Source organism: Bos mutus, chromosome 25, assembly GCF_027580195.1.
Source record: "Bos mutus isolate GX-2022 chromosome 25, NWIPB_WYAK_1.1, whole genome shotgun sequence".
In the NCBI taxonomy this organism is placed as follows: Eukaryota; Metazoa; Chordata; class Mammalia; order Artiodactyla; family Bovidae; genus Bos; species Bos mutus.
Genome location: NC_091641.1, coordinates 8,757,046 through 8,870,342, shown reverse-complemented (window position 1 = coordinate 8,870,342; position 113,297 = coordinate 8,757,046). Strand labels below are relative to the sequence as shown.

At 54.3% G+C, this 113,297-nt stretch overlaps 2 protein-coding genes across 10 annotated transcripts; both read right to left on the bottom strand.

The window, feature by feature from the left end:
* Positions 1 to 19,659: 19,659 nt before the first annotated feature.
* On the bottom strand, positions 19,660 to 45,676 carry LIMK1 (LIM domain kinase 1). Of its 4 annotated transcripts, none has more exons than XM_070362390.1 (16): positions 45,391 to 45,676; positions 43,602 to 43,698; positions 36,302 to 36,440; positions 35,876 to 35,985; positions 34,109 to 34,315; positions 27,960 to 28,065; positions 27,694 to 27,860; positions 26,497 to 26,677; positions 25,890 to 25,976; positions 25,450 to 25,581; positions 25,020 to 25,079; positions 24,620 to 24,685; positions 24,099 to 24,255; positions 21,461 to 21,516; positions 21,078 to 21,235; positions 19,660 to 20,968 (listed from the first exon to the last, which is right to left on the bottom strand). In XM_070362390.1, the coding sequence occupies exons 1-16, from the start codon at positions 45,443 to 45,445 to the stop codon at positions 20,806 to 20,808; spliced, it is 1,941 nt and encodes a 646-aa protein (XP_070218491.1). In that variant the 5' UTR covers positions 45,446 to 45,676; the 3' UTR covers positions 19,660 to 20,805. The 4 variants fall into 4 exon arrangements, with proteins under 4 accessions (XP_070218491.1, XP_070218490.1, XP_070218492.1 ...); XM_070362389.1 differs by having other exon boundaries at positions 19,661 to 20,968; positions 26,497 to 26,680; XM_070362391.1 differs by lacking the exons at positions 43,602 to 43,698; positions 45,391 to 45,676 and adding an exon at positions 40,013 to 40,169 and having other exon boundaries at positions 19,661 to 20,968; positions 26,497 to 26,680.
* A 12,411-nt stretch (positions 45,677 to 58,087) lies between these two features.
* On the bottom strand, positions 58,088 to 91,018 carry ELN (elastin). 6 transcript variants are annotated; one of them, XM_070362906.1, is made up of 36 exons: positions 90,809 to 91,018; positions 84,305 to 84,355; positions 83,200 to 83,229; positions 82,671 to 82,703; positions 79,189 to 79,224; positions 78,455 to 78,550; positions 78,144 to 78,203; positions 77,999 to 78,061; positions 77,250 to 77,297; positions 76,207 to 76,278; positions 75,945 to 75,974; positions 75,368 to 75,439; positions 74,484 to 74,525; positions 74,012 to 74,071; positions 73,701 to 73,751; positions 72,196 to 72,291; positions 72,051 to 72,110; positions 71,309 to 71,494; positions 70,266 to 70,319; positions 69,612 to 69,692; positions 69,302 to 69,340; positions 68,807 to 68,893; positions 68,033 to 68,089; positions 66,292 to 66,423; positions 66,145 to 66,204; positions 65,497 to 65,622; positions 64,834 to 64,872; positions 63,345 to 63,416; positions 63,107 to 63,166; positions 62,755 to 62,838; positions 61,831 to 61,869; positions 61,566 to 61,619; positions 61,182 to 61,226; positions 60,814 to 60,840; positions 60,126 to 60,176; positions 58,088 to 59,112 (listed from the first exon to the last, which is right to left on the bottom strand). In XM_070362906.1, exons 1-36 carry the CDS (start codon positions 90,888 to 90,890, stop codon positions 59,069 to 59,071), a joined length of 2,319 nt encoding a protein of 772 aa, XP_070219007.1. In that variant the 5' UTR covers positions 90,891 to 91,018; the 3' UTR covers positions 58,088 to 59,068. The 6 variants fall into 6 exon arrangements, with proteins under 6 accessions (XP_070219007.1, XP_070219006.1, XP_070219011.1 ...); XM_070362905.1 differs by having other exon boundaries at positions 69,302 to 69,343; positions 90,809 to 91,014; XM_070362910.1 differs by lacking the exon at positions 74,012 to 74,071 and having other exon boundaries at positions 69,302 to 69,343; positions 90,809 to 91,014.
* Between the last annotated feature and the right edge of the window lie 22,279 nt (positions 91,019 to 113,297).

Below are 113,297 nucleotides of genomic sequence, written 5' to 3'. Positions count from 1 at the left end.
TTTGGGGGTCAGGATCTGAGCGTTGCGAGGCCATGGGGATGACCTTTTGAGTCCTGCCTCCGAGATTCTAACTGCCAGCTAGGTATCGGTCTTGGGGAAGGGGTGTTGTGATTGGAGTGTAAGTTGTCCTTGAAGCAGAGAGTTTGTTGCATCTTGCTTTTGGAAAAGAATTCTATCCTGAGTGAATTCCCTCTAGCAATAGCACAGAATGGAAAGGCAGTGGAAATTCATTATGCTGGTAATTTCACAGGTTTGTGATCGAGATTGTGGTAATAGCGGATGCTCTTAAACCCTTCTAGAGCTGTCTAGGAAAAATTGAAAACCTCATGGAATTCTTTGGTAGACTTTGCCTGCAATGCAGGAGACCCGGGTTGGATCCCTGGGCTGAGAAGGGAATGGCTACCCACCCCAATATTTTTGCCTGGAGAATTCCATGCACAGAGGAACCTGGCAGACTACAGTCCCCAGGGGTCGCAAAGAGTGGGGACAAGACTGAGCAATTAACACTTTCACTTTTTTCACTTTCACGTCCGTTATTGGTATATTTAAGCATTTTCTGCTACTTTTCCCCAGTGCTAGCATTGACAGCAGCTTTTAACTCAAGTAACCCGGGCTCTGCCTCTTACTAGCTGTGTGATCTCAAGCAAGTCACTTAGCTTCTTTAAGGTCCCAGTTTTATCATCATTTTATCCTAAGGTGGAAGATACCAGCCACCTCCTCAGATTGGAAAGATTAAATGAAAAGTTTTTTATACCAAAGCCTCCCAGCCCACAACCACCTCAAGGTGAGATTCTGAAGGACGGGAGCCTTTGTTGAGAGAGTTGTCATCTCCCCCAGGGCACTGTGTGAGGGAGAAGAGTGTGATTTGTCATGAATGAAGTAAAAGGAGGGAGGACTTGTAGGAAGGCCTATGGCTGGGGCTCTCCCAGCACCAGGACCATCCAAGGGCCACCACTCCCACCAGGCTTAATCGTCCTTTCTCTTCTTAGCCAGCACCCACTGCCAATCTCGTGCCACACTCCTGATCCTCACTATCTTCCAAGACCTTACTGTCTCTAGGCCGTTCGTTTCCCCTCCCTTGATCTCCAGCCACACAGCTTCCACCCCACACAGGATCTGGAAGATTAAGGCCAACCCTAGAAATTTCCATAAATGCACTGACTGCCTCCATGGTAAAACAAGATGCTGAGCCTCTGCTGAGGTTGTCCTCATGAGCTGGGATCCTCGTTTGTTCCCCAACTCCTTCCCCAGAATGGATATGCCAGCCTTTACCAGTTCCCTCTAATCCTGGGAGTGGGGAGGTGCAACCTGCTAGAAGGCCCAACTCAGATGCCTCTTTCTGGGAGGTGCCTTTAGTGTAGTGGTGAAGTTTATGAGTTGCATTTTACTTATTTTTTGACTGCACAGCGCATGTAGGATCTTAGTTTCCCGACCAGGGATTGAACCGTGCTTCCTGCATTGGAAGCTGGGAGTCTTAACCACTGGACCACCAGGGAAGTCCCTTGTGGATTGCATTTTAAACTGCCTGTGTTTAAATCCTGGCCACACCACTTAAACTACTAGCTATGTGATCTCCAGAAGTGGTTTTATTCTGTCAGTTCTTTGCCTGTAAAAGAACAATAGTCTTAATATTCAGCTGTTTTTAAGTTCTGAAATGTTGGTGTTTTCTTGGTGAAATGCTGTTAACTTATCTAAAATAATCTCAAATGTGAATCATTTTTATGTTGAGACTAAGATCAATGACTTAGCCAATTGATGTGAAAAGACATATTGATACTGTATAAATCTATGCAGATCCGCCCATGTGAATCTCAATAAGCATCTGTATTGAGCTACTGCCAAGCTTCTGTTACAAGCCTGAGTGTTACTCTTAGGTCAAAAACTTGCCAAACAAGTGAATCTGAATATGAGAAAAAATGATACCACCATCTATACATGATGAAAATAAAAAATACTGAATATGTTTTCTTTTTAACCAAAACCATAGCTTAGTGGCACTAAAAGTGTGCAGACTTTGCAAAGAAACAAAACCGTTCAGAAAGATCTCAAATCTATTGAATAAGAGGCGACACTATTTGGAGAAGAAGGATGCTTCAACTCTGGCCCTTTGGTCCATTTTCCACAAAGTGGTCATAGTGTTTCTTCTAAAACCTGAGTCAGGGCGCTCTGGACCCTGCCATCATCCTGGGAAGGAGCCAGAGGCCCTTCTGTCTGCTCACCCTCCAAACCCCTCATCCCTGTCTCTCCCATCACTCATCCACCCAACCACCCTGTTTTCTTTCTTGTTCTTCTAACGCCCTGATCACCTTCCCACTTCAAGACTTTGCTTTTCCTGCCCCCTGATACCCACACAGCACCCACCACTGCTTCCTTCAGGCCTCTTCTCAAAGGAGGCTTCCTAACTTGTTGTATGCAAAATATTGGGTTGGCCAAAACGTTCATTTGGGTTTTTCCATTAGATGGTGCAGAAAAGCTTGAACCAACTTTCTGTTTTCTGCCCAGCTGGTTCTTTTTCCAGCTTGTCTAACCTGACTTCTTACCTGTTTGGCATTTTCTTATCTAAAGTCCATCTTTCCTGAGAGTGGGGAGTTTGTTTTGCTGGCAGATGAAGTCTTGGCACCTGAAAGCCGGGCCTGACTCACAGAGGAAGTTCAATAAATACCGCTTGCTTCTATGAAAACTGGGTATCAAATGAAAATATGTGGAGTTTGACTAAGACCCTGTCTTCATCATCCCATTTCCTCCCATCCCTCCACTGGGGTAGCCTTGCAGAGAGCTTCCGCGGCCACTGCTGGTGCTCTGTAGACAAAGACACCCTGTAATTCAATAATGGCACCATTCATGTGCTTTGTTAGTATTATTTTTAATAATTTTATTGAGATATCATTTATATACCATGCCATTCACCCATTTAAAGTGTGTAATTCAGTGGTTTGTAGTGTAATCACGGAGTTGTGCAACCATCAACACAATCAAATTCAGAACATTTGCAACACCCAGAAGAAACTGCTGTCCTTAGCCTTAACTCCCCACATCTTACCCCAGAGTCAGAGACCAGCTAATCTACTGTCTATAGATTTGTCCATTGTGAATGTTCCATTTATTATTACTGTTTTTTTTTTTTTTATTTGTCTTCTAATTGGAGGAGAATTGCTTTACAGCGTTGTATTGGTTTCTGCCATACAAGGCAAGTCAGCCACAATCACACATGTACCACCTCCCTCTTGAGCCTCCCTCCCCTGGACATGCCATTTACCTGGAATCAAAGGTGCTCCTTTGCGACTGGCTTCTTTCGTTTAGCCTAATATTTTCAAGCTTCGCCCATGCTGTGCCATGCCATACATCCTTGTGCAGCACTTTCTTCCTTTTTATCGTGAAATAAAATTCCATCGTGTGGGCATGCTGCATGTTATCTATCCATTCAGCGGTCGGTGGACATTTGGGTTGTTTGATTTGGGGCCATTATGAAGGAGGTCGCATGAACATTTGTGTACTAGTTTTTGTGTAGAAACATGTTTTCCCTTCTCTTGGGTGTGGTTAACTCTTACGTTTCACGATTTGAGGAGCTTTCTTTGGACTGTTTTCCAAAGTGACTGCACCATTTCACATGCCCACCAGCAGTACGTGAGGGTCCCAGTGTCTCTGTATCCTCTGTAGCACTTTTTAATCTGTCTTTTTGATTATAGCCATCTCACATGTTTATGGGTCTTTTTTCATTTTCTTTATGGTGCTGTTTGAAGCACAGAAAATTTTCATTTTGGAAATTGGCTGGTGGTCCAGTGGTTGGACTTAGTGCTTTCACTGCCAGGGCCGAGGTTCGATCCTGATCGCGGAACTAAGACCCGCATGCTGTACCCGCGGCTAATAAGTAAATAAATGTGGGCTTCCTGTTTTGAGCAGGAGTAGGCTTTCTGCTTCTTGAATCTTTAACATCCTGTCTTTTGCCAATTCTGGAAAATTAGTGGTCATCCTCTTTAAATATTGTCTTTCCCCCATTCTTTGTGCCTCCTTATAGAACTTCTTAGACCTGTGTGAATTTGTTATTCTTCCTTCTGTGTGTCCTGGCTTCAGTTTCATGTTTTCCACCATTTTACCCTTCTGTGCATTCTGAGCACAATCTATTCCTCAGATATGTCTCCCAGGTCAGTCATTGTCATTTCTGATTCATTTAACTTGTTACGTTACTGATTTCCCTTTTAAAATTATGTTACATTGCGTGCATTTTTATCTTTAAAAGTTCTGTTTGATTCTTCTTAAAACCTGTCTCCTTGGCCCAGTGGTTAGGCCTCCATGCTTGCACTGCCGAGGACATGGGTTCCATCCCTTATTGAGAAGCTGCAAGGTGCACCCAAAAAACCCCACAAAACCACCCTGCCTCTGTTTCTACCCGATAATGTCTTATTCTTTACCTTTCTAATTCCTAATATTTTTCCTTTAATCATTTGTTAAATTATTGTATTAAATTATAACATCAGTTCAGTTGCTCAGTCGTGTCCGACTCCGACCCCATGGACTGCAGCGCACCAGGTTTTCCTGTCCATGGCCAACTCCCCGAGCTTGCTCAAACTCCTGTCCATTGAGTCAGTGATGCCACTGAATTATACATCTGAAAAAGTATACAAATCCTATGTATGCCTGTCACTAAATCTTCAAAAATTGAACAAATACAGGTAACCAGCACTTGGATCAGGACATAGAATATTCCAGTACCCCTAGAAGCCTCCTTCATGTCCACTCCACCCCTAAAGGAAACCACTCTCCCCCCCCGCCTCCTTTTTTGGCTGCTGCTACTGCTAAGTCATTTCAGTTGTGTCCGACTCTGTGCGACCCCATAGATGGCAGCCCACCAGGCTCCCCTGTCCCTGGGATTCTCCAGGCAAGAACACTGGAGTGGGTTGCCATTTCCTTCTCCAATGCATGAAAGTGAAAGTGAAGTCGCTCAGTCGTGTCTGACCCTCAGCGACCCCAAGGACTGCAGTCTTCCAGGCTCCTCCGTCCATGGGATTTTCCAGGCAAGAGTACCAGAGTGGGGTGCTATTGCCCTTTTTTGGCACTCGGGATTTTAGTTCTCTGACCTGGGATCAAACCCACACCCCCTGTGGTGGAAGTGCAGAGTCTTAACCATTGGACCTCCAGGGAAGTCCGACAACCACTCCGTTATCACCTTTAACAGACTTACTTTGTATTCTCTTTCAGATTGTTGTCCTGTATTCTGAAGACCTGGGGCCTCTGGTTTGTTTTGTCTTCAGAGTTTCCACCCCAGTGAATCGTGCCCCCGGGGGTTTTGACATTTCTTACTGTGAGCTCATCCTTAAGGTGGCTGGTTCTTGTTTTTTCCTTCCAATAGAATCTGTTGCAGCCTGGATCTTGGGAGCACAACTTCCAAGCTTTTTTCTCCCCTTTTCGCTTTTCCCCCAGAAGTATCCTCAGGCTTTGTTCAGTACTTCTGTCTTTAGAGTTGGGAGTTTTCTGAACCATTCCCGTCCAGTACAATGCTGGGTTGGGAGTTCTGATTCTCAGGCTGCGACCTCCTTGTAGCTGAGCATTTTTAAAAATAATTTTATTCATTTATTTATTTGGGGGTATGCTGGGTCTTCATTGCTGCATGGGCTTTTTCTCAGATTTTTGGTGAGTGGAAGGCTACTGGTTGTGGTGTGTGGGCTTCTTACTGTGGTGGCTTCTCTCTTGTTGCTGAGCATGGGCTCTGAAGCACAGGCTCAGTAGATGTGGTGCACGAGCTTACCTGTTTCATGGCAGGTGGGACCTTCCCAGACCAGGGATTGAACCCATGTCTCCTGCATTGGCAGGCAGATTCTTTACCACTGAGCCACGGGGGAAGCCCCCTAGATGGGCATTTTTTCTCAAGTTCTTTAAAGGTCCAGACCTTTACCAAGGTCCTCAGAGACCTGCATGCGGGTCTGGAATGCGGGATATCCACGTTATCCATGCCCTGGGGTTAGTCCTGACAGAGCTCTCAGGACCTGCACCGAGCTTAGGCATGCTCCCAAGGCTGTCTCCTGTCCCCACATACACTTGAGCACAAGCCCCTGCTGTGCCCCCTGTCCTCACCCCAGAAGTAGAGCAAGCTGTTCTCTGCAGGGGTCAGCCCCCTCTTATTTCTGGCATCTGGGATTTCTCTCTTTCCTGGGACCTCAGCTGAGCATTTCAAATAATTTCTGTTCTGTCCAACTTGAGGAGGTCCTGAGCATTTGAAAGGTAGTTAGTGCGACTGTGGAACTCATTTTTAAATTCTGTTTAATTTTAACCAAACGACATTGAAATTTAAATAGCACATGTGGCGAGTGGCTCCCTTACTGGACAGTGCAGCCTTTGAAAGGGAGGAGGAGCTTAGGTCAGACTAACCCCAGGGCATGGATAACATGGATATCCCGCATTCCAGACCCGCTTGTAGGTCTCTGAGGACCTTGGTAAAGGTCACCTGGAAAGCTCCTGCGTTGGCCTAGATTGCATTCTGTGGGTTTGGACCCCTGTGTGCTTGATGAAATGGGCCAGTCAGCCTGGAGGACAGGCCCTGGGCGGTGCCTCAGGGATTTGTATTAGGCCCCACCTATTTATGTCCATTTGGAGTGTGACAGAGTTGAGAAGGATCCCGCCTGCAATGCGGGAGACCTGGGTTCAATCCCTGGGTCCAGAAGATCCCCTGGAGAAAGGAAAGGCTACCCATGGCCTGGAGAATTCCATGGACTATATAGTCCATGGGGTCACAGAGTTGGACATGACTGAGCAACTTTCACTTTCATGGCAACTTCAGTTCAGTTCAGTTCAGTTGCTCAGTCGTGTCCGACTCTTTGCGACCCCATGAATCGCAGCACGCCAGGCCTCCCTGTCCATCACCAACTCCCGGAGTTCACTCATACTCACGTCCATCGAGTCAGTGATGTCATCCAGCCATCTCATCCTCTGTTGTCCCCTTCTCCTCCTGCCCCCAACCCCTCCCAGCATCAGAGTCTTTTCCAATGAGTCACTCTTCGCGTGAGGTGGCCAAAGTACTGGAGTTTCAGCTTTAGCATCATTCCTTCCAAAGAAATCCCAGGGCTGATCTCCTTCAGAATGGACTGGTTGGATCTCCTTGCAGTCCAAGGGACTCTCAAGAGTCTTCTCCAGTACCACAGTTCAAAAGCATCAGTTCTTCGGCGCTCAGCTTTCTTCACAGTCCAACTCTCACATCCATACATGACCACAGGAAAAACCATAGCCTAGACGGACCTTTGTTGGCAAAGTAATGTCTCTGCTTTTGAATATGCTATCTAGGTTGGTCATAACTTTCCTTCCAAGGAGTAAGCGTCTTTTAATTTAATCACCACGGCAACTTAGGTGACAGTCAAGAGCCTGGATGACCTCTTTTGTCCCTTAAAGCCTCAGCGTTCCTTCTCTCTCCCCACCCCACTCCTCTGTTCTGTCTTCAGCCCTTTCCTGACCCCAGACTCTCCCTGGAAAGTTCTTCCTCCAGGGGCTCCAGCTCCCCTGGATGCTTCGCTAACAGCCTAATACATCTCAGGCTTCCCCACACTGGTCCCACTTTCCAAAGCCTGCAGGCCTCTGCCCATCCTGGTGAACTTACGGTTGCCAGCGGTGGGGGGCAGGGGGAGGAATGGATGGGGGGAGGGACAGTTAGGGATTTGGGGATGGACATGTACACACTGTTAAAGTGGCGCTAGTGGTAAAGAACCCACCTGCCAATGCAGGAGACAGAAGAAGCATGTGTTTGATCCCTGGGTCAGGAAATCCCCTGGAGGAGGGCATAGCAACCCATTCCAGTATTCTTGCCTGGAGATCCCATGGACAGAGGAGCCAGGTGGGCTACAGTCCATGGGGTTGCAAAGAGTTGGACAGGACTGAAGCGACTTAGCACACACTTAGCATGAAACCAACAAGAACCTACTGTACAGCCCAGGGAAGTCGTTTAATGTTATGTGGCAGCCTGGATGGGAGGGGAGTTTGGGAGAGAATGGATATGTTAGGTAGGTAGAATAGGGAAAAGGAGTCCAAAATGGCGGTGGCTAAAAGACAAGGAAGGTCCGAGGACCAGAGTGAAGACTTCAGGCAGAACAAACAGCACTCCTGGCTAAGCCCAATTTGCATAGGGCAGGCCCAGGTGGAGGAAAAAACATATAAAAGGAGGAGCCAAAGCGCTTTCTCTGGGACTCTCTCTTCCGCGTGCGTGCGCTCTTTTCTCTCTCTCTCTTTCTCTCTCTCTCTCTCACTCTCCTGCTATCTTCTAAATAAAATAGAGCTGTAACACTGATTTGCCTAAGAGCTGTAGCACGGTTTGTCCAAGACCTGAGAGCTGTGATGCGCCGAGGGCTTTAATGTCCGTTGCTCCAAATCTTTGTTGTGAGGAGACAAAGAACCGAGGAACATACACTCGCGTGACAGATACATGTGTATGGCTGAGTCCCTTCACTGTCCACCTGAAGCTATCACAACATTGTTAATAGGTTATACCCCAATACAAAATAAAAACTTTTTTTTTTTTTAAAAAGGCAGTCTCAAATGTCACCTCCCCCAAAAGCCCAACTTCTCTATTCCCCAAATATTCTAATACACGTCCGTGTTCTAATATGTATGTACACAGGTGTGTGTACATATACACATGGATAACATTTGTTTTTAAGAGTAAGCTGGCTCAGATGGTAAAGCGTCTGCCTGCAATGCAGGAGACCTGGGTTCGATTCCTGGGTTGGGAAGATCCCCTGGAGAAGGAAATGGCAATCCACTCCAGCATTCTTGCCTGGAAAATCCCATGGGCGGAGGAGCCTGATAGGCTACAGTCCATGGGGTTGCATAGAGTCGGACATGACTGAGTGACTTCACTTTCACTCTATAGCATAAGATTCAGAATCCACCCAGGAGTGTAAAGTAAAAAGTTTGTTTCCCCCACGCCCTGGGCTCCAGGCCACCCAATTCCTGTTCCCAAAGACAACTGCTTCCCTGGTGGCTCAGATGGTAAAGAATCTGCCTGCAGTGTGGGAGACCTGGGTTCAATCCCTGGATTGGGAAGATCCCCTGGAGGAGGGCATGGCTACCCGCTCCAGTATTCTTGCCCGGAGAGTCCCCATTAACAGAGGAGCCTGGCAGGCTACAGTCCATGGGGTTGCAAAGAGTCCCCCTGAGGGGTTGCACTGTGCTTAGTAGCACAGCACAAAGACAACTGCTGTGCTTCGAGGCTGTGAACACCCTTCCTCAAGGGCCATGTGGATTTCACAGCAGTTGCCTGGAAAACAGCAGGATAATCTTATTCTCTGTAGGCTCTTTGAGAACTAAGGAAGGGCTTGATGCTTGGGCAAGCCACCGCTACCTGAGGACAGGGATAGAAAGAGGGAATACACAGCCGTAATGAGGGGTCTGGACTGAAACTCAAACTCACGGACCCCTGCCATGAGAATGAAAGATAGTGCAACTGGGAAAGGCACCCACCAGCTCCCCCAGGGTCCCAGCGTGGGAGCCGGATTTGTTCCTGATCCATAAACTGCTCTATTAGGTAGAACAAGGAGCTTCCCAGGTGGTGCTAGTGGTAAAGAATCCTCCTGCAATGCAGGAGATGCAGGTTTGATCCCTGGGTCAGGAAGATCCCCTGGAGGAGGTAATGACAACCCACCCCAGTACTCTTACCTGGAGAATTCCATGGACAGGAGCCTGATGGGCTACAGTGCAAGGGGTTGCAAAGAAGCAGACATGACTGTGAGCACAGGCACACGTGGGTGTAACAAAACCTTGGAACACACCTGGAAGCCCATCAGTGGCAGAATAATGAATCAGTAGTCATGTCATTCAGTGGAGTAGCTCACCAAAGTGAGAATGAATCAGCTACAGCTACACACAATGTGGATAAATGAAAGAAGCCAGACACAGGGACTCCTCTGGCGGTCCAGTGGTTAAGACTCGGCACGTCCACTGCAGGGGGGGCGCACTCGGGTTCCATCCCTGGTGGGGGAACTAAGATCCCACATGTCTCATGGTGCAGCCAAAAAAAAAAACAGACATAAAAAAGAACATACTGAGTCTGTTTATATAATAAATGTCCGAAAAACAGGCAAAACTCAACTCCAGTGTTAGAAGTCAGGAGAGCAGTTACTTTTGGGGTAGCACATGGTGGTATTGGGAGGCTGGAACCTACCGCTTCATCTAGATGCTGGTCAATTGGGTGTGTGAAAATTCATTGAGCTTTTCCCATATATATATATATACTTTTATGTGTGTATATTATATTACGCTTTAAAAAAAGAAGTTACAAAAAAGAAATGAGAAACCTTTCCATATACTGCAATCAGGGATCTCTAAGGCTGAGATGGAAAGAAAAAGAGAGTACACGCCCATTAAAAACAAGCTGTTTTCTGGGAAGAGCATGAACCTCTTTTCTGCTGCAAAGCCACAGTATAATTGCATGGGCCTCCTGAACTTCTGCCACGTGAATGTATTTCTTATTGGAGAGAATGTTTCAGATTGGCCTTTAAGAAACATTACGGGGCCCCTGCCAGGCACTGGGTGGACCACGCTTCCTGCTCCTCACCTGAGTCTGAGAGGACCAGCACCAGCCTGCAGGTACCCACAGCGTGAGCGATGCTGGCAGTGAGGCCTGGAGTGAACCACCCCACTCCTATGATGGAGAATTTCAGAAGCATCTAGATCTCAGGTTCCCCAGCTCTGTGGCTTTCACAGGAGTGCTTTGGTGCCTTAGGAGCCTGGAGAAGGGCCCCCGCAGCCGTGACCCCAGCTTTAAGCACTGTGAATCTATTCTGTGTACTCAGTTCTATGAAGCTATTGTTTGAAAAATAACTCTGTTGCTAAAGAGTCCAAAAGCCCCTTTTCTAATGAAATGCTTGCCCAGAAATTCTCAGTAGCCTGTTGGGTATGTGGCTACTGTCTTTTTACGGGACTGTCTCGAAAGTTGCAAGGATCTCAGCATCCACTGTGCATCAACAATATTTGCAATCACCATGATGACCAAAAGTACCCCTTAAATTATCCAGCGGGTGAGAGGGGGCTGGGGTGCACTAACCAAAGCAAGAGATTCTTCACCAGTGCACTTGACGGTCCACAAACTTTCTGGGATACCCCCCAGTGACGAGGAGCTTACCACCTCCCCAGGCAGCCCATGCCGCATTCAGCAGCTCTGTCTCCACACACAGCTTCCTTTCCCCTGTAATGTCCACCAGTTAGTTCCAGGTATCAGTCAAAACATGGAGAGTAAATCAAACTCCTTTCCCCTGTTTACATCACACCACCCATGAGATAGGGGCTTCCCTAGTGGCTCAACGGCAAAGAATCTGCCTGCGATGCAGGAGCCTTAAGAGATCTGGGTTCCATCCCTGAGTCAATAAGATCCCCTGGAGCAGGGCATGGCTACCCACTCCAGTATTCTTGCCTGGAGAATCCCATGGACAGAGGAGCATGGTGGGCTACAGTCCATGGGGTGGCAAAGAGTCAGACTCGACTGAACACAGCACAGCACCCATGAGTCATTTCTTTTCTTTTTAAGTTTTCCATTTGCTTGTTTATTTACTTGGCTGTGCTGGGTCTTAATTGCAGCATGCAGGACTTCTAGTTGTTTTTTAGTTGTTAAGTCATGAACGACTCTTTGCATCCCCATGGACTGCAGCATGTCGGGCTTCCTGTTCTTCACTATCTCCCGGAGTTTGCTCAGACTCATGTCCATTGAGTTGGTGATGCCATCCAACCATCTCATCCTCTCTCCTCCCCTTCTCCTCCTGCCCTCAGTCTTTCCCAGCATCAGGGAGGATCTCTAGGTGCAGAATGTAAACCCTTAGATGCAACATGTGGGATCTAGTTCCCTGACCAGGGATCGAACCCAGGCCCCCTTGCATTGGAAGCGCAGTCTTAACCACTGGACCACTAGGGAACTCCAGCCATGAGATGTTTCCGTCAAAACAATTAACTGAGCCCAGTCAAGTCTCTATATTTAACTTCTCTTCCCATTGCAGAAAATAAAGGGGATGGAGGAATGAGGTAAGTGCCACCTCAAGGAAAATGACAGATCCAGAAGATGGAACTTTGTACAAGACGATTGGCCTGGAACAACAACAACAACAAATACCAGGGATGAAAGGATTGGTGGGGTCACAGGAAGAAAGAGAATGACAGACAAAGGTGCCCTGAGCCTTGACTGGGTGCTGATGCGACCAGCAAAAGAATAACAACTCAGCTATAAAATGCTTAGCTGAGAAAACTGAGGAAACTGACTTTTGACTAGATACGTAGTAATACTGGAAATTATTGTTATTTGTCTTTTCGTTTTTAAAAATATTTATTTGGCTGTTCTGGGTCTTCGTTGCAGCATGAGGGATCTAATTCCCTGACCAGGGATTGAACCTGGGCCCCCTGCATTTGGGAGCGTGGAGTCTTAGCCACTGGACCACCAGGGAAGTCCCTACTGTTAATTTTCTCGAGTCTGATCATGGTTTTGTGGTTTTGAAGATAATGTATTTTTAGGAGGCGTCTGCATGCCGAAGTATTCGCTATGTTCAGGAAGTGAAATGTCATGATGTTTGCAAAGTGATTTCAAATGAATAGTTCAGCAAAACCAACCAAACAATTAACCTTGTACACACACTGGCAGATGTTAACAATTGTTGGATGTAGGTGGTGGGCGTAAGGGACTCATTAACTTATTATTTCTAGTTTTCTTAATGTTTGAAATGCCTCATAATGAAAAGTTTGCAGAAACATCTTTCCTTAAAGACAGCCCACTGGGGGACTTCCATCATCGTCCAGTGGCTAAGACTCCAATGCTCCAGTGCAGTGGGCTCCAGGTTCGATCCCTGGTCAGAAAACTAGATCCCCCGTGCGAAATTATGAGTTCCCATGCTGCCACTAAGACCTGATGCAGCCAAATAAATATTTTAAGCAGAACTCTATAATGTCTCAAAAAAAAAAAAAAAAGCAGATTATGTTTGATACTCCGTGTGCCCACTTTTGTGTATGTGGTTCTGTACAGTCAGCTTATGTAAACCAAGCAGACAAAAGCTCAACTCCACGGAGACAGATTTGGGAAAGCAGGTGGTATCTGGGAATTGTGAGGCCAGTAAGCTGTGTTTCTCCAGGGAAGAAGGTGAGGCTGGAGGGTGGTCTGGGTGGCTTGGGGAAAGGCCTCAAATGCCGGGGGAAAGAGGCTGATTTCCTCTGCAGGGACTTGGACTAGCTGCCAAATGGGGTCAACTCTGGGCTGTAGTTGGGAGCAGAGAGAGTAACGATGGACGGGGGAAGAGCTTTAATCTCAAGTGCCCTGAAAAGCAAGGCTTGTCCTGGGGGTCTGTGATCATCAGGGTATGGCTGCCACTTGGGGACATCAAGGGAAGAACATGCATGTGGGCCCAATAAATCACTCAAGAGCAGCCAGAGTTCTTTCCTTGTATGTGAAATCCACTGTATAGTGTTGGCTCATTTAAAAGCAAAAGCAGGGAATTCCCTGGTGGTCCCGTGGCTAGGACTCTGAGCTCCTAAAGCGGCGCTTCTGGATCCTATGGCTGGTCAGGGAACCACGTGGCGCAACTAAAGAGTTCACGTGCCACAACTAAGACCTGGCACAGCCAGATATATATTTTTTTAAATTAAGAAAAAATAAGAAGAAAGCAAACCACGGTTGGAGGCAGACAAAGCGAGTCTGAGGCCCTGAGCAGGGGCCCACCAACCCCAGACTAGAGGCTGCAGGTGAGTTAGGAGGTATGATGACCCAGAGGGCCATGCTGGTGGCTGACCTCAGATGATGGTGCAGAAGGATGGTGGCAGGCAGAGGCCTGATTGCAGAGATGCCCAGAAGTAGATTCCATCCTGGAAACTTTCAGAAAGAGGAGGGCGGAGTCCAGGGTCACTCCCAGGTGTCAGCGTGGGTTGGATGGCTAAGGATGACACTTTGGAGTTGGGATCCCAGAAGGAGGGCAGGATGCTTGGGGGAAACTGAAGTCTGTGTCTGGGCACTTGGCCTTTGAGGAGTCTTTGGGTCTTCCTGCGACCAGCTGGAGACCTGGAGAGATGAGTTGGAGGCCCTAGGGTGGGCAGCCCTGCTGCAGGTGAAATTCTCTGCCGAGAGTCAGGAAAGGGTTGAGAACAGGATGAGTGGGGAAGGGATAGGGAAGGAAAGCTGAGGCTTTGAGGGGCAAAAGGAGGCCCTACAGGGTCCTGACTGTCACCTAAGGGGTCCTTTGTTGTTGTTCAGTCGATAAGTCGTATCTGACCCTTTGCAAGCCCGTGGAGTCTGCAGCACACAGGGTTTCCTGGTCCTTCACCATCTCCCAGAGCTGTGTCAACTCGTGTCCATTGAGTCAGGGATGCCATCCAACTATCTCATCCTCTGTCACCCCCTTCTTCTCCTGCTGATCCTTCTCCACTCTGTCACACCCAGAACGGACAAACAGGTGGGGCCTAATGCGGACCTCTGAGATACCTCTAGGGCCTGTCCTCCAGGCTGACTGGCCCACTCATCAAGCACACGTGGGTGTAAATCCACAGAATGGAATCCAGGCCAACCTGCATGCTTCCCGCATGACCTCCATCGAGGTCCTCAGAGACCCGGACAGAGGCTGGAATGCAGGTTGTCCACCCTGAGGGTAGTCTGACCTGGGTCTGCTAAGTCCGTGGGGGTGGTGGTAAGCTCCTCCTTCCTGTTTTAGGGGAAGGGAAAATGATCTTTATTGAGCAGTTGCTCTCTGGTTTAATCACACATCAGACCTGCAGTGGGTGTTACACTGACTACAGGCGTCAGCCAGTCATCTTTCATGCATTCACGTATTCACTGTACATTTACTCAGCATCTTCTGTGGGTGCATTAGGCACAGAAGTCTAAGACACCAGGAACTGAATCAGAACACTGGGGAAGTGAGTTGTGTCATTTCCCAAATTGTGCGTGGGTGCTCAGTCGCTTCAGTTGTGTCCGACTCTTTGCAACCCTACAGACTGTAGCCCTCCAGGCTCCTCTGTTCATGGAATTTCCAGGCAAGAATCCTGGAGTGTGTTGTCATGCTTTCCTCCAGGAGATCTTCTTGACCCAGGGATCGAACCCACATCTCTTACGTTTCCTGCACTGGCAGGTGGGTTCTTTACCACTAGCGCCGCTTCTCAAGTTACAGAGGAACAATCCCCACTGTCACCCCATTTCTGGCCCCAGATGCACCCAGATTTTGGCAGACTCTTTAGGAGGCAGTGTCAGGATTTTGGCAGGGGAAGAAGGCCTAGGAAACATGTTCTGAGAAACCTCCCCACGTGCTTCTGATTTGGCAGCTAGGCCAACCAGAAAACTCGACAAGTAAAACCCTTTGAAATGTTTGATCAAATTAATTTTAGATGCACAGCTGCGGAGAAGGCAATGGCACCCCACTCCAGTACTCTTTCCTGGAAAATCCCACGGGTGGAGGAGCCTGGTAGGCTGCAGTCCATGGGGTCGCACAGAGTCGGACACGACTGAAGCGACTTAGCAGCAGCAGCAGCAGCAGCAGCAGCAGATGCACAGCTGAGCTCCCAGGGAAGAAAGAGAAAACCCAGGAGTCCAGAAACAAACGGGACTAAACACCACACAGGAGAAGGCAATGGCACCCCACTCCAGTACTCTTGCCTAGAAAATCCCATGGACGGAGGAGCCTGGTGGGCTGCAGTCCATGGGGTCCTAAGAGTTGGACACGACTGAGCGACTTCACTTTCACTTTCCCCTTTCATGCATTGGAGAAGGAAATGGCAATCCACTCCAGTGTTCTTGCCTGGAGAATCCCAGGGATGGGGGAGCCTGGTGGACCGCCGTCTATGGGGTCGCACAGAGTCGGACATGACTGAAGTGACTTAGCAGTAGCAAAGTCGGTCACCACACATGACCGACAATGAGTCGATAATGTGTCTTCCCTTAGGTGTTAGTGAGGGTCTGTAACCAGGAGTGACAGGAGATGAGATTTACAAGAAAAAAGAAAAATACAGACTAATTCAGGATGTATTATGTATACATAAAGTTTTGGGCTAAGTGTGGCAGTTGGACTCACCTACAATGAAAATTGTACCCATTATTAAGAAATGTCGTATACATATAAGAGATATACGTATACTATGGCTGATTCATGTTGAGGTTTGACAGAAAACAACAAATTTCTCTAAAGCAATTATCCTTCAATTAAAAAAAAATTGTTGAGGGCTTCTCTCATGGTGCAGTGGTTAAGACTCTGCTTTGCAATGCACGGGACATTGGTTTGACCCCGGGTCTGGGAAGATCCCAGATGCTGCAGAGCAACTAAGCCTGTGCTCCACAACTACTGGACCAGAACTCTAGAGCCCGTGAGCTGCGACTCCTGAGCCCATGAGCCACAACTACTGCAGCCCCCGCACCTAGCTTCGCAGCACGAGTAGCCACCACAGAGAGAAGCCGTGCATCACGACCAAGGGTAGCCCCGCTCCCCACGACCAAGGAAAGCCCGTGTGCAGCAATGGAAACCCACGCAGCCAAAAAAAAAAAAAAGCAATTTTTAAAAAGAGGTATCGAAGCCCTTAAACAAATTTTCACATGTGAGAATCAAAGTTACAATTAGGACAATTATAGCCCCTAGATCCTGAGGATATACAACAACAACATGAAAGAGAACATAAAATTCAGTATGCTGAAGACTCTTAAAGACATAAAATAATAAACCCAAACTTTTAGACAACACTCCATCTGACAAAGAACCAAATAAAGTTTCTAAAAAACTGAAAATGTAGTCACTGAAAGGGCACAATCAAGCCCTCGAGGGCTGGATTTAACACAGTAGGAGCGGCTTCCCAGGAGGCGCTGGTCATAAAGAACCCGCTGCCAATGCAGGGGACGCGAGGGATGCGGGCTCCACCCCTGGGTCGGGAGGACCCCCTGGAGGAGGGCATAGCAACACACTCCAGTACTCCTGCCAGGAAAACTCCATGCACAGAGGAGCCTGGTGGGCTACAGTCCATGGAGTGACAAAGAGTCAGATATGACTGAGCGCGCGCACACACACACACACGCACACACACATCTACCCTTCCCACAACTCATCTACTCTCTGTCTCTATGAATTTGCCCATTCCGGACATTTCGTGTACACAGAATCATCAGCATGTGACCTTCTATGTTTGGCTTCTTTCTCTGGGATCATCCACGTTGTAGCATGTATCACTATTTCATTCCTTTTCATGGCTGAATAATATTCCATTGTATGGATGTACTAGTTTTGTTTGTCCATTTAGCAGGTGATGGACATTTGGTTGTTCCCACTTTCTGACTCTTACAAATAATGTTGCTATGCACCTTCATGTACACGTTTTTATGTGCATGTTTCCACCTCTGCTGTTTGTAAACCTGAGAGGGGAATTGCTGGGTCATAACTGTGTTAAAAAAATTTTTTTTTTTAATATTTATTTTTGGCCTTTCTGGGCCTTTGTTGCTGCGCACAGGGCTTTCTCCAGTTGCGGTGAGTAGGGGCTGCTTCTCATTACGGGGAGGGGGCTTCTCATTGCGGTGGCGCGTCTTCTTGCTGAGCACAGGCTCTAGGGCAGGCTGGCTTCAGTAGCTGCAGCCCTCGGGCTCCGCAGTTGTGACTCGTGGGTTCTACAGTGTAAGCTCAGCAGTTGTGGCACACAGGCTTAGTTGCCCCGTGGCATGTGGGATCTTCCTGGACCAGGGGTTGAACCCATGTCCCCTGAATTAGCAGGCAATTTCATAAACACGGGACCACCAGGGAAGCCCCATAACGCTGTTTAACATTTTGAGGAACTGCCAAACTGTTCTGCACAGCAGCGGACCATTTTATATTCCCATTAACAGAGAAGGGGGTTTCTGATTTATCCACGTCCTTACCAACATATTTTTCCTTTCTTTTTAAAAATTGTGGCCATCCTGTGGGTGCTAAGTGGTATCTTGCTGTGGTTTTCCACGGATTTACTTTCCAAATACTGAACCACTATTGCATTCCTGGGGTAAATCCTACTTGTCATAGTATATTATTCTTTTTAGGTATTTCTAGGACAATGGTGCCTGATTTTCCTCTTCCTGTACTGTTTCTAATTTTTGGCATTAGAAAGAGAATGACACATCTGTGTACAAAAGATATTTGCATCTTGTTATGTGGAAGCATTGTTAAGAGTTGTATGGAAATCAAATATGGCAGAAAGGTGTGTGTGGGTGAGGAGCCGAAAGGATGGGTTGTGCTGGTTGCTCACGGTACCTCAGCCCCACGCCCGCGCCACAGCCTGTTCTGTGATAGTGTTGCTGGACTGCTGAAAACTACATTTCCCAGATTTCCTTGCAACTGGCTTCCTGTTGAGGTGGGCCTGCTAACAGTGGTCCCCTGAGAGAGACTGGAACATGGAGCAGGTAGAGAGACTTTCTTCTGCCCTTGTCCAGCAGGAGCCAATGTTTAGCTCTAGCACTATTTCTGCACTTTTTTTTTTTTTTTTAATTACTTTTGGCTGCATTCGGTCTTAGTTGTGGCACGTGGGCTCCAGAGCGTGTGGGCACACAGGTTTAGTTGACCCACAGCATGCGGAACCTTAGTACACTGATCAGGGATTGAACCTATGTCCCTTGTACTGGAAGGTGGGCTCTTAAGCACTGGACCGCTGGGAAAGTCCCGCAGCTATCTTCTTAGTAAGAAGTTCCAGCACCAACTGGAATCCAACCCTTCCCCCCAACACACATCAAAAATCTAAGCACTGTTCTGGGGCTCCGCCCTCCACGTCTCTAGCCAGCTTCCAAGATGACTACAGTGATTTCTCCTGGGCTGTATTTGTGGCCTTGTATAGACAGCTCACATGCTGGATCAGGGTTGGTCTGTGTGACTGGCGGAATATGGTGGAAGCAAGCTTGTGTGACTTCTGAGATTAGGTCCTAAAAGGCAGTGGAGCCTCTGCTTTGCTCTCTTGGGATGCTCACTCTCGAGGATGCTGTGAGGACACTCAAGGGGCCCTGTAGGGAGGCCTCTGAGAGGGACGGAGGCCTCTAGTCAGCAGCCAGCCCAGTTTGCAGCCATGAGCATGAGCCATGTACAGAAGGTCCTTGGAAAGGGACCCTCTGGTCCCAGTGAAGCCCTCAAAGCGTTGCAGCCCCGGGCAGTATCTGACCACAAACACAGGAGAGACCCCAGGCCAAAACCACTCATCAAGATGTTCCCAATTCTTAACAGAGAAGTTCTGAGCCATGAGTGACCAGTTATTTCAAGCCACCAAATTTAAGGGGTGAATTGTTAACCTTGGCACCAGATAACTAAATTAACTTATTTCCTTAAGTGCCCCAGCCAAGGGGTGGCCGCTTCCTACAGTTCAACAGAAATGGTTATCTCAGTATCCACTTTTTGTCCTTCCACTGGATTAAACGATTCCCTGGATTAAATGACCTACATTTGAAATAACTAGGGTGGTTTCCAGTTTCCCGATGGGACTCTTTACATTTTAGAAAAAAAAAAAAAGCAAGCATGAAATAAGAGCAATCCATTCCCTAGTCTCCCTTGGCTCTCCCCCTACTCCTCCCCCTACCCTCAAACTCAACTTTGGCAAAGCTGGGCCAACACCTCCATCCCCGCCCTCTTATCTGTCCTCACCCACACCTCCATGCCTGTCTTCTCAGACCAGGCTTCTGAATCAAAAGGTCCTTCTCTCCTCCTGTTTCTTTGGGGCCCCCAGACACACGTCACAATGCGGGATCTGGGGGGGGAGTACGGAATTTATTTTATTATTCTGAGTCTGGGTTTTGTTCCTTAGACGTCCCCATTCCTGGATGGAGATGACTCTTGTCACCTCCCTGAGTCATAGTCCCATGGGCCTGTTTTTGATTGTTTTCCAGGTTCAAAGTGCACTGAGAAGGCTTCACAGTTTTAATACTTCCTAGATGCTCAACTGAGGCACAGTGACAAAATGGCCCCCCACCCCCGCCCGCCGGAAAAAATAAAACCCCAAGCCCCCGGCAGCTGCTGCTGCAGCCGTTATGAAAAAATAATACAAACTCTTCTTAAAAAATAGATTACACAGAAAGAACCCAGAGGACAGAGAGGTGTGGGGAGGGGCAGGGGCTGCTTCAGCCACTGGCAAGGAGCCTGGGGAGAGGCCTGGAGGGGGTGCTGAGATGAACTTCAGGGGGCTGGGAGGCTGGGGGACTCTGCCCAACCACCCTCTGCGGCGCCCCCCAGCAGCTCTGGCCCCCGGACCACGGCTCCCCTCCCCCTCCAGGGACCCTCCCTTCACCCTGAGGCCTGGTACCTGCTTCCCACTAAAGTGGCTTCAATAAAGAAAGGAAAAGACCCAAAGCGAGTCAGGGCTGCTGTCTGGCCCCCGGGACTTTCGCCCCACGGGAGCAGACCTCTCTCCCTTTGGGGTTTGGATAATTATCTATACCTGCTGCTACGGAGACAACCCCCTGGGGGGCTGACGGGCCCCAAATTCCCTGTCTGCTCCCAGGAACACGCATGATGGGCCACAGTCGGGGGGGCGGCCTGTCCTCCAGCCCAGCCTCAGAGGAGCTGCAGACAGCGGAGTGTGCATGGGGGTGGGCCGGGGGGCAGGTGCGGGACAGGGCGCAGCTCACATGGGCCCTCCAGCTCATGCAAGGAGAGGCGGGAGGGGGCGGCCCCACCAAGACAGAGGTAAGGCAGGGTGAGGTGATGGTGTGTGTGAGGCCAGACCAGCTCTGGGGCCGGGGGCAGAGATGGGGCAAGGCAGGGCCCGGCGCGGGGGAGGGTCTGGGTGCCCGCCGCCCCAGTGAGGGCGCCACACCCAGGCCGCCTCCTGTAGAGGAATCCAGTGCCGGCCAGATTCCATGGAGGCGGACAGGGGCAGCCAGGGGCGCTGGGCTCAGTCAGGGACCTCAGGGTGGGCGGGCAGTCCGCTCTCGCCACGCCGGTAGGTCTCCCAGAAGCCCCTGTCCAGCTGCTCCAGCTGTGGGCCCAGCGGCAGGTGGCCAGCCAAGTGCATGTGGAGGGTCTCCAGCCACTGCTCCAGCTTCACGAAGGAGGGCCTGGGTGGGGGTGGGGGGTGGGAGACAGGAGGTGGGGGCATGGTGGGTTCTGGCTCTGCTCGGGAATCCCCCCACCCACACCCCGCCCTAAGCCCCGCATCCCGCTCACCTCTTCTCGGGGTCCAGGTCACAGCAGCGCACGGTAATGGGGAAGAAGCTCGGGGGGCAGTTTGGGGGGCAGTAGCGGTCCAGGAAGCCTCGCACATTGAGGCCGAAATCCATGGTGCGTGGCAGGTAGTCCGGGTCAGCGTTCACTCGCCCAATAATCTGTCCAGATGAGGCCCGGCAGTTACCTGGGGGGCCCTGGGGCTGGGTGCCACCCGGATGGGTTTGAGGGTGGGTCTGGTACCCATCTGACCACGGGGATGCAGGCAGTGGCGGGCAGCCCGTCCCCACAGCCTCCCTGACCTGGGACCCCGTAGGGCTCCAGCCTGCAGCTCAGAGTGCGTGGGGAGGGGGCTGGAGCCAGCTGCCACCCGCCCCTGGGCCTACCTCGCACAGGACGATCCCGAATGAGAACACATCCACCTTCTCATCGTAGCTGCGGCCTGGATGGAGAGACTACGGTTGGCAGGTGCACAGGGCCGGTGGTGCCAGCTGGCGAGGGGGCCAGGCTGGGGACTGCCCGCAGGGGGATGTGCTGACCCATAGGTGGGGACCAGGAGGCAGGTGCTAGCAGCCTCCGCGGGATCAGGCCCTGGGCTCTGACCTTACCTGGGCCCACCCAGGCTGAGCCAGCCTGCTGGCGGGGGAGGGGTGGCTGGTGGCTGATTGAGTGGGGAGTCAGGGTGAAAGCCCTGGGCAAGGGGTTCCAAGTCCAGCTCAGTCACTAACCAACTCTGTGACTCCGGGCATGTCATGGACCCTGTGGTGACCCTGAGAGATAACTGTCAGACCCTCAGAGCCCGTTTGTGCTACTGTTTTTGGAAAGATAAAGAATTGATTTGAAGATACAATTCTAGATCCTGAGATGAGACCACCCTAGATTATCTGGGCAGGTTCTAAATGCCCTCCTGCATGTATACTCACTCAGCTGTGTCCAACTTTTGTGACCCTTTAGACTACAGCCAGCTGGGCTCCTCTGTCCGTAGGGTTTTTCAGGCAAGCATACTGGAGTGGGATGCCATGCCTTCCTCCAGGGGATCTGCCCAACCCAGGGACTGAACCCGAGTCTTTTGCATCTCCTGCAGTGCAGGCAGATTCTTTACCACTGAGCCAGCGTGGAAGCCCCAAAATGCCATCCTAACTGTCTTTATAAGAGAGACTGAAAAGGAGAAGATACACAGGAGGAGGCAGCCATGTGGAAACAGAGGCAGAGATTGGGCCGATGTGGCCACAAGCCCGGAATGCCAGGGTCAGAGCTTAGACAGAGCAAGGAATGGACTCTCCCTTGAAATCCCTGGAGGGAGCAAGGCTCTACTGGATTTCAGACTTCTGCTGCGAGCACTCAGTCTGTGCACATGTTACAGCAGCCTCAGGGACTGATACAGACTCTCTGAGCCTCGGCCTGCCTTAGCTGTAAAATGGGAATAATACCGTCTGCCTAATAATGTTACAGATAATCAGGACAACCACTCTCACTGAATCCTGACTAGTTTACAAATCTTACCCAATCTTCATACCACTTCTTAAAGATAGGGACTCTTTTTGTTTATTTATTTTATTCTTTTTCTTTTCTTCAAGATAGGGACTATTAACACTACTTTACAAGGGCTTCCCTGATGGCTCAGATGGTTAAGAAATCTACCCGCAATGCAGGAGACCTGGGTTCGATTCTTGGGTCGGGAAGATATCCTGGAGCGGGAAATGGCTACCCACTCCAGTATTCCTGCCTGGGAAATTCCATAAACAGAGGCGGCTGGTGGGCTACAGTCCATGGGGTTGAAGGTTCAGACATGACTGAGTAACTAATGCTAACACTTTCACTTTCTTTTACTTTACCAGTTATGTTATTAGGGGGTGGGTTATATTAACTTTGATCAGAGTTGGTGTTAAGGTGACCCCCAGTCTGCCTGTCCTGACCCTGTGTTTGCACATCCCCTGCCTGTGGATGGACTTTATCACCCCCAGTCTGGGCACACACGGGATCAGTGTGTGACAGGCCTGAAAAAACAAATGGGGTGGGAGAAGGGGACTCTGTGGGAGGCCTAATAATGGTCCTGAGAGACCCTACACCCTGTCCAGGGACCGCCTGCTCCTTGGACCCTTGGACCCTGAATGTGCTGCCTTTTACGGGACTTTGCAGGTGTCACTCAGTTAAGGATCTTGCGATGGAGAGATGATCTTGGGTTAGTTGGCTGAGCCCTCTGATCACAAAGGTCCTTGTGAGGGAGAACGGAGAGTCAGGGTCAGGGTAAGAGAGGTGACGGTGGATACGGGTGTCGGAAAGAAGAGACTGTGTGCGCTGCTGGCCTTGCTGGAGGAGGGGCCAGGAGCCAAGGAGTGAGGCTGCCTCTGCAAACTGTAAAAGGGAAGGAAACAGATCCTTCCCGCTCGAGCCACGAGAAGGAATGCAGTCCTGCTGACACTGGACTTTAGCTCAGCGAGCCTGATACTGGACTCCTGACCTCCAGAACTATAGGATAATCTGTGTGTGCGGTTTTAAATTTTTTGGGTGAACCTCATGACATGTAGGGCTTCCCTGGTGGCTCAGATGGTAAGGAATCCACCTGCGATGTGGAAGACCGGGTTTGCTCCCTGGGTTGGGGAGATCCCCTGGAGGAGGAAATGGCTACCCACTCCAGTATTCTTGCCTGGAGAATTCCATGGACAGAGGAGAATTTCATGACAGTGGGCTACAGTCAGTCCTTGGGGTCACAAAGAGTCAGACATGACTGAGTGACTAACATTTTCACTTGTCACTTTCAGTGGGCTCATACTTCCCTGACCAGGGATCAAACCTGTGCCCCTCTGCATTGGAAGCATGGAGTCCTAACCACTGGACCGCCCGGGAAGTCCCTAGGATGATTTGTGTTTTTTAAGCCAAGTTGTGATAATCTGTTGCAGCAGCAAAAGGAAACTTATGTTAGGACTCGAGGAGGAGGAAGAGGCGGCCGGGACCTCTGCCTCCTGCAGTTCCGCCTGGGACCATGCGGCCCCAGGGATGTGCCCTGTGGGGCCCCCGACTCACCATTGATCATCTCGGGCGCCATCCAGTAGGGGTTGCCCACCACCGTGTACCGCTTTTTCCGGTCTGGCTTCTTGAGGCTCCGCAGGTCCTCGGGCTGCGTCTTCTCGTCCACCATGAGCCGCGCCAGCCCGAAGTCGGCCACCACCACATTCTTGTTCTGGGGAGATGGGGAAGCAGGGCCGCGCTGAGACACGCTCCCACCACCACCTGCTCACTCCCTCCTCTGCCTTCTGGGGGCAGCCTGTGGTCTCCCCATCACTGACCCCTAGACCCCGGGCTGCCTGCTCCCACTGCCTCCCACTGAAGTATATCTCCCTGCCCCAAATCTCTTTCAGTAAACCTCCCCTGATTGCCCCAGCCCCATATCCAGGCCCTCCTCCGGGCTGATGCAGCCTGGTGTGGCCCATGGCCACACTGTGGGCCATTCTCTGTGACGGTCACCCTCCCAGCAGACCCCCAACCTGCTAGGAGTGTGGCGGGCGGCAGTCCTGCTGGGCCCTCCTGCAGCCCTGGCTGCTCACCTCACGAACCAGGCAGTTGTGGGAGTTGAGGTCCCGGTGGATGATGTTCATGGAGTGGAGGTAGGCCTGAGGGTAGAGGGGCGTGGAGATGAGGGGGCAGCCGCGCTGAGGGACCCCAGCCACAAGGATGACCCGTCATCCTCCGCAAGGCTCCCATCTTCCCTCCCACTGGGTTCCCTCTGTCCTCTGTTGAAGCTTCCTATGGAATTTAGGAGAATGGTAGAGAATTTTTTTGGCAGGGGTCGGGAGAGGGGGAACTGCAAAGCAAGGCAGGTGGGATCTTAGTTCCCTGACCAGGAATCAGACCCATGTCCCCTGCAGTGGAAGCATGGATTCTTAACCACTGGACCATCAGCGAAGTCCCCACTCCGTGCCGCCCCTGAAATCAGAGCCTACTCACCATCCCAGAAGCGATGTCCTTGGCAAAGCTCACCCTCTGACTCCAGGGGTACTGACTGTCCTGGGGGTGGGGGTGAGGGGGGACAAAGTCCAGGATGAGCCAACAGGGCCACAGGGACAGGACAGTGGGTGAGAAAAGCAGGAGCGGGTGAGCGTCCTGTAGGGGCTGATGATCACCCCCTCACTCTCTACGACACCCCCAACTGTCCCTTCCAAGGGGTGTGGGTGAACAATTCCAAACAATTTCCTGAAGAGCGGCTTTGAGATCAGAGGCTGATCCCCAGTGAAGAGCCTGGGAGACTGGGGCCCAGGGAGGAGCCTCTGGGTCCAGGGTCCCTCGGTGGGAGCGGCTGGGATTGGATGCGGGTGGGGGTGGGGGTGGGGGTGGAGGTGGGGGTGGGGGGGAGGGCGTGGTTCCGCCCAGCACTCACCATGCTCTTGATGATGCCCCGGAGCGTGCCGCCCTTGATGTACTCGGTGATGAAGTTGAGCCTCTTGTCCTTGTAGAGCACCCCGATGAACTTGAGCACGTTCGGGTGTTCCAGGCATCGCATGACCTTCACCTGGGGAGTGGGGTGCAGACAGACTGCGCCCCCATCTTCTCCCGCCCCTCCCACCAGAAGCCGCCATGGGCAGTTCTGAAGGAGGGGGAGTCTCCACACCCCACCCCCTCACTGGGGGTTCCTGCCTCACCTGCCGCCGCCCTGCCCTTTGCTTGGGCTGCCCCCACCCCCAGGGATGTCCCTGCCCCTCTCGCCCTCCTGGCAGAGTCTGTCTTCTTTCGATGAGGGCTTGAGTGTCACTTCCTCCCGGAGCCCTTTGCCACCCACCCCCTCTCGATGGGCAAGGGTGGGGCAGGCCCCTCACCCACCTCCTTGAGGAATGTCCGCTGGGTCTCCTCGTCAAAGCGGATCAGCTCCTTCATCACCATCACCTCGCCCGTCTCTCGGTGCGTCACCTGCATGGGGACACGCGGGGCACGGGCTCTGCTCCAGGCCGCCCCGCAGGAGGCCCACCCCACCCCACCCCAGGCAGATGGACACACGGGGCCAGGGGCTGAGGCCTGGCTGGTGGACATGGCAACCTGGCTGGTGCCTTTTCTATAAACCTGAACCTTCTAGGCTGGTCACTGCCAGAGAACATCAGAGGCAGGAGAGGGCTGGTCGTGAGAGTGTGAAGAGGGTGAGCGGCCCACATTGGGCTGAGTAGAGGGGCCTGGGGGAGGAAGCCTTCAGGGTCAGTCTGGGCTGCCCTCTCATCCCGACTCTGAGAAGCCACTGCCCTACGACCTCCTTCACGCAGTCTACCTACATACGGTAGCTAGCTCGAGGAGGCCCAGGGGAAGGCAAGCCCTGGCCAGGGAGCCTGGAAGCCAGACACCTTTCCACTGTGGCTTCCTGGGGACACTGGTGGGAAGAGGGTGGAGGGCCAACAGGTCACCCCCAGGTGGTCCCCTCCCTCCCTGGCATGCCCCGTACCTTGATGGCCTGGCCGAAGCAGCCCTTGCCCAACACCTCCCCATGGATGAGATCCGAAGGCCGAAAGATGCGGTGCGGCCGGCAGACCACACGGAGAGACTCGGAGCGACCCAGGTCCTTGCGCTGGGAGGCCGGGGAGCCCAGCGAGCTGGCGCCCGGGGACCTGTCAATGCTGCAGCTCCTTCTGGGGAGACACACCAGTGCCAGGTGCCACCGGTGTCAGGTGGGCCCCTGGCCGAGGGCCCTGCCCCTTCCCCCAGCCTGCCATGCCCCACCGATGCCAGTCCATGTAAATCGCCCGTAGTCAGGAAGGGTGGGACCGGGCAGCTCTCCAGGGACCATCATGAGAGCCCTGCCCTGCCCTGATGCGAGCACTCCGTGCCCTGTCTGGCTTGGACTTCCCGTTCAGGAAGGAATGTTTGCCCTTGGCCTTCTCTGCCTGACGACCCTGGATCAGATGCTTTGTCTCCCAGCATTTGAGTCCTGGCCCCGAGGTGCAGAGGCGGACGACCTGCGCAGGACGCCCCTAGGTGGCCCTGCAGGGTGACCTGAGCTCCAAACGGGGGAGGAGGAGACACAGGCCTTCGAGGTCACTGCTTCCTAGTGTAAAGGCTGTCACCCCAGGTGTGCCCCTGACCAGGAGTCCTGAGCAGGCCCCAGAGGGAGTGGCGTGAGGACCAGGCTGTCTCTGGGCTTCTTCTTTGCACCCTTCACCTCCCTTTAAGAGGTGCCCCTGGCCCCTCCAGCCTGGACCACATCACAGCCCTCCAGCTGTCTCTGGTCCTGAGCACCTTTTCGCAAAGGGGACCAGAGTGGTCTCTGTGGGACGCATCACTGTGCTGTGAGACCCTGGCCACCAGCTGCCGCCTCGGAGCCCACCTCTCAACACACACCAGACGCCACAGCATCCTGAGCGCCAGGCCAGCGGCTCCTTGAAGCCAGGGCTCTGGTCCACCCCGGGAGCCCTGTCACCCCTGGCTGGGGGCGCCGCTTCCCCATTTCCTCCTTCTCATTCCCCTTCTTCTTCCCAGCTCCCTGCACCCCTTGCTGGCGTGTTCTTTTTTTTTTTGCAGGGCTGACTTCTCCATCAGACTGTGAGCAACTAGAGGGCAGGGACCACCCCTCCCCACCCCGACTGAGGCCCAGTGTCAGTGAAAGTAACAAGATACAGAGCATCACGGTGCAGGGCTGACTTACAGCACAGGCTTCTGCCGGCCGGAGCTGCCCGCCTCCCCGCTGGGCGTGTGAGCCGGGGAGCCCAGGGGGCTGGGCTCAGACCCCGGCCCATGGCCCAGGCTGTCATGGGGGTCATGTTCCAGAGTCAGCTGCAGCAGGCGGCTGGTTTCCTGGATCAGCAGATCAATCTGGGGAGAGCAGGCGCGTGGACAGGTGAGTCTCAGGTGGTGGCGAGCAGGTACGAAGGCACCACCTCCAACCCCACTTGCCAGACCTGGGACCCGCACCTCGTCCAGGGGCACGTTCCGGATGGGGGTGCCATTGATTTCCAGGATCCGGTCCCCGACATGGATGGAATTCTTCACATCCGGGCTCATGCAGCCTGGGTCCACTCTGTGGGCACAAGGCAGTGGTCAGACCCCTGCCTGCCCCAGGAAGCCAAGGCCAAGGGGATCAGGTCAGGAGTGTGGGGGCAAACCATGCTGTCTTGCATGACTGGTGGGTGGCAGTTGTCCAAAACACCGAAGTCTGGGTGGTGGGAAGAGTTCTACGTTAATTGCAACGCCTGCCATGGGTGGTGGAAAGTACCATGCCCCGAGGTATCTGCCCTGCTATACGAGATGGTCAGGCTTCCCTGGTGGCTCAGATGGTAAAAAAACCCACCTGCCAATGCAGGAGATGCAGTTAGATCCCTGGGTCGGGAAGATCCCCTGGAGAAGGAAATGACTACCCACTCCAGTGTTCCTGCCTGGAAAGTCCCAGGGACAGAGCAGCTGGCAGGCTACTGTCCATGGGGTCGCAGAAAAGTTGGACACAACTTAGTGGCTGAACAGCAACAGCAGCAACAACGAGATGCTCGGGGGCTCCTGTTCAACAGAGCATTGTCTCTGCTACGGAGGGCAGACTTCTCCTTCCAACTGCCTGTGATGCTTGGAGCAGACGAGTGTCAAAGAGGCCTAAGAGGGTCTGGACCTACTGGCTTCCTGCCTGACCCCCAAACATGCCCTGCAAAACGAGCCTAAGGCTCCCACTCCTCCGAGATTGGCAGGAAGGGGTAAGCAGCCTTCCCTGAACCACAGCTACAGGTGAGGTGGGGCTGGTGATTTCCATTAGCTGGCCACGAGCTAAGTCACAGATGGCCAGCTTGCCACACTACTTTGCTTCTTTTAACTCCTCCTGAGTGTTAATGATCTGATTTCATTTTGTCCTCATTAAAGCTCTTCAAGGAATGTTTGTCTCTGCCTTGAGATGCGGAAGGGCTGGGGCAGAGGGATATGGTTGTGGTGGTGGCAGGACAGAAAGGAGACAAGAGCTTTAAGAAAAACAGTCTTAGCAATTTTTCAATTATTGAGAGTATATTCTCACGTGGGGGAGAAGCGCTTCCTTACACAGGGAAGTCAGGTAACAAATGAAGCAGCAAGAACAGAGCTAGAAAAATCATCATTTTGTAGCCATCACAGTAGTAACTGCTATAGGGAAGACTTATCATGAAGGCAAGAACCATTTAGTGAAAGGTGGTTGGGGACAGGATATTTAGACTCAAATCTCACAGACGACTCACTGGTTACACTGCAAAGGGGGAAAAAAAATCCTTTACAGCGGAGAGAGTAGACTGCACTTTAACCAAATAATCGAAGTTGACATCCCCCGTGAAGGGTACACTTTATACCTCCTGTGTCTACCACTAAGATGCACAGAGGAGGAGAGAGCATCAGTTACGCGGGCAAAATGCACGACCCAAATCTAGGGAAGAGGAACCCAAGTGCGGGGGAGGGGGACATCCTCCTAACGACTGACTTGGACTCTTCAGAGATGTCAAGGGCATAAAGGACAATGCAAAGCGGAGGCACTGGCACAGGTTAAAAGAAGCTGAAGACACTTGAGGACAGCATTGTGACGGCTGGCAAAATCCGAGTTCGGGGTTGTATACTGGATAAAAGTATTATATTGATGGTAAATTTCCTAACTGTCATATAGTTGCACTATAGGACACAGTGGGTAATTACATAAAGAGAATTTATGCTTTTATTTTCAGGAGAATGTCTGAAGTATTTGGGGAAAGGATGAGTCAATGGTGCCTACAGCTTACTCTCAAATGATTCAGTAAATAACAGCAATACATGCACATGTGTGTATGAACATATACAAATGAATATATATATATGTTGATACACCCACACCTAGATATACATAGACGAAAACACACATATCTCAAACGTGACAAAAAGTTAAAAATGATGAACCTAGGTAAGGATGTACATGTGCTAAGTCACTTTAGTTGTGTCTGACTCTTTGCAACCCCCTGGACTCTAGCCCCCCAGGATCCTCTCTATGGGACTCTCCAGGCAAGAATCCTGGAGTGGGTTGCCATGCTCTCCTCCCAGGGATGCTCCCGACCCTGTGATTGAACCCACATGCCTTACGTCTCCTGCATTGGCAGGTGGGTTCTTTACCACTAGCGCCATCTGGGAAGCCCGAAAGGGTGTATAGGTATTCAATACACTTATTATTTCAGCAATTTTTCTGTAAATTTGGTATTTTTCAAGATAAAAAATTTTAAAATCGCGACTATATTTTCACAGAGACTTCTTGTGGATCAGTTCAGTTCAGTTTAGTCACTCAGTCGTGTCTGACTCTTTGCGACCCCACAGACTGCAGCATGCCAGGCTTCCCTGTCCATCACCAACTCTGGGAGTTTACTCAAACTCATGTCTATTGAGTCAGTAATGCCATCCAACCATCTCATACTCTGTCGGCTCCTTCTCCTCCCGCCTTCAATCTTTCTCAGCATCAGAGTCTTTTCCAATGAATCAGTTCTTTGCATCAGGTGGCCAAAGTACTGCAGTTTCAGCTTTAGCATCAGTCCTTCCAATGAATATTCAGGATTGATTTCCTTTAGGATGGACTGTTTGGATCTCCTTGCAGTCCAAGGGACTCTCAAGAGTTTTCTCCAACATCACAGTTCAAAAGCAACAATTCTTTGGTGCTCAGCTTTCTTTATAGTCCAACTCTCATGTCCATACATGACCACTGGAAAAACCATAGCTTTGACTAGACAAACCTTTGTTGGCAAAGTAATGTCTCTGCTTTTTAATATGCTATCTAGGTTGGTCGTAACTTTTCTTCCAAGGATATGGCCTTAAAAATATATTTCCTGGACTGCCCTGATAGTCCAGTGGTTAAGACTCTGCACTTCCACTATGGGGTGGCCTGGGTTCAGTCCCTGATCAGGGAACTTGGATCCCACAAGCCGCACGGCTTGGCCGAAAAACCAATAGGAAAGCGTGTATATATATATTCCTTAGACTCTCCGTCTCCCTTGCCTCAGTCTCCTGCTCAAGTAGCGGGGAGGCTGGGGCAAAAATAAATTTAACTTCCCTTTCAATGCTGCTATAAACAAAATACACATAAACAAAATAAAAAGTGGCCAGCTAAGACTCTTCAAACAAACAGTTCAATCTGGCCAGCTGCCTTTCGGCAAGCTGGGATGCTTTTGAGAAGGGTGTGGCCCCTCGCAGACTGCTGGGAAAGCAGACGTTGGCTGGAAAGAATGCTCGCCCAGTGAGGGAGGCAGGGAGGTGGTGTCATTGACTCTCTGTTTCTAAAATTCTGCCTTGCTGTCAGGGTCCAGCTGGTCTGGGAGTTTCCCTGTCTCTCACCAGTCTGTCTGCTTAGTTGTGTGCGGAAGGCAGCTGCTGGCCTGGCTGATGCTCCAGATGGGGCTGGAAACACAGCATCAAGTCCAGCCTCCTCCTCTCCCCCGCTACCCTCTCCACTCCTGCCCCAACCATCTTCACTTCTCACCAGGCACTGGCCTGGTACCCAGCAGGCGTGTGAGAACTGTTCACTGACTCCCAAGGAAGGAACGGTTCACTGACTCCAAGGGGGTAGTTGTCCTACACTCAGACAACTATTTCTCAAGGGTCCTTGAAGGCCCAGGAGAAATATTAGAAGGCTCCAAGGTATCTGACTCCCTCATGGTTTAGACAAAGACTGCGAAGCTCAGAGAAGGCAATGGCACCCCGCTCCAGTACTCTTGCCTGGAAAATCCCATGGACGGAGGAACCCGGAAGGCTGCAGTCCATGGGGTCACTAAGAGTCGGACATGACTGAGTGACTTCACTTTCACTCTTCACTTTCATGCATTGGAGAAAGAAATGGCAACCCACTCCAGTGTTCTTGCCTGGAGAATCCCAGGGACGGGGGAGCCTGGTGGGCTGCTGTCTATGGGGTCGCACAGAGTTGGACACGACTGAAGCGACTTAGCAGTAGCAGCAGCAGCACGAAGCTCAGAGAGGACAAGGAAGCAGCTCAGTGTCACACAGCGTATGAGCCACTGGCTTGGCCCCTTAACTTTCATTTCTTCTTGCATCTCAGGCCTTTTCTACAACCTTTAGAATTTTCTTTAGGGATGATCTGCGGGTATCAAATCCCGTTTTGTCTGCTTTAACATGTCTTTATTTCACCTTCATTCCTTTTTTTAATTTTTAATTGATTTATCTGTTTGTTGTTTTTTGGAGCTGTGCAGGGTCTTCGTTGCAGTGCTGGCTTTTCTGTAGCTGCAGTGTGTGGGGGCTACGTGTTGCAGTGTGCGGGTTTCTCATCGTGGAGCTCAGGTTTCAGGCGCCTGGGCCCAGCAGTTGTGGCTCCCAGGCTCCAGAGCACAGTCTTAATAGTTAAGGTGCACGGACCTAGTTGCTCTGCAGCCTGTGGGATCTTCCCAGATCAGGGATTGAACCCATGTCTCCTGCATTGGCAGGCAGATTCTTTACCACTCAGCCACCGGGGAAGCCCTTTCCTTCACCCTTGAAGGACATTTTCATCGAGTATAGAATTCTGTTTTGTCTTTTTAAAATCATCTGGCTGCGCCACGTCTTAGTTGCGGCATGCAGGATTTCTAGTTGCCTGACCAGGGATCAAACCTGAGCCCGATGCAATGCAAGCTTGGAGTCTCAACCACCAGACCACAGTCAGGTCTTTTTTTGAAGGAAATTTGTTTCTTCCCTATGGCTACTTCTAAGATATATATGTTTTTTGCCTTTGTGGGGTGATCCATGGGTAGATTTCTTATTTTTCTGTTTGGGATTTACTGGGTTTGAGTTTGTGGATTGACATCTTTTATCCCCTCTGGGAAGTTCTCAGCTGTTAAATACTGCCTCTCTCCCATTCTCTCTTCTGGGATTCTAGGTGGATAATTAGATCCACTCACTCTGTCCTCTCTTTCTCTACTTTCTTAGCCTCACTACTTTCTTAAGCCTCTCTACTTTCTTAGTACATCTTAGCCTTTCTTTCTCTACTTTCATCTCGTGTTTCTGCTTCTCACTTCAGCTGTTTAAAACCTTGCTCTACTAGTACTAAACCTGTATTTCACTTCTAGAGGTGCTATTTGGTTCTTTTCCAAATTCATTTGCTCTTTACTCACTTTTCCCAAGCATCTCTTACTTATTAAAACACAGGAGTAAACAGAAAAAGAACACACACGGAGTGTGCGCATTTTACATGGTCTCTGATAATCTCGCTCTCTGCAGTTTCTGTAGGTCTGCTCCTGCCCCGTTGCTGCTGTCGGCTTGTGCTCACAGTGCCTTGTTGCCACACGTGCTCTGTGGTTTTTGACTGACCGGCTCCTATTCCTTGGGACACTCATCTCAGGAAATTCTCTGAAGCCTGGAGGTGGGTCCCACCTGCATCTGCTTCTGTCAGGGCCTAGGGACATTCCCAGTGGAGAAGTACTTTAAACTTTTACAACTTCTCCTGGAGGCTTTTTGAACTACCCAGGCTTGTCAATTTGGTTGGCAAACTCAAGTGTTTGAATTCTCAGGGAAGATTCCTTCTCCCCTTCTGTTCAGGTTCAAATCAGTTTATTTTCCAGTTCTGGGAAGGAGGGGTGGAAATCGCTGGTGGAAGGCACGGTTTATTTCTTGTTCTTCCTCACCTTGAGAGCACTTTGTGGGGGCGGGGGGTGTCCCAACTTTATGGAGAAGGGATAAGTGTTCTCTTACTAGACTCACTTTCCTAGAGCTAGTCGCTTGGGCTTTGAGAGATGCTCAGCCACAAGAAGACTTCAAAAGTGAAACTTAATTCCCTCCCCCCCACCCCTGATTTAGATTTGCCCTCAAGGTATGGCTGCCTTCCATGCTCTGCTGACACCCTCAGGCTCCCTTCTTCACCTGCTCCTGACCTGGTTGCTTCTCTTTCTTGTTTGGTCATGCAGTAAGTAAAGAGAACATTTTAAATATTTTATCTGGCAATTGTTACAGATTTTTTTTCTCTTGGAGGAATGACTGGATCAGACAGCTGGTATAGCAGGTTGTTGGAGCTGGGCTCCATCTGGGCTCACATTTACCCGTTCTCAGTCCCCGCCCGAGTCGGCCTGCCCACCTAAGGCATCCGTGCCCAGAGCCACACCAGCTGCAGCCTTGGCAGCCTAGCCACTCACCCCTGGACGCGGACGGTGTGAGAGTGCTCCGTGCTGCAGCCCGGCAGGCCGTGAGGGGGGTCGATGGAGACCGAGAGGCCACGTTTGCCATGAGCTGAGGCTGGGATGGAGACTAGGGTAACCGTGTGGGGCAGGTGGGAGCCAGGGGAGTCGGGCAGAATCTGCTCGATGACGGGGGTCACCACGGTCTGGTAGTAGCAGTGTCCGCTGCAAGAGCCGCCGGCGGTGGGGACCCAAGAGTGGGAAGAAAAGTGTGTCAGGGCAGTCAGCAGCATCACCCCCCACAATCCCTCAGGCCCGGGCTCTCTTCTCCTTCCACCTTCGCCTTCCTGCTCCCCATGGGAGGAGGAGGGTCTTGGCTGCTTGGTGGGCTGGGAGCAGGCCCTGCCCCTCTCTGGGGCTCAGTCATTCAGGGTTGTCTACACTGTCAGCTGGCCAGGATGAGACCTGGGGATAAATCCCATTTGGGAGGAAGTCATTAAAAGTCCATTTGGGAGCCTCAAAAGCCATGCTGCCCTCAAATCCAGCTTTATCAGTGCTGCCACACTAAAGGATTTCTCTGATCTTTGTCCCTGGTTCCTGCGAAAGAGGCTCTAAATCCTCAGAAGAGGAGTGTGTCTTCTTTTTTCATGAGTCCCTCAACCCACATTTGAGCTAATGTTTTTGGTTTTGCTTTTATCTGTTTTTCTTTCTTTTTCAAAATTTCTATTTAATTGGAGGCTAATTACTTTACAATATTGTGGTGGTTTTTGCCATACATTCACACGAATCAGCCATGGGTGTACATGTGTTCCCCATCCTGACCCTCCCTTCCACCTCCCTCCCCATCCCATCCCTCAGGGTCATCCCAGTGCACCAGCCCTGAGCACCCATGCATCAAACCAAAATTTTTATTTATTTTTTGTCTTTTTTTGAGTTAATGTTAATGAGCCAATTCAGACGGGGGTAGGCGGGTAGGGGTAGGCTGGTCACCAGAAAGACTGACCATGTGATGAGAGGCTGCCATCCTGATCCAGTCTGACCTCAAGGAGCCCAAGTTCAACCCCATGCCCAGTGATTCGGTCAATTACGCCACATAACGAAACTCCAATAAAAACTGTGGTGATGCTGGCGAGGACAGATCACATGTCCTGATTCTATGAGCGGAACGCGTGGAAGCTCTGCATTCCAGACCTCCCGGACTTGCCCTTTGTGTGTCTCCACCTGGCTGGTCCTGATTTTAGCTTTTCAGTCTTGCCTCCTTTGTCAAAGATTAATTGACCACAGGTGCATGGGTTTATTTCTGGGTTTTTATCCTGTTCCATTGATCTGTATTTCTATTTTTGTGCCAGTACCATACTGTTTTGATGACTGTAGCTTTGTAGTATAGCTTTTAGTAAAAACTGTGATTGTGGTGCTCTCCTGAGCTCTGTGAGTCACTGAGTGAAGTATCAAATCTGAGGGCGCTGTGGGGATCCCTGAGTCTGCAGTTGGTTGGTCAGAAGTGTGAGTGGCCTGGGGACCCCTGCACTTGGGTCTGGGGTGTGGGCGGTCTTGCTGGGGATGAGTCCAGAGCTTACAGGGTTAGTGCTCACACTGGTGCCAGAGTTACACAGCAATGATGTCAGGAAGAGAGCTGATGTCTCAGGCTTCCTCCATCTGACTTCGGTGTCTTATTTCCCAGTGGATTCTGCACTGTCACCATGACTGCCCTCTCGCAGAAAGGGGAAGGGCCCTGGCGTGGGAGACCTGGGGGCACGCCAGAATCAGGGAGGGGCTGGCGCTCACCAGTACAGCTTGGAGTGCTCCACCAGAGTGTAGGTGTCCCCGTCACCGATGAAGGTTCCGCATGTGAGGCAGATGAAGCATTCGGGGTGATATTTCAGCTCCCCGGCCACCTGGAAGCAAGTGTGTGTGTGTAGGGGGAGGCATGCAGGGAAGGGGACCACAACCCAGCTCAGAGGTTCCTTCAGCCCCTATAGCTTCTCCCCTTTGCCTCCTCTCAGAAGGGCAGCCCCAAACCAACTTGGGGGCAGAGCTGGCTCCACAGATGGGGACTGAGGGATACAGACAGACACACAGGCTCAGGAGGCACTGGGGAATCAGAAAACCAGTGAAAAGAACAAGAGAGATGATGGGAGAGAGATCTGGGGCAGGGAGTAACCTGTGAACACATACACACACCCACCAGGTAAGGTTGGGGGGCGTACTTACCATGACCAGCCCCTTGGTGATGTGCTCTGAGCATCCGTGGCAAGACTCGCCATAGCGGGCCCAATAGTCCTTCTTGCAGAAGAGCTGCCCATCCTTCTCGTAGTACTGGTGCGAAAGGGAGGCACTGCATTCGCAACACCTGGGTGGAAGGGGAGCTGGGACTCAGAGGGGCCCACCCTTTCCCCCCACACCTGGGCCCTGCCAGTCTCCAGGCAGCATTAGAGAAAGGTGTGCTCTCTGGATGGAGGCAGCCTGCTCTGGGCACAGGGCTTGGTGAGTGGACTCAGGGATGGATTTGGTGACCACCCCATTCCCTCCACCATGGTCCCTCGGCCAGAAGCCTTGGTCCTGTGTGCAACCTCAAATCACAACCCCCGTGCCCCCACCACAGCAGTTCTGCACCCAAAGTGTCCGGTCCACCTGCTAGCCCTGGGGTGAGAAGTGCTCCTCATCTGAGGCCCCCATCCCCTGTCGTGCAAGGAAGAGGGCCAAGTGTGGGCAGAAGACTTACTTTCAGGCCCAGGGAAGAACCTGGGAGCCCAGGACTCATGTTGCGGGGAGCACTGGAACAAACTGTGAGCCCCACTCATCTAGTCTAGTCTGCTTCTTCTCCCTTCTTGTCCTCCTATTCCCAGCAATGGGGAGGCTGCTGATGTAAATGGAGGTGTCTTTTTGGAGCTGTGAAGACCTATTAAGTGCTCACATCTTTCGATTAAAAAAAAAATTAATTGGAGTATAGTTGTTTTACAATGTTCTACTGGTTTCCGCTGTACAACGTGAATCAGCTGTAAGTATACACATATCCCTTCCTTCTCGAGCCTCCCTCCTACCCCCCCATCCACCCCCTAGGTCATCACAGAGCATCGAGCTGAGCTCCCTGTGTTTCGCAGCAGCTTCCACTAGCTATCTGTTTTACACATGGTAGTGTATAAGCGTCAAAGCTGCTCTCTCGCTTCATCCCACCCTCTCCTTCCCAGGTGTGTCCACAGTCTGTTCTCTTCGTCTGTGTCTCTATCCTGCCCTGCAAATAGGTTCATCAGTACCATTTTTCTAGATTCCACAGATAAGTGTTAATATATGATACTTGTTTTTTCTTTCTGACTTACTTCACTCTGTATGACAGGCTCACCTTCTTGCTTAAATTTACTTAGTCCTCACAGGCTACCATGAGGCAGGCATGGCTATCCCCATTTCTAGAGACGAGGCAGATGAACTTGAGAGGGTCTGTTCCACCCAGGGTCATACAGATGGGCAGCACAAGCCCCACGAATATGTTCCCAGTTGCACTAAGATAGAAGGCAGGAGTTCAGCTCAGTGTAGACCAGTCAGTTAGCTAAGACAAGGAAATCTCCTGGCTTCCTAGACTCCAGCCAGCCCCATGGGTGCTGCCGGTAACAGGAACAGGGTTTGGCATAGGGAGCAGGGAGGCCTGGCTGGTGGAGCCCCTGAAGGGCAGGTGCAGAGAAATGAGGTACAGGTTTCTTCCTAGGCACAACTCCACAGCCAGGAGCTAGACCGGCACGCCTGGCTTCTTTACACTCAAGGGTCCTGGTGGGGTGGGGACCAGCAGCCCAGCTAAGCCAGGGTGAACAAATCCAAGAATGGACTCTGAGTGACCAACAGCCCCTCCACCCTGGGCATGAGCCCTGCTGGGTTTGTAGAGCTTGACCGGGGTCCTGGCGTGCACAGGTATGTCTGAGCTGTGGACATGCCATGCAGAGAACTGCTAGGGAATCCGTCCAGCTCTGCTGCTGTCTGGGTGCTCTGCATGATGTGCCAAAGTCACACAAGGATAGAAGGACCAGGCTTAGAGCTCCTAGCTCGGTGCAGGAACAATCTAGGAGAGAGGAGGGCAGGATAGACTGGGACTGGGTCAGAGAGCCCCGTGCCCCAGGCAGCCGGGGAGGCCTCCACTCTATTGTAGCCTGCAGAGTGGCAGGGCTCATTGACTGTGCTCCATAACTGCTCCTGAACTAGGCAACTGGCGTGGGGGGGGTCGGGGGGGGTGGAGGAGGAGGAGGAGGAGGAGGAGAGAGGGGACAGCAACCAGAGCGCTGATGGGACGCTGTCCCTTTAAGAGGATCCAGCAGGTTCCCTGCTGTCTGGGAGCCTCAAGGGAGGCGCTGGGGACCACAGCTCAGGGCTTTGGGTGGGGGCGGGTGGCAGAGGAGCACAAAATGCCCAGGTTTTGAAACCTCCAATGGTGGGCGGAGGGGACAAGGAAAGCTCCTGGAGGCAGCGCTGGGATGTGGGAGGCGGCGCTGCGGCGGAAGCGGCTGGACCAGAGCCATGACGTCATCAGGCGCCCCCGCGGCCCTTCCTGCCCCGACACTCGCGGCCCCTATGGTGGGTGGACGTCTTACCGCAGGGTGGGCGAGGGCAAGGAACTTACCGAGCCAGGGGGCGGGAGGACGCCCAGGGTGGGGAGGTCCCTAGGGGAAGTCCCTAGCGCAGCCCCCGGGGGGCTCTAACCCAGCGCGGAAGGGAAGGTGGCGGCCTGAGAGCGGGCTCCGCACAGAGGCGGGGCGCTCCCGCCCCGCACCCCGATCCGGGAGTCACTGCGCCCTTCCACCGCGTCACGGGAGTGTCCCCGCGGGAGTCTCACCCGACTCCGGGCGGCTGGAAGCCCCCTCCCCCGCCCCAGTGGGCGGGACAGCGGCAGTCACCTTCCTCCAGGGCAGAGACTGCTCTTCTGCCGGAGAACTACTTCGCTCACGCACACACACTCAACACTGCAGCAGCCCTGGAAGACGCGACTGTTGATTCACTCACGCGTTGAGACTGCAGTCAGCTCCCCAATAACCACTTCCTCGCAGCCTGCTCCGATGCCCCACCACGGGCTCCCCACGCTGCCTGCATCCCCCCAGCCTCTGCCATTATAACCTGCCGGCTCTCTGAGGTCCCAGGCCAGGCACCTTTAAACGGTGCTCGCCGCTCGCGGAGAACATAAGTGTTTCCGTCAGCCTGGAGCAGTTCTCATCCGCCAGCGTCCTCGGACTGCTCCCAGGAGCCTGGGGCTCAGCTTCTACCTCGGCCAGGGGACCTCCACCTCAGAGAGCGGACCCAGCCTAGGGTCACACAGAGGCTTAGTGGCCGGCCCCCTGGGGCCTCGGTGGACTCTGCTGATGGCAGGCACACAGGAGCCCCTGACCCTGGGCATCCCCTCATCCCTCAGGCCCCTACCTGGGCAGGAGCCAGAGGAGGCAGGTGGGGCAGGTCATGTCCCTACAAAGGGTGTCCAGAGAGGAATATCCAGGATACTGTACCTTCCCTGAGAGCAGGCAATGGCAGAGCCAACCTTGGGCAGGAGAGAAGGGCACTGGGGGTGGGGTGGGGTGGAGTGGGGGGGGCTGAACAGGCCAGGCTGGGAAACCGGGATGACCCCCTCAAGGAAAGAGCAATCCCTCCCAGGGGTGCCCTCTACCCAGAATCATATTTCTGGATACCAAGGGTGCAAAAGAGCAGCTGGGGGACCAGCCTGATGGGAACCTGTACCAGAAGGGCCAGGGGCCGCAGCCTCGGCCTGCTTCCCCCTCGACCAGCAGCCAACAGTGACCAAGGAGTTTCACTTCTCCTGCCCCAGAACCCGGCCTCAGGTGGGTCTGTCCCACCGTGGCCTCCGGCCCCAGCAGGCCCCAGCCGGCCCCAGCCCTCACACCGCAGGCCCTGCCTGAGGCCTGGGACAGGACAGGAGGGGGGCTTTCCACTTACTTGGCCCTTCTGATGAAGACACGCCGTCTTCTCAGGGGGGAGGCCAGCATCCTGCGCTGCTGCCTATCTCTGGGTCCCCCGGAGGCTGCGGGGAGCGCAGGGGTGGGCCGACAGAGCTGCTTCCCCGTCCCACTCCAGGCACTCAGGATTGGAGGCTGCCGAGGGAGGGGCGAGCGTGGCCACGAGGCAGGGGAGGAGGATGCGGCAGTGTGGGTGCTGGCGGACCTGGTCTTAGCTCAGAACAGGAAGCAGCTGAAGGCCCTACTGCCTGGGCTCTGGTGCAGATAGGGAGGCCTGGCTGCCACCCTGCCCTCAGCCCTGCACATCAGAGAAAGGCACCCTCCACAGCCCGCAGCCTCTTTTTTTTTTTTGGCCTTGCTGCATAGCTTGTGGAATCTTAGTTCCCTGACCAGGGATCGAACCTGCACCCTCTGCATTGGGAGTGTGTGTGTGTGTGTTCAGTCATATCTGACTTTTTGTGACCCCATGGACTGTTGCCTGCCAGGCTCCTCTGTCCATGGAATTTTCAGGCAAGAATTTCCTGAAATTCTTGCCATTTCCTCCTCCAGGGGGATCTTCCCGAACCAGGGATCGAACCCGTGTCTCTTGCATCTCTTGCCTTGGCAACTGGATTCTTTACCACTAGCTCCACCTGAGAATCCCTCACTGGGAGTGTGGCATCTGAACCATTGGACTGCCTGGGAAGTCCCCCTTGGCCTCTGCTTTGAAAGGCTCTGGGTACTCTCTGGGGACAGGGAGCAGCTGCTTCTTCCGGTGCTGCCCCCAAGGGAACAGAGGTTGACTTCCACGAACAGTCTATCCTCCTTCCCTGAAAGTCCCCTGAAAAGGGGGGGGCATCCCAGCCCAGGCTCCGGCCCCCAGTGCCAGCTGCGCACTGAGCTCTCGCCCTCCAGGCCCCACCAGCCTCCAGGGAGATGTTACCAGAGTTACAGCAGCCCTGGGGCTCCTGCACCATGCTTTTCTGAGAATGGACCTCCCGGAGGCAACAGCTGGGCCAAAGGAAGCCTGGACCACCCTGGGCCTGGCCCCAACCTTCTAGAAGGCTGGGACAGAGAAAGGGGGTGGCCCTGCCGTGACAGCGACCCCTAGTGCTAACGCCAGAGGCATTCCGTGGGCCCACAGCAACCCTCCCACTGCGAGGCCTTGAAGCCCAGGGGCTAACACTTCCAGGGGGCCCAGCAAGCAGTCCCTCCTTTATGAGCTGCTTTCCTGTCATGGGCGTGAGGACTGGTGGCCTTAACCAGGTTTGGGGGCTGTTGGGAGAACCACACGGCGTGGGGCCTGAAATGCTGTGGGAGTCATGGAAGCAGGGGAAGCCACGACTCTTACTGCCTGTGGGCCCCTGCCCCATTGTGGGAGCCTTCCCTGTGGCCCCACCACACCAGGGACAAACCCAACGTGCCCCCTCCCTACTGTCCCCACCTGGGGCCTCCCTCCTCTGCTGGTGAACAGGGCAGGGACCCCTCCCAAGTTGGGTTCCACACGTCCTGCCCCACTCTGCCCTTCTGTGGCTTCTGCAGGCGCACTCTTGCCCCTTCCCCACGTCTCCCAAGACTCTCCCTCCCTCCCCACCCCACACACAGGGACCCCCAAAGTTCTTCCCTTGATTTCTCTCAGCCTCATCTCAATCCCCTCTGCCGGCCCTCAGTGGGCTGATTTCTCTGATCTCTCCGCCTGGGACTGGTCTCAGATCACCTCGGCCAGCTGTGGGCAGGGCAGGGCCACTCTGGTTAACCTACTGCTTCTCCAACTCAAAGAGAACAGGGCATGACTCATGGCCAACTTGGCCCCCAGCTCCACCAGACCCAACGGACCACTCGTCTCCTTTGCACCCGGGGGTGCAGAACCAAATGGCTTAGATTAGTGTGCCCCTGCCACTCACCAGCCCCCAGCTCCTCCCCCATGGTCCCTGACTTCTTCAACTCTGCAGTGACTTGGAGTGAGACAGATACAGGTTCGAGTCCCAGCTCCGCTGCTGCAACTTTTGGTAAGTTACTTGATTTCTCTGAGCCTCCGTTTCTAACATGGAAATTGGGCAAATGATGGTACCTCCTACAGTTGTGGTGAAGGCTTGAGGACATGACATCCAGGAGTCACTGATGAACAGTGGCTAATATGACTAACTTGCCAAATAGCGTCCCTTTCAGATCTGAAACTCTCTCTGCTCTGAGTCACTGTCCCAGGTCGGGTCTTATGAGCACAGATCCCTGAACCACTGTGACAGTCCCTTCCCTGTCACCTGACCACCATCTGCCCACTGGAATGGCACTTTTCAGTAGCACTTCTGCTCACAACCCTCCCCTGCTTCCTGACACTCTCCGCTGGCTCCCTACTGCCTTCAGAAGCTCCTTATCTTGGCATTCAGGGCCCTTCACACATCAGTCCTAACTTTGCCTCCTCATCACATCCCTCGACTCACTCTGTCCAACCAGATGAGCTGTTCCCATGCCTCAGCTGCTGGCACTGTTCCCCATTCCCTGTCTTCGTGCATGTGGTCTTCTCTGCCTGTTCAGAGCCCCGTTCCTCCTCGAATGCCTCCTTCTGAACACCTGATTGGGAAGCCCAGGACATGGAACCCACCTCACCTCTCCTCTGGGCTCCCCAGCCAATGTTCATTTCACCCCTGCGGCTGTGTGTCTTTGGTCAAGAGAATTAACCACTCTGTGTCCCAACTAAAGGAGACCACACATATCCAACTATACAGAGTCCTTAAACCAGTGTCCAGCCCTTGCTAAAGTGTGGAAAATATTAGAAATTATTTTTAAAACATAAAAAAAAAAAATCCTTGTTGGCGGCTCCCAGTGCCCAAATTTAACCCTTTGTTCAGCTGGTGGTAGTTGCCCTGACCCCAGCAGGGCCTCCCCAACTTTACCTCCCTTCCTTTTTGGTGCTTTTCTGCCTGAACTCTGCTGGCCACTGACTGGGCCAGGCCCCGTCACCATTCATTCTACCATTCATTCATTCTGCACCTGCTGGGCTCTCTGTCTAGAATTGCTTCCTACCACACTTCTCCACCTGGGAAATCTCCCATCCTTTGGACCCCAGCTCAGGCCCCACAGGGCTCTCTAAGGCCCGCCTCTGGCCTTGTTTCTCAGGATGGTGGTACTGGATTGCTGGGCCACCTCTGCGTCCCCACGTGCACCACCACAACCCTGATCCTTCTCTCCTATACTTGGGAGTTGGTGTCCTGGACGGAAGGGACTGGTCTTCCTGGTTAGGCATCTTTGCAAGCAGCCTGGGGCCACGACGGGGGCCCGTCTCCTCCCAAGGCCTGCTTGGTCTGCCTCTTCTCCCTGAAGCACCAGCATCCAGAAGGTAAGGGTGGATCACCCTCCACTCCCCTGCCTGCCAAGGTGCCATCAGGCCTTGGGATTATCAGCATAAATGCAGGTCTCTCCTTTTCTCTCTTCAGAGGTGTAGAATGACAAAAAAGAGAGGCCTCCAGGGAGCTTCTAAGCCAGATGCCCCATTTTACAGATGGGAAACTGAGGCCCAGGACCAGAGAGAGATCCCCCTGCCTCTGGCAAGCCTTTTTTCGGGCACCCCAGCCCCCACTAGCCTGCCCTACCTGAAGCAGTCTGCGTGCCAGTCAGCATTCAGGGCCTGGAGGTACTGGCCATCGTAGATCCTCTGGCCGCAGCTCGCACACACGGGCAACTCGCTTCCTGCAGGGGTGGAAAGGGCATTAGGAACCATACTCAGGAGGGGCCATTTGCTGTAGGCCTGGCCTGCCTCGCTGGACCCCATGTACACCTCCACAAAGCCCCCTGTACACACGCAGCACCCAAGCTGAGCAGTGTCCGTGCAGAGCAGGAGACAGAATGAGAGTTGCTGAGACCATGGCTCAGTCTCCAAGCCCCCCGGGCCTCAGTTTCTCTCTATGTAAGCTAAGGAGGAGGTAGCAGAGGTCCACCCCCCAGCAAGAGCATTCTTCAGCTCAGGCTCTGGCAGTGTAAATGTGAAAAAAGAAAGCAGCATGATTTAGATGGAAGGCAGTGGCTGACACTCTCGTCACAGCCCCTTCTCCTCTGCTGCCTGCCCAGGAAGAGGAGCTCTTTTGAAGGGCAGGGAGTGGACAGCACTAAGTTGGTGCATCCTGTATTAAAGACCCCTGGAAGGCTTGGCTATGCCCTGGCCTCACAAGGGGCCAGGGCCTCAGTGCTGAGCTCCCAGATACCTGCTCCCAGGGAGGCCTGGCACCTCTTTAAGCTGGGCCACTAGGCATGCTTAGTCATCCTTGGGGCCTGGCACCCTCGGAGCAGGGTGGGCCCTGCAAGATCTCCCAGCTTGCCCCTTCCCATTGCACAGATGGGAAGACTGAGCCCTGGACAAGATAAAGCTTGCAAGGTCACCAACCAGGCTCCAAGGCCACAGCCTGCCCCTTCAAGAGGACTCAGGGACCTAGGAGCTTCCGTAAGGTGGCTCCAAGTGGGCCTTCATGGACCTGGGGGGAGGGCAGGGCTGGAGGAGCTGGCAGAGTAGAAGCTTTGTTGGACCAGGTGGGCCCATGAGATGGCTCAGAGGAGGAACCCCAGGAAAGGAGACGCTAGGGAGGGAATCGTGGGGATCTTCCTACCGGAACTGTCCTGCAAACCCAAGCCTTGGACCGTAGTAGGTGAAAAGGGCAGAAGAAAGACTAATCATCCTCCCAGTCAAGACTGACAGCAGGCAGTGGGTTTGGTGCAGGGAGGGGGTGGGGTGGGGGCCGCTGCCCACAACAAGCGGCGGACTCATATCTCTGCTCTGCCCATCCTGCCCCTAGATTCCCAGGCACGCCAACTATGCGGGGGCCAACTGTACAAACAAGGAAACTGAGGCCCAGAAGGTAGCGCCTGGCTCAAGGTCAGAAAGCCGGCCCAGACTTGGGGCTGCGATTCGGACGCAGGGCTGCGGCTTTCCCAACGACTCTTTCTTCCAAGGGCCGGTTAGAGACGCGATAAGGGGTGGCCCAGGGCGAGCCTGGGATGGACACAGCACGCGCGGATGGAGGCCAGGGCCGGGTGGGCTGTGCCCGGGCTTCCTCCGGGGTGGTCGTCGGTCGGAGGATGGGAGAAGGCGGGGATGAAAGGGAGGAGGGGGCTCTCCGCCAGCGAGGGGTGGAGGGAGCATCTCACCGGGGCCGAGGAGGGGAAAACGGGATGGGATCTTTCCAGGGAGGGGCCTGCGGGCTTCTGAAGGACGAGCTCATCCCGGACGACACAGGGGCGCGGCCTCGCCGCAGACCCGGCCTCCGCGGCGGGCAGGCCCGGCCCCCTCCCCGCGCCCGGCCCCCCTTGCTTCTCCGTCTCCCCCCCAGCGCAGCGTCCCCGCCCGCCCGGCCCCCAGGTCGGCGCCACCGCCGCCCGCATCCCGCGCACCTTCCTCTCCCATACGTTCTTCCCTCCAGGTACAACAAAGTAGCGTCAACCTCATGCACTCGGCGGGGGGCGGGGCCCGGCGGGTCTGGGGCTGGGGGCGGCCCGGGCCCCGCGCGCTCGCCCGCAGCCGCCGCCGCCGCCGGCCAGGGAGGCAGGGGCGGAGAGCGCGGGCCGGGCCGGGCCGGGCTGGGCTCGGGGCTCGCGGCACCGCCGCCGCCGCGTTTCGGATACCGGCTCCGGCAACCACTCCGCACCGCGGCGGCCTGGGGAGCGAGCGGAGGGGCGGACCGGGGCGGGGCCTCCGAGCTGCGGCACGGGGGCGGGGCGGGGCGCCGGCGAGCTGCGGAACGGCCCTGCGCGGCCCCGCCCCGCCCGCAGCCCCGCCCCGCCAGCGACCACGCCCCCTCCCCGCCGGGCCCCGCCCCACTCCTCCTTTCATTCATCTTTCCCAGAGCGATAGCACTCCTCCGAGTCCCTAGGCAAATCCGGAATCCGAAAACTGCGGCTTAGGTGGGATGTGTGCTCTGATGCAGCAACCTAGAGGGTGTAGAAGCCGCAGTTGTTCAGTCGCTCAGTCGTGTCCGACCCTGTGACCCCATGGACTGCAGCACAGCTTCCCTTGTCCTTCACCATCTCCCGGAGCTTGCTCGAACTCGTCCGTTGAGTCGGTGATGCCATCCAACCATTTCGTCCTCTGTCATCCCCTTCTCCTCCTGCCTTCAGTCTTTCCCAGCATCAGGGTCTTTTCTAATGAGTCGGCTCTTCGCATTAGGTGGCCAAAGTATTGGAGTCTCAGCTTCAGCATCAGTCCTTCCAATGAACATTCAGGACTGATTTCCTTTAGGATTGACTGGTTGGATCTCCTTGCAGCCCAAGGGACTCTCAAGAGTCTTTTCCAACACCACAATTCAAAAGGATCAATACTTCGGCGCTCAGCCTTCTTTATGATCCAGCTCTCACATCCATACATGACTACTGGAAAAACCAGAAGCCCGCAGTTAGGAGCCTCGGTTTCCCTGCGCAGAGCCCGTCTGATCCAGGCCTGCTCGGTGGGGGCTGAGAACCGGGACCCTATCGGAAAGAGACGTCGCGGGACCCTGAGGTCCATAGTAGTTGCCTGGGGGAGGGGCCTCGGCCAGATCCTTTCCCTCTCTGAGGCCTGCAGTGAGAGCTGGCCCCACCAGGGGCAGGTGGGGTGCTGGGTGGGGAGGAGAGGTGAGGCCCTCACCAGCCAGGCAGTGTGCTAAAGGTTCAGACCCCAGGGGAGACGGTGACAACTGAGCCCAGGGATTTGCTTCTCCCAGTGCTAGAGCCCTGGAGCTGGCGCCACCCTGCCCAGGATTCAGGAGGAGGTACTGCTAAAAGGAGGTTTTGAGAGAAGTGGCCGGAGGAATTGGGTGATCCCCAAAGCACAGGCTTCCCTGGTGGCTCAGACCATAAAGAATCTGCCTGCACTGTGGGAGATCCAGGTTCCGTCCCTGTGTCAGGAAGATCCCCTGGAGAAGGCACTGGCTGCCCACTCCAGTATTCTTGCCTGGAGAATTCCACGGACTGAGGAGCCTGGCGAGCTACAGTCCATGGGGTCCCAGGAGTCGGACAGGACTGAGAGAGACTAACACTTTCACTTTCACTTTCAAAGCGCAGGTGCTCCTTCCAGCCCTGGAAGTATGGAGCACCCTGCCTACAACTGTCTCTCTGAGATCCACCCTCCCACTTCATCCCACTGCCTGGGAGCCTATACGGGGAGAGGCTGACCCACGTACCCAAGTTCATCCAGTGAACAAGGGGCAGAGCTGTTTATGCTCCAACTCCAGCCATCGTGTGTATAAATTTTCTCTAGCCAGGGCTTTGTCCAGTGGCCTACATGAGGGGCAGTCACCTCTGGGTGCAAAACAACTACCTGGGGGAGGAAACAAAACATAATTTTTCTTTCTTCCTTCTTTCTTCCCTCCCTACCTGTTTATTTCTTTCTTTTTCTTCCTTCCTCCCTTCTTCCTCCTCCCTCCTTTCTTAACATGCAGGGTTGATGCTTGTCCTCACTTTATGCTGGTCAGATGGCCCTAAAGTACTTAGAGTAAAGTGTCCTAAGGAGGTGTGTAGGTCTTCAGAGGCTGGCCAGCAACGTCTTTGCTTGTTTGTTGGTTTCCTTCAAGGTATGTATCAGGCAGGGTCCAGGCTGATATAGGAAACAGGAGCAGTCAGTGGGGATTACTGAGGAGTTTAATAAAGGAGATTTGACAATGGACTGGGCAGAGTTAAGGGAAATCCATGAAGACAGGCACAGCCTCAGTGTGGCAGCAGTTAGTACTCCTGGGTGAAGGGGCTTGGGAGAGGCCCCCAGTGCAGGGGGCTACCAAGGAGGATGTAGAGGTGCTGTGGGCCTGTGCCCAGTTAGCTGGAAGACAATCACTCAGTTTTAACACAATTAACCCTTACAGAATAGACTTGTGGCTGTGTAAGATTCTGGAAAAGAAAGCAGAGATTGAAGATGATGCTGATGCTGTAAGACGCATGAGAAGACGGAGCTGACACTTCCCTCTCTTGCTGGAGCTCCTTGGCAGCCACGTTTTTCCGTGAAACCGAGGACCAGCTCATCAGATCTGACATATTCAGTCGCATTGCTCATCCAAGTTAAGTCTCTTTTTAACTGAAAGCAACAAACCAACTTTTTACTTGTAATAAATAAAACATTCACATATTGTTCATCTCATCTTTAGAACCAGGGGCTTCCCTGGTGGATCACGTGGTAAAGAATATGCCTGCAATGCAGGAGACCCAGATTTAATACTTAGGTTGGGAAGATCCCCTGGAAAAAGGGATGGCTACTCACTCCAGTATTCTTGCTTGGAGAATTCCATGGACTAGAGAACCCTGCCTGGGTGGCTCCTCTAGTCCGTGGGGTCACAAACAGTTGGACATAACTGAGCAACTAACACTTCCACTTTTCACTTTCATCTTTAGAACATTCTTCTTAGATTCTATTTTTGCATTGTTATGTGACGAACATTTTAAAAATAATTTATACAAACAAGAAGGTATGTAATTTGTAAGTGAATATGTCTGTGTGTGTGTTGGGGAACAAATATTAAATTTTTATTTTTTGGCTGTACCACACGGATTATGGGCTTTTAGTTTCCCTACCAAGGATTGAACCTGGGCCCCCAGCAACAAAAGTTCTGAGTCCTAAATTCCCTGGACTGCCACAGAATTCCCAAATATTAATTTGGGTACAAATTAAGATCTCTGGCTTAGATGTGTTAAGTTTTAGGTACCCATTTGCCATCCAAGTGGCAAATATATATGTGATGTTTGCTAAAAAATATTTTAATGATTGTGTTTGTGATACAAGTTTTGGGATTAGGGGTCCAGAGCCCTATTGGGAAAGACTTACTCCAGGTCTGGTGGCTCAGACGGTAAAGAATTTGCCTGCAATGCAGGAGACCTGGGTTCGATTCCTGAGTGGGGAAGATCCCCTGGAGAAGGGAATGGCAACCCAGTATTCTTGCCTGGAGGATCCCATGGACAGAGGAGCTTGGTGGGCTACAGTCCATGGGGTTGCAAAGAGTTGGACACAACTGAGCAACTAACCCTGAATATTCATTGGAAGGACTGATGGTGAAGCTGAAGCTCCAAGACTTTGGCCACCTGATGTGAAGAATTGACTCATTGGAAAAGACTGGGATGCTGGGAAAGATTGAAAGAGAAGGGGATGAGATGTTTGGATGGCACCACGGACTCAATGCACATGAGTTCGAGCAAGCTCCGGGAGTTGGTGATGGATAGGGAGGCCTGGTGTGCTCGCGAAGAGTTGGACATGACTGAGCAACTGAATTGAACTGAGCAACTAACATTTTCACTTTTACTCCAGGTCAGTGATTAGGATTTGCCCAAATTGCCAAATTGTGGCCTGGCTGAACACAAGCTGGTGCCAAAAGGCTGCATAGGAACACCGACAGGATGAGCCCAAGACTGTGACCCAGGACAGGGGCCAGAGACTAAAGTGTTCTAGCCCAGGGAGGGACAGAGAGCTGGCATCACAGGATCCCTGCTGTCAGATACAGCCTGCCCCCTCCTTGCCCATTCTGTGTGACCTCACCCAGACACGTGGCTCGGTGACTCCCCTGCCCTCTCCTTGAACTGTGGACACAAAGACCCAAATATCTTTGTGGCATCTCTTGGATGACACATGGGCACCTCAAACTGAATGCATCCAGATTAGAGCTCTTAACTGGTGCCCGGATCTGTTCCTCCCTCAGTGTTTCTCATCTCAGTAAATGACACCCTTGTCCTTTAGTGGCTCAGCCAAAATTCGAAGACATCCTCAACTCCTCTCTCCCTATTTCTTTTCTTGCACCCGTGTGTGTGTACTCAGTTGTGTCCGACTCTTTGCAACCCCATGGACTGTAGCCCCCCCAGGCTTCTCTGTCCCTGGGATTTTCCAGGCAAGAATACTGGAGCAGGTTGCCACTTCCTCCTCTAGGGGATCTTCCCGACCCAGGGATTGAAACCTGCCTCTCTTACTTCTCCTGCATTGGCAGGCGAGTTCCTGATCCATCAGCAAATCCTATTGGCAGATTCTACTGGTTCCCTGTAAATCCCAAACTCCACTGCTTCTCCCTCCAGCCACCCTCCTCCCTGGTCTAGCTGGGTACAACTGCCCCCGGGTTATTCCCCCATGATGCCTCTGCACACGTGGGTCAAAGTGTGACATTTCCTTACTTTCAAACCCAAAACTCTTACGCAGCCATTAGGGGACCTCGTCCCTGATTACTCTTTGCTCCTATTTCTTCTCTCCTTTGCTCTTTTTCAATAACCACAGTGCACCTCTCTGCTCTCATAACTTCCCAAGCAAGGGGTTGTCACAGGGCTTCTCACCTGAGATCAGGTGTCCCCCACCATCCCAACTGACTTAACATTCTTCCTCACTCTCCATCTCCTTCCCTGGCTTTTGATCCGCATAGCACTGATTCGCCTGATGTTAGGATTAATCGTTTGCTCACTGTGTTCGCTTCCTGTGGCTGCTGTCACAAATTACTGTGCTCACAGTGCCAGAGGCCACAAGTCCCAACTCAGTTGCACTGACCAAAATCAAGGACTGCATTCCTTCCGAAGTCTCTAGAGGAGAATCTGTTCCTTTCCCTTTCCGGCTTCTTTTCCTTTTAAAATTGTATTTTAAAAAACACACACATAGTATAAATGAATCATCTTGACCATTTTTAAGTATACAGGTCAGTGGTTTAAGTACAGTTGATACTTGAACAATTCAGGGGGTTAGGGCCACCAACACCCCCTCTTGCCCACTCCCACTGCCCCCAGAGACACAGACACACAGACACACAGACACACACACACACACACACACAGTCGTAAAATCTGCACACTGCTATCTCTGCCTTAAAACCAAAAGAGTTGATAGATGATGACTCACCCAGGCCAGGAAGCCGAAACTGAAAAGAATCAGGACTCAACTCCCTGTTGTTTTGATTCTGCAAATTGCAATCTCTACTCAAACACAAACTTTTCCCCACACTTCATCAAAGGCCTGTAAAATGAAAATACAGGTACTATCTTTATTGAAAAAAATCTGCATATAAATGGACACTCCCAGCTGAAATGGATGTTGTTCCAGGGTAAACTGTAACATTCACACTGTTGTGAAACAGATCTCCAAAAGTTTAATTTTCTTTTTTTGGGGGGCTATGCCGTTTGGTTTGCCGGATTCTAGTTCCCCGACCAGGGCTCGAACCTGTGCCTCCTGCAGTGGAAGCATAGAGTCCTAACCACCAGACCACCAGGGAATTCCCCAATACTTGGGAAAAAAAAGCCTTTCTTTATTTATTTGGAATATAGTTGATTTGCAATACGTGTTGGTTTCAGGTTTACAGTAAAGTGAATCAGTGATATGAGCACATATAGCCAAAAAATTTTAAAGAGTATTTTCCCATATAGATCATCACGGAGTGCAAAACTTTTCCATCTTGCAAATCTGAAGCTCTGAACCCATTAAACAGTCCATCTTCTTTCCCCCTCTCCCCCAGCCCCTGGTGACCACCGTTCTACACTCTTTTCCCGTGAATTTGACTACTTTAGAGGCTTCATCCGAGTGGGATTGTACAGAATTTCCCTTGTGACGGGCTTTTCACTCAGCAAGGTGTCCTCTAGCTTCCTCCGTGTGGTAGCATGTGACAGGATTTCCTTCCTTTATTTATTTTTAGGATTTCCTTCCTTTTTAAGGCTGAATAATACTCCACATTTTCTCTCTTCATTCCTCTGTTGTTGGAAACGTATTTTGTTCCCATATCTTGGTTAATGTGGATCGTGCTGCTACAAGCATGGGAGTGCAAATATCTCTTCAAGACAGTGATTTCATTTTCTTCACTTATATACACATAAGTGAAATTGCTGAGTCATATGATAGTTCTTTTCTTTTCTTTTTTTTAAATTTATTTATTTTTGGTCGCGCTGAGTCTTCGTCGCTGCACAAGGGCTTTCTCTAGTTGCGGCCAAGAGGGGCTGCTCTTCGTTGCAGTGCACAGGCTTCTCTTGGCGGTGACTTCTCTTGCTGCGGAGCACAGGCTCTAAGCACACGGGTTTCAGTAGTTGTGTCTCGTGGGCTTTAGCGTACAGGCCCCGAGGCATGTGGAATCTTCCCAGACTACGGTTCGATCCACTCGTAGATTCTTATCCATTGCGCTACCAGGGAAATCCTTATTTTTAATTTTTTCAAGGAACCTCCATACCATTCTCCCATTATGGCTGTCCCAACTTACATTCCCACTAGCAGTATACAAGGGTTCCCTTTTCTCCACGTCCTCTCCCACACTTGTTATCTTTTGTTTTTTGATAAGAAACCATTCTAACAGGAAAGGGGTGATATCTCATTGTGGTTTTGATCTGTATTTGCATCACCTGACGATTAGTGATGCTGAGCACCTTTTCATTTACCAAATGGCCACGTAGATGCATTCTCCTGAGAAATGTCTGCTCAGATTTTTTGCCTATTTTAAAAAATTGGATTATAAAAAAAAAAGATTTTCGAGTTGCTTAAGTTTCAAATACATTTTGCTATTTACCTATATCAAAGATACGATCCAAAAATATTTCCTCCCATTTCGTCGGTGGTCTCTTTGCTTTGTTGATGGTTTCCTCTTCTGTGAGAAAGCTTTTTAGTTTAAAACCATCCCACTTGCTCATTTTTGCTTTTGCCATCTGTTCCCCTGGGGTCTTATCCAAAAAAACTGTTGCCCAGACCACGGTCAGGAAGCTTGTCTTCTATGTTTTCTTCTAATATATTTTTCTTCTATATGTTTATTTTCTTCTAACGTTTGATAGTTTCAGGCCTTACAGTTGTCTTTAATGCATTTGGAGTCGATTTTTGTGTATGGTGTGAGATGGGGGTTCACCCTCCTTCTTTTGCATCTGGATATTCAGTTTTTTCCAGCACCGTTTATTGAAGAGACTATCCTTACCCCGTTGTGTGTTTTTGGTACCCTTGTTGAAGATTGGTGGTGGTGGTTTAGTCACTAAGTTGTGACCGACTCTTGTGACCTCACAGACAGAGGAGCCTGGCAGGCTACAGTCCATGGGATTCTCCAGGCAAGAACACTAGAGTGGGTTGCCATTTCCTTCTCCAGGGCATCTTCCCAACCCAGGAATTGAACCCGGTTCTCCTGCATTATAGGCGGATTCTTTACCAACTGAGCTACAAGGGCAGCCCTTGAAGATCAGTCGATCGTAAATGCATGGATTTATTTCTGGACTCTATTCTGTTCCATTGGACTCTCTCTTTTTCTTTATTACTGTAGCTTTGTAATGTATTTTGAAGTCAGGAAGAGTGATGCCTTCAGCTTTATTCTTCCTGTTTAAGACTGTTTTGACTGTTTGGGGTCTTTTGAGGTTCTGGATGAATTTTAGGCTTGTTTCTGTGAGGGTATGTGGGCTGAAGACTTCCTATTCTGCAACCTTGCTAATGTCATTTCTCTGTATTTTTCTCTTCTTGTGGTATCTTTGTCCGGCTTTCCGAGTAACGAAATGGTATCAGGGTAATGCTGGCCTCTTAGAATGAACTTGGATCTGTTTCACCTCTTCAGTCTTTTGGAAGAGTTTCAGGAGAATTGGTATAAACTCTTCTTTAAATATTTGGTAGAATTCACCAGTGAAACCATCTGGTCCTGGCTTTTCTTTGTTGGGAGGATTGATTACTGATTCATTCTCCTTTCTTGCCATTAGTCTGTTCAGATTTTCTATTTTTTTTTCACCATTCAGTCTTAGCAGATTGTGTGTTTTTAGGAATTTATTCATTTCTTGGAGGTTATTCAATTTGTTGGCACACAAGTCTCCTAGCTTCTTTTAAGGATACTTGTGATGGCATTTAGGGCCCATCAGGATAATATCCTCATCTTAAGATTCTTAATTACATCTGCAAAAACTTTTTTCATATAAGGTAGCTGCCATGGGCTTAAAATTCATGCCCCCTTAAAATTCATATGTCGAAGTCCCAACCCCCAACATCTCGGAATGTCACTGTGTCTGGAGATAGAATCTTTAAAGAGGCGATTAGGTTAAAATGAGGTCATCGGGAACTTTCCTGGCAGTCCAGTGGCTAAGACTCCATGCTCCCAATGCAGGGGGTCTGGGTTTGATTCCTGGTCAGGGAACTAAGACTCCCCCATACCACAACTAAGAGCCCTCACACGGCAACGAAGACCCGGTACAGCCAAATAAATCAATACTGAAAAATACACACAAAAATGAAATGAATACAAGAACTAAAATAAAAATGGTGTCAGAATAATAAATAAAAATTTGTCAGAATGGGCTCAAATCCACTACGACTTGTGTCCTTATAAGAAGAGGAGGTTAGGAGACATATATGCACAGAGGGAAGACCATGCAGGGACCCAGGTAGAAGGCGGCCACCTGCACTCCGAGGAGAGAGGCCTTAGGAGAAACTGGCCCTGTGGACACCTTGATCTTGGACTTCCAGCCTCCAGAACTGTGAGAAAATAAATTTCTGCCAACCAGCCTGTGCCACTTTGCTATGGCAGCCTGAACAGACTACTAGCAAGCGGTGGTATTTACAGGGTTTCGGGGATTAGGACCCAGGTCTCCTTGAGACTGTTATCAGCCTGGCACAGGAGTCTTGCCTGGAGAATCCCATGAACAGAGGAGCCTGGCAGGCTACAGTCCACGGGGGTCGCAAGAGTCGGCTACGACTTAGCGACTAAATCACCATCTCTCTCCCAGCGTGTATAACTAGTGACAGCAGGGAGTTTAATCTCTCTTATTCTTACAACAAAGTTTATCCTCAGGGAATTGCATTATGGTGTGGATAGACAGTAAACAAAGAAGCAAAGTGCACTCTGGGCTTTCCTGATGACCCCGCGGTAAAGCATCGGCCTGCCAGTGCAGGAGACGCGGATTCCGTCCCTGGATCAGGAAGATCCCCTGCAGAAGGCAATGGCAACCCACTCCAGGATTCTTGCCTGGGAAATCCCATGGACAAAGGAGCCTGGCGGGCTACAGTCCATGGGATCGCAGAGTCGGACACGACTTAATGACTAAACGACAACAACAAAGTGTGCTGTGTTACGTCGCGACATGACAGTGGGTGTTGGTCACGGGTGCTTGGAGAAAGAGAAGGCAGGGCCTAGTGTTGGAGGAAGGTATAGCTCGCCATCCCCAATCAGGGACTGAACCTTTGCCCTCAGCAGTGAAAGTCAGGAATCCTAACCACTTCAGTTGCTTCAGTCATGCGGACTCATGTCTCCTGCTTTGGCCAGGTGGGTTCTTTACCACTAGCGCCACCTGGGAAGCCCCAACCACTGGAAAAGAAAGTGAAAGCCGCTCAGCCATCTCTGACTCTTTGCAACCCCATGGCCTGTACAAGTCATAGAATTCTCCAGGCCAGAACACTGGAGTGGGTAGCCACTCCCTTCTCCAGGGGATCTTCCCAACCCAGGGCAAACCCGGGTCTCCCACATTACAGGCGGATTCTTTACCAGCTGAGCCACCAGGGAAGCCCAAGAATACTATCCCTTCTCCAGCAGATCTTCCTGACTCAGGAATTGTACTGGGGTCTCCCGCACAGCAGGGGGATTCTTTACCAGCTGAGTTACCAGGGAAGCCCCTGGACCACCAGGGAATTCCCTAGAGTTTGCAATTTCAGAAACAGGGTCAGGGGAGCACCTTCTGAGAAGGTGACATTTGAGTCAAGACCTGAAGGAGGTGAGGGTGCCAAGCACGTCGATAGCAGAGGGAAGGACGTTCTGGGCAAGGGAGACAGCAGAGGTGCTGGCCGGAGATGGGGTGGCCTCTGCCCGCAAGGAATGGGGAGAGGGCAGGGTAGTTGGGTGGCTGGTAGGGGGCCAGGTAGCAGGATGCAAGATCAGAACAGCTGGTCTAACTCAGTTAAGAGGCTCCTCGGCCATGGACGGGCCTCTGGCTTGGGCAGACGGCAGCCGCTGCAGGATTTTGAGCAGATGCATGACCTGAGCTGACTTTGTTTTAAAAGGATTGTTTTGGCTGCTGTGTGAAGCGAAGGCTGAAAAGGAGCCAGGTCAGGATGGGGAAGCCCAGTCTGGAAGCTGTGTCAGTTGTCTAGGCAAGAGTTGCTGTGGACCAGGGCCTGGACCCTGGAGGTTGGGAGGGCTGGTTGGACCCTGGTCACCCTCTGAAGGTGGTGCCCTGGGGTTTGCTGGTGAATCTGGTGTGTGAAATGGGAGGAGAGGAGGATTCCTAAGCTGCAGCCTGAACCCCTGGAACTGAGATGGGGAAGGTGCCGAGGGGCAGAGGGGAGCAGGTTATGGTGGGGGTGGGAGGGGGGAACCCATGCCACTCAGGGTTATGAGACTTTCAGGTGGGGATGTTAGGAACTGGCTGTGAACGTGCAGGTCCAGAGTTCAGGGGAGAGGTCTGTGCTGGAGGTATCAGTTTGGGAATTGCTAATGCGGACATGGTATTTAAAGTCATAAATTATGAGAAACCACAGCAGGGGGCCCCCAGGGCTGAATGCTGGAGCCGGCCAAATTTCAGAGTCTGGAGAGCTTGTGGAGTAATGAGCAAGGGATCTTTTCGATGAACAAATAAGTGATGAATCGATCTCGTTTGCCACTGCTCTTGGGCAAGTTGTCCCTCCTCACTGATGGTCACCGCAGCCCCTTGCGGTCTCTGCGAACGCACCCCTACCCCCTTCTGACCCATCCTCCGTTTTTCCTGGGCTCTGGCCACTCCGGCCAGGCACTGCGGGCCTTCACGGGGCTGCTCTTCCTCCCTGAGAGGCCTGATCCTCCCTACTCTCTGCACTATTCTCCGCCTGGTAAATTGCTTCCTGCGCTCTGCTGTCCTCTGGGACTGGGTCCCTGAGCATCGCCCCACACCCGTGTCTTTCCAGCCAGACTCCTGGCAGCGTGAGGGCCCTTGTTCTCAGATGTGCGGATACTAGCGTCTACACGGGCAGACCCCACCTGCACTCCCAACACAGCTCCTCCTTGCCACCCCTGTGGCTTCCCCGGGTGCCCACTGGCCCTGGGGTTGTCTCTGGGGAGGACGGACACTAGCCCATACGGGCCCTGGAAGTGGACTTGGTGGTTTGGGGAGGGGAGTTTGGAATCTGGTACCCAGAGTGCTCTAGAAGGGAGGGGTGGGCTCCGGGAGGGCGCATCAGATGGATGAGTGGCCCGAGGGGAGGGGGACGGCCCTGGGGAATGGGTGCAGTCAAGGGTGGTACTCAGTCTCCTGTTGAGCCAGCAGGGTGTCCCTCTTTATAATTTGTCAGGAAGCAAAGTGGTGCCTTATGCCAGGTGTGACAGGGAGGGAGCGTTGAGAGGGAAGCATGCTCCTGTTTTTCTTCGGTTGGACCATTTCTTCTCTCTTGGCTGTTCACCAAGGTCAAGGTTTGGTCTGGACAGAAGGGTCATTTTTGTTTCCTCCGCTCATCCAGCTGCAGCCACAGCATCCAGAGGCCAAGGACTTGGGTCTGAGGGGTGAGGGCTGGGGAACGTGTGTCTGGGTGAGCCCATCTCCTCGGAGGGATGAGTGCGTCAGACTGGCTTCCCTGCTTCCCCTAAAAGGGATTATCATTTTTAAAGGACAGGCTGAACTTGAAGAAGGATCCTTTCACCAGAAGTCAATGGCAGATGATTTTGGTAGAGTGAAAGTGTTAGTCGCTCAGTCGTGTCTGACTCTTTGCGACCCCATGGTCTGTAGCCCACTCGGCTTCTCCGTCCATGGGATTCTCCAGGCAAGAAAACTGGAGTGGGTTGCCATTCCCTTCTCCAGGGGATCTTCCCTGACCCAGGGATCGAATGTGCGTCTCTTGCACCTCCTGCATTGGCAGGTAGATTCTTTACCTAAGTGCCATTTGGGAAGACCCAAGTTTCCCCGAGTTTCCCCGAGCCCTGTTCCCTACCTGGACCGGGAACTGAAGGCAGATGAGAGCTTACAAAGGAGGCCAAGACACGGTTTCCTTTAAAATGTTTTCATTTATTAGTCTTTTCTGAAGCAGTTAATTCTTTTTTTTTTTAAATGTGTGTTTCATCCAGAGCTATACCAAAGTGATTAAAATGAATTTTCTAATGGGGATATAGCTCCCCAGATCAGAAAAAAGAAAGGTTTTTTGTTTGTTTGTTTGTTTTTTTCCAATAAACCACACAAGTAAAATGAAAGAACATCAACAATCAAAAATAATCCCCAAATGTCCAGGACAAAAAATAAAATATTTATTGATCTATCACAGCGAGACACATAGAGATGGGCGGGGCGGGGGAGAAATGCTCTGAAGTACAGTGGCTCGAGGAGGGGACGGGGATACAGTACTGCGTGGGGGGAGATCCAGGTTTGGGCGGAGATTCCTGCGGCCCCAGCTGGTACAGCTCTTCACACCCAGAGGCTCGGGGCCCCTTCGTAGGGGTGTGTGCGATGGGGTGGAGGCTGGGCCCAGGCTGCCATGACAGGTTAACCAAGTCGATGGTGGGGGTGCCCAGCCAGCTAGGGGTGCCGGGCGGCCAAACCAGGACAAGGATGGACGGACGGATGGACAGATGGGCGGATGAATTCCACAAGAGCAAGAGGGCTGTTCCCAATATGGGGGCGGGGGGAGTCTTCGGACATAGGGAACAGCAATGGGTCGGGGAAAGGGGGGCCAAGGAGGCCAAGAGATGGTGTGACCCAATCCAGCATGAGGGTTTCGATGCTTGGGTACCAACTGGACCGCAGCCAGAGGTGGGTCCTGGTGGGCAGTGGGAGGCGAGACTGCCCAGGAAGTGTCTGCACCATCTTCAGAGGAGCCCCAGGGAGGGGGGGTCCCTAAGGGGCTGCCCTTCCCTCCTCCCTCCCCGCAGGAAGAGTCAGAGCACCAGCATGTAGCACCAAGTTCCCCTAGAGATGGAGAGTGTGTGAAGGGGGAGTTCCTGGGCGGGAAGGGCGTCGGGGCAGGGGGCCAAGCCCACCCACCCCTTGCCTCTGAAGGAGGGGGGCCTCCCGGGGCCCACTTGGCCACCACTCTCTTGCCTCCTTGCCCTGTGGATTTCCAAGGCCGCCCGGCCTGCCCTGTTCCCACCCGGGGTGGGAACTTAGGAGGGGGCATGGGAAAGGGGGGTGGGGTCACAAAGGGTTTACATTCTCCACCAAGCAGTAGCACCAACGTTGATGAGGTCGTGAGTCAGGGGTCCCGGGAAGCTCACTTTCTCTTCCGGCCACAGGATTTCCCCAGGCAGGCCCCACCTGGGTGCAGGGGAGGCACGCCCCCCAATCAGTCCTGGCCGCTGGTGCTCAAGCCCTTGCCCACTCTGCCCAACTCCAAGCTCTTCTCACATCCACATTATCACCACGGGAAACAGAGGCTCCAGGAAGCCAGGCGGAAGCCTGGCCACCACCCCAGGCCAAACTCCGTGCCCTTTCACTGTGCAAACTCCCACTGGGCAAGTGGATGGTAGCAGGGCTCTTGCCCTCTCCTGGGGAGGATCTGACTGGTTAACCTTGTTTCAAATCATCAAGCCACCAGGGTCGGTCGTGGGGCCTGGACTAGCGCCTACCCCTGCAGGAGCAAGGTGTGGCTCGTTACCGCCACCTGGTGGCAGCGAGCTGCCTAGTGGTAGAGACACCATATCTCTGCAGAGCTCATCCAGGGTGTTTGTTGGGAAAGAAAGCAAGTAGGGTCATGGGCCGCAAGCACCAGCTGGTGCCTGACTGAGAGCTGGGCGCCTTGAATGAGGTCAGACTGCTCTGGCCTCTGTTCCTCCCTGGGCTGCCTCGTCTCAGGGTGAGGGGGGGGGGCGGTGGGAAGCAGGTGCGGGTGGAAGGGGATCCAAAGCCTGAGCGACTGCCAGGGTGGAGCTGGGGCTTTTCTGAGTCCCTTTCAGGCATCTTGGGAGAGGCCTTGAGGGTGGTGATCAGACACTGCCAGACACATGTCTGCCCCTTGGAGCAAGGGCGTGGCTCCAGGACCCCTGCAGGGTCTACCCTCCAGTTCCCTGACACCAGGGCTCCCTGTCACCTCCATCCTCTCTCTCCTCCTCTGTCCCTCCCAGTCCCTCCTCCCCCCCACCTTTTCTTTCTCTCGGCTTCTCCCTGCAGGAGTCGGGGTGTGGGTACCAGGCAGGGAGGGCTTGCCAGGCCTGGCCTGGGAGAGCCAGGAGGGTCCCTGGCCCACTCTCAGCTCTGAGGATCTGTTTTGGAGACAGCAGCTCCAGCCTGTCCCCCCACCCTGCCCTCTTCCAGGGGCAGAGTCTACTCACCTGGGAATCCCAGGGCTCCCAGGGCCCCTCCGAAGGGCTTGGGAGGTTTGCCTGTGGAGGGAAGGCAGGGGGTTGGGGAGGTGGCCAGGCTTCCCCACCTCTACCAGCCCGCCCCACTAGCCCGCACCCATGCGCCTGTAGCAGCAGGTTCTGAAGGCCTCTCTGCCCCCAGCCTGACCCTCCCGCCCAGCCTCGTTCCTTGCAGCCTCTGGAGGTCTGACCAGCTCTGTGGCAGCCCCTCCCACCACAGTCAGACCCCAGGCCACATTTCCCAGGGACAGCCTCACCCCCCAGCCGAGGGGCTCCAGGCTCGGCCTCCTTGACCACCTGCTTGAATAGGCCCTGTTCTTACCCAACAATATCTTTCCTCTTCTATGAGACCTCGTCAACCTCTCTGGTTAGACCCTAAGACCTGGGGTGACCCAGATCCCCGTCTCACTCCTGATGCCCAGTCAAGTGCCAGGCTGGGAGCTCTAGGAATTGGGGCCCCCACACCCCAAGGCTGGCCTTTTCAGCTTCTGTGATTCTCCCATGGGCTCCATCAAGCCCCCACACCAGAAGGCCAGCCTAGGGCTGTGGCTGCACTAACCGTTCCCTCAGTAGGATGGACCCTCCCCGCCCCACACTGCGAAGGAGCTCAGGGCCCTGCTTGAAATGAGGCCCCGACTTGTGAGATTGGTAGACTCACCACCAACTCCCAGGCCCCCAGCTCCACCTGCAAGGCAAGCAGAGGGGTGGTGAGGGCGCGCGCCTCTAAGAAGCCCACCAAGCCCTCCCCGGCAGCGTGGGCCTCGTCTGAGAGGGGCCCAGTTCTGGGCTGGGGTGTGGGGGGCCCTGCCAGTGACTGTGTGACCCTGGATCCTCTCTGAACCTCAGTTTGTCTCATCTGAACATGATGTTTTGTAAAATCCGATGCTCCCTGATGTTGCACGGGAGGAAGAGAAGAAGAGGAGGCCCAGATCTGTACTATCTAAAGATGTAGGGGGCCCCCCAGTCTGTAGCCTGGCTCAGCCCTTCTGGGCAGGGGAAGAGGAGGGCTGGGGCTCCTGGCCGTACCTGGGAAAATAGGAGAGAGTCCGAAGCCAGGCCTTGCTGCGACTCCTGCAGGAGGGGTTTGGGGTTGGCGTGGGGGTGTGGGGGCATGGGGTGGCATGGGGTGGGGTGGGGTGGGACCCTGGGACCCACCACGGCCTGGCCACCTACTCCTCTCCGCCTAAGATCCCCTCCTCCCACTGCCCCTCCCCCACTGGCAAAACAGCTTTCTTAACAAAGTCTCATCAGCCTGGTGTCTGAGGCCCACATGTTCCCCCAACCCTGCGGCCTTTCCCGGACTGTCCCCTCCGCCCTCTCTCTTGGTTCCCTGTGCTGATACAGCCCTGGAGTCCCCGCTGCTAGCCAGCCAGGCTCAGCTGCGGATCTCACAGCAGAGGTGGCCCCTACCTCCAATTGGGAACGGCTGGCCGGCTCCTAGGACACCTCCGAGGCCAGCGGCACCTGAGAAGAGGGCAGATGGGGGTCGGGATGAGGCACAGCGTAAGGGGCCCTGAGCATCCCCTTCAGGGTCTGGGACGTGATTTCCAGGAAGGATCCTTCACAGGTATTGTGAACAGGACTGAGGCCTGAGCTGGTTCGTGGACAGGGCAGTGAGGGTGGGGTATAGGCAGCTTGCAGGCCTGGGCTCGGGGGGGCTGTGGGAGTAACTCACCGAATTTGGCTGCTTTAGCAGCTGCAGCTGGAGACACACCTGGAAAGATGGGGAGCAGGAGGGCTTAGGAATATCTCCTCCCTCCCAGAGTCGTGTCCTCCTCCTGACCACTGCCATCGATCTGCCCCTGCCCACTGACTCATGCTTTCACCATGCCTCCACCCCGCCTCCATCCATCCATCTTTCCAGAAATCTTTATTAAGCTCCTACTGTGTGACCAGACTTGTGGAGCACACAGGGTAAGAAACTTCAGGCTGGGTCAGAGACACAACGATGACCCGAGAGAGACAGAGACGTTAACACAAGGTCCATCACGATGGCAGAGACTTTGGGAAAGGGATTTTCCTCCAGGCTTTGCTTCCCTTCTCTGAACTCCCACTGGAGGTGGTTGGGCGGATTGAAAGAGAGAGGAGAGGGAGAGATTGGGACATCCAACTGCAAGGGGCAGCCCTCTCTAAGCCTGCCCTGTGCTCAGTCGCTCAGTCGTGTCCGACTCCTTGTGACCCCATGGACTGTAGCCCGCCAGGCTCCTCTGTCCGTGGGATTTTCCGGGCAAGAATACTGGAGTGGGTTGCCATTTCCTCCTCCAGGGGATCGTCTTGACCCAGGGATCAAACCCATGTTTTCTGCATTGCAGGCAGATTCTTTACCCGCTGAGCCACTGGGGCCCCTCCAAATGCTGCACGAGCCCAGAGAAGGGGGGAGGGCTCAGTATAATCTTGAGTTGCTGATAAAGTGTGGGCAGGGTCCAGGCAAAGAGGACCGCCTCAGCAAGGTATGGCCAGATGGGAAAGAAAGTCAGTCTCTATCTCATTCATATAGGCTGCTGCTGCTGCTGCTAAGTCACTTCAGTATGTGCCCGTGTATGCAAACACAGACACACATCCCACGCCATTCGTTCACTGATTCCAGAACACACTTTACCTCCAAGGCCCACAGCCCCCGGGACAGCTCCAAGCCCACCAACTCCCAGGCCTCCGACTCCGAGCCCACCGACTCCCCCCAGGCCTGTGGAGAGAGCTGTGTATTAAACCCTGAAAGTGAGAGCAGCTGGCTCTGTCCGCAGAGGGGTGGGGCTATCATCCCAGGTCCCACGTGGAGCCTGGGCCCCCAAGGGCCTTGGAGGGCTGGTGGGGCCAGGAGGTGGGCTGGACCCCCAGAGACAATGCCCCTGAAGGCCTTGGGGAGCAGGCCAGGAATATATGCTTCATGGCATGTAGTCAGACACCCTCCACCCCAACTCCCAGGGCAGCTCCCACCTCACACCCGTGCTCACCAAATTGGGCGGCTTTGGCGGCAGCTTTGGCGGCGGCGGCCGCGGCAGCAGGTCCGACTCCTGGGGACACAGAGGGAGCTCAGGGAGGGAGTCTCCACAGGTCAGTCTCCCTCAATGCCCAGCCCATCCTGGGGTTTCCACTAAGGTAGGTACCATTAGCCCCATTTCACAGATGAGAAAACTGAGGCACAGCAGAGGTTAAGCAATGTGCTCAAGGCTTCATGGGGTTTCAACTCACCTGCCACACCACCTGGAATGCCGGCTCCACCAAGATCTCCAACCCCTCCAAGGGCCCCGACCCCTCCTGGTCCTGTGGAGAGAGGGCGGAAAGTCAGTCCTTCCCCCACTTCTGAAGGACGAGGCTTCCCCACCCCAAGGTCACTAGGCAAGTAGACAGGTGGTGAAGGCCACGTGACCCAGTGGAAGGAGCAGAGGACAGAGGTCCATTCCCAGACACACGGGTCTGAGTCCCGGCTCTGCCCTGACCCACTGGACAAAGGCAGACCCCGTCTTGATCCTTGACCTGCCCACCTCCTCTCCTTCCTCCCAGGCCGGCACTGGGAGCCGCGGGTGGTCCCAGTGGTGGCTGTGGCCACGAGCTGCCAAGGGTGGAGGACTAGTCTCAGGCCCTGACAGCCCTGGGTTTGAATTCTGGTTTCTTTGCTCATCAGAGCTGTCACCTCTCTGACCCTAAAGGGGATGACAATCCTTTCCCTGTTCACCTACAAGTGTTTGGAGAGTGAGAGGACGCTCTCTGTGTGAAGGCCCTCTGAGTGTGAACCACTGTCCAGTACAGAGCTGCCAGGAGTTACAGCTAGTGCTTTAGGGGCACACTCATGGTCAGTGCTTCATGCTCGTTAGCCGGCTTATTGTTTCAGGCAGCAAGGAAGGTAGGTACCGTTAGCCCCATTTCGCAGATGAGAAAACTGAAGCACAGCAGAAGTTAAGCAATGTGCTCACGGCTTCAAGGGCAGGAAATGACTTTGGAGCCAGAGCCCTTAGCTGCTCTGTTTCCCTGGCAATGGCTGTCGAGCTCAGACCAGCAGGGCCGCCAGCAAGGAACAGGAGAGAGGCCTGTGGGTTACCAGGCCCGCCACGGATGGAACACGGATGGAAAATGGCCCCAAGTGGACCGGCCAGACCTGGTTGGCAGTTCCCTGGCAGAGGCCCCGGCCCAGATCCTAGGAGGCCGGAATGCAGGGGGACACAGACAGCATGGGTCTGGCCAGGCTGGGGCTGCCTAGGTGCCAAGTGTCGGGGGGTGGGGGCAGGCAGGCCTGCCACGTCCTCGTGGCGGGCACGGTCCTGCTGACAGCAAGGCAGGGGCCCAGATGAGGAGTCCTGGCTTTGCTGGGACATCAGCCCTGGTCCCTCCCTGGCCTTGGGCCCCATGAAACTGTCATGGTCTGAGGGGCCTTAACGACCATGGTCCTCACCAACATGGAACTGCCCCCCCGGGGGGCTGGAAACGTGAGGGGCGGTTTGGGTTGTCCTGGGGCTGTAGGCATGCTAGGCATTTAGTGGGTGGGAGCCGGAGTCTGCTGAGCTGTCATTAATGTGTCCTAGAAACTGCCTTTTTCCACGCTGACCATCACAGCCCTGTGATGTAGGCTGTAGGCACTGGGCCCTGGCCCAGGGGGAGAGGAGACAGGTGAGCAGGTGTTATCAGGGATGGTGGGGCAGCAAGGGTATCAACCACTGTGGGTGGTGGGTTGAGGGGCTCTTACCGAACTTGGCTGCTTTAGCTGCGGCCAGGGTTCCAGGTACTGGGGAAAAGGGCAAAAGGAAGAGTTGGGGAGGTCAGTAGCTGAGCTCTGTGCCTGGGAGTTCTGCTTCCTCCAGGGAGCCCTCCTTGACTTCCTCAGCTTTCTTTGTTTCTCTCAAAGCCCTGAAGCCGTGGCTTCATAGCTAGGAGCTCACCGGGCCAGGGACAGAGCTCTGGTATCTAACTGTGTCTCTACCAGTCTGGTCTGGGGGTGCTTGAGGGATTAACTGTGCCTCCTCTTTCCATTCTATCCTCTGCTGGCTCCTCGAGGACCAGCATGGTCTGTCTGAGGCTGATGTAACTAGAAGATGAAGAACTAGAGTTCCCCGTGGCCCCCTTTCCCCCACACACTGCTGAAGGGGAGCTAGGTGGGCCCAACCACTTCCACTGACCCCAGGGACCCCCAGCCTCCTTCCTTGGGCGGTGGGCTTCCTTTCAGCTTGGAGCCCTTCACCTGGCCTTTCCCCTACCTCTTATCCCAGTTGTCTCGGACTGCTCAGGAGGATCTAACAGAGCATGTATCACACGCCTCGGTGCGAGAGTGCTGGAGGACGTGCTGGGGAGAGAGCCCTGCCTCCTTTGGGCTCGGGGAGCATTGCTCTTCAGCCCCCAGAAGGCCCCTTACCTGCCCCAAGTCCAGGAACTCCGGCCCCGACTCCAAGGCCAGGAACACCAACGCCTACTCCAAGGCCAGGAACTCCAACGCCCACTCCAAGGCCAGGAACACCAGCGGGAAGGCCAGCAGCAGCCCCTGCGGGAGATGGGAGGGTAGGGTGACAGCGGCAGGCAGGAAACAGGCCCTTTTGGGGGTGTCCTGCCCAGGAAGCTGAGTCAGGGCCCAGGAGAAGGGGCCCAGTCTCTTGCAGGGGCCCCTATCCCTTTCATCTGCCCTCTACACTGCCACCAGTTCTCCTAAAACTCACACTGACCGCCAAGTCCAGCCCCTCCCCAGACCGGCTGCACACGCTGGACACTGCTTCCCTTTTCATCCTCACGTCCTGTCCCTCCCTCTTGAATGAACTCATTTGATTCCCTTAACAAGCCTCCCTGGCATGTACCCTCGGTACCACACAGGGACATCAGAGGTCACTCGGCTGGTGTGGGGCTCAGGACACGAACGCGGGTCTCCCTTATGCTAAATCTGTTTCTAATGCCCATGTCTGCCGCCTGGGGGGCCTCAGGAAGCTGGAGGGCAGGTCTGAGAGGTTGCGTGTCCAGGGACCCAGCTCAGGCTGGGGTCACACCAGACCGAGAAGGCAGGCAGGACACTCACGGAACTGGGCTTTGGCGGCGGCCTTAGCAGCAGACTTGGCTGCAGCTGGGACCCCTGCTCCTGTCGGGGAGAGGATGAGGTTTAAGGATGGCACCCATGGAGGATTCAGAGCACCCTCACTCAGGCCCACTTATTCACACGGCTTACCTATGACACCACCGGGGCCCAGGCCAATGCCGGGAGCCACGCCGACACCGGGAACCACGCCGACGCCGGGAGCCACACCGATGCCAGGAGCCACACCAACACCGGGAGCCACGCCGACTCCAGGGCCTAATCCTGCAAAAGCGAGCAGAGCCAGTCCTTAACCGAATCCTAACCAAGGAGGACAGAAGCTGACGGAAAGAGCAGCGGGCTGGGGGGTCAGGAACCCTGGATCCTTGCTCCAGCTGGGCACAGACTTGCTGTGTGACCTTGGGCAAGTTACTTTCTCTTGATGGGCCTCAGCTTCTTCATCCCTAATAAGAGGTCTGTGCAAGATCAGGAGCTCAACTTTTGGAGTTCCAGGGACCCCTTTGAGACTCTGAGGGTGATACAGGCAGACTCATGCAGCAGCTAAACAACTGCAACAACGCGTAGTAAAGGGAGTTTGGCAAGACAGGCAGGCCTGGCTTCAAAGCTCAGCTCAGCCACCATTTAGCTACGTGAGTATGGGCAAGATACTTAAGCTCCCGGAGACTCAGTTTCCACATCTGCAAAATGGGTGCAACAGAACCGATCTCATAAGGCTGGTGTAAGGATTACCTCAGCAAACGCTGAAAGTGTTAGTAGCTCAGTCATGCCTGACTCTTTGTGACCCCATGGACTGTAGCCCACCAGGCTCCTTTGGCCATGGAATTTCCCAACAAGAAAACAGGAGGGAGACTCCTGGCCCAGAGATGGAACGCACATTGCAGTCAGATTCTTTACTGTCTGAGCCACCAGGGAAACTCTCAGCAAATAGTAGTTTTACAAACATGAGTTGCCGTATCTGAGTTTAGGAATCACTGGTGGCTCAGTGGCAAAGAAGCTGCCTGTCAAGGTAGGTGACGTGGGTTCGATCCTTGGGTTGGGAAGATCGCCTGGAGAAGGAAATGGCAACCCACTCCAGTACTCTTGCCTGGGAAATCCCATGGACGGAGGAGCCTAGTGGGCTACAGTCCATGGGGTCACAAAGAATCAGGCACGACTCAGCAATTAAACAGACCTGAGGTTAAGATTTCTCTGGCACGCAGCTGGGCTCTAAAGTGAGCTGTTTTGCTGTGCCGTATTCAGGAGGGTGTGGGAGCCTGGGGCTGCCAGGGTGGCCCCCGGCTGAAGCAGGAGATGCAGAGCCTGGTCAGGGAGTGAGAGCCCTGCTGTCGCTCAGGGTGGGCAGGAGCTCAGAGAAGCCCAGCGTTGGCTCCAGAAATGGGGCAAGGCCCCAGCTGGACCGGAAGGCAGCAAGGGCTGTGGGAAGGGTAGGGGTGGGTGCTGGAGGGCTCTCTGGCATCTCTTCTCTCTTTGTCTTCCTGCTCAGAAACTTCGCTCCCATCCCTCAAAGTGCTTGGATGGGCCGAGACCTTTGAGGAAGGCCCAGGCCCAGAATGTGACAGCTTGGAGAGATCACGTTGGAGAGGGGTGCTGTCAGACTCCAAAGCAGAGATATGAGAGAGCAGTGCTCTGGGATCAGGCTCGGAGGCAGAATTGGCAGGGGGCTTCCCAGGTGGCTCAGTGGTAAAGAATCCATCTGCCAATGCAGGAGATGTGGGTTCCATCCCTGGGTCGGGAAGGCCCCCTGGAGAAGGAAATGGCAACCCACTCCGGTATTCTTGCCTAGGAAAATCCCATGACAGAGGAGCCTGGCGGGCCGCAGCCGTGGGTCTGCAAAGAGCTGGACACGACTGAGGGACAAAACAACAACTCTTACCAAACTGGGCGGCTTTGGCGGCAGCTTTGGCGGCTGCAGCTGCTGGAATCCCGACCCCTGGAAAGGCGAAGATTAAGGATCCGGAGCCGTCCCCAGCACCCCTCCCCTCTCTCTTCCATCCCCCATGGTAGAAAGACTTCGCGGAGTCCACATCTTGGGAACTGCCCCCTCTCCCAGGCCCGCACTGTGATGGCCCGCCAGCCGCTCTGGGCATGCCGTCTCCCTGAGAAGCAGCTCTGACTCTGTGGCTATTGGAGGAAACGGCTCATTTCTTGGGGAGAAACGCAAGAGAGGAATGTCCCTCCCCCCGCCCAGAAAGAAGAAGAAATGCAGAAGAGAAATCTTCTGGTGGGGAAAAAAAACCACAAACCGACAAGGAGGATTGTAAGTTAATCTCATTTCCTCCCTCTGGAGAAAGAGTGCCGGTAAACAGAGACTAACACAGGCCCTCCCACCCGATCAGAAAGCAGAAAGGCCCCGTGGGGCGAGGGATGAATGAGGTCTCCCCAAACCCCAGCCAAGCGGAGTTCTGCTGGCTCTCAGGCTGACATCCTGAGCATCCCTGAGGGCAGGGAGGAGACTTTCTGGGTTCACTCAGCGATCTGGAATCCCATGGAGACACTTCCCTTCAAAGTATGGGAAATCCCTTTTTCTCTACCCCTGTCTCTGGGCTCAGTCTTGCCATCTGTAAAATGGGACCCTTGATCTACATCAATTCCAGGGCCCCTTCAATGAGATAAACCAAACCCACGTCTGGGCTGGGACACAGCTCACCTGGCACCCCTCCAACACCTGGCACGCCTGGTATTGCTCCTGGGGCGCCTGGCACCAGCCCTCCCAGGGCTCCTACTCCCCCAGCACCTGGAGTGAGGAAGAGCATCCAGCTTTGCCCTTGAAGCACCCTCTTCTTGGGGGAGCCGAGGGTGGAGGTGGGGGTTGCATCGTGGCCAGATATTATCTGGGCACCTTTAACTCACTGGTGTGGGATGGGGGATGATGAGCCAGGTACCAATGACCCCAACAGTGGGCAATTGCAAAGGCCAGAAATGTTCACTGTGGCTTTGGAAAATGGGGCCAGGGGCTTCTGACTTAACCCAGGCCTTTTCGGCCCCAGAGGCCAAGAGTATGAGGTTGCTCTGATTTTTGAGCCTTGGCCCCCACAGGAGAGCCTGGCTGTGGAGGGGAGGGGGCAGGGCTTGGCCGTGGGGGGAGGAGTAGGGGGAGGAGGGGAGGCGGAGGGGGCAGGGAACGCAGGGCTGGGGCACTTACCGATTTTGGCTGCCTTGGCGGCGGCAGCTGCCTGAGCTGCTGCTACGAGGAATCGAGAAAGAAAGAGATTCAGAAACCTTGCTGGATCTCAGCTGGGCTGTGCTGACAGTGCACCTGCCCCAAGGGCACCGGAGGCCCACCCTGCGCTCTCCCCCACGTCCTCCCTGAGTTCCCAGAGCTCAGTCTACCCTCCCCAGCCTCCCATAGCCCGACAGAAGATGAGCCTCCATCCCTTTCCCTGTCCCCACCACCCCCCACCACCTGCCTTCATGGAGCTAAGGCTCACGGGAAAGGCCAGCTCCTGGAATACCTGCGTCTCCGATGCCAGGAAAGCCCCCAGGGCCAACCCCAAATGTGGGAATGCCTCCAACTCCCACTCCGCCTCTGGCCCCTGCAGAGGGAAGAGAATCAAGTGGTAAAGGGTCTAGTGGGAGAGGCTGGGGCAGGCTCTGGGGGATGCTGGATGGGGGACAGGATGCGAGCCTCCCCCCAAGTCTGGTCCATGAAGGACAGGAAACCATGAGATGCCTGAGCCCCACCAATTCCCTCCCTACTGACACCCCCTAGTGTGTCCCCAGCCCCTCTCTTCTCTGAGCAGTTGGGGAAGGGTCTCTTTGTTGGTGATGGGCGGACTGTGCAGTCTTATCCTCCGCCAGGCTGAGGCTCTCCTCTGAGTGGGTCCTGGCCAGGACAGGGAGGTCAGGGACACTGTCTCCACTGGGAATGACATACTGGGACTCCACTATTACTCAGTCCCTTGGCCTCATGGTGGGAGACACCTGGGGGACACATCGTCCTGAGGCCCAACAGGTCCAAGTCCCAGCTCTGCCAGTGACTTGCTGTGTGGCCCTGGGCAAGTCCCTCCTCTTCTCTGGGCTGCACAATGGGGAGTAGAAGATGAGGGTCCTGGAGTCCAAGTAAAGGCCAGAACAGGGCGGGGCGGAGCTATCCGCTCGGCACTCACCGAATTTGGCTGCTTTGGCTGCTGCTTTAGCAGCTGCGGCTGGGGACACGGCCCCTGGAGAGACCAAGAGAAACACAAATGCTCAGGGGAGAATGGAGTGGACACTCAGGATATGTATATATATCCCTCTGTCTTTCAGTCCATCTTCTATCTATTGAGCCAACACAGGGTTGTCCATCCATTTACCCACTCATATCTCCACTTACCCATCTGTCCATCTGTCTACCCAGCCACCCATTCATCCATCTGCTGACCTTCCCAAATGTCTGTCTATTTGTCTATCTTTCAATCTCAATCTACCCACTCAACCACTCAGCTCTCCAGCCACCCACACATGCATTATCCATCCATTTATCCACCCGCCTGCCTATCTATCTTTTCATCTAAATGTCTAACCAACTATCTATTTTGTATTGGCCTTCTACCCACCCATTCATCTGCTCATCCACCATCCATCCATTCACCCATCATTCTAATCACTTGTATTGTCCCCACCTGCTTATCCATCTCTCTTTTCATCTACCCATTTATCTTGCCATCCACTATTTTGCCCATCTTATTTATCCATCCATGTAACCACCCATCTTTGTATCTCTCCATTCATCCACCCATCACCCACTCTCTCATCCATCAATATGCCTACTCATCCACCTGGCTGTCCACCTACTTCCCCAGCTGCCCATTTGCCCATCCATCCATCCATCCATCTCCCCAGACATCTATCCATCCATCTACCGACCCACCCATCTATCCACCATTTACTGAACACATATTCTGTGAAGGGCTGGGAACACAGAGATGAAAAAGACATGGAGCATACTGACAACCAGAAGGTAAATTGAAGAAGATCAGAGGCTGGCAGTAGTTAATTATAGCCCAAGAGAGAGAAGATGACCAAGGGTATGGAGAGAAGAGGATAGAAGGGTGATGTGTTAAGGAGAATCGGAAAGTCTTGGCAATAATTTCTAACATCTCTCTCTTGCACACACAAACACACGTGTGCACACATAGCCAAGCTCAGCTGGTATCCGAGCACCCAATACCTGGAACTCCAACACCAGGGACCCCAACACCAGGGACCCCAACACCAGGGACTCCAACACCTGGGACTCCAACACCTGGGACTCCGACACCTGGAACCCCGACACCAGGGACCCCGACACCTGGAACCCCGACACCAGGGACCCCGACACCAGGGACTCCAACTCCTGGGAAGCCTCCAGCAGCACCTGTGGATGGAAGGATTCCTGTTCTGGCCTGGACCCTGTGGGAACCTCAGGGGGGCCTTTGGGAGCATGACTTTGGGGAGCTTCGGGAGCCACGGGTCCTGTGTGCAGGATGCTAGCCTGGGGGGCATAGCCTCTGCGTGGATCCAAGTCACCCGAGAGGAGATGAGGGAACTGAGGGAACCCCAACAGAGCTCTAGGGGTTTGTTTGGATCTGTGGCTGGGAAGAGCAAGGACTATGTCTAAAGCAGATTCATAATGCTCTACTAGGCCCAGGCAGTTGGTACAGCAGCTGTGATTGGCCCAGGGGGTAAAATGGGAGGAGTCAGCAGGGTCCCTGCCCACAGCGCTGGGCCAATCAGTGCAGAGCAGTGGACAGAGCCTCCTGGACAGAGGCAAGGAGGCATGACCATGATGCTTGGGGGGGTTGGGGGGGAACAGTGCCCCAGCTGGACAAAGACAAAGTCCATCCAGCCTTATAGGCCTGGAGCCTTCCAAGGTGCATGCTGAGGCTGGGGCTGGCTGCAGCCCTGGCACTGCCCATTCCGGGGACACTCACCGAATTTGGCTGCTTTAGCGGCGGCGGCGGCGGCAGCAGCAGCATCTGGAGCCCCGACCCCTGGAGGGAAAGCAGCAGAGGGTGAGGCCCTTTCCCTGCGACCTTCTCAAGGACACCCCTCACCGCCTGCTGGGATGGACCCTACCTGCAATGCCTCCAATGCCAGGAATTGCGCCAGGCGCACCAGGAATGCCAGCACCACCGACGCCAACGCCAGGGAGAACTCCGGCTCCTCCAGCACCTGTTTGGAGTGGGGACAGTGAAGAGGTGGCTCCCAGGGGCCCCTCCTGAAGCCAGGCAGGAAGGCTGCTTGGACGCTGGTGTTTTCACCGCTGCAATCTCCTCTGGGAATGAGGCCCAGGCATCTCCGGCCGGGCCTGCTTGGGAAGGGGCCCCCACCCCACTGTTCCTTGACTCACCCCTAAAGTGTCCATTTCAACAGCCTCATTAAGTGACTCGTATGTTTTCAGACAAATCCCATCCTAATCACTGCCACATACTGAGAAACCACAAGCGGCCGCTCCCCGGGCCAGAGGGGCCCCTGCAAGAATGTTCAAGACTTCCTCTCTCTGTGTTCCGAACACGCGGCCAAGTTTGTAATCCAAGCGCCCAGCCGCCTGGCTCTCGCAGCCCCTCGCTGCCCCTTGCCGCCCCGCTCTCTTGCTCCCACATTCCAGCCATCCCCTCCAGCCTTGGGGGCCTGGAGGAGGACCTCTGTGTGGCAGGCCTCCAACTCACTGCTTCCCTCCACATTCTCGCCCCCTTGGGCTAGTGGGCAGGCATCTTCCATCTCATCATGGCTGCAAGAAGGGGCTCCCTTGGGACTGGGGCTGAAGGTGAAGACTTCACCCCCATGATCTAACTCTGAACTGGGGAACCACCAGGGGCCCACTTGGCCCATGCATGGGCCGAGGGAAGGCCGTGCCACATCGACTAGCCAAAGGATCGGGGCTTGAGGAGCTAGTTAAGAGTTTTATAGTACATATTAAATTGATACTCAACTATTAAACTGTTTAAACGCTCATACATGTACCACCTAAAATGATCATTCTAACCACTGCTGTACCCACTCCCTCTGCTTGCTCCTTCCTATTTTAACCGCCTGGCAAACTCTCTACCTATATTTTAAGGCTATGAATCAAATATCATTTTCTCTGAGAACCCTTCCTGATTATCCCCAGGTAGAAGCAACATCTCCCTCTTCCTGAGCCCCATGACAGTGCTGACATTCTTCAGCAGAGCCCTTATCTGTCCCTGGTTTCTGAAACGGAGGACGGGACAGAGGAGGAAAGGATGGAGGGATGGGTAGATGGATGGATGGAGAGATGAATGGGTGGATAGATGGACAGAGGGAGGGTGGATTCATGGCTGGATGGAGGGAGGAAGGGACCGAAGGAGGGAGGGATGGGTGAATGGATGGGTGGAGGGGTGGGTGGATGGATGGAGGGATGGAGGGTGGAGCGGATGCACAGGGGGAAGGAATGAATGGAGGGTGGGAGGGAGGAACGGGTGGCATTGAAACAGTCGGATAAACAGGAGTGTGGTGAGGAGGGGCCACCTTGGTTAGTTATCTGGGATAACTCGGTGGTAATAGGCATGGTGAGGCTGGAGGGCTGGCAGCTAGCAGGCAGGGGGTCCAGGCGTACTTACCAAGCTTCGCTGCTGCTTTAGCCGCTGCTGCTGCAGCCTGGGGGCCAACCCCTGGGGGAAGAGGAAGGGGAGAGCCTGGAAAGTGTGCCCCGGGATCTCCAGAGCCTGTCTCTTCCAGGCCCAAGAAAACCAACTGGTTCATATCTGGGTGTGGATGTGGGGCATATAGCAAGCAGAGGCTGGGAGAGCTGCCCCAGCTTCCTGCCTTGCCCCACCAGGGTCCTTCTTTAGACTCAGACCAGGGTCTGGATATAGGCTAGCTTTCTGGAGCCTGAGTTATTTGGCTGGTGGAGGGGTGAGGCTCTCCTTACCTGTCCCCGTTGGATACCCAGCCTTGCCCGCGGCACCAGCCACTCCTCCAGGCCCAAAGCCTGCGAGAGGAGAGGCTCAGTGGGCATCCGTGCGATCTCACGGTGGCTGCCCCCTCCCCTGCCCTTCAAGGACCAGGCCACCCAGAGCCTCCACCTGTCACCCCCAGCCAGAGTTAAATACAAACATGTGTGGAATGGTTATTCCCATTTTACAGATGAAGAGACTGAGGTTCTGAGAAGAAAACCTGTTTTCTCAAGGCCTGGTGATAAGTGCGAGGGCCAGGATTGAGAACCAAGCTGTCTTGAGTCCCAGTTCCACGTCCCCCTTCTTAGGGGGCTCCCATTCTGAGACTCCACGCCCACCCTACCCCCCAGTTGGTATTCTCCTAGCCCTGGACTGGGGCCATAGCTCCCTTGCCAGAACCCTGCAGCTGGAAGGAGCCAGAAGCCCGTCAGCCTAAGAGGGCCTTACCATAGGGCAGTTTCCCCGTGCTGTAGGGCAGTCCATAGCCACCTGAGGAGATGGAGCGTGGGCTCAGCGGCTGCCCCCTGGCGGCCCCACGCCTCACTGGGCCCCCCGCTACCTGGGCAGACAGACCTAGTCCCCACACGTACTGAGGCCTGAGGCCTCCTTCCGTCCACCAGGGTCCTGAGCTGCTTCCAGAGGCTCTCAGGAGAGCCAAGGCCTTGGAGGAGGAGAGGGGAGAGGATGCGCCGCTCCAGGGCACAAAGGGATGGCCATTCTTCTACCTGCCATGGCCCCCAAGCCTGAGGGTCTTCCTTAGTCTCTTCCCCAGCAGGAAATAGCTCATCATCGTGTGAGCTTGACAGCTGGGGTGAACTGACGTCAGAGGTTTCTTTCCAGTGAATGGTGTTTCTTGCCATCCACATATATGGCTTCCCATCAGGGCTACGGGTCTCTGTGCGTGTGTATGTGTGTGTGGACAGGGATGCATGTGTGTGTGTGGGAGGCCAGCACCTGCAAGATGTTGGTCTGTCCCCGCTTTCTTTCTTTTTTAAAAAAAATATTTCTTTATTTGGCTTTGCAGCACCTTGGTTGAGGCATGGGGGATTTCTAGTTGCAGCGTGCAGGCTCTAGTTCCCTGACCGGGGCTTGAACCCGGCCCCCTCCCTGCATTGGGAGTGTGGAGTCTCAGCCGCTGGACCCACCAGGGAAGTTCGTTCCTCCCCGCTTTCTTTTGCTGGTGACCAGAAGTGGGCAAAATTACCCAGGTTTCCTGACTACCCTCTCCAGCCACCCCAAGATACAGGTGGACAAACAAGTCCCCTCCCAAACTGACCTCCCAGCAGGGAGGCCCAGTGAGCGGTGTCTCACAAATCCTCTGCCTGCCTTACCTGGCAGCTTGGGTGCCTTGATGGGGTATCCCAGCGGGACTCCAGGCTGCTGCCCTCCGAAGGGTCCAACTCCTGCGGGAACAAGGAAAGCAAAGCAATCAGGCCCCAGCCACGTGGGCCAGAAGCCCCTGCGAAGCCTCCAGCCTCCAGTTCCACTTTCCGCTCAGACTAGAATGAGCTCCCATGGAATGGGAATATGGAAAGCATCCTGCCCAGAGGGCCTTCCTGCCTCTTTATGTCATCAGTCAGCTGAGCAACCCCCAGCGACGGGCGGCTTCCTCCAGGAAGCTGCAGGATGCTCCCCTTCCTGTGGCTTGGGCTACACTCGGAGACCGCAGCCTTCTCGCCATTTGGCACAGGCTGCTGCATTTTCTGGGCTCCTCTGGGCTGCCAGACAGGAGTGGGGGCAGGGGAAGCAGGCCTGTGACGGATGCCACTTTGTGCGAAGCCAGTCCAAGGCCTGGAGCAGTGGGAGTGCTCAGCTCCTCCCAGGGCAGGAATCCCTGCCTGGCTGCCCGCCACCGCCCCCCAGGCCTGCCCACCCTCCCTGGCGTGGAGGGACCCAGCCTTGCCTTACCTGGGATTCCAGCAAAAGCTCCGCCCCCACCTGTAATGACAAGGAGCCATCATTGCAGCTTGGCCACCACAGGCCCAGGGCACCCCGGCTCCGGTGAGGGGAGTGCTGGCCCAAGCGCGCGCCAGTTCTGCCCAGACTTCCCAGCTCATCACAAACACATCAGGGATTTCGCACCACCCATCTGGGCCAGCTGAGCCCAGGTTCCCCACCCCACTCAACCCAGGACAGAGGGGACTGAGGGTGATCGGAGAGTCCCACATACCTGGGGCCTTGGGCTTGACTCCTGCTCCAGTGGGAACCCCGGGGAGTACCCCTATACCCGGGAACCGAGCTCCTGAGAGAGCAAAGAGGGGGCTGGTGGTGAGGGTGGGGAAGGTACAACCTGGAAGGGCCAGCCTGGCACTGCACCCACCCTCCATGACACAGCTGGCTTCCTTTGATGTCAGCTACTGGCGTGGCTCATGGGGTGGGTGGAGGGCTCCTCTGGTGGTGACTTCTCTGCCCTGTCTGCCCCAGGGTCAGAAGTTTTAATCCTATTTCCTGTGCTTCTGTTGGCCTGTCTCTTAAACTGGAGTTAATTTCCCATCGCCCTGCCCAGCCTCATCAGAGAAGGCAGGCAGACAAGGGAACAGGCTGCAGGTCGGGGAGGCCTGTGCCCTTGGCGGGGAAGGGCTCTCAGTGGATGCGATTCACAACCAAACACGAAGCCATCATCTGCTCTGGCTGGGAGGTCTCCAGCGTTTAGTGCTGCCACCTCTCCTTTCTCCCCACACCGGGGCTGGGCCACCATAGCAGGCAGGGGCTCGGCAGGGGCCACGGGGGACCCTCTGCCAGCCAATCCCACCGAGCCAGCCTGAGTCTGGGGTTTTGGGGGAATTCAGGAGGTCACATGTTGCGTAGGGTGGCCAGGCCCTGGCGGGGAAAGGAGGTTGAGAGGGCAACTCCGAGGGTCTCCTGCAGGGCGGATGTGCTGGGCGGGCCCCCCTGGTGACTCATGGCATTTGGGAAACCGCTGGCCACTCTGGGGACTCGGTCTGTCCCTGGAGACCCACCGCAGGCTGTGACGTTGGTCTGGGTCTGGGCCTAGGCTTGGGGTTCTGGGGGGGCTGTGGGGAGCTTGCTGGTCTTCCTAGGGGAAAGACAACCAGAGCTATCTTTGGTCTGTGGCCTGAGCTTTAATGCTTAGGGCAACAGTGCCCGTCAAGACTCCGGTGGCCACAGTTTGGGGGAGCTGGGGGCCCCCTGGGAGGCTGCCAGGGGCTGTTCTCCTCGCTCTAGGGTCCCTCTTTTCCTCTTTGCTCTCACCTGCGCCTGGAAGCACTCCGCCCGGGTACACACCTGGGAGCCCCACACCTACAGCCAAAAGAAAACCGTGTGAGCAGCAGCCGTGCCTCCAGGAGCCTCTCATGGTCCTTCCCTTTGCAGCAGTCCCAAGGCTCCCGAGCTAGCCCCCCAGGATCGCCCTGGGGAAGAGCTGGGGACATGTGTGTGGTGGCTGCAGGCCCCCCTCCCACGAGTTCCGGAAGTCATCTGCAGATCCTTCTGTGCGTGGATTTGTCCCGTCTCCTGGAGCCTGTTTACACGGCTGGACACGGTCGGCCCAGCCCAACTCGGGGCTAACAGCTTCCAGATGTTCCCTTCCCGCTGTGCGGACTCAGGCCGCCTTCAGTTGAACCTGAAGTCACTTCCTTGAGGGCTCGGTGCAGAGGGACGGACACCGGATGGGGCTTCACCCCAGCCCTGCCGGGACTGGGCGGACCCTGCTGCACTGACTCCCTGCTCTGCGCCTCAGTGTCCCCATCGGTCACCCGAATGCCTGCCACAGAGCCTGTCTCTCAGGTCTGCTCCAAGGTCCTGGAGGAAGGGCCTGGAAGGACGGCCGGAGTCCCTCGCCCCTGTCTGGGACCCGGCATCACGCTCTGGGCCTGCCTCTGCCCCTTGACCCCTGCCCCGCTGCAGCCAAGGCCCTGACCTTCCTGCCCCTGGGGGGAGCTTGGGAGCTCTTGCCTCTCCCTGACCTCTGCCCTCCAGCCCCAGGGACTCCATCCACTGACCTGGCACTTTCCCAGGCTTCACTCCAGCCCCGACTCCGGCTCCAAGTTGAGGCACCACTGCACCTGGAGGGGAAGGGGCCACATCAGAGGGGGCTCCCCTCCTCCCACGACTTCCTCCCGGGCCACCCAGGTCTCGCCTCCATACCTGTAGATACTCCTAAGCCGCCAATACCACCAATGCCGCCGACCCCGAGACCAGCAGCACCTGCAGAGACAGAGGCGGGTCACACCAGGAGCCGTGAAAGGCAGCAGGACACTGGACTGAGGTCTGGCTCCGCCTCTGCCTCACTTTGAGACTCAGACATAGCTAGTTGCCTCCCATCACCCCCAGGAGACTGGAGCTGAGGATCCTGTTCACCTGCCCACCCCCTACCCGACTCAGGAAAGGTTTTTTGCAAGGTGGAGAGCCCACAGAGGCCAGAGGGCTTACGGCACATCCCAAAGGGTACTACTCACCGGCCTTGGCAGCGGCTTTATAGGCTGCAGCAGCGCCAGCCGGGCCACCGGGCACCAGAGCCCCTGGGAAGGCACCTGCGGGCAAAGCCCCGAGCCCTGCAGAGAGGAAGATAGGTGAGCTCCTGCTCCCAGCCCGGCCCTGGCCCACCCCGTCCAGGAGGTACATCTGAGGCTCTTCTGCTCCGTGCAAAGATGTGACTGGGTTCAATGTCAGAGATGCAGTATGGCCCAGGCTGCTCCGCTCAGCCTGACAAGCTACAGGGATCTTTTGGGGTCAGACTTCCACACCTCCCTCCTTCAGGAAGCCTTCCTGAAGCCCCGCTGAGTTGGGTGACTTCTTTGGGCTTCAGGGGCTGCTTCCTTCTAGCTCTTCTTGCTTGCTGCCTGCTAAGTTGCTGCAGTTGTGTCCGACTCTTTGGGACCCCATGGACTGCAGTCCACTGTAGCTCCTCTGTCCACGGGGTTCTCCAGGCAAGAATCCCGGAGTGGGTTGCCATGCCCTTCTCCAGGGGAATCTTCCCGACCCAGGAATCGAATCTGCCTCTGTCTCCTGCATTGGCAGGCGGGTTCTTAACCACTACTGCCACCTCGTCAGTATGTTATAATAGCTCCAAGACCCAGCTGTCATTCCCGGGGCCCCGGGCAGGTGGTCTTAACATCACACCCTACACCGGTGCCCAGAACAGGCCTGGTCTGCACCCAAAGGGGCATCTTGCCTGGATGTTAACACTAACCTGCTCCAAGGCCAGGGGCGGCAAGCCCTCCGACACCTGTAGGGAGAAGAACACAGAGCCAGGTGAGGGAAGGCTGGTGTGGGTCATCGTTCCTGGGCCCAGGGTAGGAAGGGACTCACGGAACCTGGCAATGCTGGGATCCGTGTGTGGCCACTCAGGTCTCTAAGCTGGACTCAAGTTTTCGGTACTTGGCAGCCAATCCTGGTAAGATAGTCACCACTGCTTAGTAACCAACTGCTTTGTGCCATGTGGGTGCCACTGTGTTGATCCCAACCAGACCTCTCAGTTTCCTTAGAAGTCCCGCCAGCTAACGGGGGACCCAGGAGGGCTTTCCCTTGGGGCTGGAGCTGAGCAGAAGCTGCCAGCAAGGCCAGGCCAGGCCCTGCCCTGCTCCCACGTCAGCCCCACCCCAGGCCTTTCTTCGGCTTCCTTGCAGGAGTCCCCTGGTGCAGCCCACGCCCTCTCCCTTGTATCTGGAACCCTTTTTGTCATCCATCTAGCCTGCCCTGCAGTCTGGGAGCCTCCTTGCCTGCAGACAGATGCTAAAATGTTTATAAAAAGCCAAATGGGTCCCTCTGGCTCTCTCCTTCCCACATCTGGGCTCGATCTCTGCTTTTCTCCCTCCAGGAGACATTCCACGGCTTTGGCCAGGACCGATGGGCAATCAGGTTGGAGTTCACAACCGTGCCGGCTTTGTTTCCAATTATATGAGAATCTCTCCCACAAGCGCCAGTCCTGGTCACCAGGGTCCCAAGCTCAGAGGCGGCCTCTCTGGGGACCGACCCCAAACAAGCAGGACAGCTGAGTCCCCGAGAGTCCACCTGCCTTTCTCTGGGTGTGGTCCCCTGGCCTCACTTCCTACTTATGTGAGCTGGCCCGTCTGAAAGCCAGCCAGGCCCTCTGTGAGATGGGCCTCTGCCTCCGGCCCATCTCCCTTCCGGGCAGGTGTGGTGTGGTCTGGCCGGGCCTGGGGTGTGCCTGGGTTCACTTCCCAGCGCTGCCGGCCCCACCCCGCCCCAGCTCTGTCAGGGGTGTTTCTCTCCAGCCTGGCCTATTTCCTGAGGTCCAGCAGGGCAGCAGACACCCTCTGGCCTTTCCTGACCACAGAGGGGCCGGGAGGAGAGGATGGGGACCGGCCAGGAAGCAAGAAGAGGCTGGTGGGTGGGGTGGGGCAGGTGGCTCTCTGCAGCCATCTGCCCTCTTTCAGTGCTCCCCTCCAGGGTCGCCCCTGAGCAGAGTCCCACCCCTGCTCCCCTTCTTCCCGTGGACTTCTCTGGCCCAAATGCCCCTAGGAGTCCAACCCCTGGAAAGAAGGAGAGAGGGGTGAGGAGGAGAGAGGGGTGAGAACGGCCAAGATTGGGAGCCCCGAGAGGCCTGGCTTATCCAACCGTCACTCTCCAGAGTCACTGAGCTCTGGATTTAAATCTTGCTGCCCCATGTTACTCCTTGCATGAAACAGCAAGTCACTTGCCCTTCACTTTCCCTCAGTTTCCCCACGTACAAAAAGGCTGGTGTGTCCCCAACCTTCCTGGGACCACAGGGCTTGTGAGCAGAGAGCATGTTGTGTCTGCAGCCTGTTGGGATGACCGCTGGATGTCCCCCCCCTGCTCTTTCCTAGGCTCTTGGGTGGGTGACTGGCCTTCAGCCGGTGCTGGGGGTGGGGGTGGTGCTGGCTCCCAGCTGCCTGGTCCCCCACTGAGAGCCCAGGCGGGGCCAGCTCCCGAGGCCCACGAGCAGCAGCTGCCAGGCCACCCACCCTCTACTCGCCAAGGGATTAGTTGTTCCCAGGCATGACACTCGCTGCCTGTGCCCAGTTCCATCTCTCCTGGGTATGCCCGGATGTGGGGAGCTGCCCTGTGTTGGGGGGCACTGTGGCCCAGTCCAGGCCTTTGGAGCCCGGAGACCTAAGGCTGAAAGATAAGCTCTGGGAGGTCATGGAGTCCAGTCCCTTTTCATCAGTCGAGGTCCTGACTTTCCTCTTGGTCTACATCTTCACTCCAAGCTGGAAGTCCTTTTGGAAGTCTACGCTAAATCTTTCATTACTCAAAGCTTCACTTTATCAACTGCGACTGTGTGCAAGTTTCTGTCTCCTCTCTGGTGTTTCATCACCACCGACCATGCGTCCCCGGCTGCCAACGGGATCAACCAGTCCCTCCTCCAGCTCTGCAGTCACGACTTCCTCCATTTGGGTCTTCCCAGATACGTGCGATCCTAATTCCACACCCTTGCTTATCTAGCCTTTCCTCTCTTCTCTCTCCACCATCAAAGATGCTTTTTTTTTTTTTTTTTTCAAAGATGCTTTTAAGATCACTCACTCCTCTGAGAAGATAGGAAACAGGTTCTGGTGGGAAAAGCAGTGGATCCCAAAGGGCTCCCAGCCCTGCAGACTCCTACAGACCCCAGTAAACCCCTTGCCCAGGCCTCCTGCCCTCCTGTGTCTCTCTCTTGCCTGGCCCCAGCCCTAGAGTTTCACAACCCAGATGGGGTTGCAGGGAAGGGGAATCTGGGTTTTGTAGATTCATTTGCACTTGAATCATCGAACATTGTTGGAGGGGGGGTGGATTTCGTAAGAGCTGTTGGACATGCAAACTGTCCTGGAGTCTCAGGCTTCAAAACCAGGGAGACACGGAGTGGGGCGGGGTAGGGGGGCGGGTGGGGGAAAAGGCTATATCTCGTGTTGATCAGATCATAAATCCAGACAGAGACACCCCTTCCTCCACCTGCTCCTTATCCACCAGGACTTCCTGGAGGAACCCACCTTCCCTCTTTCCTTGGCGAGGGGGGTGTGGTGTGTTCTCTGGAGCTTAGTGGACCTAGCGGTGGATTGGAGCCCTGTGGGCCAGGACACAGCCAACCACATCTGACTGGAAAACTCCATGGTCGGAGCACAGCTGAAAGGGGCCTGGGATCAGGAAGGAAGCTCATCTGGGGTCAGGGTTAGGGTGCAGCCTAGGGTTAGGTGCAGGGCTTTGATCTGGGGTCAAGGCTCAGCCTGGGGTCAGGATAAGGGCTCAGAATGGATCATCAGAGTCAAGGATAGCCAAGATCTTGGCCTGGAGTAAGAGAGGGCTTCATTTGGGAGTCAGGGATCATTCAGGCAGAGGCTGGGGTCCAATTATCTGTGTCTGAGCCCAGAGTGACATTCACAGGCTTGGTGGCCACTGGAGCATCAATTCTGACCTTTGACCCCAGCACCAGGGCTGTTTTCTGGGATCTGGTGCAGAGGGGACTCTCGGGGGGCACAGAGGCCTGGGCAGAGTCGGTGCCGGACACCCCACCTTCAGGGAGGACTGTAAGCTGCCTCTAGCCTCCTGACCCTGGAAGCCCCAGAGCTCGGTCCTAGCCTGGTCCTGGGAGGCGTTGACTAGAGGGGAGGGTCCATCCACCACCTCACTCCCTCCTCCCATCCACAGGCCCGGTTCAGGGGTCTGTGGCCCCTTCCCTCCCCTGCCCCCTCAGTGCTCAGAGGCTGCAGGGCTTACCTGGCTTAGCTGGTTTGACTCCAGGGCCCAGTGCTACAGAGGGAAGGAGGGAAGAGATGGTTGTTAATGGGGAGTCCTAGCCCACCTGTCCCACTACGATCCCCACAGGGCACTGTGGGGTTCACTGTGGGGTCAGTGTACAAGGAGCTGCTGGGAGCCCAGCACCTAGATGCCTGGGTGGGGGCCCAGGTCCCTTCCTGACCTGGGGTTTCCCCCTCTCTCACTGTTTATCAGGCCTCTGAAGGGGGTGATGGTTCCCACTCAGCTGGATTTGCATGGATATTACTAAGGATCAAAAGAAATGTGAAAGAAGGCAGGGGCCCCCAGGGAGAAGAGACTGGGGGCAAGGGCTTAGGGGGCTGAGGGATATAGTTTTTAGAAAAGTCCCTCTCCACTAGATGCTCAGTCTGGGAAAAGAGGGACCCCTTAATGCCTGAGTTTTCTGAGGTTTGAGGTCCAAGGATATGTGTGGGTTAGGCTGAGACCCAGACCCCATTAGCGAGGAGCCAAGTTTGGTGTTTGAACTCACCTCCTCCTCCCAGGCCTCCAAGACCAGCCCCTGTGTCAGCAGGATAGAGAAAGAGGGAAAGCCATCAAGGTCCCTGCCAAGAAGCCATCGACTGACCCATGGTCAAATCCATTGCTGCCTAGCCACATGATCTTGGGCAAGCCTTGAGCTCTGTGAGCCTCTGTTTCCTCATCTGTCTCATCTGGCAAAAGTCTCCTGCCTCTGTGTGTGCCTGGGAATGTGCTGGTGGCTTCTCTCACTTCCACATGAGTTCTGAACGCTCAAACCCTTTTATTTTTTGTGGGTTTTTGGCCATACTGTGCGGTATGAGGGATCTCAGTCCCCTGGACCTGGAACCCATGCCTCCTGTACTGAAAGTGTGGTTTCTAAACCACTGGACCATCAGGGAAGTCCTTTAAACACTTTTTAAGTATTGAAAATATTATCTGTGATTTTTCAATCTACGCTAAAACATCAAGCTTTTTTTCTAAATTAAAGGAAGGGATTGCCTCCCCCTCTATCCCCGCCCCCACCCCCCCCACAACCCCGGCCATGCCATTGAGCTAACATTCTGCCCTTTTTTTTTTCTCTTGAGGTGGGGCTAATCTTCATCTGCACCTTGTTCTTGCTTTTATATTGTTTTTACTTGAAAATCACTTGACCGTAAGAGAGCATATTCATACTTTTTAGTAGTTGTATAACCTTAGATTACTTAATCACACCCTCCTGTCAAGCGGGTTTCTTGTTTTGCATTTTTGCTAGTAACATTCTTATGAACCTTGGGGCAGATGGCTTTTTTTTTTCTCTCTCTCTTCTTTTCAATGATTTCCTTTGAATGGATTTCCAAGAGTGGGGTTAATGGTTCGAAGACTAAACAGCAGAGGATGGGTGAGGCGGCCACTTTCCTACCGTTTTGCAAGCACTGAGTTTCATCTTTTAGAAAATTTATGCTCAGTAGTTGTAGAACAGCATCATGTAAACTGCTTTTTAATATAGGAGTGACTGATGAGTCCTCTGCGGTGGGCATGCCAATGTTTTTTCCTTTTTAAATGTCCAAATGTCTGTCTCTTGCAAATTTAATCAGCATCTGTCTTACCTGGGCACGTGCAAATTTCATGTACATTACCTGGGAAGAAGACGCCTCCAGGAACTCCACCAGGAACAGCTCCTGGGACCCCTGGAAGGAAGGAGGCAGAGTCCCCCATGAGCCAGAATGAATAAAAGCGTAATGATAAAAGATAGTCTTACTGAGTCTTAGTGAAGTCGCTCAGTCGTGTCCGACTCTTTGTGACCCCATGGACTGTAGTCTACCAGGCTCCTCTGTCCATGGGATTTTCCAGGCAATAGTCCTGGAGTGGATTGTCATTTCCTTCTCCAGGGGATCTTCCCAACCCAGGGATCGAACCCAGGTCTCCCGCATTGTAGACAGACACTTTATCGTCTGAGCCACCAGGGAAGTCTAAAGTCTAAGATAAAAGATAGGGATGATGGCAATAATCCTGTGTGTCTACAAAGTAACCAGTGTCGCCCAAGCACCTTATGTTTGCAAAGCATTTTCTCTTTCCTGCTCCTCAAAATGGCCCAGTGAGTTTGGAAGGGCAGGGATTATTAACTTCAATTTAACAGATGTGAATTCAGGCTCAGAGATGTTAAGACACGGGCCGGGGGTCACACAGCTGCAAATAGATGTAGGCTGGATTCAAAGCCAGGCCACTCCTCTGAGCATAATGGCTCGTGCTGTGTTACCTGGGGAAGGCCTGGCCAGGGACTGGGTGTGAGCACCTTTGGCCACGTCTCTCCAGTCCTGAGCAGCGTGGGCAGGACCCAGCGTCGTGGGAGAGCAGGCCTGGGCTGTGACAGCAAGCGGTAAGGAAACGCGGCTGCTGCCAGCCGAAGCCCAGCCATTCCCACACTGATAGGAAAGCGTGAGGTCAGCGTCCTTAGCTGCTGGGCAGCAGAGCTTGGGTGGGGCTCTGGCTGTCTGACACAGAGCTGTCTAAGGAGGCGCGGGGGCCCAGAGGGGGACACCATGAATGAGCAAAGTGAATAGTTTCCTAAGGAAAAGCTAATTCACTGGCTGGGCCAAAGGGGCCGTCTGCCCAGCCCAGATCACGAGTTCAGTCCCCACGGACCCGTGAAGCTCTCACAGGGGAACACTGGGAGGCCGGGCCCCAGACCCAGCCTGTGTGTAGTCATGGCAACAGACAATCCTGGTGCAGACCAGGCCCTGACTCCATCACCACTGAATGGCCCCTTGACAAGCTGCCTTGCCGGTGCCCCAGCCTGAGCCCCGCACCACCCAGCTGAACATGGCTGAATGAATGGGGTTAGGGGAGAGTGTAGGGCAGCTTCCCGCATGCCCAGCAGACATCTGGCCTCTGTGGCCTGGCTGTGCTGCACAGCTGGGCCTGCTGGCCCCAGGGCCTGGTCAGCCTCAGCCACGGCCCAGCAGGGTGGAGGATGCCAAGCTGTCATGGTCACCCTGTGCCAAAGCCCCGGCGCCACCCGCCCCTCCCCCCCACCCCCCGCCGCCGCCCCAGGCACTGTGATCCAGGCCTGGAGTGTCTAAGTAATCTGCTCAGAGCCTCGAGGGGCTCAGAGCGGTGGCCCAGGAGGCTGGGCCTGCTGGGAATGGGCGCTCGGGCCCTGTCATCGACTGCCAAGCGCACACATGGTCCTTTGATGCCTTCTCTGGCTCGGGCTTCCAGCTCTGAGCACTGGCTCGTGTGCCTTTCCCTGCCTGGCCTCTCTCCCTCCTCCCCTTCCTTCCCCTCCCCCTCCTCTCCTCTCCCCTCGGCTCTCTGGCTCCAGAGTTGGGGGAGGGGGGCGCTGGGCGGCTGCAAGAACAATGTGGTGGGCGGAGGGAGCAAAGGGCTCAGGACAGACCCATCTGGTCTGTAATACCGGCTGTGCCAACTTCTTACCATCTGTGTGACCTCAGGCAAGTCACTTAACCTCTCTGAACTTCAGTTTCCTTTGTAGAAACGTGGGGCTAATAACTTCTGCCTTGCCAGGTTGCTGCGGAGTTGTCAAAGAGTTCCAGAGACCTGCCCTGGGCCTGGCGCTTGCTCCCTAATTGCTCCAAAATAAGTAAATTAATTAATGACTGACACTTTGTTTCTACTTCACAGTACATGGCCTGGGGCCAGGGAGACATAGGTGCTCAATAAAGGATGGGTGAATTTGGTGGAGGGGAGCCAAGGAAGTTGCCTGGAGGTCTGGTCTGACCTCTTCCATCCCCAACGGGCTTACGGGTCTCCCCACCTCAGGCTGGTCTGGTTGAACCCCCAGTTCCTCTCCTGGGGTTCTGTTCTCCCCCCAGCGCAGGGGCCAGGCCTGTCCTGGGATCAGCCAGCTCCTCTTCTGCTTTCACTCTCCCCAGGGCCTACCCAGCTCTCCCCAGCTCTCTCTTCTCCCCACTCTCCACCTCCATGATTCAGAGCCCAACAGTGTCTGCCAAACTCCATGCCTGAACCATGACGGCCCACAGAGCCAAAGGTTTTGATCCCCATTCTGCAGTGAGGAAACGGAGAAGCCTTAGTGGGCGTAAAGGATCCCCGCCGGGCCCCTCTTTGAGTACAGGAGAGGGGAGAACAGAATAAGACTGGTGGTGATCAAAGGTTTTTGAAAAGGCAGCAGTCTCCTCTCCTGCCCCTCATGCGAAGGGTCATCCTGCTTCCCACCTCCCCTCCTTGGCCTGAGCTGTTCCTCCTGCCAGGAATGCCCTTTCCTCTCTCCAAGTCCTACCCTTCCACCAAGACTGGGCTCTGCTTCTCCCCCCTGCCGTCTCTGAGCCTGTGGTTCCCACTGCTCAGCTGCCCAAAGCAGTTGGCCTGGAGCATACTTGTCTTGTTTTATGTGGGTTTGGCTTGTTTCACCGGCTAGCCCAGGGTGGAACTTGTCTCTTGCATCTTAGAATCATGGTCCTAGACTCTCAGGGATCATAACAGTCTTTTGGCCTGGGTTGAAATTCCTCTGCGAACATCCTGTGTTTCTGCTTGCACGCCTCCAGTGACAGGCAAATCACCACCTCCTGATGCTATCAGCTCTACCAACAGAGATCTCCCTCCTACTGAGATAGAATCTGCTCTTCTGTCTCTCCAGTTCTGCCCCCTAGAGCCCCAAAGACCGAGGCTCACCTCCCATCCACAGAAGCCCCTCAAACATTTAATTTTCTTTCAAGATTTAACTCAAATGTCACCTCTGCCATGAAGCCTTCTTGGATTTCCTCTGCACCACCCTCTCTCCCAGGCTTGTCACCTTCCTCCGTTACTGCATCTCTGTTTACACATGGGCTGCCTCCCCATTAGACAAAATGTGGCGTGAGTAGCAAGAGAAAAATTAAACCTTATAAATGTGTATGAATTACAAAGGTTGATATTAGTTCACACTAGCAAATCTCCAGTAAGAGAATATATGGTTTTTAAAATTTGCATTCCCATAGTCCTCTTGATGCATTATTTGCAATATGACATTGCTGGAGCCACCCACCGGCCCTAGGAGATATGCTGGGCAAGGATCTTCTCCCTATTTTACAGCCAGGGAAACCATCCATAAACCAGAGAGATGAAATGCCTGGCCAGGTACTCAGAGCTGACCCCAGTCACACACAGGGCCTTCTGCCTGGGCCCTGGGCTCCAGGTTCAAAGAGCTGGGAGACGGCTGTTCGGGAGCAAGCAGAGGGCCAGCGGGCCTTGGCAGGGGACTTTGCCAATTCCAAGTCCAGGGGGGCCGGCCTGGGGAGCAGATAAGACCACACGAAGCTGTTTGTTGTTTGCATGGAGAAAGGCTGCCAAGGGCTTTTCAAAAACAATCCGCCCTTCAGTGACTGAGTCTGTCCCCTCCCTCCCCTCGGGCATGCCTGCCTTCCTGCCTCGGCCCCAGCAGACTCAGAGAGCAGCATCAACCCCTAAACTGGGGGTCCGAGGCCCTGGAGGCCCCTCAGAGTCACCTGGGCAGCAGCTTTAACAAGACCTACATGTCTGGGTCCCTCCTCAGACCAAGTAAAGCAAGAATTTTGGGGTGAGACCCCATGTCAGAATGGTTTCAAGTTCCAATAGGCTGAAAAAAAATCCCTGTTTCAAAACCATCTTCAGTTCCAAAATCAGAAAAACAAAAATGAAAAACCACCCAAAGCTAAAATGATAAAATTTCTGGGGGTTTGGGGCAGCTGGTCCCAATTATAACTGATTTAATTTCTCTCTCTCTTTAAATGGCAAGGGAGTCTGGGGCAAATGATCTTCAAAGCTACTTTTGACCCATCTTAAATGGGTCCAGACAACCCTTCCATCGCAGAGCCTTCCTGGGTTGTCCCGTTTTTGTCTCCACTGGCAACGTGGTTCTTTGGGACTAGGGCACCCATAAGGGTGACATCCTTCAGGATAGCCGGGCAGGTGTGAGAGTGTGTGTGCTTGTGTTGAGCCTGTGTATGTGCGAGGGGGCCCCTCCTTTGGGAGGCTCTGGGCACAAACCCCAGAAGAACGCATCAGTTCACACACCCCTTATTTGGACCCGGCTACTCTACCACCCGGGACAGAGCTGAGATTTATGTTTGCAAAAAAAGAACAGGGCCAGCGGAGCATTTAACCCGGTCATTGAGGGTGCATTCTTCTTAGGGCAGGCCCACCCTGGAGTACTCAGGCCCAGGCCTGCCCCCTCCCAAATGCCACTTGGAACCTGGCCCCCACCTCCCTCATCCTTTAGCGCAGGGACGAGCTGGCTGGTACTCACCCCCTGGTGCTGCCTTAGCCTGTCTCAGCCTCAATCTCCCTGTTTGTGGAGTGTAGATAAAAATTCTCTACTCTCAGGGTTCCTGCGGAGGCTAGGCGTCATGCTCTAGCGAGGAGCTGTCTCTGGGAAGGCAGGTGTTCAGGGGCCAGACTCCGGGGAGGAGGTTCAGATGGGACCCAAGCTGCCATCTCAGGCCCGGGGATGGCTGCTCCCTTGGGATGGTCTCTCTGGCCCCCACGGGACCCCACCTGATGCTGTGCCAGCATCCCTCGGCTTTGTCCAGACTTGGGAGCTGACCTCTGTGCAGGAAGCCCCTGCTCCCAGCGGTCCTGCCCCGCCGGTCAATCTCACGGAAACAGCTGCTGCCTCTGCCCAGCTCCTGCTCCTGCCCTCTGGCCTGGCCCTGCTCCACCCAGTGGCCCCCGCATCCCGACACTGGCCCCCACTGGTTCTCACGGCAAAGAGGAGTCTCCTGGAAACCAGACCCCACCCAGGCTACCCCACCAAAGCTTCAGGAGCCTGCCTGCACCTCTCTCTCCCCACGGCCAGGAGCACCTTCAGGGGACGCGGGGGGACCACTCCCAGAGTCCCCCCATGGTGCGTAGCACCTGGAGAGGGACGTCCTCCGGGACCACGGCAGGGAACATGCCAGGTGGCCCGGGAGTGCCCCCAGGTTCGTGCAAGCCCCCAGCACTCAGGCCTCTCCCTCTGCCAGGAGACGGATACTTTCCCCAGCTTCCCTGTCCTCGCTGGTGTTCCATAGCACACACACTCGCACGCACACACTCACACGCACACACTCACACGCACACACATGCTCAATGACGAACCACACCCAGTGACGCACCTGGACACCAGATCGCCTCTGGGATGCGCCTGTTGGGTGGCAGGCTTTTACACATGCTAACAGGCACTTTCACATATCCTATGAATATATCCTATAACATGCTTCCCTCCAACACACACACACACACTCTCACGCACGCATATGCACAATGACAAACCACACCCAGTGACACACCTGGACACCAGATCGCCTCTGTGTACATGCCTGTTGGGTGGCAGACTTCTGCACATGCTAACAGGCACTTTCATATATCTTATAACACCCCTCCTTCCAACACACACACACTCTCACACACAAACACACACACCTGTCCAGGGATGAACCTGTGAACATTCATCCCCTTGCAGAAACCTCCTCCTTTATCTGATGACACGATTGGACATATACAGACCATGCACACCTGTACAAGAGCATGTAACACACTCGTGCACACACGTACACTTCACATACTTACACACATGCTCAGAAGTCCCAGCCTTTCTCACCAGGGACAGACCACAGCGGCAGCTTTCCAACCCGCAACCCTGTAATCAACTTAATCCTGACATCACCCGGAGCAGGTCCCGACTTCCCAGGGGACAAGGAACCTGCCGAGGTCAGAGAGCTCACTCCTGCAGAGCTGGCCTCCAGCCCAGGTCCCCTGTCCCTGGGGCACGTGTACACAGCCACTGGGTCCACAGGTGTGCAAACCGCTGGTGCTCACAGACCCGACCGGACCTCGCCGGCCCTTCCCCAGTGTGCTCGGGATCCCCATCCTGGGAGAGCCCCCCAGGACAGAGCAAGGTTCATCCACTCTGTCGGGGCAGCAGAAGCCGGCGCTGATCTGGGACCATCACCATTCTGAGTCTCGGGGCGAACGTATGACAGGTTTCTGCTCCTCACGGCTGGCTCCCGGGAGGGGTGGTTCCGAGGGTCCAGTGGCTGAGGGGCTCCTGCCTGGGAGGCCCCTGGAGGGTGCTGGGAGGGCAGGGAGCCCTCTCGTCGGTCGGTCCAGCCACCTGAGCGGGCGGCCCAAGGGCTGCGGGCCCTTGGGGGGAACAGGGGGAGGCCTACCTCCGGGCTGCGAGGGCTGGAGGATGCACAGCAGGAGCAGAAGGACTCCGGGCCGCCGAGCCGCAGCCGTCAGACCCGCCATCTCGGGGAGAAATGCCCCAGCCCGCTCTCTGCGCCTCGTTTTATCCCCAAAGCGTAATTGCTGCCTCGTCGGCTGCGAGGGAAGGAGGGAGGGAGAGAGGGCGGGCGGGAGGGCGGGAGAAGGGGGAGGCCTCGGGGAGGGGGCCACGGGGAGGGGGCAATTACGAAAGGCCGGCTCGCAAGCCTCCCAGGCTGGGTCTGACTGGACTGGACTGTGGGCTCTTTTTTTTTTTTTCCCTTAAAACACACGCGCGCACATACACACGCGCACACACACACACACACACAGTTTCCCCCCATCTCTCTCCCGCTTTCCCTCTGCGGCTGTTCTTTCGCTGCTGGCCCTGTTCCCGCCAGAAAGTGCGAGGGGGGCCTCTGCCAGGACAGCCCTCGGGAGAGGAAGCAGGAGGGAGGGCCCTGCAGCCCGGCCAAAAATCCGGCTCCAGCCAAGGCCTGAGTGGCCAGGCCCCCGCCCCTCCGGCTGGGCCCCGGGCCCAGTGTGGGGACACAGGCCAGCTGTCCTGCGCCTCTGCCCCCCCACCCCAGCCCTCCAGACTCCCTCACCACTCCCAGACCCAGCCAGAGACAGGCCAAAGCTGGGGAGGGGGCTGGGGTCTGGGGTCCATCCAGGCCAGGGTCTGGAGAGGTCAAGGGACTGTGGGCAGAATGGCTGGGAAGGTGAGACTGTGTTGCTGCTGCCCCCATGGGGCATCTGGGTGCAGGGAAGGGGACCCTGATGCCCTGCAGGGCTCCATTCTCTGTGGGTTAAGGTCACAGCCTCCTGCCTGAGGCTGGGGAGGGGGTGATGGGTTGGTCTAGGATCCAGGTCTGCAGAGGCCAGGTGGCTGCGGGCAGTATGGCTTGGGGGTTGAGACCCTGTTGGTGTCATTCCCTGGGGCATCAGGGGGTCACATTGGAGACTCTGATACATCAAGGGGCTCCGTCTGTCATGGATGAAGATATAGCCCCCTGCCGTTTATGCGGGCCACGGTGTCTGGTTAAGGTCAGGCTGGATCCCCAGGTGCCCTGCAGAGAACCAGGGGGATGAGGGAGCCCACTCAGACTGATAAGTGGCCCAACATCCCCCACCTTTATCACTTGGCCCCCACCTGTCCAAACACCGAGCATCCCTAGGACCCAAACCAGACCTGGTAGCCCTCAGACTACCAGGCCTCTCCTTGCCCCAGGAGAATGCCTGGGGCTGACGTTCCTCTGGCGGCCAGGAGGGGGAGGCCCTGCGCTGAAACAACTGGGACCAGCATTTCCAGAAGGACTTGGGCTGTCCTCGCCTGACTATGGGATCGGGACCCTGGGGATTGAGGGGTGAGATGGGGTGGGAAACGAGGGGGTCATGCCTCCCCACCTAAGTGGGGAAAAATTTAGGGGCCAGAGGATAGGAGAGGGAGACGGGTACCTGACTTCATCCCAGCTTTCAACGGGGAAAAGTCAAGGCCATGAGGTCTGAGAGCTTTTCCCTGCCCCCAGAGGGAGGATAAGAGGAGAACACAGTCACAAGTCCGAGGACAGGAGTTAAAGGACCCCTCCTCCAGCCAGGAGCACCGAGGCAGTCGGCAGGGCCAGTGGGGGAGGCCGGGGTGGCAGGGGCCAGAGGCCAGGCATTGGGCTTGGTGGGACCTAGGACTAAAATTCTGGCTCGAGCACTTTCTATCAGGGTAACCTCTTCAAAGGACTTCGGTTTCCTCATCTGTCATATGGTGATAAATACTCCTGCCTGGGAGGTTATCGCAAAGATGAGTGAGATGAGGTCATATATTTCTGTACCGTGCTGCAGTTCCGAAATGCTCCGTCCCCTGGTCTTAGCTCCAGTGCTGCTGCTGTTAACATTAGTTCTGCAAGCCCCACTCCTTGTAACTATTAGACTTAGCTCTCTGCTGGGTCACCCTGGGACCCTGAGCTCTCCCCTTCCTCTCCCTGCTCTTAGGCAGTGGCTGCTCTAGGAGTTTGGAAGGTGGTGGGTGTGGGTGCTAGAAGAACTGTCTTGAATCTGTGCATGCACAGTAAGTGTACAGCTCTTACTTCCTGTGTGTGTTATTTGGGGATCCTTTCGGGGGGCGTCGCTGATGAGATGATGAGCCCAAGCCAGCCCTTGTTGTTGAGGGTAGGGGGTGATCAGGGTTAGGGGCTGAGGCTCGGGGCCTGAGATGTGCCTGCTGGGGGAAGGGAGGGGAAGCCAGGGGGTAGGGTGGATCTGAGTGCCTGCCCCGTCCCGGGGAGCGGGAAGGACAAGGGTACTGGGGAGAAACTGGGCCCCACTCCTCTCAGGGCAGTGACGTGGGCAGGAACCGGCTTTCAGACTTGCAAACCGCAGTCTGCTCAGAGTCTTTATTAATTCCAGGACTGGGAGGGAGGCTGGAGCCAGCGGGAGAGGACTTGCTGCAGGGGTAGTGGTGGGGGGGGGGCCAAGAGAGGTGTGGGGGCGCCTGCAGGGTACGACTTGAGGCTGCCGGGCCCAGCCTCTCCGCTGTGTCCTGTCCCCCACCTGCATCCCTGAGTCCCCCCTTTTCCTTAGCATCCTGTATCACAGCAGCTCCCTGAACTCATATCCCACAGGCTTTCTGTACACCTCCAAAGAATCAAACCCAGTAGACTGATTATCCAGTGCCACTTAGTCCAATGCATTCAAGGCATAAAATGTAAGAACTGGGGGTTACAGTGACAGACCAACATTCATTCATTCAAGAAACACAACAGTCCTGAATTGCTCTCTACCCACCTGCCGGCATAGCTGTACAGATAAGCAATGTAAAAAAAAAAAAAGAAAAGAAAATGTCAAACTGCCTGGGGCACCAAATGTTGCAGGGGCTTGGCTTTACTGTTACCACCACCAAGTGTTACCCACCCACTTGGTCCAGAGCATCCAGGTGAGTCATTGATGGGCCACCAGCCTCTCCAGACCTTTAGGAAGGACAGAGCCCCAGCCTCCATTTGGCTCTCAGTCATGGCTGTGCTCAGAAACCCTCAGAAAAAGCCTCTCAGACAAAGCCCGGATTTCTGAGCATGTCCTTCAGGGCCTTGCCCGACCTGGCTCCACTGCTCTGCCTCTCTCCTCCCCTCTGGCTGATGGAGCGGCTCCCCAGCACCTGGACTCGTCCTGGGGGGCTGGGTGCTGGACCTTTGCTGCTGGAGTTCACTGGTCTCAACTTCCCCCAGCTCCGTGCCCCTCGACATGCCTGCCCCCAGAAGCTCTCTGAAGGTTCTTGACTTGAACTTGGTGCTTCATTCTTATCCTCCACTGGCCTGGCCATCACTGAGGGCAGTGTGAGGACGGACTCATTTCTGCTTCCTTCATGGTTGAAGAGTATGAGAGGACAAGCACAGACGTGCACTCCAGGAGATGGGGGCAGAGTTCTGCTGATAAGGACAGACCTCCAGAAACCCGGGAGGTGTGGTTTCTGTTTTCTTCCTTATCTACACATGGTCCTTTTGTCCACTGAGTGCAGGATGTGCTATCTATCTGCACGGGACCTTGGACCAGAGAGAGTAAGCGTAGGCTGCCAGCTAGCCTGGGAAGAGCTCGATGTCATCCCAGACCTGGGACCCCCTACTGGGGTTCCCTCAAATGAGGGGGCCTCAGTTATCAATCATTTACACCTCCGTGTGAGCGAGTGTCCCCCCGGCTGGTCCCATGGGAAATAAGGTCCTCATTACACTAACAGCGGGAACAAGAATTTCTCAACCTAAGTGAGGTTTGGGAAGGACTTGCATGCTGGTTGGGTAGTGTGGGCTCCAGAGCAGACCTTCTAAGAGAGAAGCAGCAGGAAGGCAGAGTGAAGGCCATACATACACACGCTGCCCTGGCCCATCCCTTCTCACCCATGAGACCCAGCTGCCAATGACATTAAGGTCTGAGCTTTCCCCTCTTCTGATTTTAAATTTTCTAGTAGCTTTGGAAAGAAAGCTATGACAAACGTGACAAACCTAGACAGCACATTAAAAACCAGAGAGATCACTTTGCCAACAAAGGTCCGTGTAGTCACAGCTATGGTTTTTCCAGTGGTCATGGATGAATGTGACAGTTAGACCATAAAGAAGGTTGAGCACTGAAGAATTGATACTTTCAAACTGTGGTGCTGGACCAGACTTTTGAGAGTCCCTTGGGCAGCAAGGAGATCAAATCAGTCCATCCTAAAGGAAATCAGTCCTGAATATTCATTGGAAGGACTGATGCTGAAGCTGAAATTCTAATACTTTGGACACCTGATGCGAAGAGCCAACTCATTGGAAAAGATCCTGCTGCTGGGAAAGATTGAAGGCAGGAAGAGAAGGGGACAACAGAGGATGAGATGGTTGGATGGCATCACCGACTCAATGGACATGAGTTCAAACAAACTCTGGGAAATGGGGAAGGACAGAGAAGCCTAGCATGCTGCAGTCCATGGGGTCACAAAGAGCTGGACATGACTTAGCAACTGAACAATAACAAGTAGCCACGTGAAAGAAAAGACAAATAAAATTAATTTGCTTAATAAGCTATGCTAAGTCACCTCAGTTGTGTCCGACTCTGTGCAACCCCAGAGACAGCAGCCCACCAGGCTCCCCTGTCCCTGGGATTCTCCAGGCAAGAACACTGGAGTGGGTTGCCATTTCCTTCTCCAATGCATGAAAGTGAAAAGTGAAAGTGAAGTCGCTCAGTTGTGTCCGACTCTTTGCAACCCCATGGACTGCAGCCTACCAGGCTCCTCCATCCATGGGATTTTCCAGGCAAGAGTACTGGAGTGGGGTGGCATTTAACCCAATATACCTAAAAGATTGTATTTGGAGCAATTAATGGATACAAAAAATTATTCAAGAGATATTTTGCATTCTTTTTTGTACAAAGTCTTCAAACTGGAGTGTAGGATACACTTTGACTATCACCTTGATTTAGATCAGTTACATTTCAAGTGCTCAGCAGCCTCCTGTGGCCAGTGGCTGCTGGGTGGATGGTCCAGGGCGAGACCACGAGGAGTCTGGGTCTGGTGGGGAATGAGCCTGACTTGGGACCAGCGAGGAGGGAACACTGGGGGTGGTTCTTGCTACTGAAAGGTTACCAGTGGGACAGGGCATGAGGAGAAGGGACAGAGGGAAGAGTGCAGTCCTTGGGGGCCCTCAGTGGGAGGCCCGAGGAACGCACAGCACAGGGGAGAGGCCATTGTGTTGGTGACCGAGCCAGGGAGGCCGGCCTCCTACCGAGGGGTACCAGGCAGCATTTCATCTAGGAGAGGAGAGCGGCCTTCTGCAGCTCAGCCTCCCCAGAGGCGGCTGGGACCCCCGCAGCGGACTTTCCTGGGGATAAAGCATCTGCAGCTGAAAAAAGACTGAACGCTGCAGATCTGGGCCACTCGTGGAATCTTACTTCATCACATGGGATCTGCCCAAACCCGGGTAAACCCAAGGGAAGTACAGCCTGTGCTCAGAGCGGGGTTTGGGAGTTGGGAAGGCGGGCTAGCATTTCTACAACCCACCAGGCTGGGGTGGGAGGGCAGAGGGGCCAGTGGCTGTCACTGTGACAGGGATTAACGCTGATCAGTGTGTGAGCTGCGACAGATCACCTTGTAATACCTGAAGAAGGTGACATCAGGAGTAATCAACCCTAAGGTGCACTCGTTTCCTTTTATGGAGACGGGACAGGGGTCTCCACAAGCCCTTATGAGGGAAAACTTCTGGCTTTAAGAGTCTAGTCCCTGGTGGCTCAAATGTTTAAGAATCTGCCTGCAATGCAGGAGACCTGGGTTCAATCCCTGGGTTGGGAACATTCCCTGGAGAATGGAATGACAACCCACTCCAGTATTCTTGCCTGGAGAATTCCATGGACAGAGGAGCCTGGCAGGCACATGGGGTCGCAAAGAGTCACACGACTGAGTGACTAACACACAGACACACACACACACACAGCAAGTACTCAAGAGTGGGACAGGGTCCACTGAAGCAGACGTTTGAGGCTGGGGGAGGAGAAGGCCAAGGAGGACCATCCCCCCTGCCCCACGCCCCAGCTCCACACACTGCCCCAGGGTTTCCCAGCTCCGGAGGCCCGCGTCTCCGATCCAGTAACCTCTGCCCAGGCCCGGGTGTTTGTATGTCTGAGTCATTTGTCAGTCTGGGTCCTTGGCCCGTGCAAGCCAGGGGGTGGGTGTCCCGGACGGGCCGTTCTGCCCCGTGCTGTTCCGCTTTGCCTCGCGGGCTGTCTGCTGCCGTCTGGGGGGAACATCGTGAGCTGGGTGCTCTGAGCACCCCTCCCTAGGGGACCCGGGACGGAGGAGTCCAGGACACGCTTCTCATGGCTTTCACACTTGACAGTTTACAAAAGCACATCTCCATTTTCGATCGGAGATATTATTAACCAAGTTTATAAACACAGGGGTTAGGAGCCCTGTCTACAAACTCGGGCTGCCAGAAAGCACTGCTATCTCTTGCAGATCTATTTAATTCTAACTCTGAGCCCCTGTCACATGGGCAGGGGCAGCGAATTCCATCCCAGTTACTGGGCCTCTCTGCCTCCTCCCTCCACCCCCAACCAAAATCCAGGCGTCTCCGCTAAGCCCTGGAGACTAGAACCGGCTCTGGCTCAACGATCGCCATGTGGGAGCCTCTGTGCCTTTGTGAACCCCACATTGCGCTGAGGCTGGGGAGCCGGGGCCTGGGGAGGCTTTCATGGGGCAATCCCCTCCTGGGAGTCACAGGAGGATCTCCCGGTCCCCGAGAAGGACCTCTTCCCTCTGGGCCCCCTGTCCCTCTGGGATTCTGACTCAAAGCGAGGATGGCTTCAGTCCGCGTTGGCCAGCAGCCTGCTAAGCTGCTGGAGGGGAGGGATTCAGGACTGACACTTACAGGTATTCACAACCAAATAAACTATTACGCTTCCCAGAGGAGGAAACTGGGCCTTAAGAAAGCACACACCCGGCCCAAGGTCACCCCAAGGCGTTGTCACCTGGAGCTGATTTCACCCCCTCAGCCACCCTGTCTTCTGAGTGATGGAGAGCAGGGCCTTCTCTTCCCTGGTTTTGGCACATAGTAGGGCCCAGGGCTGAGCTGTCTGCCCCCAGCAGTTCCTACGGGGCTCTGGTGGGCAGAGCAGTCTGCGCACCCTGCCCTCCTCCGTGCTCCCTCTGCCCGGCTTTCTCCTGCACGCCTTATCACCTCACCTCCCCCAGCCCGCCGTGCCCAGGAGCCCTTCCAAAAGCCTGACCCACGAACACGGCCGGGCAGGGAGCTCTCTTCGCCTGAATCCTGCCAGTCTCCATCTCTACACCACGTTTGGGGCCCCTCCCTGCCCTGAGCAGACCCCTCCACCCATGCCTGGAACCCTTAGCTGGCTTGATCCCTGTGGCGCCAGGCGGGTCCCACGGGGCGGGCAGGGCAGCTGCCAGGATGAAGGGTGGGAGACAGGCGAGGCCGGGCCAGGGGTCCTGCTGGGCCGGGGTTATCTGCTCTGGCAGTTCTTTCTGTCCTTCACATTCCTGAGCTGCCTGCTTTTGCTGAGCATGGAGCCTTGGGAGTGGGGGACTCACAGAATGCTAGCACCAGCAATCCTGGAATGAGGAGCAATCAGGAAGACTTCCTGGAGGAGATGACGCCAGAGCTGCATCCTGGTCCCTTCTCTCAAAGGGAGATGCACGCTGGGTGGCATCTGCAGAAGCAGGAAGGCTGAAAGCCCTGGCTGAGACCTGTACCCTTCAGCCCACCCACAGGCTGCCTGCCTGACTGCCTGCGGGGGAGGGGTAGCTTCCGAAAGCATAGACCCCAGCTGTTCCCACCCTGCTTCAGGCCACCAGTAACTGACCCTGGGAGGATGCTGGCCCTTCCTGCTCAGCCTTTCACACTCTACTAGCAGGCTGTGACCCATTGATGAGGTATAAAATTGATTTAGCGGGTCAGGAACAGCATTTTAGAAGGAGAGAAAAGAAGACATGCAAGTGTAATATACATGTGACCAAACCAGCCTTGTATCTTAACTCTTTTGTCTGGTTTTCATGTTTGCCTGGGAGGCCTAGATGAAGATGAATTCTTTTCCTGCATGTCACAGTCAGAAAGTCCGAGAGACACCATGACCATGAGTGTTTACAAATGGTTCTCACACTCTGTGCGGGGGAGCTGTGGGGAAGAGGTACCTGTGATGTGACTGAGGAACGTCCAGGTAGACAGCTGAATGGGGGGAGGGAGATCCCCCAATCCTGCAATGCCTTCCTGATACCCCTCGCCTGGCCACAGGTTGGGTTCCCACCAAGCTGCTAAGAACTGAAGTCTTGGCCCCCAAGCTTGGGTCACCATTGTTCTTGGGGGTCGCTATGCCTGCCGTCTGGCTCCAAAGCCCCCAAGACTCCCCCAAGGGCCCTCCTGATGCTCTGATTCCTTTCCTGACCCTCAACATGCTCACTGCTCCCGTTCCTGAGAGCAGTCCCTCTGGTGCTGATTCTTGCCTGGATTTGCCGGGTGGGTTTCAGGAGGTGTATAGACCTCCTGATATGACATTTCAAAATGTCCCCTAGAGGACAGAAGGTCCCTCCCCTGCGCTGGCTTCTCCAAGGGGTCTTTCCTGGTTACATGGTGTTACCAGACGGGCCTACTATCCAGACGGGTGTAGGGCTGTTCTCACCCACTGCTCTCAGAACGCACTTTGAGGTCTTGTAGGGCTGGAGACTGGCAGAATCTAGGAGGGCTCCCTGCCCGGCAGTGTTCGGCTAAGCTGCCCACTCTTTGTCCATCAACCCAGACTGCTGAGAGCCCTGGTCCCTCCAGAACCCTGTGTGTGTAGAGTTCGCCGGTTAGGAAATAAAAATCTGATACTGCTAAAGCGGATTGGGGGCCGTCAAGCAGAAGAAGTGTCAGGTGGGGTCAACCCAGGAAGGCTTCTCAGAGGAGGAAGCATGTGGCTTTGGATCCAGCCGGTACTGTGCTCCCCTCATCTGTCAGGCCCCATGCTGGGAGCTTCAACGACAGTAACCCGTTTCATCTCCAAATGAATGAGGAGCTGGTGTTATTTTCCTGACTCAATCACATCTTTTTATCTGGTATTTCTGATGCTTTGCCATCTTTGGATGTTGCTGACTCTGGAGGGACCATCCTTCCCAGGGCAAGCTAATTCCTATAGATAGTAAACAGCTTGCCTGGGAGAGGGACTTTCACATATAAACCAGCCAATCCAGAGTTCACACTTCAACCACCTCCTCTATGGAGCTCTCATCCTCCGGGCCACCACTCATCTGCCCTAATCAACCCCAGGCCAGGGATCAGTGAATTCAACTCCACAAGGGCATTTTAAAGTGAGAGCTGGTAAAGAATCTGCCTGCAATGTGGGAGACCTGGGTTCAATCCCTGGGTTGGGAAGATCCCCTGGAGAAGGGAAAGGCTATCCACTCCAGTATTCTGGCCTGGAGAATTCCATGAACTATACAGTCCACGAGGTCACAAAGAGTCGGACACGACTGAGCAACTTTCACACAACATATACAGAGTCAAGTGCACAGAGAGTAGGTGGGTAGCTTGAGGGTTTTTGTTTTATGTGATTTTTTTGCTTGAGGGTTTTTAAATGCTTACACACCCAGGTCACTACCCTTCGCATCAACATACAGAGCACTTCTGGGTCAGTCCCCACTGGAGACAACCACTCGGCTGATGCCTCTCACCACAGAGTACTGCTGCCTGTTCTTGAACTTTGCAGTGGGCCTAACTGTATCCCCCAAAGATATGGTCAAGCCCTAATGGCTGGCACCTGTGACCTTATTTAATACTAGAGTTTTTGCAGATGTAATCTAATTCAGATGAGGTCCTACTGGATTAGGGTGAGTCCTACATCCAATGACTGGTGTCTTCATAAGAAGGCCATGTGGGGACTTCCCCGGTAGTCCAGTGGCTAAGACTCCCAATGCAGGGAGCCTGGGCTCAATCCTTCATCAGGGGACTGGGTCCCACATGCCACAACTAAGAGTTTGCGTGCCCCAATTAAGATCCCATTTTTGGGAAAGGAGTACATCAAGGCTGTATATTGTCACCCTGCTTATCTAACTTATGTACAGAGTACATCAGGCGAAATACCAGGCTGAATGAAGCAAAAGCTGGAATCAAGATTTCCAGGACAAATATCAATAACCTCAGCTATGCAGATGACACCACCCTTACGGCAGAAAGTGAAGAGGAGCCTCTTGATGAAAGTGAAGAGAAGAGTGAAAAAGCTGACTGAAAAAGCAACATTCAAAAATGAAGATCATGGCATCTGGTGCCATCACTTCATGGCAAATAGGTGGGGAAACAATAGAAACAGTGAGAGACTTTATTTTCTTGGGCTCCAAAATCACTACAGATGGTGAATGCAGCCATGAAATTAAAAGACACTTTCTCCTTTTTTTTTTTTTTTTTGACACTTTCTCCTTGACAGAAAAGCTATGACCAACCTACACAGCACGTTGAAAAGCAGAGACATTACTTTGCCAACAAAGGTCTGTCTAGTTAAAGCTATGGTTTTTCCACTAGTCATGTATGGATGTGAGAGTTGGACTGTGAAGAAAGCTGAGCGCCGAAGAATTGATGCTTTTGAACTGTGGTGTTGGAGAAGACTCTTGAGAGTCTCTTGGAGTGCAAGGAGATCCAATCAGTTCATCCTAAAGGAAATCAGTCCTGAATATTCATTGGAAGGACTGATGCTGAAGCTAAAACTCCAATACTTTGGCCACCTCATGCGAGGAACTGACTCATTGGAAAAGACCCTAATGCTGGGAAAGATTGAAGGCAGGAGGAGAAGGGGTCGAGATGGTTGGATGGCATCACCGACTCGATGGACATGAGTTTGAATAAGCTCCAGGAGTTGGTGGACAGGGAAGCCTGGCATGCTGCAGTTCATGGAGTTTCAAAGAGTTGGACACAACTGAGTGACTGAACTGAACTGATGCCTTAGCTAAGACACAGAGCAGCCAAATAAATAAAATTTTAAAAGGCCATGTGATGATGTGGGGGTGCAGACACACAGGGAGAAGATGGCCATACGAAGATGGAGGTAGACAAGCCAAGGAACACCAAGGATGGCTGTCAACCATCAGAAACTAGAAAGAGGCATGGAAGCGTTCTTCCTTAGAGCCTTTGGAAGGAGCATGGCCCTTTCAACCACTTGAGTCTGGACTTCTAGAATTGTGGCAGAATCCATTTCTCTTGTTTGTACACCAGGTATGTGGTCGTTTGTTCTGGCAGTCTCAGGAAGCTCACACCCTCTCAGGAATGAACTCCCACAGTGTGTACTTCTTTGTATTTGGTTTCTTTTGCTCATATGGTGACTACCAGATTTACCCATACTTCCGTCTGTAACTAGACCTCATTCTTTTTCAAGGCCGTGTCATATTCCATCTGATAAATAAACCCCAGTGTATTTATCTATTGTAATTTTAATGCACTTTTGGTTCCAATTTTTTTTTTTTTTTTGGTATTGTGAATAATGCTGCTGGAACATCCCTGTCTTTAGTAGAAATATGTACTCATTTCTCATGGGTATACCGCTGGAAGTAGAATTGCTGGGTTCTATGCTAAATACATGTTTAATTATTTGAAGAATTTTTGGACAGTTTTTTTTAAAGAAGTACCATTTTACTTTCCTATCAGCAGCCTAGGAGAATTCCGGTTATTCCTCATCCTGTCAACATTTAGATATCTCATTATGGTTTTAACTTTCATCTCTCTGATGAGTAATGATGGTGAGCTCTTTATCATATGACCTTTGGGCCTTTGAATATCTGTGTTTGTGACATGCTGCCTATTTAAGACTTCTATTCACTTTTGAAAATTGAGTTGTTTGATAGTTTTCTGTTTATTTGTAAGAGTTCTTTATGTACGCTGATACAATTCTGTGGCTAGTTGCATGTATTGTAAGGATCTCCCACTCTGTAGCTTGCCTGTCTTGCCTTTCTGTCTTTTGATGAACAGAAGTCATTGACTTTAATGAAGGCAGAGTTACCAGTATTTCTTTAGTGGTCAGTGCCTTTTCTGTTTCATTTAGGAAATCTTTGCCTACTCAAAAGTCTTAAAGATATTCTCCTATTTTCTTTTAGAAGCTTTATAGTTTTGCTTCTCACTTTTAGGTCTCAGATCTACTTTGACACAGAAGTAATTAAAAAAACAATTATTTGGCTGCACCGGATCTTCATTGCGGCATGTGGGATCTTTAGCTGTGGCATGCGAACTTTTGGTTGTGGCACGTGGGATCTAGTTCCTTGACCAAGAATCGAACTGGGCCCTCTGCATTGGAAGCAGAGAGTGTTAACAACTGGGCTACTAAGGGAAGTCCCAATACAAGAGTATTTTAAATCTTAGCAGAGCCAGGCCTCAGTCTGCCCACCCAACCACTCTCCAAGCTTGGTGGCTCCAGCCTTTGGGAGAAGTCCTTCCCTCCTGTGTTGCCGGCTGTATGGCCTCTTTCACTAGCCCCTTCCCTTCCCTCAGGCCCTGGATTTAATAAAAGCTCCGAGCTGCCTGTGGTTTTCAGACTGAATGTTGGCTCCAACCTCTGTCAGGATTCAGGCAGCAGGTGGGGTGCCCCATCCCCTCTCCATATGCATGTCTATTCCTACCTGGGGTGGGATAAGCTCATCAGTTTCTACAACTCTGAGGGTCCCCAGACTGGGATGTGGAGCCTCTTTACTGATCCTTCCTTACTCTTCTCTAAACCCACCCCACAGCCTGACCTTCCCCATAGCTACTCTCCATTTGTTCATAGATTTATGGACCAGAGGAGCTTGTCCTGACCAGGATGACAAATAGGCTCCATCACCAACCACATTTGATTGGCATTGGCTGCCTGAAATGGTGTTAAAAAGGATTCTGGGGATATCCAGTTTCAGCAGGTGAGAATTGCACAGTTGCTTGGTAACGTCTGCCTGGAAACAAGAGATGGGCGCTGTGCCCTGCACATTGTGTCTTTAATGCCTCTGATCCAGTCTAAGACTCTCACTAGGATTAGTCAAAAGTAGAGTTTCAATGACTCATTCAAGGGCACTCAGCTCTTAATTAAGAGAGAGATAGTTTGGAAGCTCAGGTGTTACCCATTCAGCCAAAAAGCAGCTTATTTATTCACTCACCAAATATTGATGGAGCACCTACAATATTTCAGGCCCCGAACTGGGCACTGGCATCACCGATAAATAGACATGAGTTTGAGCAAACTCTGGAAGACTGAAGAACAGGGAAGCCTGGTGTGCTGCAGTCCACGGGGTTGCAAAGAGCTGGATATGACTTAATGACTGAACGATAACAGCTGGGCATTGAGGATATAATGATGAATAAGCCCTAGTCTGGCATATCCCTCGTCTCATGATTTCCCTGATGCCAGTATTCAACATACAGAATCAATGAATCAGGGGGTCTCACATGATGTTCATCTGCCATCCTGCCAGCCTGCCGTCGCTCACTTCTTCATCCTCCAGTCCCAGTCCCTGGGGTGAAATTATAGTACAGTTTTTTAAAAATGGAACTTGGTATGTACCTGAAGTTCCATGATTGAAGTGCTTCTCCCCAGATAACTTTCACAAAACTCATCCACAGATGAGACCTGTAACAAAAGGATGTGAAAATCGCTAACGAAATGGCCCAGGAGGACCCCGGGGATTCTGAAATGACTCTCGGGGACTGTCTGGACACCATCTGACGACAACCCCCTGGTCCTGCCCCCTGGTCTGGACACCCTTCTCCCTCTGAGCCAGCCTCAGGACTCTCCACTCTTCCCTAGATGCACACACACGTAGATAGGTATGCACACACACATACACACACACAGAGGAGCACACACGGGGCCATAGACAAACGCAGGCTTAGACACACCTTCTCTGCCCCACAAGGGTCTGTGCTCACAGATCTCAAGTTAGAGCTCTCACTGTTCCACTTGTGACTCAGCCTTGGGTGAGGCAGCCTCCCCAAGCCTCACCATCCCCGTCTCTTAGAGAGGGTGGTGGGTGAGACACCCACGAGCACGTGGCACACACATTGGGTGTGGGGTTCAGCAACCGTTACGGGAGCACCCCCCAAAGCCCCGCTCAGATCCCTGGCTCAGAGCTGTTCCGAGAAACTGGAGCAGGGCGGAGGGCGTGGCCCGGCGCTCGGGGCTCTGTAGAACATTCATCACTGTGCCCCCTGCGCAGACTTTGGCACAGAGCTGGGAACATGGTAGACAGGCAATCTAGGCCTGTTACAGGAGGGAGGGAGGGAGGGAGGGAGGAAAGATCAGGGTTTTGCTCTCAATCTTCTGGTTCCTTCCCTCTGGGGAAGCCCTAATTGGTTTCAGAGTCCTGAAGGAACAGGGTCTGTCTGTTTTCTGTCCCGGGTAAGCTGGGAAAAAGGCCACTGCCGTCTCGGCTGGACGAGAGGGGGCCCTGGGAGGTGAGCCCCAAGTCCGCTGCAGAGCCGCTGATCGGAGCCCAGCTGGGCCCCTGCCTCCCGCCCGGGCCCCATGTTCTCCACTTTCATCATGTCCACCGCCCTGGCTGGGCCCCCGCCAAGCCCTCACTCGCTGGTGAGGGCCAAGCCGGGGCCGTGCCAGGCTCAGCGGAGGCCCTTGGCCAAGAACAGCAGAGCCGTTCTCAGGAAAGCTGGGGGATTAAGCCGCAGGCCAGCAGGGACTCAGGTATCCGCCTCTTGTCCCCGGCCTGGAGAGGAGGGGCAGGACGACCTCAGAGCTGCCATCCTCTTGGGGACACAACACCCCCCGAGCCAGCTCACCCGGGAACCATCTTCAAAGCGGAGCCAGGGCCACCTGACTCTGGTCCCTCTTGCCCCCTCAGTCGACCCGGCTTCGCAGCCTGGAGCCCCTCTCCTCCAGCCCCGGCTGAGTGCTGACCCCAGGCTGGACCCTGCCCCGAACTTGGGATCTCCCCTCCTCTGAGTCTCCTGGGGTTGGGATCTGCGTGGAGGAAGGGGTCGGAGGAGGTGGGGGCCTCAGGGCAGATGGTCCTTTCTGTTAAGACCACTTCTGTGCTCAGGTGGGAGACAGCATGGGATGGAGATCCCAGCCACAGCTGCCAGGTCATGGTGTGGGGCAGACACACCTGGGGCAGGAGCTGTCCTGGGTTGCCCAAATGTGTCCCCGAGGGGTGAGGCCCCGCTTGCTCTGGGGCGGGCCCCCGGGTGCCTGGGGCTTCTGTCCATCTTGCAGCCCTGACTATGGTGTGTTCCTTCTCCCTGTCCTGTCCGTACCCAACCCATCCTTCAGGACTTCTCGGCCTCCGGTGTCTTCTCTGACCCCAGGGGGGGTTGAGGGCTCCCTTCTGTTTCCCCAGCCCCCTACTTCTCCCCTTCCTGGGACCTCGGCCACCCTGGGCTGCCCGCACCTGCAGACTCTTCTCAGAAGGGAGTCGCAGAGCTGGGCGCCCTCTTCTGCCACTCCCCAACCTCCCTCTCTTGACCCTAACGGTCCTGCCGCCCTCTAGGCTGTGACCGTCACTGGCTGGGTCCCCACTGGAGCAGGTGGCTGTTTGCCCCGGCCCAGTCCCTGGTCTGGGCCACCTCTAGGCCCCTCCTTGCAGGCCCGGACGGGTGGGGGTGTCTGCAGGGACGCTGACTCAGATGTTATTTTGGGCTCCCCTTGGGCCTGGCGGGCCCTGGGGCCTCAGGCCTGTTTAGACGGCTGGGCCGGATGTGACCACATCCAGGCGCTTGGGCCTCCCCGAGGCTGGTGAGAGGCAGGCCAAGGCAAACGCCAGCTGGGCAGGGGGCAGGCAGGGAGGCCAGGCCTGGCTGGTCAAGGGATCCAAAGGCTGACCCAGGCCTGGGTCTCAGTTCCAGGGGGTCCCAACTGAGGCCCTGAGCCATGAAGCTGGTGCATTAGTCCCTGAAAGGTCATTCTCTGATAAATCCCCTAAACTGAAATGCCAGTCAGAGAGGGTTGGGCTTCCCAGGGATAGCCTTGACACCTCTCACATGGACATATACCCCACGCAAGAGCCTGAGGCCCAGAGACGGAGGGACAGGCCCAGTTCAGATAGAGAAACCCACCTCAACCTGAGTCTTTGGGTCCCAAAAGACATTACTCTTTAGAGCTGCCGCAGGCTAGAAGCTGCTCAGCCAAAGGTGGAGGGCTGGATGCCCTGGGCTCCCATCTGGACTCCGTGCCCGTGCCCTGTGGGCCTCAGCTTCCTCATCGGTCACCCCCGAGCCCCTGGCGCCCTGTGAGCCTGTGGCCCACAACAATCCCACGTCTCTGTGTAGACCTGGCTTTCCAGGAGCGGCCAGGTGGTACCTGCCGCTCCTCCCTGAAGTCGCTTGTCTTCGGTCCCTGCCCCAGGCCCCAACCAGAAATGTTTAAGGAAACATGGAAATCCTGAAGCTCTGTCCACCACGTCCGATTGAAAACAGAAGGGGCTGGAGCGCTGCTGTTAACTCTGGGAGAGCCAGTGAATGGCCTGGGGCTTGGTGCTGGCGCCCAGGTGCACACCTCTGCCCCAGACTCCATCGTGGGCAGGTTCAGGGCTGGCAGGTGGGTGCTCCTTGCCAGCCAACCTCATACTCTGGGCCCAGGGACACCCAGACCCGCTGCCTCGGTGGGAGGCCTTTCTGGGGGAAGGGAGGGGGCAAAGGAGGGAAAGGCTGAGAGATGTTTCAGAGCCACCCGAGGGCCCGGCCTGGGCACCCCCTTTGAGAGAGGAGTAGGGCAGACGGCACACCTCACTGCTCCCACTTTGCTTTGTCACAGCACAAAAGTGGGGGCCAGTGTGAGACTAAGGACACCATGGCAGGGGGCCGCTGTGCTCAAAGCAGGAAGAGGGGCAGTTTTTCAGGCAGGATGCCCACAGGCACAAAGGCTGGCGTGTCCCTGGTGTCTCGGTTTGGGGGTGGCAGGTGGTTCTAGTGAGCCCTTTTCACATGAGATGCTCAGATTCCAAGACCCAGGTTCTATCTTCAGACACCTCAGAGCTGAGAGGACCTTGCTGCTACTGCTAAGTCACTTCAGTCGTGTCCGACTCTGTGTGACCCCATAGACAGCAGCCCACCAGGCTCCCCTGTCCCTGGGATTCTCCAGGCAAGAACACTGGAGTGGGTTGCCATTTCCTTCTCCAATGCATGAAAGTGAAAAGTGAAAGTGAAGTCGCTCAGTTGTGTCCAACTCTTCGCGACCCCATGGACTGCAGCCTTCCAGGCTCCTCCGTCCATGGGATTTTCCAGGCAAGAGTACTGGAGTGGGATGCCATTGCCTTCTCTGGAGAGGACCTTGAGGGGAGCCCATTATCTGGAGGCTAAGACTGAGGCTCAGAGAGGACTGTGGCTTGCCCAAAGTCACGTGGTTGTGGCCAGAAAGGGATCTGGCCTCCATGTCTGTCTCCCAGACTCAAAGACAGTGTTTGGCCAGCAGGGCCCCGGACCTGGGTGGGAGACCTCCGTCCCCAGCACCCTCCCCTTCCTCCTCTCGATGCAGATGCCAGCCCCAGGATATTCCCACCTGTTCTCCAGAGAGGTGGGGGGGTGGCCTCCCGGGGGCCAGTCCTCTCGGGACGGAGGCTGCGGCTGGCCCCGGGCAGCCCAGCTTTCCGGCAGCCGCCCAAGTATGTGGACGGCCGTGTGGGCAGCCGTTCTTGCCACGTTCCCAGAGCACACACCAAGGAAAACATGGAATGTTTCTTGGATGACACAGTCTCCATCCCAAGTCACGCATTCCTGTGGGAGGGCTGTGAGGAGGGGTCTCAGCTGTCTGCAGAAGCGAGGCTCTGCTAAGACACCCAGTCCTGTCTGCAGACGTGGGTCCCTGGGCCGTGTCCACAGCCAAGGACAGTCAGTGCCGGGTGGTGGCGCCGTGGGCAGGCAGCTGCCATCCTGTCCGTGCAGGCCGCCGGTGGACACCAGCCTTGTCACGGAGCCGACGCCCCGGTTCTGTGTCCTGCCCCCAGCACTCAGCTGGTCATCTCCCTGCCCCCATGGGGACAACTGGTATGACCCTGCCCACGAGTGTCTTCAGTCCTGATCAGGCAGCTGGTACAGCCTCTGCCCTTGCACTCACTGACCTTTCCCCACCCGCGTGTCCTCCCGGGTACCGGCCTGGGCTGGTTGGAGTATGGTTTGGGTAAGTGTGTGCCCCCCAACCTTTAGCCTCAGTTTCCTCCTCTTTAAGGGGCTCTTGTCATTCACATGACTGCTGTGATCAGGATAAAGTGTGATGGCCAGGACACTCTTGGTCTCTGGCCCAGGACTGGGTTACAGGGAATGACAGAGAGAATGTGGGTATGTATAGGAGGTGGATTATGCTGGAGGCCTGATCCTTCTGGCCTCTTTATAAAAGGAGGGAGCCTCTAGTCTTGAACTTGGAGATTCCGAGTCCTCATTAGCCTAAGATGGAGGTCAGGGACCCAGAGAAGGCGTGCATGAGGCCTCTGCCTTAGAGAGCCCATCAAAGAAAGAGGAGGTGGGCAAGAGTGCTGAGTATTGTGAAACAAGAGGACCAGGATGGGGTTGGGGGTTGCAGGAGCTGAAGGCAACCCCTCTCCTACCTTAGGGAGGCAGGAATGACTCTCAAGGAGGGGACTTACGGGATGGGTTTTGATGGTTGAGTAGGAGTTTGCCAGCAGATCAGTGCAGAGAAGGAATTTAGAGACAAGGCATCAAGCCTCATGTGTGCAAAGGCCCCCAAGGTGGTATGAAGTGTGAGGCACACTTAGGAAGGCTGTGCTTTTTTTTTTTAAGATTCATATTTACTTATTTATTTATCCTTGGCTATGCTGGATCTTCGTTGCTGCGCGGGCTTTCTCCAGTTGCAGTGAGAGGGGGCTACTCCCAGTCGTGGTGTGCAGGCTTCTCATGGCGGTGGCTTCTCTTGTTACAGAGCATGAACTCTAGCTGTGCAAGCTCCACAATTGCAGCGCAAGGGCTTAGTTGCTCCTTAACCATCGGACCAGCAGGGAAGCCCCAAGGCTGAGATTGAGAAGGGCTATGATGAGCTAGGAAGAGGAGAGACTGACTTGAGCAAAGGCAGTGATGAAAAAAAGGAGTAGGTTTGCTTTGAGAGAGGATGAAGTGATGTGTGGAGGTGGCCATTCCCCACGAAGGAGAGGTTCAGGCCAGCTCGTGGGGAAAGGTGGGTCGGGTCCTGGAAGGTCCTGACACCTTCTGTCCTTAACCTGCCCGGGTCCCGGTGTCTCCGGCTGGTACGGGGCAGTGGGGGACGCGGGGGGCAGCCGCGGTGTCCGCCCCCTGCTGTTTACATTGCTCACATACTTCTGGGCTCTTATCTCCAAGGGTCTGTCGTGCATGCCCACCTTGCCAAATGGTCCCATCACTGCTTGCCTCATAAATCAGGCCTGCCTCTCCCCAACACCTCCCATCTCTGGCCACATCCTCCCCTTGCTGCTCACCTCACCCTGAGTCCCACCCAGCTGGGGAGGCAGAGGGGGGCCCAGAGGTGAGCCTAGGGCCTGGCCAGAGCTCCCAGCTCTGCAGAACAGATGTCCTGTTGACCTGGTTCTCAGGAAGCAGCCCCAAAGTTCTCCAAAGACTGCTCCGGGGGACCCCTATTTTCCTGGCCCCTGGAGGGGTGGTCAAGCCTACTGTTCCCTGCAGGGGATGATCTGGGGTCGGGGGCGGAGGGGAAGACCCTAGAGGCTAGAAACTGGCCCACACCCTCTGAGAAACTCTAGGGCCTATGTCTGCACTCCACAACAGATCAGAGGCCCTGTCCCTGCTCTTCTGGGCCTCACACCCCTTGTCTGTGAAATGGGTGCGTTCACTCCTTCATCAGACAAACATTCACTGCATGCCAGGCCCCAGGCACGTGCAGCACCAGGCAGCATCTACAGTCTAGAGGGGACGAAAGACAAACACAGAGGGGCTCCCCCAGCATCTCAAGGTCTAGGACAGATGGTACAGGGGGTGCCAGGGGACAAGGCAGAGCAGTCAGTCCTCTCTGGAAAGAAGAGGATCCATTTCTACAGTACCTGGGGCCAGGCTGGGGGATGGAAAGGGAGCTCTGGGCAGAGCAGTGTGGTGGGCGAAGGCTCGGGGGACAGAGTTTGGGGAACTTCCCAGGGTCTATCTGATGGAGTGAAGTGCTGCAGATGAGCCATGGGTGTTGAGATGCGAGGCTGGGGAGGTCAGCAGACCATGGGAATCACACCAAGGTGTGGGCCCAAGGCACTGGGGAGCCATGGAGGGTTTGAGACAGGGAGCATCATGATCAGATATGGGGATGAGCAGCTACCCTTGGGCTGCAACAGGGCAGATGGAGGGCCCTGTTAGAGGGCTGTGGGATCCTGGTCAGGGGAAATTGGAGGAGTCATAGTAGATCCCGATCAGAGGTGTTGTCCAAGACTGGTTTCTGACCCGAAGGGTCACACCGCCTTCTCTGCTGCCAAGCCAGCTTGGAGGAGAAGCTGGCTCACCCCTGCAGAGATGGTTCTCCTTTGGGGTCCCTGGCCAGGACCCCTTGACATCTTTCCCAAGCCGGATGCACCCAGATCACGTGAACTGATGCTACTGAAATGGAGGAATGGGGGCACCTTAAGAGGAGCAGGAGGCTGTGGGAGCCCAGAGGAGACGCTGACCCTGCCTTAGCAGTCAGAGAAGGCTTCCTGGAGGAGGGCGCATTTCAGCCAAGTCTTCAAAGACAAGAAGATGTTTGCTAGTTTAAAGGGAGACAGGGACGTAGCAATTAGGGTAACCACAATTCAGAAAACACACAAGCCAGAAATCGAAGGCTGGGCTTTGAGTAGGGTGCCTGAGAGTGGCAAGTGGAAAGAAAAAGGCGGGGAGGCCAGCAGGCGGATCCCTCCAGACGTGGCTTTTATGGAGGCGAGTGGGAGGCATGGGAGGTTCGAAGCAGAGGGGCCATAAGACCAGACTTGCATCTTCGGATGGCCTTCAGGGCATCACCTCCTATGTGCAGAACACCACCCATTGGTACCCAGGAAGGGGCTGCAGGGTCCAGGAGGGGCCCCAGGAGTCTTTCGGGATAACTTCAGCGATCCGAGGGGTGGACTCTGAGAGCTCAGGTGGTGAAGGGGAGGCACAGGCCGTTGCCTGCATCAAATAAACACGTAAACACTGGCAGCTACACTCGATGGCTTTGATGAGCCTCAGACGTAAACGGGGACATATTCTAGGATTCCAGTTACATCCAGTTCCGAAGCAGGCAAAATTTGTCTATGGTAAGAGAGGCCGGCAGAGTGGTCATCCTGGGGTGGAGGGGGAGCAGTCATCAAGACGGAAAGGGGGTGTGAGGTGGCTTTTGGGGGACCCAGCAAAGGTCTCTATATTGATTTCGGTGCTGTCAACACAAGTGTGCTCAGTTTGTGAAAATTCACATTGGATTTGATGAGAGTTCACATATGATTTTTGTGCTTTTCTAGAGGAACAATGGTGGCCAAAAAGTTCATTCAGATTTTTCCATAAGATGGTATGAAAAACCCAAACGAACTTTCTGGCCAACCCAATAATATAATACTGTAATTAAAGAGTTCAAAAATGAGTCACAGTATTTGAATATATATGTATGTACATATGCGTGTGTATATACAAATCTGGGCTTCTTTGCTGGCTCAGCAGTAGAGTCCACCTGCAATGCAGGAGATGCAGGTTCGATCCCGGGGTCAGGAAGATCCCATGGGGAAGGAGAGGGCTACCCACTCCAGTGTTCTTGCCTGGAGAATTCCATAGACAGAGGAGCCTGGTAGGCTACAGTCTGTGGGGTTGAATATAACTCAGCAACCAAGCAACAACAAACAAATCAAATGTTTGTTAATTTATCTGCCTGTCTGGGCTTCCCAAGCGATTCAGTGGGTAAAGAATTGACCTGCGATGCAGGAGACACAGGTTTGATCCCTGGGTCAGGAAGATGCCCTGGAGGAGGGCATGGCAACCCACTCCAGGATTCTTGCCTGGAGAATCCTATGGACAGGGGAGCCTGGTCGGCTACTGTTCATGGGGTCACAAAGAGTCGGACATGGTTGAAGCGATGGAGCACACACACATCTATCATCATTTAGCTATGTGTACTCGAGAAAACTTTGATAACACTTGCATGTTGGGTTCCCTGCAGGGAGGTGGGTGAAGGGAGGTAAGGACCAGGTCCTCCCTCCCCTACTCACCCGGAACAAAGACCCTCAGATCTGACACCCCTCCGCCGGAAGGGGAAGGGCTCAGGGTTGTGTTGTTGTCTTTGAGCTACAGAGACAAATAACACTGCTGGCCAGAGCAGACAACTACATCTATATCCTCCTCCTGGTCCCTGCAGGCTGGCAGACCAGGCTGTAAGCCCCTCAAGGCCGACCTATACGCCCCTCAATAAATATGTGCTGATCCACTGACTGCCCAGCTTGCAGACTGCTGCCCAGCACTGGCCAGAATGCCCAGAAGCAGGTGGGGGACACAGCATCTCGTCCCACTCATCAGGGACCTTCTGGGAAGAGCAGTCAATACAGGAGGCACAGACTCGGGGACAGGACAAGGGGGCGGGACGGCTGGA

Excerpts from the sequence above, each read along its gene's own strand:
- ELN (XM_070362905.1), bottom strand. The coding sequence starts at position 90,890 with ATGGCGGGTCTGACGGCTGCGGCTCGGCGGCCCGGAGTCCTTCTGCTC. Across the intron at positions 78,062-78,143 it reads CGGCTTAGGAGTATCTACAG|GTGCAGTGGTGCCTCAACTT; the intron begins GTATGGAGGCGA and ends CTTCCCCTCCAG. Across the intron at positions 59,113-60,125 it reads GGGAGCCCTGGGATTCCCAG|GTGGGGCCTGCCTGGGGAAA; the intron begins GTGAGTAGACTC and ends CCCTGCACCCAG.
- LIMK1 (XM_070362389.1), bottom strand. The coding sequence starts at position 45,445 with ATGAGGTTGACGCTACTTTGTTGTACCTGGAGGGAAGAACGTATGGGA. Across the intron at positions 34,316-35,875 it reads GAGCACTCCAAGCTGTACTG|CGGACACTGCTACTACCAGA; the intron begins GTGAGCGCCAGC and ends CGGCTCTTGCAG. Across the intron at positions 21,236-21,460 it reads TCGGGATCGTCCTGTGCGAG|ATTATTGGGCGAGTGAACGC; the intron begins GTAGGCCCAGGG and ends TCATCTGGACAG.